The sequence below is a fragment of the Solanum dulcamara genome, chromosome 6, assembly GCF_947179165.1.
Source record: "Solanum dulcamara chromosome 6, daSolDulc1.2, whole genome shotgun sequence".
Taxonomy (NCBI): domain Eukaryota; kingdom Viridiplantae; phylum Streptophyta; class Magnoliopsida; order Solanales; family Solanaceae; genus Solanum; species Solanum dulcamara.
Window position 1 is genome coordinate 9,439,037 of NC_077242.1, and position 144,179 is coordinate 9,583,215.

The following is a 144,179-nucleotide window of genomic DNA, read 5'->3' on the forward strand; positions in this document are numbered from 1 at the left end:
TAGAAAGTGGACAAGTATTGTTAGACATTCCAAAATAGTGTAGGGGCCAAGTAAAAATGGACAGAGGGAGTATTTATACATTCTATAAAAAAAAAAAATTACAAGTGTATTTTATTAATGTTATTTTGAAAATCTAAATTTGTCTATCACTATATAATCAAACTCGAACAAATAAAATATTAAATTAAGATAATAATTATTAATTGAATAACAGGATAAAAAATCAAAGTTATAATGGGACATATATATATATATATATATATATATAGTTTAGTGGAAAGTACTTCTAGACTCTAGTTTGGTATGAGCATACACGTGGCCACTTGGTTGATTAGATTAACCTGAAAATTGTAATTACTTTTTTACTTTGATGATTAAATTTGGACTTAATTAGCTTGTTTTGGGGGATTGAGTAGGTTGCTTCTTTTTTCCTTTTGCTTATTAATTAGGTATAGAGGACTCTTTAAGTTTTGTTAGCGTTTGAATATTTATTCACTTTCTGTTTCTCACATGTAAAATATTTTTCCAAGAAAAGCAAGATCGATCTTAATTAATTATATATTTATATTGTTAAACTGTCATTTAGAGAAAAGAGTTTATGGTTTTGGAAACAATCATTTGAAAATATCTGATGATAGTTTTGACATTATTTGCTTATCCTTTTGTTCCATTAGTCACGTTTGCAGAAGGTCGTGGAGCTACTTTTTTTTCCATGTTAAAAGATAAATTTTTCACATTTCGTGAAATAAGATTTTCTTTTTCAACTGTGAACAAATAAATCAATAATATATCTAATGCAATCCGGACAAATAAAATACGGAGAAAATTATGTATATCCAGTCTTACTTTTACCTAGCTAGAGAAGGTATAGCAAATAAATCAATAGAGAATAATTAGAAGTAAAAAATAAATAAACGCTAGTCGTGCAACACATGTTCTAGCCAGCAATCATCATTGTATTTCATTATATAAAGTGCTTATTAATATGGAAAAAATAATTAAAATAATAATGGTCCTGAAAGACAAACAAATAGAGTTGGTTTGAAGAAGAAGATAATGCCTTTCCAACGAAAAGTGAAAGAAGTTGCAACTAATTTCACCAAAACTGTGATTTTCACTCTACAAAAAAATAATATAATCAACTTATTTAATTTAGTTGTAAAGTGCAAGCTAACCAACTTCTGTTTCTATTTAACTATCACTGATTACTAATATTTTAATTTTTTAACTGTTTAGATTAATTACTTGATTTGATCGATATAAACATCAAATACAAATAATTTTTTACGGTGGATTCTTCGGAATTTTTCTTGCCGAGTCATGTAATGAAATTTAGATATTTATATTATTTCCATCCTACAGCATGCAAAAAGAAAAGAAGTAAAATAAAAAGGGGAAAGTAACATATGATTCACTGTCTTTCTGCAAATAAATAAATAAAACAAATAAAAAGAAATATGATTGGTCCCCTTTCTCCTTGAAAAATTTGTTTTTCATTGCGTACGTGAAGAAATGATGCGTGACTTGCAAGGTTTGTGATCTTTGAGAAACTTTTGTCATATTCGTGAAAGCAGTATGGTGAATTAAATTTTCGATATGTATGAGGTCAGGCAAAAGATAAATCATAGATTTATTTTATGCATTTTTACTCTGTGTTTCTGTAAAAAAATAAAAATAAAAATCATAGCTTGAATATGTAACCGTCGATGACAATCGTTGTACCAATTCTCTTCTATCACACTCATGAAAGCACAGGCAACATTTTCATCATAGCCAAGGTTATATTAGTTCTTTTTTTTCACTTTGTTAAAAATTTGCTTATGTTAATATTGATTTACTAGAATAATAATAGGAAAAATTATTGGGAGAACACTTTTTAATAAATAATTACTGATTTTAGCGATACTTTTTATTTATTATCATCTATAGCAATATATAGCAATATTATGATATATATATGTCATGTATTAAAAGTGAATTATGCATGCAATATAAATGTATTATAAGTGTTTTAGAAAATATTATACTTGTTTGGTAAGAAATTAACACGATGTATTATAAGTGTATTAAAGTGTGATAAATATATTATACATGAATAAAACTTGTATTATATGAGTTTTATGAATTATTCTCGGTAATATGTATTAAAACTGTGTTATAAATGTATTGTAAGTGTCCAATGAAAAAAAATATTAGTACTATAAATGATAAATATTTTTTTAATATAGTATATTTATGTTAGTTTCCGATAATAATAAGTTGTTTAGTTGCAAAAACATCAAATTTGATTAGATAAGTTTAATTGAAATATTATAGGTTTTTAAAAAAAAATTCTGCAGATTTTCTGTTTTCAAGTTAGCTATTTAAAACTCTTTATAATTAATAAAATTAAAAAAGAAAGACAATTTCAATCATTTTAAAAAAAAATATTCACCCCACCCTAGAAGGATTGGGGAAAAAATTCATTCATAAATCATTTGATTTTCAACATAAAATTAGGAAATAAAGAACATGGAGATTCTGCCACAATTCAGTCTAATACTGTAGGTATTAACATCCAAAGAAACTTAGAAAACAACTTTGTTAATAAATGTTTCACAAAATTGTGGAATAATTAGGTATACTTTGGGCCAAGAGAAAAAGTGAAAATAAAATAAAATAAGGGAAATTTTCACAAACAACAAATATTAAGTCTTAAATAGTATCCCTTAGCTATATTTTTACTATTTATGCGAAATAACAATACTTTATTTCCTATTCATTAATTTTTTGTATTATTTCGTCAGCTGCATACAATAAAATATAAATACAAATAACTAAATTGAGTAAGTCACGAAATACAACTCATCCAATTTGAAAAAATTACTAAAATCACTCCCATATCATTATAGTTACACGCAGGACTCTAAAAGTTAGTTTATCATCACTCATCCTCCTTGAAATTGAAAAACCCTTCGAATCATCATTGTTTTTTATCGAAAAATCAAAATCACTAATGGATTTGGAGCAGTTCATCTTCGTCCTTTATGAATAATACAAAAATGGTGTTGGATCTGTGAAGAATATTGAAATATGTATTTTTTTGTATTTCCATATATTAATTTGTATTCCAAAAAATGAGTTGTATCTGAATTAGATTTTGTATCCCTCCCAGTTTGTATTCAAGCTTATAAAACATATACAATCTGTATCCATCACAATAATGATTACATTTTATTAATAACATATTTGTATTCTAATCCACAAAATTGTATTTATGAGAAAATTGTATTCTACTAATCAGATTTGTATTCATAAGAAAATTGTATTCCTCTCATCAGATTTGTATTCATAAAAAAATTGCATTCTACTCATCATATATACAAATTATCAAGTATGTATTTTCAAACAAATTGGTATTCTAAATGTTATACATACATACTACCAAATTATTTTTGTATTTCGTGAAAACAATTTGTATTCCAAAAATGTTTTGTATCTGAAGTAGAAATTGTATCCCTCAAAGTTTGTATTCACGTGACGACTCTTGAATCTGTTTTGTGCATACAACTAAGCAGCAATGCCTACTTTTTTGCAATACCCTTGAGTAATTCATAGATCAAATGATGGAAAAACACCTAAATTTTGAACATTGTGGGGGATACCTGTCACGACCCAAATTCGGGTGTGATGGCACTCATCTCAACCCACCGAGACAAGTCAGCCTAAAACTCAATGGAAAGTAAATGCGGAAGTAATTGAGATAAAACAAGGTTTAACTTAGTCAAAAACAAATAAATAATCTCCAAAATCCCCCAAGACTGGTTGTCACGTATACAAGCCACTAATATATTACCGAAGTACGAAAGAAAATACAGTCACAATGTCTTTGTCTCTAGAGTAGGACTAAAACATAATAAAAGAGTAAGAGGTGTCCGCTAGATGGATGTAACAGCTACCTCAACACTCGAAATTGATAACCTCAGTTGTAGTGGAAAATAGTATAAGATCAAGCAGGTCTGGGCTCACAACCTACACAAGTGTGGAAGCAAGGGGTGAGTACCAAACAACACGGTACTCAGTAAGTGGATAACTAAAACTAAGCAAAGCTTAATAGATACAAGTACTCCTGTCCTCCCAACCGAACCTCCTTAACTACAACCTGCATAAAATCAGCCCAACTCTACACTTGTACAATAACAACAACAATATAGTCCACGAATACTCATCAATAATCTCATCAATGAATCATATCAAGTCAAGTCAACATATACATCGCAATATAGGGGTAAACACAAATTCACAAATAATCAGAAAGGTGCAATGCAACGCAATGAAGTGATGCATGTCTGTCCTATTGGTACACATCCGCTGAATCACAGTCCGGAACCCATGGGGGACATTTCTGTCCATGTAACCTGCCACGGAGCGTGTGGCCCGTCCCCTCAATACAAATATCCTGCCACGGAGCGTGTGGCCCGACCCCTTTATTTCATAATACCTGCCACGGAGCGTGTGGCCCGACCCCTTTGTTTCATAATACCTGCCACGGAGCGTGTGGCCCGACCCCTTTTATTTCATATCATTTTCAATCTCAACACAATATGTCAGAACCAATGCAATCAATTCATGTTCATATAATTCACGATAATAACATGACAACAACAATAGTTTTTCCTATCTCACATCAACATATCAATTCCACATGTCCAAAATCACAACATATCAATTCCACCAATACATGTCATTAGATCACCATTTTATACCCCTCATCTTCATTTTTAAGGTCAATCATACAGTCAATAACCCAATCCAATTCTCATTACTCCCTAGTATATATGACACAGAAATACAAGCATCTATAAGCTTAAACTGAGGTTTAGAAATTCACTTGCCTCAAATAGTCAAGCAATTACTCCGAGACCTGAGCCTCCCCTTTTCGCTGGATTTCCAAATCAATGTAATCTAATCAAATGAATAATCATCATAAGATTTCGAAATTAACAACATTCATGTCACTATATGTCTAGCCTAGACCCAAAACTTACCCAAATCTATAATCAAATCCTAAACATCAAGTCTAGGGTTAGGTCTCAATTCCTCCAAACATCATACACCTAATAGTATTCAATTAATACAATACACTTAATATTTAATTTGATATACCAATATATCAAAACTTGAATAATAATATGATCGCTACAAGAAAAAGAATCCAAAATTAACCCAAATTGTATGAAACCAGTATGTCTTAATCTGCGTGACTAAGCAAAACCTTATCAAATTTTGTATACAACCAAATGATTATGACCAAATCTTTCTTATTAAGATAGCATGCCGTCTTAGTAATTAGGTTTTGCCTTAATGATTTGTACAATGGTTCTTTAATTAGTACTAATTGTTTTGGTGGTAAACAGTACCACTTAACTTAGTTAGAAAAAAGAAAGAAACAGCGCCAACGTTTTCAACTCAAACATACGTCTTTCACCTAACTACGTAAAGCCAAGAACATATATATACTAATTTGCAGAACATCAATTAACCATTACCTGAAGCAGTTTTTGGTTTCTCTTCGCGAGCGCCTAGATAAGTTTTTTCTCCTCTTCTCTTTTCTTTTATTTTCTAACCAATTGTGAATTAAAAGTAAAACCCTAATACTTATTTTAATAAATAAAGTGGTATAAGATATTAATTAAACTAATACTTTAGTCCATCAATTAAATTAGTTATCTAAAGTTACCCCTCAACTAAATAACCATAGTTATCGAATAGTCCAAATTTATAATTAAATTTTTTTTTTTCCGGAGAGAGTATTTTATGGAAGAGAGATGACTCATTCTCAAAATGACCTAACGGGTCATTACATTATCCACCACTAAAAATCATGTTCGACCTCGAACATAAAGTAAAGGAAAGTACCTGAAGTTTCGAAAAGCTGGGGATATCTAGCGCGCATATCAGCCTCTGTTTCCCAAGTCGCTTCTCTGACTGAACGGTGCTTCCATTGTACCTTCACTGAAGCTATCTCCTTGGTTCTAAGTTTACGAACCTGCCTATCTAGAATGGCTATAGGCTCCTCCTCAAATGTCAGGTCTGGACCTAACTCTACTGAATCGAGTGATAGCACGTGAGACTCATCTGGAACATACTTCCGAAGCATGGAAACATGAAACACATTATGCACAGCCGATAAGCTAGGTGGCAAGGCCAATCTATAAGCCACCTCTCCAACTCGTGCCAAAATCTCAAATGGGCCAATGAATCGAGGGCTGAGCTTGCCCTTCCTCCCGAACCGCATCACGCCCTTCATGGGAGATACTCGAAGCCAAACATGATCACCCACCATAAACTCCAATGGTCGAACTCTCCGATCTGCATAACTCTTCTGCCTACTCTGGGCTGTCAAGAGTCTACCCTGAATTCTACGAACTTGCTCCATTGCATCTCTAAGCAAGTCTGTGTCTAAGGAGTCCATCTCAGCTAAGTCAAACCAGCCAATAGGAGATCGACACCGCCTACCATACAAAGCCTCAAATGGAGCCATCTGGATACTAGAGTGATAACTATTATTATAGGCAAACTCCGCTAGGGGCAAGTGCTGATCCCATCTAGCACCAAAATCAATAACACAAGCTCGGAGCATATCCTCCAACACTTGGATCGTCCGCTCGGACTGACCATCAGTCTGTGGGTGAAAAGCAGTACTCATATCAAGTCTAGTGCCCAAACCATGCTGTAATGCCTGCCAAAAGTGCGAAGTAAATACTGAACCTCGATCCGAAATGATGGATACTGGGACACCATGAAGCCGAACGATCTGACTAATATACAATTGGGCTAGTTTATCCGCCGTGTACCTTACCTTGACTGGAATAAAATGGGCGGACTTGGTTAGTCTGTCAACCACCACCCATATAGAGTCGTAGCCACCCATGGTGGGAGGTAAACCCACAACGAAGTCCATGGTGATCATTTCCCACTTCCAGGTGGGAATAGGCATCCTCTGACTCACACCCCCAGGCCGTTGGTGCTCACACTTTACCTGCTGGCAAGTCAAACACTTGGATACGAACTCTGCGATGTCCTTCTTCATTCCACACCACCAATAGTGCTGGCACAGATCATGATACATCTTGGCCGCTCCTGGATGGATGGAATACCTTGAACAATGAGCCTCTTCCAAAATCAATCTAGTCAGGTCACCCACCTTAGGCACACAAATTCTGCCGCCAATCCTCAATACGCCTTCCGAATCAAGTACCGCCTCCTTAGCTTCACCTCTCAATACCTTATCTCGAATGATACATAGCTTCTTATCCTCAAACTGTCTTTCCCGAATCTGCTCAACCAAGGAAGAACGAGCCTCCACCAAGGCAAGGACACCACCATCCTCTGAAATCTGCAACCGGACAAGGTTATTAGCCAACCTCTGAACATCTCTAGCCAATGGTCGCTCCTCAACTCGGATCGCGGAAAGACTCCCCATACTAGAGGACTTCCTACTTAAGGCATCCGCCACTACATTGGCTCTTCCTGGGTGATACAAAATAGTCATGTCGTAGTCTTTCAGCAACTCGAGCCATCTACGTTGCCTCAAGTTCAGATCCCTCTGACTGAATATATACTGAAGACTCCTATGATCGGTGAAGACCTCGCAATGCACACCGTATAGGTAATAACGCCATAACTTAAGCACGAAAACCACAGCCGCTAACTCCAAATCATGAGTAGGATAGTTTTTCTCATGGGCCTTTAACTGTCTCGAGGCATAGGCAACCACTTTCCCCTTTTGCATTAACACTCCACCTAAACCAACACCGGAAGCATCACAATATACAGTAAATCCCACACCTTCCTCGGGTAGTGTCAAAATAGGAGCCGAAGTCAATAAAGTCTTGAGCTTTTGAAAGCTCGCTTCACACTCGTCGGACCAATGAAAATCCACAGCTTTTTGAGTCAATCTAGTCAATGGAGCTGCAATAGTGGAGAAGCCCTGCACGAACCGTCTATAATAACCGGCTAACCCCACAAAACTACGAATCTCAGTAGGAGAAGTAGGCCTTGTCCAACCTCTGACTGCCTCAATCTTAGCTGGATCCACTCTAATCCCCTCTTTGGACACCACGTGTCCTAAGAATGTAACAGAATCAAGCCAAAATTCACATTTGGAGAACTTTGCATACAACTTTTCTTCTCTCAACTTTTGAAGTACCAACCTCAAATGGCGGACATGATCTGCCTCGGTCTTGGAATATACCAAGATGTCATCAATGAATACTATCACAAAAGAATCTAAGTATGGGCGAAACACTCCATTCATCAACTCCATAAATGTTGCGGGGGCATTCGTCAACCCAAATGACATCACCAAAAACTCGTAGTGACCATAACGAGTCCGAAAAGCTGTCTTAGGGATATCTGATGCCCTAATCTTCAACTGATGATAACCGGACCTCAAGTCTATTTTGGAAAACAATGCCGCTCCTTGTAGCTGATCAAATAAATCATCAATACGGGGAAGAGGATATTTATTTTTAATAGTTACCTTGTTCAACTGCCTGTAATCGATACACATCCTCATAGTCCCATCCTTCTTCTTTACAAACAGAACCGGTGCACCCCAAGGAGACACACTAGGGCGAATAAACCCCTTACTCAACAAGTCTTGCAATTGATCCTTCAACTCCTTCAATTCAACTGGAGCCATGCGATATGGAGGAATAGAAATGGGTTTAGTGCCAGGCTCTAAGTCAATAGCAAAATCAATATCCCTATCCGGAGGAATACCAGGAAGATCAGTAGGAAATACATCAGAAAACTCCTTAACCACTGGAACAATATCTATAGGAGGTGACTCAATACTGGTATCCCGAATAAAGGCCAAATAAGACATACACCCTCTATCAATCAACCTCTGAGCACGAATATATGAGATAACCTTACCGGGATAGAAGCCACTAGTACCCTTCCACTCAATCCGCGGGGCACCAGGTATCGCTAAGGTAACAGTTTTTGCATAACAATCGAGAATAGCATGATGGGGAGAAAGCCAATCCATACCCAATATCACATCAAAATCTACCATCCCCAGAATAATCATATCTACCAAAGTATCATACCCGGCCAAGGAAACAAGACAGGATCGATATACTCGATCCACCACTAAGGGTTCACCCACAGGTGTAGAAACATGAATGGGCACGGTCATACGATCACATGTCAAATCAAAGTTAGATGCAAAATAGGCAGACACATAGGAAAATGTAGATCCTGGATCAAATAATACAGATGCAGGTCGATGACAGACTGGGACAATACCTGTGATAACGGCGTTGGAAGCCTCAGCCTCAGGTCTCCCTAGAAAAGCATAACACTGAGCTCCCCTACCATCTCCGACCTGCCCAACACCTCTACCTCCTCCCTAAGGGACTATAGCACCACTAGCACCCCTACCATGAGTGCGACCACCTCTACTAGTCTGGGCTCTACCTCGACCTCTGACCGGCGGTGCTGGTCCTCTAACTGAAACTGAAGAACTAGGCTGGGTTCCTCCTCGACCCTGAGATGAACACTGCCATGAAAGATGATCTGGATCACCACAAGTATAACATACTCTCCCGTGCGAAAACCTCTGCGATGAACCTGCAGAACTTTTATAACTACCCCGGCTCATCGGCCTATGTTGTGACCCCTGGTAACTCTGACCTGTACTGTAGGACCCACGAGGTGTCTGACCATCCTCAGAAGCTGGCATAGATGCATGAACTGGTCCTCTACGCTGAAAGGAACCACCTCCTCTATAGGACCCTCTACCTCCAGATGAGGTACCCGAAAACTGACCAGAAGCACGGACCCTCTTGGGGTCCCCGAACTCCTCTCTCTCCATCAACTCCGCCTCCCTGGCAGCACCCACAATGGACTGGAAAGAAGCGCCCTCCCGGGCCGGTCGAAAAACTGCTGTACGAATAGTATAGTTCAGTCCTCGCACAAATCTGCGAATCCGCTCTGTCTCATCAGGAAGGACAGCCATGGCATATCTGGACAACTGGTAGAAACGAGTCTCATATTCAGCAACTGTAAGTCCTTCCTGCCTCAAATTCTCAAACCGTAATCGGCTCTCTTCCTTCACACTCCAGGGGATGAAACGGTCATAAAAGGCACTAGCAAACTCATCCCAAGTCATCTGGAATGACCCAACTGGTCTGGAACTCGTATATACTCTCCACCACTCTCTGGCTGGTCCACGCAACTGTAGTGTAGTATAACGAACTCCATGAGTGTCAGCTAACCCTACTGTTTCCAACAACTCTCGACACATGGTCAAGAACTCGTGTGCATCCTCAGTCTTCCCACCCTGAAATTGTGGAGGGTCCATTTTTCGGAACCTCTCATATCGGCGTTGCTCGTCGTCAGTCAACATGAGCACAGGTGCAACCTGGGCTCCTCCTACCTGTACTCTATCCTCATCCGCTCTAGGGCCCGCAGGTGGCTGGTCCACCGGACCCTGAAAAATTGGAATCTGATGCTGCCGTGGGGTCTGAGCTCCTGCTCTAGTCTGAGAACCCTCAGGTGTACCATTCACCCTCACACTCTGATTAAATCCTTCGAGCGCATCCAATACTCGTATTAAAGTGGCCTGAAGCAATGGTGCAGTAGCAGACTCTTGAGGGACCTGTTCCTCTCTACCATCAATCTGTGGCTCAAGAGAAGCCTCTCTAGCACGACCTCTAGCTGGAGCCGCCCCTCGGGCACGACCTCTGCCTGCCTCCACACCTCGACCACGGCCTCTAGTTCGGCCTCTACCCCTACCCCTAGTTGGGGTCCCAACATCAACCTCGGGAAGTGCCTCCCTTCCTCTACTTCTAGCCGTAATTTTGGTCCTGGCCATCTGTCAGAAAGGACACGCAAAAATTCAGTACCAACACAACACGCACGATACAAAGTGAAAGAACAAAGGGAAAATTTCCTAAAAGTCCTCATAGCCTCTCGAAGATAAGTACAGACGTCTCCGTACCGATCCGCAAGACTCTACTTAAATTTGGCTTGTATACACGTGAGACCTATGAACCTGAGGCTCTGATACCATCTTTGTCACGACCCAAATTCGGGTGTGATGGCACTCATCTCAACCCACCGAGACAAGTCAGCCTAAAACTCATTGGAAAGTAAATGCGGAAGTAATTGAGATAAAACAAGGTTTAACTTAGTCAAAAACAAATAAATAATCTCCAAAATCCCCCAAGACTGGTTGTCACGTATACAAGCCACTAATATATTACCGAAGTACGAAAGAAAATACAGTCACAATGTCTTTGTCTCTAGAGTAAGACTAAAACATAATAAAAGAGTAAGAGGTGTCCGCTAGATGGATGTAACAGCTACCTCAACACTCGAAATTGATAACCTCAGTTGTAGTGGAAAATAGTATAAGATCAAGCAGGTCTGGGCTCACAACCTACACAAGTGTGGAAGCAAGGGGTGAGTACCAAACAACACGGTACTCAGTAAGTGGATAACTAAAACTAAGCAAAGCTTAATAGATACAAGTACTCCTGTCCTCCCAACCGAACCTCCTTAACTACAACCTACATAAAATCAGCCCAACTCTACACTTGTACAATAACAACAACAATATAGTCCACGAATACTCATCAATAATCTCATCAATGAATCATATCAAGTCAAGTCAACATATACATCGCAATATAGGGGTAAACACAAATTCACAAATAATCAGAAAGGTGCAATGCAACGCAATGAAGTGATGCATGTCTGTCCTATTGGTACACATCCGCTGAATCACAGTCCGGAACCCATGGGGGACATTTCTGTCCATGTAACCTGCCACGGAGCGTGTGGCCCGTCCCCTCAATACAAATATCCTGCCACGGAGCGTGTGGCCCGACCCCTTTATTTCATAATACCTGCCACGGAGCGTGTGGCTCGACCCCTTTGTTTCATAATACCTGCCACGGAGCGTGTGGCCCGACCCCTTTTGTTTCATATCATTTTCAATCTCAACACAATATGTCAGAACCAATGCAATCAATTCATGTTCATATAATTCACGATAATAACATGACAACAACAATAGTTTTTCCTATCTCACATCAACATAGCCATTCCACATGTCCAAAATCACAACATATCAATTCCACCAATACATGTCATTAGATCACCATTTTATACCCCTCATCTTCATTTTTAAGGTCAATCATACAGTCAATAACCCAATCCAATTCTCATTACTCCCTAGTATATATGACACAGAAATACAAGCATCTATAAGCTTAAACTGAGGTTTAGAAATTCACTTGCCTCAAATAGTCAAGCAATTACTCCGAGACCTGAGCCTCCCCTTTTCGCTGGATTTCCAAATCAATGTAATCTAATCAAATGAATAATCATCATAAGATTTCGAAATTAACAACATTCATGTCACTATATGTCTAGCCTAGACCCAAAACTTACCCAAATCTATAATCAAATCCTAAACATCAAGTCTAGGGTTAGGTCTCAATTCCTCCAAACATCATACACCTAATAGTATTCAATTAATACAATACACTTAATATTTAATTTGATATACCAATATATCAAAACTTGAATAATAATATGATCGCTACAAGAAAAAGAATCCAAAATTAACCCAAATTGTATGAAACCAGTATGTCTTAATCTGCGTGACTAAGCAAAACCTTATCAAATTTTGTATACAACCAAATGATTATGACCAAATCTTTCTTATTAAGATAGCATGCCGTCTTAGTAATTAGGTTTTGCCTTAATGATTTGTACAATGGTTCTTTAATTAGTACTAATTGTTTTGGTGGTAAACAGTACCACTTAACTTAGTTAGAAAAAAGAAAGAAACAGCGCCAACGTTTTCAACTCAAACATACGTCTTTCACCTAACTACGTAAAGCCAAGAACATATATATACTAATTTGCAGAACATCAATTAACCATTACCTGAAGCAGTTTTTGGTTTCTCTTCGCGAGCGCCTAGATAAGTTTTTTCTCCTCTTCTCTTTTCTTTTATTTTCTAACCAATTGTGAATTAAAAGTAAAACCCTAATACTTATTTTAATAAATAAAGTGGTATAAGATATTAATTAAACTAATACTTTAGTCCATCAATTAAATTAGTTATCTAAAGTTACCCCTCAACTAAATAACCATAGTTATCGAATAGTCCAAATTTATAATTAAATTATTTTTTTTTTCCGGAGAGAGTATTTTATGGAAGAGAGATGACTCATTCTCAAAATGACCTAACGGGTCATTACAATACCTCTTGTTATCCTCCTTTCACCGGTCATTTATAGTGTTTCACCGGTCATTGGAGGAGAATTTTGAGGGTTTCTTTTAGCTTAGCTCTAATTGAAATTTGAAACTTGTATAAAACACCAAAATCCAAAAAGTATATACAGATTAGATATGAAATACAAAACAAACACTAAACAATAGCGTAATTAACGTATATAGGATAAAATACCTAGATATTAAAATACTTAAGAGACCCCCAAAACATACAAATCAAATATAAACGATGCTGAAAAAATCTCAAAAAATACATACCCACAAATGAAGACGCCTGATATAGGGGGATTCTGAGAAATCCTTTATATGTTTTTTTTCCGTTTTGAGGGGGAAAAAATGAGAAAGAAGGTGATTGAGAGATATGCCGGAAAGGAAAAAGTGAAAAGAGAGAGAAACGGGATTGTTTAGAAAGAGAGATTGGAAATGAAGTGGAGTCAAAATAGAATTTATTTTAGGAGATAATTAAAAACATAAAATTTGCTATGCAAATCAAAATATAGTGGTTTTTAATAATTATTTTGAACTGTGGTTATTTTCTCTAAATAAATTGAAATTTTTGCCTAGTTGCATAATTTTCCCATAAAATAATGGGCAGGAGGATTTAATAAGCTCCAAATAAGAACGTTGAATATTAATGCCCGTACCTAATTCTCATGGAAACATATAATTATGATAGATAAATAATTATATGTTTACCTTATTTCATGATATAAATATTTAATTAGGTAGAAGAAATCATAGAGATGCTTCTTTAATTAGTAGGACCACTTGATCACTTGAATTTTTTTAATCTCTTTTTAGATATTTACTTGATTAACATTTTATTAATTTAAATTGAAAGATAGATTGGGCAAAAAAAAGTTATAAATATTTATTATTTTTTCAAAACGTTAAATATTCTGAAACAAATTTAATTATTAAGACCGGAGAGAATAACTCATAAAGCTAACAGAAATGAAACAATTTTGTTATTTTCTTATTTCACAGATCAGATTCAATTTTGATGATTTTAACATGATTAGTTTTTTCAGCTATAGTGGAAGAACAAATCTATTTACAGTATTTTGGTCATCAGCCTTCAGACACTCTCAACACACTAGTTCAATAACAAATCATAATTCAACACGTTAATCCCACATATATTTTCCTTCATTGTCCACATTACTAAAATTAGTTATCCCAAATTACTCGTCATTTTAAAGAAACCAAGATAGAATTATGATGTAATAATGTTTGGTTGAAACAAGATTCATGTAGCAAAATTTAAGATAACTGCAGCCTGTCCCCCATATGGTGTTGTCAAGACTATTTCACTCTAGGAAAACACTTGAAATCAATTTACAACGCCCATACACTGAAATAATTTCATCAAAATCTTAAAAAAGCACTCGAAATGATGTTGATGAGTAATTTTCCTCTGGCATAAACCAAACCGTTGCATAATTAGCACTACAAATTAACCAGAAATTACAAAAGACGAGCAATTAATCTGCCATTACACAACAGCTGTTAAAACACCGGCAAAAAGATTCAAGCATCAGTTATTTATTTACATGTGCAGACAATTTTCTCGTTTAAAAGACAACGTGAGCATAACACAAAGATAAACAGAGGCGTTTAAGCTGCTTCCGCAAAACCAACTCTCATTTTCTCATAGTCAAACACTGTGTGGTAGTGACCCATGAAAACATCTCCCAGGATCCTGAAACACATGAATAACATCATATAAATTATAGTCAAATTACATGTTTGAATATTATATAGATGCTCAACATTAACTAGTTTAGAAAGACACTTTGCAGAAAAGCACTTCGAAAGAAGAGTACTTAATGCATTTGCATTTTAGCCCTAGAGTAAGAAGTTTTGATAACAATAATGTAGTGTTTTGATAATGATTGGACATTGCGTCATGAATGCTAAGAATTGGGGGAATCAAAAAAATCATTGACAAAATGGATATTCAGTTCTCAGAATATGTCTAAACAAGTTAAGGTCAATTCACTTTCAGAATAGATAACGTTAAACGAAATTGGTATTTTTCTACATTTTTTAGTTTATGAAACCTATATATTAAAAAATACTTCTAATTTATGTGAATCTATTTGACTGGGCATTGTGTATAAGAAACAGAATTTTGAAACTTATGATCTAAATCATGTTATAACATTTGTGTGGCTAAACAACATTTGGAACTTGTGGTTAAATATTGCCATAACATTTGTGGTTAGAAAAGCGTGTAATCAAACGATAAGATGAGAAATTTAAATTAAATTGTTTCCAAAATTTGAAAGAGGTCATACTGAAAGCAAAATAAAGTCACATAATCTGGAATGGAGGGAGTACTCATAGAAGCTGGTTAATGTAGCATCAATTAACCATACTAATGAATAGTGAGTGCAGAACAAAAAGTAGAGAGGCATACCAAAGGGGTCCACGAGGAGGCGGCACATCTAATGCTGTGAATCCACTTATGCACTGTGCAACAGGAGCCTCACCAACTTTAAGGACATACTGTTCAGTAACAACCACAAAAAAGAATGTCAAAGTACAATAAATATCAGCATATTTGCATTTTGCCAATGTGATTGGTTCATGTATATGTTTTTCAAAGACTTCTATCTCAGGACCTATTTTGCAGAAAACAAAAACAGTAAAGAGCCTTCATCCTAGTGTTAACTCAATTTCCAAAAAAGCATCACTGGGTTCAAAGATAGGCAAAACAAGGAAGTCTAGGATACCCATTCTTCTTGAATGGGAATTGGCTGGATATGAATTGTGTCTATTCGACACGTGTTCTCTGAAGCAATATCTTAAATGAGACGAAACACACCAGTAGATCAGATAAAAATTACCTGCTGCGGCGTCAGCTCAAATGTTTTATCACCAACGGTAAAGGAAACATTAGGCATGGAAGCAAGGCTGTTGCAGTCAACTGCAGATTCTCCCATTGGACTGGGCAATCGGTCGCAAAGCTGCAGTTGGAATTTGAATAAAGCCTTGAGATCTCAATTAACCGACATTCACTTTGCACTATGTAAAAAATCTACCTCACCTTATTAATGTAGTCAAAGATTCTATCTGCAGTTTCATTTCGTCTTATTTGGTTTTGCATCCATACCACAGCCATCTCACAAACCTGGCACATCTCGTCATGCACGCCATTCGAAGCCTCATTGTGTTTGTCCACCACACTCTCAATAATCATGCTGCATATAGAATCAAACATCAATGATTGGTCCAGACATACAGCAATAAAATCGAGGATGAATGTGTTCAAATAAACAGCTAGTAGAACCTGCAGCAACTTCATGTGACAATAAATTGCTCATTTTTTCTCTAAATCACTAGAGAAAGATGGTTGATAACACGGATAAGATACCAGTCTTATGGCATGTGTATATTTAATCTTTTCTAATTATAATCATTTCAAATGCAAAAATGTTGAACATGAAGATATATTTAACCTCACCTAACATCTCGTCCACCATCTCTAGAGCATAAACCGATTTGAGAGCAGATCTGTTGAGGCGCTGCCTGTAAAGCATAGGCGGGAAAACCAGAACTCAGACTCTAATATCAAATGCAGGAAGCTGCTCAAAAAATTAGTAACTTCACACAGTTAGGTGTCAGTGAAGACACTCAGACGCAATGGAGGAGACACCTTGTAGTAACAGGTGTCATCCATAATTTTCAATATGCATGTGCACGGGCACACGCGGGGATATGCAATAAGTCAACAAAGCTTGATAATAATGCAAAGTAAAATAGCAGTTTGAGACAGGAAGTAGCGTTAGAACCCTCACATCCCCAGACCCAAACCCTTGCACAAGCCAAAACAGTTGCAATAGGCTGCCACTATATGTGCAAAATCCTGAGTATACCACTGCTTGGGTGCAAATACATTTCTCTAGAATAATTATGGAAAAGGTAATTAGCAGATTCATACCTTTGATTCTAGTAGATCCAGTATAGTTTTTCCATATTCACTGACTACTGACTTGCACTCCTGGCTGACAACTCCTGATGCTCCAATTGCATGATTAATTTGAGTAATAATGGTCTGAAAAAAAGAATATATGAATGAAGAAAATTTGTTTATTCTGATGCCATTGTTAGTGAGAATTTATTACCATAAGCAAGAAACAAACATGCATCAAGAACTCAATGATTTAAACTGAACATCATGGAGTAGCAGCTGAGTAAGAAGTCACATGGCCCCAAAACACCTATTCCATGGTTATGAATAACGAGTTCTACATAAATGCCCAAAAACTTTATGTACGTGAAGAAGAGCTTCCCTAGTGGTCCTTAGTGGATAGACAAAGCAAGTTAGAATTCATTCATCCTATTTTTTTATAAGTAGAATTCAATCATCTTATTGTTCTTTGCAAACAGGGAGTGAGGGAGAAAGGGAGGGAGGGAGGGGGGGGGGGGGGGGATGTCCTGAATGATGTGAGAATACAGCTCCTGAAACCTTTTAAACTCTTTAGAACACAACAGTCGATATCAATTGGACATACTAGGATTACATTAGATGTAAAAAAAACATTCCTTATTTGTAATGTTCAACTCTGCTACTGGTTGAGGAAATATTTTCTTTTGAGAATTTGAGGAAATATTACTAGTCATTGACAAACACAATAGAAGCAATCAGAAAAATGAAGAAACTATTGAGACATATTTATTATACACAACAAAATTTGCTAGTTCAGATTTTAAAAACAAAACAAGAAGAACTAAAAGTCCTGCGGTTCACTTATCGAACAAAATGCTGTAGTTTCTATTAAAGGTGCGTGTTATCTGCTCAATATTTGATGTGAAGACAAAATATATATAATAATGGTTCTGATTCTTATTGATTGTATTTTCATCATGCAAGATACATACGGTTGGTCCTGCCAACAAGGATGTTCCAGAGTCTGCAATTGCCGAACAACCACCAGAACAAAATCCTGGAAAACAGAAAATTAGCTTCACAGACTACATGAAGAAAATTAACTTGAAAATTCAGAATCATTCGTTTTCACAGGCAACATCACAAACGATATATCAAAAAAATACCAGTTGTTTCACCACCGACAAGCACGTCACCCATATCAAACTGAGAAAAGGACATACTTTAATCAGTCCAAACAAAAGTATACAGCATGGGTGCAGATTCATTTTTTTGAATTTGAATAGAAAATCCACCTGCCAGTAGCCTTTGTGAGTTACAGGAACATATGTATGTTTACCCTTGAAATGTTTGGGATCAACTCCACCGAAAACAAGTTCACCTCCTTCTTCCTCTTTAGCATTCCGATTGAACCAGAATGAGAAGACAGCTTGTTTAACAAGACCTTGATTTACCATATTGTACCTAAGAGAATTATAGATGTCTCAGGACTTGTTGATTCAAGCAACAAAAGGATTTAGAAGGACATAACAGATCAAAAGAAGTAAATTCCATGAAATCACACACATAAGTAAGAAAATCTAGCAAAATCGAAAATTTTAATCCAAGGAAATCACCTTGAAACTAAAACATTTTTTTATCATATAAATATAGATAGCATACCAGAAAGGGACAGCTTTTCCTACAGATATCTCTTGAAATCCAAGTCCAAGAATACCATCAAACTTGGCTGCCAAAAAGGTGATGCCTGGTTCTCGAGTTGCCTCGATAAAGTCCTATTCCAAAAAAGAAAAGGTTAAGAAAGAAACTCAGAGAGTTGGTCCAAAACACGTCAATTCAATAGTTACCTGATCTTTGATAATAAGATTGCCAACTTTGACATTGTCCGTGCTAAAATATCCGGAAATAGATCCAGTTCCATAGTGGATTGCAGCAGATGTCCCTGCATCAAGAATAAATTGATTGACATTTGGCAAACTACTTTCATGTGCAAGAAACTTTCACAAGAATAAATAGCGGACTAGGGAAGAGCTGCTTCTTCGGTGTCTACAGATCTCAACAATGACAGAGTTGAATCCTAATAGACTATCTTCCACCTATATAACATCAATATTCTATATTTAACCATATCAGGGCATGTCAAGACTTTTCCTCAACATTTAATGATTTTTCATCATTAGACACATATTCCCATGAATGAGGATATGTTCACCACTGAAGACATGGAAGGCACTTAATCATCAACTTTCATGGTACATTGCGACTAGGGGTGTGCAAAAATCAAACCGACCGACCGATAAACCGAACCACAAAAAAGTGTTATTGATTTATTGCTACTGCGTTATTGGGTTAACGGTTATTTAATGATTTTATAAAAAAAGTTATCGGATTATCAGTTTGGTATTGGTTTTTTAATATTAGGTTATTGAGTTAACCGATAACCCATTAAGACTAAATTTACTATTTTAATTTTTACTCATACATAAATATCAAAGTATCAAACAAAAGATAATAATATAATCTTTATATCAAATTATCAGTACCCTACACAATTCACAATTCACACTATATTTACCCTTTAGGCTTTAGTATTACTTTAGGTTCAAAATGTCAAAATCTAAAGAACTAAGAACGGCGGTGGCTACGATTTGCAACGACAACGACAAGAATTAGGCGACGGCTAGGGTTGTGAATTGTGAGTATTCACAACAAGAACGTCTGATTTGCTTATTTCGATGTATGTTTGTATCACGTCAAATTGGAGAAGTTTTATATTTATTTTGAAAACATTTTCTTATTGGTTAAACCGAAAACCAAACCGTTAAAGACCCAAAACCAATAAACCCAACACCGCTAACAAATATCTTATTGGTTTGGTTATCGATTTAGCGTATTTAAAAATCGAAAACAAATAAACCGAATCGATAATACTTAAAACCGAACCGAACCGAACAATACACACCCCTAATTGCGATTGTCAAGCTCCTCTCATTCTTTTCAAGATAGGGTGGAACAGACTAACTTAGTAGTGTCAGAGCAACGCTTAAAGAAAAGCATTTAAGATAAATAGTATCCTCCAAATAAATTTGGCATATGCTATATCATGCAGTCAGGGGCGGATCTAGGTATATCGAAGAGGGTGTCACCCCACCCCGTGGTCTTGGTTGAAAATCTATATTTACATGTATATTTGTATACATATTTGTAAGTATAAATTTTAAACGTGGCACCCTCCGAAATAACGAGACTTGTGGTGCCAGTGCTTAAAACTCTAGGTTACCATCTTAAGGATGTAAGTCCGAGCCCTACTATAGGGTGTATTTTCTTAAAACTTTTTTTATCATGCAAGACATCAGTAGCAAATTTATTGTAAAAAGAATTGTGAATAAGTAGATTAGAATCCTAAACCTTTTGTAAGTAAAATCTTGACTAAACCAACAAAATAAGTCTAAATCTTGTATGCCTATTTGCTAATTAATATTAAGTATTATCTTGCTCTACGCTGGAGTTTTTTTCATACTTTACTGTTCAAAGTAGCGTGGCACCAGAGATTCAAAATTCTGAATCTGCCACTACGTGCAATTAATTATAAATAAAATATATGCACTGAATTTTGTGAACATGCAATGAAGATGACCATCTAAATTAATCCATTTTGATCTTTATTTGGTCTTTGGTATTAAAGTTCCAAATATTTCCAAGAAAAATTATTTATTGCAACCTCAGCCTGACGGAGTTGTTGTTCATCAGGTCATTTAACAAAATAAAAGATGACTTGTTGCTTATCAGTCTGTCCTTCATTGAATGAAAAGAAATCACAGCACACACCTAATCAACGAAAAAGTACATATACTCCAACAAATAAACAAAAATCACAGGTTGGGCTCTAATTTAAGTAAAGAGAACGTGAAACAGACTAGAAACATGAGTAGCATCTATTACCGTTCCTTTTGTAGGTACTGGAATGACTTGACTTGTATTTCGGATGGATATAACAAGCAAGCTGCATCAGATTAAATTAACATAAGGCTTCGTCATTAAGACATGGCAACATGTATTTGCATCAGTAATAAAAAAACGGTGTATAGCTACTCACTGAAAAATAACATCTTGCAGAGGGCACCCAAAGATTAGAACTTCCAGTATCAAAGATCATAGTGAACTTTTGAGGTGGTGAACCAATGCCAATCTCACCAAAGTACTGAGCATCCAAGTAGTTCTTTAGTGCAACAATATCGGTGTCTGAATCTCCTACATTTCCACCAAGACGATAACTTCGTGCAGAATGCGCTCCATTAGAACCAATGCCCACAAAAACCTGGTTGGTCTGATCCAACTTCCTCTTCTTAATTTCAACTCTGACCAGTCCATCATTTGATACTGAAAACACCAAAGGGGATAAAAGAAGCAACAAGCACAGTGCAGCTAAACAGGCTCCATATCTAGTACCCATGCTAAGCACTGTACAACACATAACAACAGGTCAATTAATCTACCATTGGTGCACACTCTCCTTTGTCATTTACGAACCTAAGACGTAGTTAGTATAACAAGACATCAACTTAAAACAATGTCTCTCTTTACATCTTCAATTTTTCACAAGAAGCTCAGGTAAGAGCATTTTACACACAACAAACTTATAGGGACCCATGACACAAATTCCACAAAAACTGGTACACTGCAAAACAAAAAACAAAGAAATAGACAGTTCCACTTCCCAAACCAACCACGTCTAGATAGCTGAAGAAATCCAAAGCAGTAGATAATGCACATATATGCTACCGCCCACCCACAGAGCCCTACCAAGGAGGGGGCATATGGGAAAGAGATATCAAAACTTTATTAGACAAAATTGAAGCTCTCAGTAGGCATAATTGACATAAACTTAGAGGATTAAAGAAGCAAAGAACGAGATAAAGATAATCTGCAATACCACAACACAACAACAGCATACCCCGTGTTATTCCACAAGTTGGATATGATGGTGGTGTATGCACAAACCTTACCCCCACCTTGTGCAGGTAGAGAGGTTGTTTCTGATAAACCCTCTGTATTTACCAAAACAATTTCCCAAGTATTCAAAAAAAAAAGTAACAGAAATATAAGTGTCTCATTTCAATCAACAAGCATTGTCCTTAGAGACAAAGTCCAAGGAAGGCAATATAACCTTCATCTCAAAATCATCCTACCCACATCAATAAATTATACACAAGGCAGAAGTACAAGGCCTTACAAGAATCAAAATTTCATATTACCCCTAAAAACTGAATCTTTTTCCCATCAACCAACCTGGGTCAACAAAAAAATGATATTTTTTATCCTTTCTACCTCAAATGGATCAAAAAGGGAAGGTCAACCCAGTATCAACATTCCTCTGGTCATACAATTTTTCCCAAAACTATGCAAAGAAAAGTAAAAATACCCAATAAATAGAAAAGTACAAAACACAACAATAGTATCAATAAAGTGATCAAAGCTCAAATCTTGTACAATAAAACTTGATATCACAAAAAGGGAAAATGGATCATGTTCATAAGAGATGATTAATGAAGCTTACCAGAGAATCGACACCGGAGAAATCGGAGAGTTTAGGTTTTTAGGAGAAACCTAGAATGAGCAAAGCAAGAATGGTAAGTCAACTTATAGGAGCTTTAACTTAGCCACTTGGGTTACTCACTTTACCCAAGGTCACATTTATTAAATTAAATGAATATAAATAGCTACACGTCGTGTTAATATATTAATGGGATCTTATCTTCCCTATCCTTCGAATAAAAATCAAGATAGTAGTACGATTTTGTCAAAATTGTTTTATTTCTTTTTGAAAAAAGAGAAGAAAAACACAGGAGGAAAGTGAGAAGGAACCTTCCACCAGACTTTCATTGGCCTCACTAATAATAATTGTATTAATTCAGTATGAAAAATATTGCTACTTATTTGCCTTATTCCTACATTATAATATTCTTTTAGAAATATAACTTAGTAAGTTATCATACTTAGAAATTTGGCCTTCAAGTATGTATTATTGTGCAATATATTCCCTTTCTCACCTTATTCCACAATTATAGGGTTAGTGGTTGTTTAATAATGCTTGTTAGACCCTCATCTTGATGGTTCGAGTGATTCGGACTTAGCTAGAAATTTACATGACGAATCTAATCAAGGCCCAATAAAATCAATCAAGATAAAGTTCAGTTGACGAAGACATTGACATTGTCGTGGCTAAGACATGCAAGGAAATGTGTGGCTAAGACATAACAAGGGTTGGGTAAAGTTAAGGCAAGGCTAGGCTGTGATCGTGGCAAGGTCATGGCTAAACAAGTCAAGGGCTAAGTGTTAGGCAACGGAAAATGGCTCAGGAGATTGGACCACAATGGCTAGTTGTGCGGGGCAGGACCTAGACACAACACAATCATGTGGGCACGCGCGAGACTGGGTGACCAGGAGCGAATTTGGGTGCTAGATGAAAAGGTTGCCCGCGTATGCCTCGCATATGTGTAGGCAATTGGGCGGTTGGGCAGTTTCTAGCCGTTAGTGGCTTGTCAGCATTTTGGATAAGGCTTGTAATTTCGAATTTAAATTTGGCCTATCAGTTGGAGATGTCAACTGACTTAGTAGGCATGTGTCTAGCATATGACTGGTGTTGTGGCCTATTTATTGGCACATGCAGACCAATCTCAAGCAAGTTGGCTTAGGGTCGAATTTTGTAAAACGTTTGTATGCTTCTTTGTGGCACGAGTTTAATACAAAGTTAGGACTTGCTTTTCTACGTGTTTGTGTTGTTCTGATTTTATAGGCATTGGCTAGGTGTTGAACTAGATCGGAGAGAAAAAAAGAAAGGGTTAAGTCTAAGATGCTAGACAGTATAAGTGGGTTAAATTATCATGGGTTGACCCCCTTACAATGTTCATGACTTAGTTTTATCTACACATGTATTTAAGAGTCTATTTAGACATTTGATATGAAATTATGATATACATTAGATTGATATTAAATATGCGTTAGGACATGCAATTTTAACGTTTGGACAAGTGATTTGAAATCATTATTTCACATTGATTTCATATCTTAAATTTTCCTAAAAAGTATTATTTAAAAAGATTGAAATCATGTTTTTAATCCTTTTTTTAAAAGTAAAAAATTAATCCATAAATTTAAATTTTGTAAAAATAGAATCCAACATTTTATATTTTGTTAAAAGAGACTCATGCTCGGAGTGAAAAGATTATATATTAACTCATGAATCTTTATAAAATTATATGTATTTAATATAAATATTCACAGCGAATAAATATTCTGCCCTGCTAATACAATATTTTATTCTACATCTCAAACTTTTTTGAATAGAATCTTCAACATACTCCTGTGGCGTATATTAGGGTGATCAAGGACATGTATGAGGGTACCAAAACCAGGGTAAGGACAGTAGGATGGGACTCAGAGCACTTTTCAGTTGTGACGGGGTTGCATCAAGGATCAGCCCTTAGTCCGTTTTTATTTGCCTTGGTAATGGATGGATTGACGCGATAAATTCAAGGTGAGGTGCCATGGTGTATGCTTTTTGCGGACGACATAGTCCTGATCGATGAGACTTGTAGCGGAGTTAACGCTAAGCTGGAGGATCTGAGACATACCTTGGAGTCTAAAGGGTTTAAGCTGAGTAGGACCAAGATAGAGTACTTAGAGTGCAAGTTCAGTGAGACCCCTCAGGAGGTTGACGCAGAAGTTAGGCTTAATGACCAGGTCATCCAAAAGAAAAGTAGTTTCAAGTACATTGGGTCTATCATGCAAAGCAGTGGAGAGATTGAAGATGATGTCACACATCGTATTGGGGCAGGGTGAATGAAATGGAGACCCGCTTTCGGTGTGCTATGTGATAAGAAGGTGTCACCACAATTTAACGGCAAGTTCTACAAAGTGGTGGTTAGAACGGTTATGTTATATGGGGCGGAGTATTGGCCAATTAAGGACTCTTACGTTCAAAAGATGAAAGTAGTCGAGATGAAAATATTGAGATGGATGTATGGGCATACCAGGAGAGAAAGGATTAGAAATGAGGCTATTCGGAATAAGGTAGGAGTGGCCTCGGTGGAAGACAAGATGCGGAAAATGTAACTGAGATGGTTTGTACATGTGAAGAGGAGAGACACAGATGCCCCAGTGCGGAGGTGTGAGAGGTTGGCCATAGATGGTTTCAAAAGAGGTAGGGGTAGGCCGAAGAAATATTGGGGAGAGGTGATTAGACAGGACATGGCGCAGTTACAACTTACCGAAGACATGACCTTAGATAAGAGGGTGTGGAGGACCCATATTAGGGTAAAAGGCTAGTAAATAGTCTCGTTATTCTTCCGTATTAGTAGGCGCATTAGCGCACTATAATTTCTTGTGCTCTGACTTCTGTTATTATCTTTCTATTACTTTCTGTACTTTGATTACTTTATTTTATCTGTATCGCTTTCGTTATTTGCGTTATTCGTTATTTGTTTTCCCATAATACTTTGAACTTTTTAGCCTTATTTGACCTCTTTTTATGCTTTTTTTGAGCCGAGGGTCTCTCGGAAATAGCCGTCCTACCTTGGTAAGAGTAAGGTCTGCGTACACTTTATCCTCTTTAGACCTCACGTTGTGAGATTTCATTGGGTTGTTGTTGTTGTTGTTGTTGTTGTAATCTTCAAAATATTAAATTTGTAAAAAAAAATTATTTTATTTATAGTTAACATCTATTTTATAAGAATTGGAATGTAATCAACATTTTAATATATCTTAATATTGCACATCAAAACACAAAGCATATGAAATTTTTTCAGAAATATACAATTAGCTAACATATACATTGCAAAAATATAATTCAAAGCTTACATTATAAATTTATAGTCCAAAACACAATTTGATATACTATATTATACATTCGCTATACAATAATATACAAAGTTTTCATATTTAACTTTTTGCAAAAATATATAAAAACCTGATATACAATATTATACAATGAGGAAATACATCAACCCCCCTTCCCCCCGGCTGAACTTGGCAGGATAATTTACTGTAGTACTTTAACTACACGATAGTTTAAATACCCCCCTTAACAACTTCAAGTGAATTAAATACCACCCTAAAGGGTGACGTGGTAGAGAGAGTGATTGCACTCTCCTTAAAGCGAGCGAAGACATTTTTTTTAATTAAAAAAATTATAAAATCATACACATGACATTTTTTATAGGTCACTATATAATTAATATTTTAAATATTATGTTTTTGATATATTAACTTTTATTAAAATATGTAAATTTTCCTATTGGCCATAATTTTTTAAAATCTTTTTCTTTCTTTATTCTTCCCCAATATAGCTTCTTCTCCATAAAAGTATCATTTTTTCCTTCATCTTCATCTTCAATTCTACCATACATATTCGACATACCCATCATCGAAATATCAATTACATATTTGCTTTGAAATTTCAATTTCTCAAATTCGTCATTGATGAACATCTTGGTGAGAAATTAAGATACATTAATGGTGATTTATTTTTAGAGGAAGAAAGCCTCCATTCTTATTTGTTTATCTCATTTTGAGGGAAAAGAAAGAGGAAAAGGACACGAAAAATGTAAGGGAGGGAGGGTGTGAAGAAAAGAGAAAGAAGAAAGAAGAAGAACAGTGCAGGACAAAAATGGTGAACAAGGAATAAGAAAGAAGTGTGAGGGGTGGGTGGGTGGGGGTGGGGTTTGGGGGGAAATAAAAGTGGACCATTTTTATATTTTGATTTTAAAAAATATATTTTTTTAATTAATTTAAGAAGTGTTAAAAAAGAAATAAATAAAATTAATGACGTGGTGCTTACATGGCGATGATTTGGCAAATGAGTATGGTTTTATGATATCAGAGTGATATTTAATTCATTTCAAAATTGTTACGGGGGTATTTAAACACCCGTATAGTTAAAGTACTAAAGTAAGTTATGCTGCCAAGTTTGGAGGGGTTTTGATGTATTATCCCTTATACAATCAACATACAATATTAAACAAAATTATAAGAGATATTTATGCGCCCATATACAATAGTATACAATCGTATACATTATTATACCAAAAATGAACTTCATGTTCTTTCTTGAATCGAAGTATCAGATTCATCCAAAACATATCAAAAACTATGCCAAATCACCCAAAAATCATATTTAGGCTCCTAAATATGTAATTGATCTTTTGAAACAATACCTACTTGAAATGGAGCTTATTTACGAAAATTCAATTTTCAAATTTTGAAGTTTTGAGCTTCAACAATGGCTACCTATGGCTTCAACAATGTTTGTCTATGACTTCACCTAAATATCAATATTATTTCATGGTAACTTCAATAACGAAGATAAATCAATTACTTATAATATAAATATCTCCAAAAGCAGGGACCAAGAGAGAGTGTTTTGAATGTATAGGGAAGAGAGAGAGAGAAAAAATATATCAATAAATTAATGGCTAAATTTCATAAAATAAAAACCTTGACCCATTTTGACAACATACTTAGATCAATTGTACTTCAAAAAAATTATCTCTAAAGCATTTGGTTGTAAAGTTTGTAAGTTGGAATTGAATATGATTTTAACATTTCGAAGAAAAATACATATATGTTATAAAATAAATTAATTTAGCAATTTATTTAGAAAAGAGATAATAAGAGAATGAGAAAATTGAGAGAATTTCTTGTGTGTTCTTGTTATACAATTGCAGTGGTTATTTATAGTCACTGCGAATGGAAAAATATTCAAGTGGGGGAGGGGACAAATTGAAATGGAGAGAAAAGTAAAAGAAGGAAAAAAATGAGGAAAAGGGGAAAGGGACGTCCATAGTGGACATCCACTTTCATAATACTCCCCTTTGGACGTCCACGTGTAGTGCGCCTCATTAAATTTTTTACAAGAAACAATATACATAGTAGTTATTTTGAACCCCCATAAATATTGTGCCTCGTTAAAACCTTATTAGGAAAAACCCAGTGGGAAAAAGTCTAATGAAGAAAAAAGAGTACACACATCTGATAATATGTCTTGAGTGCTGCCTCATTAAAAACCTTGCTAGAAAAACCCAGTGGGACAAAATCTAGATTAAGGAAAAAAGAGTGCAGCGCATATTATGCTCCCCCTGATGAAGACATCGTTTAATATCTCGAAGATGACACATTCCAATCTTGTATCTCAACTTCTTAAAGGTTGAAGTTGGCAATGCCTTGGTGAACATGTCTGCTAAATTATCACTTGAACGAACTTATTGAACATCTATGTCACCTTTCTTTTGAAGATCATGGGTAAAGAAGAATTTTGGTGAAATATGTTTTGTTCTATCTCCTTTGATGTATCCTTCCTTTAATTGAGCTATACATGCAGCATTGTCTTCATACAATATTGTTGGAGTGTCTCTTGTCAAAGAAATGCTTTCTTGAATGTGTTGAGTTATTGATCTTAACCAAACACATTCTCGACTTGCTTCATAAATGGCTATTATCTCTGCATGATTTGAAGAAGTGGCAACCATAGTTTGCTTTGTTGAACTCCATGATATAGCTGTACCACCACATATAAATAAATAGCCCATCTGCGATCGATATTTATGGGGATCAGAGAAATATCCTGCATTTGCATAACCAATCAATTTTAACGTGGATTTATTTGAGTGAAATAATCTCATATCTGTGGTCCCTCGGAGATATTTGAATATATGCTTAATTCCATTCCAGTGTCTTCGCGTTAGGAAAGAACTAAATCTTGCTAACAAGTTTACAGAGAAAACTATATCTGATCTAGAATTGTTGGTAAGATATATTAATGCACCAATTGCACTAAGGTATAGTATTTCAACACCAACAAGCTCTTCATCATTTTCATGAGGTCGAAATGGATCTTTATTAATATCAAGAGATCTCACAATCATTGGAGTACTCAGTGGGTGTGCTTTAGCCATGTAAAATCTCCTTAAAATATTTTTTGTATATTTGATGAACAAATATCTCATTTGCAAAATATTCAATTTGTAGACCAAGATAAAATTTTATCTTTTCGAGGTCTTTCATTTCAAATTCCCCTTTAAAAATTTTTACTGCCTTTGAAAGTTCTTCAAGAGTTCCGATAATATTCAAATCATCAACATATACTTCTATTATGACAAATTCAGATTCATACCTTTTCATAAAGGCACAAGGGCAAATTGGATCATTTTTATATTCTTTTTTAGTAAATATTCACTAAGAAGATTATACCGCATTCGCCCCAATTATTTCAGCCCATATAAAGATTTTTGAAATTTTATTGAACAAGTTTCCCGGAAATCTTTATATATTTTAAGCATTTTAATTTATTTAGGAATTTTCATAAAAATATCGTTATCAAGAGAATCATATAAATAGGTTGTAACAACATCCATCAGATGCATGCCAAGTTTTTGATGAACTCTCAGATTTATAAGATACCTGAAAGTGATTGCATCGACCATAAGAGAATATGTTTCCATATAATCAATACCGGGTATTTGCGAAAATTCTTGTGCCACAAGTCGTGTTTTATATTTTACGACTTTATTTTTCTCATTTTTTTCCGCACAAAGACCCATTTGTACCCTACTGATTTTATACCTTCAAGTGTTCGGACTATCGGTCCGAAAAGTTTGTATTTTTCAAGCGAAGCTAATTCAACTTGAATTGCATCTTTTCATTTCGGCCAATCATTCCTTTGTCTACATTCATCGGTAGATCTTGGTTCAAGATCTCCATTTTGTTGCATTATTTCAATAGCAACATTATAAGCAAAACTATTGTCGATAATTACATTATTTTGGTTCCATATTTTTTTTGGTGAGACATAATTTATTGAATTTTTTTTATCATTTTCAGACGCCTTAACCTCTTCCAAGGTTTTATCAATTGTTATGTCTCTCCGCTCTTTTTGAGCAAGTTCTTTCATATCATGACCATTTTGATTGTTTGCTCCTTTTCTTTTTCGAGGATTTTTATCTTTGGAACCGATCGGTCTATCACGTTTTAAATGTGATTTAGACTCATTTGCATTAATTAATTGTCTTACTAGGACATCAACTCGAATTTGAGTATTAGTAGTTGGAATATGAGATTTAGTAACTCTTGATAGGTCAGTGAATGTATCTGACAGTTGATTTGCAATATTTTACAAATGAATTATCTTTTGAACTTTCAGTTTACATTTATTTGTATGAGGATCTAAATGAGATAGTGATAATGCATTCCAATCTATTTCTCTTTTCAGCTGCTTATTTTCTCCCCCTAATGTTGGGTATACTGATTCATCAAAATGACAATCAACAAATCTTGCAGTAAATAAATCTCCAATCACAGGTTCCAAATATTTTATGATAGAAGGAGATTCATACCCAACATATATCCCCATTCTTCTTTGGGGTCCCATTTTTATGCGTTGTGGTGGAGCAATTGGAACATATACTGCACATCCAAATATTCTAAGATGGGAAATATTTGGCTCCTGACCAAAAGCCAATTGTAATGGGGAGACTTTATGATAACCTGCGGGTCTGATCCGCACAAGACTTGCTACATATAAAATAACATGACCCATAATGAAATAGAAAGTTTTGTTCTCATAAGCATTGGTCTAGCAATTAATTGGAGACGTTTAATTAATGATTTCGCTAGACCATTTTAAGTATGAACATGAGCAACCGGATGCTCAACTACTATCCCAATGGACAAACAATAATCATTAAATGTTTGAGATGTGAACTCGTCAGCATTATCAAGATGAATTGTCTTTATTGTATAATCTGAAAATTATGCTCTTAACTTAATCATTTGAGCAAGTAATCTCGCAAATGCCATATTACGAGGTGATAATAAGTACACATGTGATCATCTTGTACATGCATCTATTAAAACCATATAATATTTAAATGGTCCACATGATGGGTGAATGGACCCATATATATCAACCTGTATACGTTCCAAAAATGCTGGGGATTCATTTCCACTTTGATTACTGATAGTCTAGTAATCAATTTGCCTTGAGAACATGCATCATAAGAGAATTCTTTAAATTGAAGAATCTTTTGGTTCTTCAAAGTGTGTCCATGTGAACTCTCAATTATTTTGCGCATCATATTAGAATTGGGATAGCCCAACCAGTCATGCCAATTAATAAAATAATTTGAGTTAGTAAACCTTTGGCTTACTATAGTATGCGTTTCAACCATGCTAATACTTGTGAAGTATAAGCCGGATGAAAAAATGGGTAACTTTTCAAGTATAAACTTTTTTGTTTAATAGTATCACCAAGACCTTTAGCGTCAAGGTGAATTTCAGCATCAAGAATCCATGATAAATAATTTTTTCCGAAAATGTCAAGTGCCACAAACTCGAGTTTTGATAAATTTGACACGATGACAACTGATATAGAAATTAATTTAGAAATAACAAAGACAACTAAAATGAAATTTTTTCAGTAGATATACATGATATAGAAGTTAATATGTCTGAAGAAAATTAGAGTTTCGTGCTGATAACGTGTTATAAAATAAATTAACTTAGCAATTTATTTAGAAAAGAGATAGTAAGAGAATGAGAGAATTTCTTGTGTGTTCTTGTTGCGAATGAAAAAATATACAAGTGGGGGAGGAGACAAATTGAAGTAGAGAGAAAGTAAAAGAAGGAAGAAAAATGAGGAAAAAGGGAAAGGAACGTCCATAGTAGACATCCACTTTCATAATAATAGTGACAATTAATTTAATAATTATTTTTGTATCAACTTATAGACTAAACTTTAATTATTCAAAAGAAAAATTATTATAGATATAAATTTGATCATTTTTTCAGATTAGGATGTATAATCAATTAAAATTGGGGGGGGGGGGCGATATTTTAAAAATCAAAAAAAGAAAATATATATAACACTTCTATATTTACATTAGTTTGTTTATTAAATAAATATACAAAGTTAGTTTATTTGCTTCAATAAAAAAATAACTCAAATAGGATCATGATCACTCTATGAACAAAGCATACATAATAATAATGTGTTTGGCAACAAAAGTCCAAAAAAATGAATAAAAAAGGAAGAATGATCATTGGTCATTGACGGACATGTTATGATATAAACATTGTGGATGTCCATTTACCCTTTTTTCCTAATTCCATTAATTTTTTCTTTTCCCTAACTCAATTAATCACCTTTTACTCAACCCAATTATTCATTCTTTAGCTTTGTAAATTTGGCTATAAATAGTCATGCCAAAAAATGAAAAATATATAAATATTGATATCTTCTCAACTATTTCTTTCTCTTTTATTGTCTCATTTTCTTATGTTACTAAATTAGTTTATTTTACAACAGGACATTCATTCTTTAATGAATATTTGATTTTCAGCATAGTATTTGATGTATTGATACCTGATTGATTGTTAATTTCATTAATAAAATTAGAAAAATCATAATATGTTGACCATGCACCGTTCGCACTGAATTTCTATTAATGGTATTACAATTTTATGTCTACTTTTATAGATTCTTATGTGATCTTACTTACTGAAGATACTTATTAATATGATTATATTATTTTAATATTATTTTACAGAAATTATATTGTAGAGCTAAGTTACCATTATAAATAATAATAGATCGGGTACTTACGTTTTTTTTTTTTTTGGATATCAATACCTATATAAATCTTCAATCATATTGATAAGATTTTAATCAAAAATTTATGAACTTGATAATTTAATATGTATATTCCAATAAATATGTTTATACTATGTATATTATTACACATTTATAAAGGACAACATCAACGAAATAGTATATCACATATATCAATGTTTATAACATAGATTTTCATTAATATGCAGAAGATATGCATCATAATCATGTGATATATGGATATATAATGATATATATATATAATATACACATATATACATAAATATGAATCACCTTAACTATTAAAATGCAACCCAAAGCACACCAAATTTTATTCAAATGAGCTTAAATTTAACTTTCACAAAAGCTTAGAAATTATTGCGGCAACGCTTATTTCGTTTAACAACACCTTTTTAATTTTAATTTGTGAGATCTTAACCTTCACATAAGAATATTGAACTTCATTGCTATAAACTTGAAATCTTGTAACTCTTTGTGGTACATATGTTAAATCTTTTTATGATCTAAATGAGTTTGTCGTCATTCAGTACAAGACGGGAGAATTTTCAAAAAAGATATATTTAAAATTAGGTGGATGCGGGGCAAAGGTTGGTCTGGAAGTTGGTAAGAAATTCATCCTTTTTAGTTTTCTTGTTGATCTAATTTTTTTCTTTGGAATTGTATTTATTATGAATGAAATAATTCGCACATGGAATGATTTCTGCATATCAAATATTACACATTGAGTTTAAGAATAATCATATTTCAATTCTCAATGAGGATATGGAACATCGTGTGAAAAATAAAAAAATAAAGTAAACTTTACCTAAATCTCATAATGGAAAAGTTTAATTACTATACATCCCACATTGTATCAAAATTACCCGATATCCCCTTTTTTTCAACTTTTCTGATACATTAGATTTGTATCTGATACATCAATTATCCAATCAGTAATTAATGAAGATCATCTATTTATGGATATTATCTTAATATAAGGGATGATTGGTATCAAATCAATTAGTGATCTAATTAATGGGATTAATTTGGCCCAAAAAAGAACGGTTGTGCAGTTGAAGATTTAAGCCAAAAAAAAAAGAGCATAAAAACAAACCAATTTCGTTTCCATTTTTTTTCCAGTTTGGGTTATGTATCTGATAGATCAGTTATGTATATGATACATCAATTGTTAAAAAAAACAATTGTTATGTCCATGAAGATTCAAGCCAAAAAACACAGCGTCGTCTCGAATGGAAAAAACAGAGCATCAATTCATACCGAAGTTGATTTCATTTATTTTTCAACTTTTGCTGATACATAGGTTATGTATCTGATACATAACTTTAGCTATATAATAGTTAATGCACATCAGCTATTTATGGATAAAAGATTGGCTCTTTATATCAATTACTGATCTATTAAAGAAGGCGACAGTTATGTAGATGAATTTTGAAGTCAAAAGTCAGAGCATCGAGTACAAGAAAAACAACAGAGCATCAATTCAAAGCAAACTTCGCGTTTCATCAATTAATCGATATGAATATCCCGATACTACTGAGACATTCTGGAGTTTGGCAATCCGATATTACTTATGAAAAATACAAAAGTGATGGAATCGTTGTCGGTGACAATGTATCTTACTCAAATTTAAAAGCAGCAATCGCTGCTGAATTGAGTGTGGATGAATCAGAGAAAGAAATTGAAATCCGATACATAGTTGAAGGTAACTCGTCGCCAATATATATTCGTAATGATATGGGTGTTAATCTTTACGTAGAGTTGAAGAAGAAAGAGCCTGGTTTCGTGAATTATCCCCTTTGCATATCAAGCTTTGATATAAAAAGATGTGAGATAAAATCATTCGACAGTACATCTGGAGCAATCGTTTGTGCCGAATCAAATGCGAATGAGTTCCATAATTTTGGTTTAGAAGAATCTGGTAAAGTTGCAAGTTGTTATATAGCAGAATCGGAGTTGACGAACTACATAGATGATACAAATGGTGCGGAAGTGAAGGAGAATCAATTCTATAAGGATAAAGCAACTCTAGTTGATGTAATGGCCAAATACAAAATCAATAATGAATTTAATTTCAAGGTTAAAAGATCCGACAGTAAAAGGTATGCGCATATTCTGCATTTGAAAATTTTGATGTTGTTTAGTATCCAACATTATGTATCAGATACATATTACTGTGTGTATCTGATACATTCTTAAAGTAAAATGATTTTTCATGTCATGATACATCAAAACTACATTTCTGCATCTGGAAATTTTGATGTTGGATAGTATCCAACAGTATGTATCAGATACATATTACTGTGTGTATCTGATACATTCTTAAAGTAAAATGATTTTTCATGTCATGATACATCAAAACTACATTTCTGCATCTGGAAATTTTGATATTGGATAGTATCCAACAGTATGTATCAGATACATATTACTGTGTGTATCTGATACATTCTTAAAGTAAAATGATTTTTCATGTCATGATACATCAAAACTACATTTCTGCATCTGGAAATTTTGATGTTGGATAGTATCCAACAGTATGTATCAGATACATATTACTGTGTGTATCTGATACATTCTTAAAGTAAAATAATTTTTCATGTCATGATACATCAAAACTCCATTTCTGCATCTGGAAATTTTGATGTTGGATAGTATCCAACAGTATGTATCAGATACATATTACTGTGTGTATCTGATACATTCTTAAAGTAAAATAATTTTTCATGTCATGATACATCAAAACTCCATTTCTGCATTTGGAAATTTTGATGTTGGATAGTATCCAACAGTATGTATCAGATACATATTACTGTATGTATCTGATACATTCTTAAAATAAAATAATTTTTCATGTCATGATACATCAAAACTACATTCCTGTAACTCAGTTAAAAAATGATAATAATGCTGTCAGTATGTATCAGGTTCATAATACTCTATGTATCAGATGTTTTTTTAACAATACATACAAAGAAGCATGTATCAAGTACATGGGTTGACACACTTCCTATCAGTATGTCACTGTATTTGTTCATATTATAAATGAAAAAATATTGATATGATACATGTTATTTTTTTAATACAAATGCAGTTATGTGATAGTATGCCTTTCAGAAGGATGTTGTTGGAGAATGAAAGCTTCATGTTGGAAAAAAACGGATATATTCAAAGTTAGATATTTCAATAGTGAACATTCATGTGCACTGAGAGATAGGATTTTCAACAAAGTTCATGCTACAAAGGCTTTTGTTAGTGCATTCACAGCCCCTAAATTGGTTAATCATAAGAGAATTGTCACCCCTAATGATATACGAGAGGATATTAAATCAGCGTATGGAATTGATATTACCTATCAACAGGCATGGCGTTCAAAAGAGCATGCTTTGCAGATGTTAAGGGGAAAACCTGCTGATGGATATAGACAGCTGCCTGTATATATACATATTCTAAAAACCGTATATCCAAATTCGTACATAAGTATGCACAAGTCATCAACTGATGAATTCATGTATTTGTTCATAGCGTTAAGGCCCTTGATGAGGGGGTTTCAGTTTTGTCGACCAGTAGTTGTTGTTGACGGTGCACATCTTGATGGACCTTATAAAGGGACGTTTGTATCAGCTAGCACACTTGATGGGGCAGGTATTACTTTCTTATACTGTGTCTTATTGAATAATAGTGTGTCATCTCATTTTTCACGTTTGTTGTGATTCTGATGAATTCTAATAACTATTGTATCGCTATTATTGATTTATTAGGTTGCATATTGCCGTTGGCGTATGGTATTGTTGATACGGAAAATGATTCATCATGGACGTGGTTTTTTCAGAATTTCAAGAATGCATTTGGAGAGAGGGACAATATGTGTGTTGTATCAGATAGGAACGAAAGCATAATCAAGAGTGTAAGCATGGTATTTCCCAATGTTCCTCATTTTGCATGCATATGGCATATATGGAAAAATGTGTGTACTAAATACAGAAGGAGCAAAGCTGTACTAAGTGACATCTTCTATTCAATGGCCAAGGCATACCGAAAAGATGAAGTCGATAAATTAATGGCCAAAGTTGAAAGAATCGATCAACGGGTGGCACAATATTTAAAAAATGCAGGATACGAAAAGTGGTCAAGGGTTCATGCCACTGTCAACAGGGGTAGAATGATGACTTCTAACATCGCAGAATGTATCAATGGATGTCTTGTTGAAGCACGAGAGCTGCCTATAATTGACTTTTTGGAGCAAACGAGAATGTTATTTGGTTCTTGGAACTGCAAAAATAGAGAAATAGCATCTTATACAAAACATACTTTGGGTAGAAAATTCGAAGATATCCTAGTTTCAAACACGATCAAGTGTTCGAGAATGAAGGTACACGATACATACTTTCTGACGCATATATACTGATACATCAGTGTAGATACATGATAGATACTTTCTGATACATACTTTCTGATACATATATATTGATACATCCGTTCTAATACATCATTTCTGTAATTGAATCATACTTTATGATACATATATGTGTTATTTATTTCTTGGTGGCTGATGATTCATCAGTTATGTATAACATGTGCTAATTAAATAATGAAACTTCAATTATGATACATAAGTTCTATATTTGATACATAAGTTCTGATACATATATGTAAAGATTATTTTCCTTCAGGCTGATGATTAATCAGTTATGCATAAATTGTTCTAAATATATACTGATACATCAGTGTAGATACATTATTAGTGTAGATGATACATAAGTACTATTAGATATATGTGAAGTTTATTTATATCAGTTTGTTGCTTCGTCATTCAAGTAAAGCCTGTGTTCATTATACACTGATATATCAATTCAGATACATCAAAATGTGTAGTTGATACATAAGTACTGACACATATAAACATAACATGTTTAAAATACATACTGATACATCAGTTCTGATACATCATTTCTGTAATTGATACGTACTTTCTGATACATATATGTGAAATTTATTTCTTGCTGATTGTTGATTCACCTGATATGTATATCCTGTGATAATTATTACCCTTTAACATCAGTTCTGATACATAGTTGTGTATGTGAGGAAGCAATACTGATACATAAATTTGAAATATAATTCCTGCAGGTTGTTGCTTCATCAGAGTATCTTTATTCTGTTTACGAATTAGGTATAAGATACATTGTGTGTCTAGAGAGAAAAACATGCACTTGTGGTAGATTTCAACTAGACGAGATACCATGTCCACATGCAATTGCAGTGTTGAAGAGCAAGAACATTACTGACCTGCACCCATATTGTTCTGATTACTACAAACCAGAGGCGTTGGCAAATACTTATGAATTACCAATGGTTCCAATGCCAGATAAGAAAGACTGGACTGCTCCGAAGGAAATTTTGGAAGAAATTGTCTTGCCGCCAATATACAAAAGGATGCCAGGAAGACCAAAGAAAGGGAGAAAAAAGTTTGTTAATGAGAAAATAACAAGTAGCACAAATTCTTGTGGACGTTGTGGCCACGAAGGCCACAACAGAAAGACTTGTAATTTCATTCCTAAATAGATATGATGTTTGTGGTATCTCGGTGTACATTCTAATTGAATCATAAAATAACATCTATTATTATATTTTATATTTGAATTTGACACGTGACATAAATATAAAAATCTTTTAGTGACAATTTATTTATGTATCAAGATTATAACATTTTATTGCTACAATTTTTTTAAAATAAAATACAGGACTTCCATCGGTTCGCCATGACTTGGATTAATGACAAATCTCACATGGTTTATTTTTTGGATCGTTATTTTCCCAAACATAAACATTCTTGTCTTTTCGACAACCATAATTACACAAAAGTTGTTGGTGATACATAAGATCCTATTTGATATAGGTTGTAGATTATCATATGCAGTAAATCTTGATAAATGCAAATCTGATACATAAGCAAGATGTATCATATACTTTAAATCTTGAGACAGAATTCTTATGCAAAAAAATTAATGTATCAGAATCATTAAATATTGAGAAATGAGAATCTGATACATGTGCATGATGTATCATAATAAAAAAAACTTGATTCATGTATCAGAATTCACAAAATGTGACACTTATGAATATTATACTCGATACAAGTTTGATACAGTAGAGTATAAAACATAAACTTTGAATTTATATTCCATTTTGATACCAGAGAAAAACATAGTAAATCTGAGGTATGGAAATATTAAAATATACTAAATCTGATACATTACAGTTTATGTATCAGATACATTGGAAGAATCAGAATCACCTAAAATGTGTACTATCAAAAAAAATTTATTGAACATCAATCAGTTCTCCTTGGTTTGGAGATATGTCTCTCCTTGGTTTTTTTGGATCGTCGTTATCGCTAACATAACCATCCATGGCCTTCTGACAACCATATCTCCATAAGAGTGCGGCATATCTTGAACGGAAGAATTCAGCGTTTAGTCCGGTACTTGGAATAGAAATTCCATCACTAAGATATTCAGCAAACATGGCCAGGAAAACTCCACAATCCCTGCAAATAAAGGAATACAGGAATTTAAAAAAAGTAAAATTGACATATGAATGATTTAGGTATACATAGCCGATGTTAAAACTCACAAGCTGCCACTTCCCTGTTGCGCAATTCCTTCAACATACTCAACTGCTAATGGGTGATGTGGTTCAAGCATATTACCGGTTGATTTGTCCTTGTATGAATCAAGAGACGACCAATCAGTACGTTCGTTGTTGTCAAAGAAACCACTGTCTTGCAGGTATGTTGGTAGCATTGCTGCTATCTTTTGGATCTCTTGGAAAGGGTTGCTACTTCTTCGTCTAGGCGATGAATCATACACACGTATCAACCTCTCTTTCAACACAACTACCGCAAGAACCCAATGAAAATCCATGTCGCAGTTTACTGGAATGTATACCTCATCTACCAAATGCCAGGGCAAACCGGCTGGTATTGAGAAACCTCTTATTATGTTCTTCACGGATCTCTCTTGATGAGCTGTAACAGTGGACCTTGCCATATCTTCTTGTGTAGAAATGTTAGGTGGAAGGTGATAGTAGCGTGTGTGTGCATATTCGATGTAATTTTTGAAAATGCAATTTGTCGTTGTGTATCGATAATGATTGCTCAACTGCATCTTCGATTTCTTCCGAAGGTAGTAAAATATTACATCGATGTGCTGCACATTTTAAGAAAGTATTAGTTATATAACAACTAGCATCACATATCAGATTATGTATGTATCAGATACATTTATCTATCTATGTATCAGATACATTAATATGTATGTATCAGGTAGTTAGTATGAGTTGTATCATATTATTTATGATGAAATTTTTACCTCATCGTTCCAGCATCTGTCCGGCTGTGACATTAGGTAGAACCAGTTCTTATCTTTAGGAAATGCCACAACAAAGTCCATTCTTTCAAAGCCGAATGAAGAGCACTTAGATCTGTAATGATCCTCCTTCGAATTCCTGAATGGAAACTTGTAGTTTAATAACATAACAAATATAATACACGACTTGTATGGGTATAAGTTGAATATGTCATACTTACTTGTTGCCATGTGATTTTAGAAGTCCTTTATCTATCCATTCAGAGTATTCTGTGACAAGCTCGGAAGGGGGTTGATAGCATATACCAAAACCTTCAAAAGGGTGTGTCTGATGCGTAACATCTGACAAATTTTCCTTTCCCTTTTCACTCGACCCAAAGTTTGAAAGATACGGCGACTGTAAGATCTTCGAAGGAATCCTGCTTCTTCGAGATGGTGTCTTCGCATCGTCAGACAATACATTAGCTTTTGATGGAAGAGTGGTTGGTAGCTGGCTATCGCGTAATAGACATTCATCCTGAACTTGCTCATGACTAACAGCTGTCAATGGCATGGCTGGTAATGGAAGTCCGTATATTAGAGCATCTATCACATCCAGAGTTTCTGACGAAAATGGTGCTGAAGTATTGGATTCTGATGTGCTTGGTTTGATTTTTTCTTTTTCAATCTCCTCGACTTGCTCTTCTACTTTGGCAGATTTATCATCAGCTACTCTTCCATCTTTCTTTACAGTGTTCTACACGTAATGTATAACGTCATTAAAAAAATTAATAATGTTGATTTTATCTCAATAAAGAATCTGATACATTACCTGTAATGTATCAGAATCAGCAATAAGCTGATCAGTATCTGCTCTTTGTGGTTCCATTTGGTGTGCTGATACATCCTTGACGGATGGTTCATCTTCCTGGAAACATAATAACATTTACTTATGATATATATGTACTAAATGTCTAGATATATATATATTTAAAGAGGTAGAGCTTATACAAAATATATATACAGAATCAAATTATTCATCAATTTGTTTCTGATACATTACCTTTAATGTATCAGAATAAACTTGCTGATCAAATAATTCAGGAACATCTGCTAAAATGCTTTGTTCCGATATGTTGTCCACCTGATTTATCATGGTGGATGGTTCAGGTCCCTGAAAACATAATAACATTTACAATTGATACATGACAATGAAAATTATTCAGAAGTTTAAAAGCATAAATATCAAATATTACATGATGTATGTACCTTAATATCTTCCTGGACATTAGATTTGTCATTTTTTTGGGGTGGGTCAGATTTATTTGCAAAATTGTGCACCTCCAATCCAGTAGGTGCTTCTTGTTGTTCAACCACATGGAATGATTGATCAAAATCATCTTTTTTAACTTGAGATGATGTGCCAGTCATTCGGTTCGCCATACTGTCGATGGCTTTCAAAAGATCAATGTGATTTGAATCCATTTTGTTCTCCAAACGCTTGAACTTCCGGTCAACCTTGATACATGTATATGAAAAATCAGAATGTATCACCTAATTAAAAGTATATTGTACGTGATACATCTTAAAGTAATAACTTACGTATCTCTTTAGAGACTTCTTTATGGACTTCTTCAATGCTTTGAATTGCATATGAATAATTCGATCCGAATGACCGGAAGATTCACCTCCTAAAGCTGACTTCGCCCCTGGTACATTGTCAGGAGAAACAGGCTTTTCTGATTCCTTTGGTGACTTTGCCCCCGGTTCATTGTCAGGAGAAACAAGATTTTCTGATTCATTTGGTGGTATGAAATCCTTGTGCATGTTGGCTGTTTCTACTTGAATTGGCTTTTTAGCAGGGGAAGTCTTCATTCTCTTGGAAGGAGGTGGAGAAGATGTCTCAGCGACATCCCTGGATCTCTTTAAAAATTCAGTGGGTGGTGTTGTTGAGAAGTCCTCAAATCCAGTGACTTCATGAGGTTTTCTGAAATTGACCTTGGCAGCCGATGTTGAATCTTCAGGTTTCTGTTGGCTGTCATGAACGACAATAGATTCCATTTCATGTTGAGGTTGGACAATGTTGGAGCATGGATACTGCAAAAAAATTGAATAATTGATACATGTTAATTCTGATACATAGACATGATGTATCAGAAATATTACTCCTTCATACATGCTAAATTGATAGAAAAACAACATTATCTGATACATACATGCAGATGTATCATGAGATGTAATTCTAGATACATTATAATTTGATACATAAGATAGAGTTTTCATGAGTTGTAAATACTGATAAATGAGTTTTCATGAGCTGTAAATACCTTTATGATACATACCATTATATGTATCAGAAAGGTTATATAAAGTATATGTATAAGATACATTATATCTTGATACATTTATATCCTGATACATAAATATATGAGCTGATACATCCACTTTATGAATCAAATTATACTGTATCAAGGTCATGGATATATAATGTATCTTAGATTTTATGTATAATGAATCAGTGCATAAACGAATAATATTCAAAGCATGTACCTCACTGAAGATGGTAGACATGAATGTCTCAAATTTTGGCTTCACGGCGACAACACGCCAGTTAAGAATTCTGGGAATTTTATTACCCACTCTTACAGCAATTTCAGAGGGAACTTGAGATGCACATTCATATATCCAAACATTCAGAGCGTATGGCATGCCGCCTAGACGATACATTTGTTTGGCATTTGAAAACTCCTGACGCATTCCTTTTATCAATTTTGAATATGCTAATTTCCCCCATGGATATTGCTCATAACTACCATCTTCTACCATCTTGAAATCATCAACTGATATAGGTGCATCACCTAGTTGAGAAAAAACAAAAGTATGGATGAAATAGAGAATGGCCATCTGAACGGCATCTTCGTTTGTTTTCCATCCTCCAACCAGAAAACGCTCAACGAAACGAGCTTTGTTGACCCCATTTTTGGCACCAGGAAAATATAAAGACAATAATCTACTTGCTTGATCATCAGAATACTTGAAGTCATTCATATTACCGGTGCATCGCAAACCAGTAATGATAGCAAAATCATTTATTGTAAATCGCAGTATATTACCCTGCACATGACGAATGTGCAGTTCTTCTTTGTTTTTTTGGTCTACCTCAAGAAGTAAGAGGCATTTGATGATTTGCCCTTGAAAGTTGCAGTTTGGCATATCTAAGTAGTGACCAAATATAGATTGCCTAAATAACTTTATACCTTCTTCACCTATTGATGATTCAAAATCATCAAGAAAATTAGCCCTATATGCCGTTCCGAATCTCAATGGGTGTGACGGGATCTTCTTGATGACGTATTTCATTCCCTGCATTGACATAAAAATAGTTAAATACAACTTGAACTCTATACATGGATACGATGTATCATATGCATTAAGATATCTGATGCATAAGATGAGATTCTGATACATACAGAAGATGTATCAGAAACAATTATATATTATATTCTGATACATACATGTATATGTATCAGAATCATTAAAATTTGAAACATCAAAAAATGACACTTACACATGGTATATCAGAAATAGTAAATCCCAAAAAAAATTGCATTTGAAAAATACATTATGTATCTGATACATAAATATATATGTATCAGAATCATTAAAACTTGAAATAACAAATACTGAGGCTTAAAGATGATGAATCAGAATTAGTAATTCTCAAAAAATTTCATATGAAACATACATTATGTATCTGATACATAAATGTAGATGTATCAGATTCATTAAACTTGAAATAACATAAACTGAGACTAAAACATGATGTATCAGAAATAGTAAATCTCAAATATTTACATTTGAAAAATACATTATGTATCTGATACATAAATATATATGTATCAGAGTCATTAAAAATTAAAACAACAGAAACTAAAAATTAATAATGATGTATCAGAAATATAAAATCTCCATAAAAAATACATTTGAAAAAGATAATATGTATCTGATACATAAATGTATATGTATCAGAATCATTAAAAATTAAAACAACAGACACCTAAACATGATGTATCGGAAATAAAAAACCTCCAAAAGATTTCCTTTTAAAAAGATATTATGTATCTGATACATAATGATATGTATCAGAAACATTAAAACCTTCACAAAAAATGCATTCTAAAACAAAAAAACTTAATTGAACACATACCTTTGGGAGATTAGGGCGTGTTGTAACCCCTTCAATTTTTTTGACTACTTCATTGGGTGCATGTTTAACTGTAGCTTTTGACTTCAAATTCTCTCGTAGCTTATTCATCACTGCCGGATCGTTACGATGTTTTGATCTAACTTCGTCGTAACCTTCCCAAGACGAATCAGACCCGGGAGAAACAAGAATTCGTTGATTTTTAGTGGACTGTTTGAGACCATGAACGGAATCCATATGTATAAGCTAAAGTATGAGAAACACAAATAGATAGATTTACAGAAGAAAGCAAATGATAAAAAATTAGAAGATTTATCAAAAGATTTTCAGAAGAAATCAAAATATACAAATTTTAGGAGAAATCATATTGAATGAGGATGAATTAAAGTTTCATATAAGGAAAGATTGATACATTACCTTATTTGGAACCTGATTAACACTTGAAGGAGCAAATTAGGGCAAGAAAAGAGGGATAGGGCGGATGTATCAGTGATTTTAGAGAGAGAAAGGAAAAGGAGGGAATTTGGAAATTTTTTGGTGTATATGGGAGTAAAAGTAAATATATTAGGGGAAGTTGTGTAAAAAGGTAATTTTCCCAAAAATAAAATAATAATTACTCATGAAAGGTTGGGCCTGGGATTATAGTGTTCTTATCGTTATGTGTTATTTTTCCTGTATTAAGGTTAGTAAATCAGAAATTATAAAAATGAAAATAAAAAAAATAGTATCCGAGTCTACAGAATTCACTGTGTATCCTCAAAGAATTTAATCTCTTCACTATACCCGAGGTTATTGATTATTTCCTCCCAAGATAAAATAGATAAATTATTAAAGAAGTTGTGGTACCTCAAATTTCAATAATTTCAGCGAATCAAAAGCCAGCAACAAAATTACACAAAGATTCAACTTTGTTTGTAAGAAAATATATGCAGAAGAGAAAGAAATTCAATGTTTAAAAATGAGAGAAAAATCCTCTATTTATAGACAACAAAGGGCAGTGTGAACACTGCTTATTGTGGTTTATTGGAAAAGTCACAACCCTTCACAAAAGTCACAATCTTTCAGAAAAGTCGCAACTCTTCAAAAAAGTTATAATTTTTTTTGGAAAGTCACAATCTTTCGAAAAGTCATAACCTTTCGAAACGGTCACAACCCTTTGGAAAAGTCATAACCTTTCGAAAATGTCACAACCTTTAATTTCTTATTCACACATTTAAAACCCTACAATCCCCCACATGAATGGAAAAATGGCTATTGTTAAAATATATGTATGAAAAACTGTGTGATTTGTAAGTAAAAATTAATTGTATTTGGATAAGTAGGTTTTTCTTTGAACTTTCTGTAGTGAACATATAGCGGATATACTCGGTCAATCGATAGATTTGATATCTTTGAACCATTGAGCTTTGGTGTATACCTAGACAACATAAGTCACACAATCAACCCTTTAACTGTTTTTGGTTCTCATGATTTTGTTCGTTTCAGCCATGAACACTTCTTGGTTCATAAGTGCGTAGAGAACTAACCTTACCGAATTCTCCTTGAAGCAGCTTATACTTCACACTTACATAGGTGATATCTAAATGTATTATGCCGTAGAAACACCATTTGATATACCCTTATCAAACTTAGATATCATTAAAAGGTCCTAATCCCTTATTTTTGTTATTGAACATTGTCGTATCATGAGAATGGATCATAAAAATTATTTTGACAATGTTGAACCATCATCAATAACTTTGTTTGATCTCCTTGAACCTAGATCTTGAGATCTCCAGTCTTCTAGGTAGAGTTACCGCCACGATGATTTGTCCTCAGCCATAGTCCCATTTCCTTTGATGATCTCTCAACTCCTTCTCTAGTTAGGCCTTTTGTAAGTGGATCTGACACATTATCCTTTGACTTTACATAGTCAATTGCGATAATTCCACTAGAGAGTAGTTGCCTAACGGTATTATGTTTTCTTCGTATATGATGATACTTACCGTTATACATAACACTCCAGCTCTTTCTATTGCAGCTTGCCTAACATAATGTATGCATATAAGAGCCATTGATTTGGACCAAAATAGAATATCTTCTAAGAAATTTCGGAGCCATTCTGCTTCTTCACCGGCCTTGTCTAAGGCTATAAACTTAGACTCAGTTATAGAGCGAACTATACATGTTTGTTTGGAAGATTTTCAAGCTTTCCTCCACCAATGGTGAAAACGTATCCACTTGTGGACTTAGTTTCAGTTGACCCAGTAATTCAATTTGCATCACTATATTCTTCAACAATTGTTGGATACTTATTGTAATGCAAAGTAAAATTTTGAATACAACAACAACAACCCAGTGAAATCCCACAACGTGGGGTCTGGGGAGGGTAGAGTGTACGCAGACCTTACTCCTACCAAGGTAGGACGGCTGTTTCCGAGAGACCCTCGGCTCAAAAAAGACATAAAAAGGGGGTCAGATAAGATTAAGAAATTCAAAGCGCTATAGAAAAATAAATAACGAAGGCATCACATATAAAATAGAGTAATCACAAGTACTGAAAGTAATAAATAGTAACAGAAATAGCAGAAATGAGAGCACAAGGAATTGTAATGCGCCTACGAATAGGGAAGAATAACGAGACTATGTACTAGCCTTCTACCCTAATGTGAGTCTTCCACACCCTCCTATCTAAGGTCATGTCCTCGGTAAGCTGTAACTTAGCCATGTCCTGTCTAATCACCTCTCCCCAATATTTATCTTACATTTGTCCAACAATACCTCTAGTCTTAGACTTGGCGGGGGCTAAGACATGTAGCTCACCCTCAAATAAGGTGACCATACAATACCACAGTAGATGTCTAAAGTTCTTCAACATAGCATAAACTAAAAGAAAATGAGTATTGTCCCCGAAACATGGGAACTCACCCAAAAGAAACCTTCAAGCAATCTCAACTAGCCACGTGGAGGAGGACGAGGAGGAACATCGATCCCTATATGGTGATATCATGTAGGCAAAGAGTATGCGTTAGTACTTTGAATGTACTAAGTATGTGAGCAATACAATGCATGTCATAATAATGTGCAATTGATCAAGTTAGAAAATATACTAAGTAAATCATTAAATCATGATAGTAATTCATGAACACCCTCAATACAATTTGGAAACCATAATGGAGTCACATGAAAATATAGACACTATAGTGATAATCATAAGTCAAAGTAAGAAGTCATTTTCCTTATAGAATGCCATGATACAATAAGGTGATATAATAGGCCATTTTAAAACTATGAAACCATTTGAAATACTATTTGAAACCATGAGACTTGTCCAATGCAATATAGGAACCACCATGAATCATAAAAGAACTTAACCACCATAATGGAAATCATGAGTTATTATAAGAAAACATATACTTTGAAAATACCATGAATCGTAACGAAGTGTACAATAAATCCTTTGGGAGAAACCTTTAACCTTGTGAGAGCACATACTTTACTTTGTGAGAGATATCGCTATAGTAAGAAAATACCTTAATCATTTTGGGAGAGACGTTTTACCTTTTTGTGAGATGAACCGTTATAGTAGACATCATAGTAAATATCTTAAACATGGGGAGAGGGACCTTGTACCTTTGTGAGAGCGATCGTTAACCGACATAAACCATGTGAGCTATAACATGGAGTCCATAGTGCACCAAATAGACTAATAATAATCGACCATCCCAGGTCATAGATTTATGAGTCTAGAACAGAGAGTACATAGTGCACCAAATAGACTAATAATAAGGAAATATGACCTTACTCGTTCCAATTAAACTCACATTAACCTTAAGAAACATTTAATCAAACACTTTATGAGCATGACTTCGTAAGGGAAGACCTTTAGTATGAACAAGTCTTAACTCACCTGAAAGCTTTAAATTCAATTCCCTTTCTTCAAGTTTCGAGAGTATTCAACGGCTCACAGGCTACGAATATAGAGCTAAGATCATCAAGACATACTCAACTAACAATAGCAAGTTCTGAAACTACTTCAAAGCTTAATTGAGAACTTCATTCACTTTTATGATTATGTTTCTAATCTAACTCTAGTTTCCATTCTCAAAAACTCAATAACGTTCTTAATACCAATGACTTATGGTTATTTTAATAATCTACATCCCAAAAGATATACTCGACTAATTAGAAATTCTATTAAGGTCTGAAATTCGCCAAAATAGTTGATGGCTTCGTCCAACACAGAAAAGAAGTATCTTCCCCCCATTTCTTTGGTATTTTTATTAACCTTGTAACATTCCTCAAAATGCTCACAAGTGTCTTAAAAATGCCTTGGGAATAGGCCGCTCACCTAATACATTATCCTTAATGTATTTTAAATATCCCAAAAATCATTTCATTGTCATCCAATGATTTTGGTTGGGATTACTTGTGTATCGACTCAATTTACTTATAGCACAAGCTATGTCTGGCCGTGTACAGTTCATGATGTACATCAAACTTCCCAACACTCTTGCATAATCCAATTGATCTTGACTTTCACCTTTATTCTTAGCAAGATCAAGGTTCACATCAATTGGTATTTTTGCACTTTTAAAGTTTAAGTACTTGTATTTTTCAAGTACCTTTTGGATATAATGAGTTTGAGACAATGCTAGATCTTGAGGAGTTTTGTGAATTTTAATTTCCAATATCAAATCGGCAACTCCTAGATCTTTCATATCAAATTTACTAGAAAGCATATGCTTAGTAGCATTTATGTTTGCAATGTCGTTACTCATTATTAGCATATCATCGACATATAAACAAACAATAACAACTTTATTTGGAGTGTCTTTAATGTAAACACATTTATCACACTCATTAATTTTAAATCCATTTATCAACATAGTCTGGTCAAACTTCGCGTGCCATTGTTTGGGTGCTTGTTTTAGTCCATAAAGTGACTTAACAAGTTTGCAAACATTATTTTCTTTACTAGGAACCACAAAGCCCTCGGTTTGTTCTATGTAAATTTCTTCCTCCAATTCTCCATTTAAAAAAGTTGTTTTTACATCCATTTGATGGATTTCAGGGCCATATACTGTAGGTAGTGCAGTTAACATCTGAATTGATGTAATCCTAGTTACAAGTGAGTATGTATCAAAATAATCAAGGCCTTTTTTTGTCTAAATCCTTTGGCGGCAAATCTTGCCTTATAGTTGTCAATAATTCCATCAGCTTTTATTTTTCTTTTGAAAATCCATTTTGAACCCAAAGGTTTGGTTCTGGAGAAAGATCAACCAATTCCCAAGTATGGTTGCTCAAGATTGAATCAATCTCACTATTGACAGCCTCTTTCCAAAAAAACGAGTCCGCAGTGGACATATCTTCTTTGAATGTTTGAGGCTCATGTTTAAGAAGAAATGTTACAAAATCAGATTCGAATGAAGTAGATGTCCTTTGACGTTTACTGCGCCTTGGATTCTCTTTATTAGGTACATTCTCATTTGGTTCTTCTCGAGGTCGTTTAGACCCTTCACTAGATACTTCAAATCTAGTTTTATACGGATATATATGTTCAAAAAATTTAGCATTATCTGATTCTATTACCGTATTGTCATGAATATCCGGATGTTCGGACTTATGAACCAAAAATTAACATGCTTTACTATTTATAACATATCCAATGAAAACACAGTCCACAATCTTAGGTTCTATTGTGACCTTCTTAGGTTTAGGAACTTGGACTTTGGCTAGACACCCCACACTTTGAAATATTTTCCATTTGGTTTTCTTCCTTTCCATTTCTCGGATGGAATAGACTATGTTTTGCTGCGGGGAACTCTATTGAGTATTCGATTTGCTGTAATAATGGCTTTCCCCTACAAGCTTTGTGGTAAACCTGAACTTATAAGTAAGGCATTCATCATTTCCTTTAAAGTTCGATTTTTCCTTTCTGCAATTCCATTTGATTGAGGTGAGTAAGGGGCAATAGTTTGGTAGATGATTCCAATTTCCAAATATATTTCTACAATAGGAGATTCATACTCTCCACCTCTATCACTTCTTATCATTTTTATTTTTTTATTCAACTAATTTTCAACTTCAGTTTTGTATTGTTTAAATGCTTCTATTGTTTCATCCTTACTATTCAACAAATAGACATAACAATATCTAGTGCAATCGTCAATAAAGTTATAAAATACTTTTTCCAACTACGAGTTGGTGTTGACTTCATATCACAAATGTCTGTTTAAATCAATTCTAAGGGACTGAAATTCCTTTCAACAGATTTATAAGGATGCTTAGCATACTTAGATTCAACACATACTTGACATTTTGATTTATTGCACTCAAAGTTAGGCAATACATTTAAGTTGATCAGTTTTCGCAAGGTTTTATAATTGACATATCCTAAACGTGAATGCCATAAATTATTTGACTTAAGTAAGTAAGAAGAAGCTTGAACTTTATTATTATCAACAACCATTACAGTCAGTTTGAAAACGCCCTCAGTGAGGTATCATTTTCCTAAATACATTTCATTCTTACTAACAACTACTTTGTTTGAAACTAGAACGCACTTGAATCCATTTTTTATAAGAAGACCGGTAGAAACTAAGTTCTTTCTCATTTATGAAACATGACAAACTTTGTTCAGCGTCACCATCTTATCGAATGTCATTTTCAGAAATACTCTACCATATCCTTCAACCTTAGCGATTGCAGAATTTCCCATATAAATAGTCTTATCAAGTGCGAGAGGGGAATAAGTAGCAAAAGCTTCTCGGATCGCACAAACATGTGACGTGGCTCCGGAATCAAGCCACCATTCTTTAGAATTTTCTACCAGGTTGCATTTGATCAACATTGCACACAAGTTTTCTACATTTGTATCAACCATGTTGGATTGATCTTTTTTCTTTTCCTTCTTGGGAGCACGACATTCCACAGCCTTATGTCCAGTTTTTTCACAGTTCTGGCAGTCTCTTGTGAACTTCTTTTTACTTGGATAGTTCTTCGGTCTTGATGGTTTCTTCCTCTTTTTTTGATTTAATTAGACCATCCTCAACAATATTTGCTCCATAAATATTGAGTTTCCTCTAGCCTTCTTTTCGGCAGCCTTATTGTCTTCCTCAATCCTAAGACGAACAATCAAGTCTTTAAGAGTCATCTCATTTTGCTTGTGCTTCAAATAATTTTTGAAGTCTTTCTATGAATGAGACAATTTCTCGATTAATGTTGCTACTTGAAATGTTCTGTTTTTATCATACCTTCAATGAATAATTTAAAATCAATAACACATTCAACAATATTAACAATAAAGCTATTGAATTTGATCATACCTTCTACCATGATGAATAATGACTTGTAGTTCTTGGACTTGAGACATCACAGTCTTGCTATCAACCATCTTATAGTCCAGAAATTTTAGAGCCACAAACTTCTTTAAGCCTGCATCTTCAGTTTTGTATTTCTTCTCAAGAGCATACCATAGTTCTTTTGAGGTTTTGCAAACACTGAAGACGTTATACAAGCCATCTTTCAATCCATTGAGTATGTAGTTGTTGCAAAGGAAATCAAAATGTATCCATGCCTCAGTAACAATAAACTTTTCGTTGTCAGGAATTCCTTCCTCTACCACAGAAACATCTTCATTTATAAACCGTTGTAGACTGAGTGTAGTCAGATAAAAGAAAATCTTTTGCTGCCAATGTTTGAAGTCAATACCAGTAAACTTTTCAGGCTTTTCTGCAGTAGCCATTGCTGTAGAAACTGGTGTTCTGGTTAAAGGCATTGTGTTTACTTCACTTGATACATTTGTATCTCCCATTCTATTTGACAAAACAAAAGTAGTGTTAAACAACAAAATAACCAATTAGAAATTTTTGTTCAACTCGATGAAGTTTTTATATTCTTCAAACCGAGAAAAATAAAAACTTAATTAACTTGATGAAGATTTTATTTCTTCAAACCAAGTTAATCACTGGAATAGAAAGTCTTTCGATTTTAGTCTCCAACTCCCCAAACAGAATATAAGATGAAGTTTTTAGGTTCTTCCAATTGTTAACCGAATGAATCTTGAATACTGATGAAGTTTTTATACTCTTCAAATTAGTATTAGATTCAGACAAAGTAGAAAATAATAAAAGGTTTTAATCTCCAGAACCGTAAGATACAAGAGAAAATAAATTAAATTCCTTAAGTTTGTTAATCCTCCTGTATTAAGGTTAGTAAACTAGAAACTATAAAGATGAAAATAAAAAAAATAGTATCCGAGTCCACATAATTCACTATGTGTCCTTAAGAAATTTAATCTCCTCACTGTACCCGAGGTTATTGATTATTTCCTCCCAAGATAAAATAAATAAACTATTAAAAAAGTAGCGGTACCTCAAACTTCAATAATTTCAGTGAACTCAAAAGCCAACAACAAAATCACACAAAGACTCAACTTTGTTTGTAAGAAAATATATGCAGAAGAGGAAGAAATTCAATATTTAAAAATGAGAGAAAAATCCTCTATTTATAGACAACAAAGGGTAGTGTGAACAAGTGCTTATTGTGGTTTATCGGAAAAGTCACAACCCTTCACGAAAGTCACAACCTTTCAGAAAAGTCGCAACTCTTCAAAAAAGTCACAATTTATTTTTATTTTTTTTTGAAAAGTTACAACCTTTCGGAACGGTCATAACCCTTTGGAAAAGTCACAACCTTTCAAAAAGGTCAAAACCTTTCATTTCCTATTCACACCTTTAAAACCCAATATTATGTAACGACAAAAATTCTCATTTTATGTTACAAGTGAATTAATGTAATCACGTCGTTATTGTTTTGTGACATTATGTCACGATGAAAAATTATACAATCTATCCAAATAATATTTATTAAAATAATTAAATACAAAATAATACAACACAATACAATATCATATGATACATTATGTAACAACCATCAAAGCAGAAGTGGTGAAACATTATTTTACCATCCTTTGCAATTAAATGGGATGCTTCTTGATTCTTTTTTCATTTTTAAAAGAAAATTTCATAAAAGGATATAGTATACATGTATATTATGTCGTTCAATAAGACTTTTATTATTTGCATAGTATCATCATTTTTTATTTTTCGTATCGAAGTTAGCGCAATTATACCATAGATACAATTCATATTGTTGTCATTAAATGCATTCTTAATTGACGCAAGTAATTAATGCAATAATGTGATAAATTACATTAATTTATGAAATTTATGTTATTGATTTGATGTAGAATTGTAAATGAGATACCAACAACAATTTATCTAAAAAAATTAAAATAAAATCTAACAATTTTTTTACCCCATTTACTCTTTTTTTTTCGTTTATTGAGAAGTATCAAAGTTAGCCTATGATGTGTCAACCATTCAACTTTTGATACAACATTTTTCGATCTGAACACAAAGTAAAATTACATAAATTATGTAATTGATGATATCGTGATATTTTTTCGGTATATGATGTATCATGATACATTTTTGATATATTACATCATGATACATTTTCGATAGATGATGTATCATGATAACTTTTCGATAGAGATTGTATCATGATACACTTTCAATACATTACATAATGATACCTTTTTAATACATAATGTATCGTGATACCTTTCTGATATATTACATAATGATATTTCTATATACATGATGTATCATGATAATACTCGGTGTATTATGATACAACAAAAACGTTAAAGAAATCAGACACATGTTTGATACTTTATGTTTGAACGATTTTCGATCAACAATAGTCTTTCCATTGGAAGAAGAAATATGTGGATACACTTATCGTTAATTATTTTTTTTCTGATATAGATAATCACAAAAATGTGAATTTAGAAAAAATTCTGATTTGAATTTGAAGAAATTAAAAGTAAATCATTCTAAATTGGTGGAGTCACAATATGAAAGAGAAATACGAATAGTATACGTGAGAGAAAGGTGAGAGAGAAAAAATAGGCAGATACAATTTTGAATTATCCGTGAAATAGAGGGGTTACAATCGTGTAAATATACTATCAAAATAATACTATAGCTTTGTTAGATAATTATTTAAAAGTAGATTTTAAAGAGTAAATATAAGGCTCATGTTTGCCTAGTGTATAGATTTCTTACACAAAAGCAGTCCATTTAAAAAAAAATAAGGCTTTTATTATAGAAAATGGTCATTGGGCTTCTTCTTTTTCCCAAAAAATGACGGACACCTACTCCTTTCTCAACCTCCCTTCTGCTTTTGCTTCGTCCTTTCTCCTCCTCCTCCTTCTTCTTCATCATCCTCTCTCCTTCTTTTTCGTCTTGTGATTTGCCAAGCCAAGATACGAGTCAGATAGTCTCCATGTCTGACCTGATTAGCTCAAAATTCGATGAAATCTATCATCATCGCTATTACAGCTGTTACATATTAATCAAAACTGAGAAAATTAACCAACATACATAGAGTAACAGATACGTAAAAAAAACAAAGACAAAAAGCCATAGATGTTGAAGTGGAAAGTTGAGGGAATATAGTAATACTAGTATGTATGTACGTTGTTCATTTCCAATGATACAATAATTTCTAGGAAATTAACATGAATTCAAGGATTGTTGCTTCTTTTGCGGAAAACTCATTGGCTAAACAAGAGAGGGGGTAACCAACTCTTGTAAAAAGAAAAGGGAAATTTTTGCATATTCTATTATTTGTCTCATTTTTTTACCTGGGCTAACCCTTTCTTTGATGGAAAAATAGTTTTCCATCTTTAACATTTTATCTTTTCTTGTTATATGTACACAAATTGTTGTATGAAACAATCTAGAGGGATTATATGACAGTTTTTGAGGAAAAATATCTCTGTGTATTTAAAATTTGGTATTGTTTAAGGTGATTTTAAGTTGATTGAGATTGAATAGTCAATGTATACTTCATGTATAGTTAAGATATATTCAGTTTTTTGAGTGTATCATAATGTATAGTCTATGTATAGCTCATGTATAGGTAAGCTATATTGTATAATTAGTATATACTTTCGATGACTTTTGACAAGCTATAATGTATAGTCGGTGTATACTTACTATGACTCTTGGCTATTTTTTAATGTAAATAAAATATGATTATATTTGTTGTAAACTAATTATTTTATTGTATAGATTTGAAACTAGCCCTTTTATGGGAAAATTGAGCATTAAGACAAACAAGTGATATACATCACAATAATTTGAAAGAATTACAATTCGCAGCTATAATTAGAATTTTATATCAATTTCTCTCTCCTCTCCTCCTCTCTCCCTCGCATCTTTCTTCTCCCTACACTTTCGCTCGCCTCTCTCTACCCCTTCTCACTAGCCTCTATCCTCTCTCGCCTCCTCCTTTCTCCCTCGATATAAATACAAACAATAACTATCAATGATACAAATACAAATGTTAACAATTAATATGCAAATACAAATATACTAATTAAAGTGGTATTCACTGATATAAATGTTAATAGTCAATATACAAATACAAATGGTAACTCTCCCTTTTCTCTGCCCCTCTCTCGGTTCCTTCCTTTCTCGTCTCCTCCTTTTTTCTCTTAATATAAATACAAATAATAACTGTCAATGATATAAATACAAATGTTAACACTCAATAAACAAATACAAATGATAGCTTTCTCACGGCAACAAATGGAAACAAATACAATTATACAAACCAAAGTGGTATTCACTGTCACAATTATATTCATTATATTGGTCGATACAAATCGTATTCAGTTACAAATTGTATTCATTGATACAATTGTATCCATTGTATTGATTGATACAAATCATATTCGGATACAAATTGTATTCAGTTATACAAAATATAAACACACAATGCAACAAATACAAAATGACAATAGATACATACAAATACACATGAATACAAATGCAATTTGTTAAGATATACAATATTTATACAATTATTCGTTTATACAAATCGTATTTCGTAAATACACTTGAACCTGTTACAATATTGATATAATTTTATTCGCCGGTACAATCGTATTCATTGATACAATTGTATTCGCTGATATAATCATATTCATTGATACAAATTGTGTTTGGATAAAAATTGTATTAATTGAAACATATACATACTAGTTACATATATACAAATATCCAACATATAGACAAATACAATTTACCTCTCTTCTCTCTCTGCCCTCTCTCTCACTCGCCTCTCTCTTCTTCTAACATGTAAATACAAATCGTAACTGAACAAACTATAGTTAGTTGGTCTGATTATATTTCTAGCCTTAGCTATTTACTTTTTTCTTCTTTATCAATTAGATCCAAATTAAAAATTCGGGCTCAGTCTCTTTATTATTTTGGGCCTTACAATCGACAAGCCTTACTCGCATTACTTTAGAAGTGCTTGAATGAATGAAATGAAAGTAGGAACATACATCATGCCAATTCTTTATGGAAGAGACACAACTGATTCAATTGATAACATCAAATTAGATGCATACACATCAGGGGAAGATTTTGCAAAGTTCTTACAATATTATTTAGTAAGTGTTTAAAGAAATTTTCGAAATGTTTTTTTGGTTTGTAAATACAATATTTCAGGATCTCTAACGTAATGAACAATTATAAAATTTACGAGAAATAAACTTAAAAATATTCAAATATATCACTGTTTTACATAATTTTTTATATCCTTATCTAAAAAAGACATCTAATTTTTTTATTTCGCTCAAATGACGTAATACTAAATTGGCAAAATTATCTTACAAGCCTCTTGAATTGATGAGATACTTATAACATACTCTTATGAGAAATCACTTTCTATGAGAGAAAGGAATTGCAACACAAACTATTTGTTAGCATGAATTTAGATTTCACAGTAAAGTAGGAACAGAGTCATTTTTGGTGGAGAGCGCTTTACTTTTCAAAATGAAAATTTCTAGCTTGATTCTCAATTAATTAGACCCAAAATAAGTAGCGGATATCAGAAGAAAAATCAAAAAGAAGAAGAGATATTTTCATAATTATCCGGAAGAATAAACTATTTACTGGCCTGCCCCTTAAACAAAATCTGCCCTTGAAAAATTACACCAGCGCAGTTATGAACCCTCGTGGTAGCACAATTCAAATATTGTATACCTTAACGGTACATCAATAGGAATAATTGAATCACAATATATACAACATGTGAATTGTATATCCAAAATATACAACATACATATCTATTGTATATTTTTTAAATATTTTTTCCTAAATAAATATATATAGAGTGTAATATTTTTTGTTTTTGAAGGACATTTTCTCCTCCTCTTTTTTTGGTTGTCTATACACTCCGTAAATGTTCAAAGAGAAAAGAATTTAGGCTTTTTATTAGAAAAATGTACTACTAATATTTAGTCAATGTCAAAATTGTTTTCTAAATAAAGGAATACCTCGTGAGTCTTTAGCCAAACTAGTGTTCTTGAAACAAGAAGATTCAATTAATAATATATATATATATATATATATATATATATATATATATATATATAGGCGATCTTCATTGGGATTGTACATAAGAAAATAAATGCTTCCCTTGCAAATTCTAAGTAGAATTTCCTAGCACAAACAAACATGACACTAAACTTAAATGCACCAAAGTTGACTCCATCTGAACATTAAATGACAAGTTGATGAGAACTTAGAGAGCCATAAGTGCTCATCTTATCCCAAAATTCAAAAATAACATAATCTCAAAATAAAATTACAATCAAATACTCTCTCCATCCCTCTGACGTTATCCATAATAATTTCTAAAAAGAGTTATCTCAACAGTCAAAATTATTTTCTCATTTTTTTTTAATTGTCATGGTTTCTTTTAGAGCTAAACGATATGAACTTTGACTAATATTTTAAGATGTTTTTTCATCATATAAAAAAATTGCAATTTATAGTACTTTTCGTATATTTTTTGAAAATCTAATTTTTATTTTAAAATATCAAATTAATATAATCTAATTTAGCTTTGAAAGTTAGTCAAATTAACTCTCGAAAAATAGAACTTGACAACTAAAAAGGAACGGAGCGAGTAATTATATTTTCTCATTTTACCCTCAAATAATTATTCTTGAAGACTATAAACACCTCAATTATGAGTGTCCAGTGATGTTGTGATTGTTCAAACCAATGAAAGGTAAAATAGTTACACTCCCCGTCCATTTTTACCTGTCTATGTTTCGCTTGACACATCCTTAAAAATGAGTAATTAATAAAATAATAAATTTAAATAAATTCAATGATTTGGAAAAAAAATGTTGGGAAATAAAGAAAAATAAGGAACTAAGTGATAAATTCTTTGTTGGTTTCTAAATTGTACAAGTAAAAATGACCATTTATTTTTAATATAGTCAATACGTAAAAGTGGACAAAAGAAGTAAATCCCATACTAATCAATGTTTTATATAAAGCGTGTAAAGAAAAATTATGATAAATAATTTGAGACGGCAACAATAAAATTGAACCAGATTGTATTACAAGTACATGTGATCGTAATTTATTTACGAGTAGCTGTTGGGTTGTCAACAAAAACATGGAGTATTTGCATCATATATTGGACCCACTCGAGTCACCAAAGTCTTCTTTTTTTTCAATATGATCACATTAATCCCATTAATTTCATAATTTAGCCAAAAACGTAATACGACGGGAAAAAGGAAAAAAAACAAACAAAAGATGGATGTAGTGCCATAGCACGTAGGCTAGGGTATACACCCAAATATTTTTGGCAATTAAGTTGAGAGGACTAGGTCAATAGAAATGTTCAAGAAGAAAAAGACATATATGTAGACTCCAACTTGACCTCAAAGTCTTGTTCATTGATCACAATTGGACAATGTCATAGCATTTATTGACTCCAAGGTTATAAGGAACAAGAAGTTAAGCTATCAGGCGTACACATTCTCTAGAGGTGATTTTTAAAATTCATTCTATTTGATTCGAACTCAATTAATCTAGTCATGAACATGTTGCATTCAGAGAGCTCTTCCATATCTTAGAAGACCATAAACCCATGTATTCGATAAAATATGAAAAATGACTTGTGGTTGGAAGTGAAAAACCAATCAAGATTGAATATATATAACAGATATTTCATAAAATTTATTTTAGCAGAATATATGATGACGATGGGTCGAGGCAGAGTATTTAAGAGGGCATGCTATTGTAGATGCTGTTTCCTTATTTTTCATATAGCTAGCAGGTCACAATTTCAAGGGCAATCATCTTCTCATACGTTTCTAATAGAAAAAAGTTCAGTACATATTGTTGTCACTTAGTCCACACAAGATTAGCTATCCTCCATAAAACTTTTAACGACAAATGCCAAATCCACAATATATAAATAAGGATAAATACACTTGATAAGGTAAAAACATATTGAATAATTTGAAGGATTAAAATTAAATAGTCGTTTAATCATTTGCTTAAATTTAAAATAATTGATGGATGTATGATATATGCCTAATATATATATAATCAGTGTATAATTTATAAATAATTACATAAATATATTCCCAGTCTTACGTGTGTAAGTATCAAACCTTGATTTTGTCATCTTTAGGTATAGACAAGGAAAAATGGAGAACAAACGTTAAAGAAACGGACAAATGAATTGAACATCAAAATGAAACTTGTCGTTTGGATATATATATATATATATATATATATACCTCATTTAGTGAAATTTGTCATTTGTAGGTCATAAGAAAGGCATCCAAATGAGACAAGTAACCAAATCTCTTTCTCACTAGTCTCTATTTTGTTTCTTCTTTCTCATCAAATCTCATACGTATTTCCATGCCAAACAAATTCCTGTATAATTTCTAACAATTTTCAGACGGTTTTATTGACTTCTTTCTTGACTCCCATATTAATAATCATGTGACTTGAAGACTCATCAACTCCTTGCAATTAATTCCAAGAGTTACAATAGTTTAGTATTTCTGTTACAATTTATATGATATAATTCTAATTGATATGGAGGTTTGTGAAAAAAATGAAAGATTTTTGAAATTTAATTTATAGTCCAAATCATATCATTATATTTATTGTAAAATTTTTTCATTAAGGATAAATAGATAAAATCCTAAAAATGTGAATGATAAAATAAAATAAAATAAAATGTGACACAAACTAGAAGGAGGGATCAGTAACTATTTTCTCAATTTCCTCCCCTTTATCACTTGCCTTGCAACTCTTCCTTTTTGTATTTTTTGCGTATACTTTATGTCGAAAAACAATGATAGTTAACCATCATCATCATCATACTCAATGTAATTTCACAAGTATAAGGTATGAGGAGGGTACGTAGTATCTTTGTGGAGTTTTTTCTGATAGACGCTCGACTCAAAAGTTCATGTTTCTAATGCTGGATCCTAAAAAAAGGTAGACGGAAAAATAGCAAGATACAAAACAAATAAATCTTAGTACACATTGAAGAATAATTAAGAAACTATGGGATAACTAAATAATACAATTGACACAGAGATAATTAACCAACGAAAAAAATAGAAGACAAGAAATGAATTTCAATCATTTCTGTTCTTTTCCTTGCCAACATTTAATCTTTGTATTGATAAGACATCTTGAATTACATTATTCAGCCACAAAAAGAATGGAAGATATATGTTTTAAGCCACCTATAAAACACAAAAAAATCTTATCAACTTGTATAGTAATCTAGTTTTCCTGATTACTAAATAAGCAAAAAATTAATTGAAGAAAGAAAAAATCTTTCTTGAAAGGAAACATGGGCGCAGCAGCTTAATTGACTAGCTATCAATCAATTTGCTGGAAAACTTGAATTCGCCACTTTATTGTTGCCATTGCTGCTGTTATTGCCATTGCTGGTGACACTACTATTATTGTTGTTGGCGGTCATTGTGGTGGTGGCAATAGTATTGTTGGTACCATTATTTGATTGCCCGGGATTGCCAATAAGGGAGGTGATGGCTGCTGCTAATGCTGCGGTGAAATTAGGATCATTGGTAAGGGCGTTCACCGTGTCAGCTAGAGGGTTGTGGTTGGATGGATGAATCGATGATGGCATCGTTGAAGGGTGCTGTTGTCCTTCCGAATCTTGAGACAATTGGAGGCCAGAGAATTTGGATTGGTTATACAAAGCCTGTCCAAATATCTGAGGTAAAAGTGCAGCTGGATTTGCTAGGATGTTATTGTGAGGTTGATTTGAGAATGGGACTTGGAATTGGTTAGGGGATCTTGGGAATTGCAACGGGTTCGGTGATTGAGTTAGGTCCAATGTAACAGTAGGGAATGGGGCCGAGGCTGAAATTGTGGCCATGCTGGAAGAGCAAGGGAGGAGAGTTCTCGCGAAGAAATTGGAATTCATTAGCCCATCTGCACTTGGCATAGAACCTGAGAGCAACATCCTCGCTGCTGAGGAAGTTGTTGAGGCCATCGCCATGGCTGCCGGAGGCAACAGATGGTTGTGAGTACCTTCATAGGTTGTGATCAAGATTGTTCTGTCCTCTGCACATCTTTGAACCTGTCAAAGCAGCAAAATTCACTTCAGTCAAAAGACTTTCTTAATTCCTTTCATTTCAGTATTCGTTGCCCAATAATCTGGACTCGATTTGAGTAGACCCACTAAGGGAGATAAAACACTCTCTAGTGTACAATTCTTTATTTGAATGTTCGAATCTAAGACTTCTGGTTGAAGGTATAGATTATAGAGATACCAACTATCCTACTACACTCCGAGGAGATGACTTTCTTTGCTTTATTTACTACTACTATAATATATAAATTCAGACGTGAATTCCTCAAGATATTTCCTACCAAGATTCTTTCTTGATTATTGTTGGAAAAAATATATTTTGTATTTGATCAAGAAAGAGCAATAGCAACGTAACACCAACTAGTATTGACAATCAATGTACAACTAACACATTATTGTTAATTAGAGTCTAAATTTACTAAGATTCTGACCTTCATGATTGACTAATATACTCTGGAAAAAAATCACCAGTACACAAATAAATTATTGGACAAACAGAAACATACTTGCTTCCGAACTGGACAACCAGCTGCCATGGTGCACCGGTAATAAGCCCGAGGGCACGGGTTTCCCTTCGCCATTTTCTGCCCATACTTTCGCCATTGGCAACCATCTGTGATCTGATTACACCATAATAAAAGAAGGTATCCATTAGTTACCATCAAATAATCTTTTAAAACCAAAATAAATATATAGACATTAAATCAAATGTTACATACCATGGGAGCCTCTGATCGAGCCCTGACCGAGACACGAGCCTTTCTCATGGTAGCCTCAGTAGCTTGATCAGCAGATTTATTAGCAGAGCCATTGCCAAGTCTTGGAATTTTATTAGGACCCCAACCAGGTGACCCTTTTTCAGGACTATCTTCTCTTCCAATCCCACATGTGGAACCTGATTCCATGTTATTCGCTGGTGATCGCGATTTTTCCCTGCCACTTCGTCCCTCTGATGAAGACAGGGAAGCCTCTTCAGCCTCCGAACCAGTACCAGTACCAGCAGCAGCAGCAGCAGCTAAGCCAAGATCCATAAATTGCCTAGGCACTATTCGCCCTCCTCCTCCTCCATGACCATTTTGGCTGTGGTGTGGCTGTTTCACTTCTTCACTTTTCCCATCACGTTGACCATTTTCTTGATTTTGTTGTTGGTGCATCATTGTCATCATATGCATCTGCAGGGTAGTGTAATTGCTTTTCACCTGATTTAACATATCTCTTAAACGTCGATTTTCACCGTTCATTCTTTCCAATTCAGCCTGAAGAACTACCAACTGAAATAGGGAGTGTCCAAAATTCATGTTAATAAAGCTAAATTACAGAATAGAGGGGTTTTAATTTCTCAGACAATAGTTTTTATCTCAAGAAGTCACCCTTTCTCAAATAATAGTCTTACCTCACTCTTGGTTCTTTTATCTTCAGAATTAGGGGATAAACCATCTTCCACTATGGACTGATCACTATAAGTGTTAGCTGTAAGAAGATGCAAAGCAGTCTGGACAAGGAGTATAATTGGGTCAAAATTCAGTACAGAGGTAGTTTTAAATTTAAAAGAGAAAGAAAGAAGCTTTTTGGTACAAATGGTACTACTAATTCTGTTAAGCTTACATTTATGTTAAAATCCAATTCAGGAGGAGGGGTGTTTGATTCTTTTTTATCAGTGTCATTGGCTGTTGTTGTCTCCTCAGAATTAGTACCATTTTTCTTATCAGCAAAGAAGTCCATTACATCAATGTGTGGTCTGTTTTGTTCTTCTTCTTGATCATGATGAGTAGTGGAGCAGTTAAGGTTCACTGGGAATTGAATAGTAGAAGGTGGCGGTGACCTGTTCTTGAATGGTGATTCCATTGATGAAAATAAAAATTTGTTATGGGGATAAAAGTGTTGTTGTTGTTGTTGGTTGTGGGGTTCAAGAAAAGAATTGAGGACAGTAGGAATAGGAAGGAAGTGTTTGATGGGATCTGGATCAAAGGAGAGTCCACTTCCTTTGGCCATATATGAAGAGAAACAGAAAGGGAGAGAGAAGAAGGGAACAGCAATGGACTCGGCTAATAAAAAGGGAAGTTGAGACTTGAGACTTGAGACTAGGGAAGTAACACCAAATACTAGGGGGAGGGAGTGGGGGGGGGGGGGGTTATTACTTTTTTGTTACTCTATTATTTTTCTTTTTTAATGAGAAATTGAAGGAGAGTTGAGTTTCTAGATTTGTTTGAACTTTGAAGAGAAATTGATGGGATTTGATTTTTCTAAAAATGAGATAATTGAGTAGTAAAGAAATTGGAAATAATGTTCAAGTGTTGTCCCCACTTGGAAATGAGCTGTCAAATATCGGACCCTTCTAGGGTTTTAGTGAGGTCCAATTGAAAGAAAAATTGGGTAAAATAGCTCATAGAAAAAAAAATTATGTAATCGAATTATTATGATATTTTTATATTATTATTCGTGATATAATAAATTGTAAATTAATAAATCAAAATCAAGATGAAAATATGTCGAATTGAATAAATATAAGTATACATAAATTTTCTTTGGTCAATTCAATCCAGTACTACTATTTCAAATGTATGGAAAGTAACATTTACTTTCTACTCAAACTTCATTCTAATTGAAAATATATTGAAGGGGGTGGGGGGGTTGTGAATATTTTTTAGAAAAAGAATGTCATTGATTGATTTTATTTTATTTTTGTCAAAATGAATAGTGAGAATATGACATTGACCCATTCAAAAAATTCACCGCCCGGATAGGCCCGACACTTGCTCGTGACGATGGAGTGTTGATTCTTTATCTTTGGGCTTTCTTTTGGATGCATTAGAGTCAACGGATTTCAGAGACCGGCCCACTTTATGACGACTTGTGGGCCTAATATTTGCCACGTATGATTTCTCCTCTTTGTCATTTGTCATTAGAAGAAAGTGATTTTTATATTTTATGTTTACTTGGTAAATGACTGTTAGTAATGTGTGGTAAATTTTGGTGGTCTCTCTCTATATTTATGGACAAGATCTAAATTTGTGGTTTTTATGCGAACAATACGTGAATTAAGGTAAATTCCATCTAAACATGATAAGAATGTAACGTGCTTTTAAATCACGTAATTTTATATTTGAAAAAAAAGGTATTTTGTTCATTTATACTTGGTTGTGTTTTTATACAAATAAATATGAAATATATACTAAAGATAAATAACATAATTAGTAAAGTAATTAAAGTAATAAAAGGAAGATCAAGGGTGGAATTATTTTTGAAAATGGGTGTGACACTATATCGAAAGAGACATTAGTGACAATAGATTTTTACTTATATTGCCGCAAAATATTTAGCAGTAATTGAGTTAATGTCGTTGTATTTAGAGTTGTTAAAGACTTTAGTGACATTTATAGAGTTTTGGTTATAAATACTCATATTATATTATTCTCGTTAAATATAATATAGCGTCATTTATATTATTACTGATAAATAATTATCGTAAAATTCTTTATTTGTTGTGGTGTGATATGTTACTATTTAATATTTCTTGTACTTCGATTATCATGTAATTTCGTTATACTTAGGATTTATTTTTTAATATGTTCTTTCATGCTTTTATTATTATTTTGTCTTGACTACTTTACCTTGTTATTTTCTCTTTTTTCGAACTGCTTTGAAGTTTATCGAAAAGAACCTCTGTACCTCCAAAATAAAAAATAAAATGCGTATACTTATTACATTTCGCATACACCACTTATGAAATTACATTAATTATATTATTATAATTGAACGAGTATAAATACATTCACTGTCTTCTAGCTCAAATTATTTTTATATCATTAAGATTTTTTTTTTTTAAAAAAAACATATGCAATATTTGTTCAATCCATTGTCATAGAAAAATTAATCGTGGCAGTGTATTATCACTAGATCTAATGTACATCCTCCCTAAAATTAAGGAGAAAGTGTCACCATTTAACTGATACTCCATTATGATATATGTAGACATATCATATAGTTGATATAAATGAAGCCACGAAAAAAGAGATGGAAGATTAGAGTTTGTTTCCATAATATATCCCTTTATTCCATTCAATTATCACTTTAGTTTTTTTAAGTACTAATTAAAATAAATAAATGAAAAATAAATATAAGATATAATTTATTAAATTATTTCTATTTAATAAAAATATAATAATTCAATTTATTTTTAATTTTTAAAGTAACAATTATTTTAAAATACTTTTTTAATTAAAGTAACTATTAATTTGGAACGGATAGAGTATTCTCAAATAAAAAAGAAATTAGGCCGCATGGTCCCAATTTAGTGTTGCCAGCCGTGTTGCAACAAAAACTTTTTGTAGTTGAATATTAATTCGGTTTAGCATTTGGTAATGTAATTTAGAGTTTAAATTTGAAGTTTAGACTTAAAATCAGTAATAGTTTATGATATTTGAATAAAACTGTAATTTTAATTTGAAATTTTTATTTCAACTCAAATCCTATTAAAAGGTACGATTTCAATTCAAAGTTTGTGATTTTTTTAAAACTTAATTTATAAATTTATATTTTTCTAAAAAGACTCCTAATTTTAAAATTTATAAATAAAGACTTATACATGACGTGAAGAGAACATTTGTACATGTGATGAGATTATATTAAATAATAATTTTGTTGATTTATTGGACCAATAAATCTTTATAAAATTACGTTTATTTGAAAGTTTGTAATAACATGTAATTGCAAGCATCTATTCATAAAAAGGAACTTGGAGATACGAAATTTGTTAATGTGGTGCCTTATGATATTCTGATATTTTATTATATGGATTATTTTTATATATTTCACAATTTTACTTGAGAATTAGAAAAGTTTTTATATTTTCAAAAGTTATGAAATTTTCATATTTTTGAGAAAAAGTGCAATTTTTGGAATTTAGTTTACAAGTCCAAACAAATTTCAACCTCATTTGAAATCAATAATTTGACATCATTTCCAAATGGGTCCTAAGAGTTTACTGATAAAACAGGGTTCACAGACTACTTCTCGGTCTTGTTATAAAGATTTTAAATTTTATAGGTAAACTTTAAAAGTGATCCAGAATTTTAAATTTATGCATTTTTATAATGACTTCAAATTGATACTTAATAATAATTGAACCAATAAGGGCGGCTCAACCCTAAAGCCACTAAAGCAGTGGCTTTAGGCCCGAAAATAAGGCCTCAAATTTATTCAATGTTATATATAAATAAAAATAATTATGTATTTATTGAATTTTTTTAATAGTTTGTTGTCAAAATTTTAACAATCATTATGCGTATATTTTCAAAATTTTACTATTTTGTAAAGATACAATTGATGTAATTATAATTAAAAGTTGTATGTAATTAAATTTGTAGTTATGTTCTACTTCTTAATTTGTCTAATTTTCATCTCAATTTGAAATCAACCATATTTTAACATTGTCTTTGTAAAACAATCTTTAATTCTTTGATGTGTCTTTTTAAACATTTCAAGCTCATACTAATTAAATTATCGAATTATTAAATTTAAAAAAATATTGTCTTAACTTTGAATGTCTTCTATATCATAACAATCACTACAATATTATTAGTTTAGACATGTCTTTGTAATTTAAAGTAATGAGAAATATTTTATAAATAAAATAATATTCTATTTGGCAATCTTAATTCTATTTTTAAATGCTTCTAGAATAATTTTGATAAGTTTGTGTAGCAATTAAACTCAATTGAAAAAGTTTTCAAAATTATAATCAAAAAAAATTTACCTAATTTCTAAACATGTGTAGTGTTATGTAACATACAATAATTTATATATGTTTAGCATGTCTTACAGAATATACAAAATATATTATACTGTCAATTAAAAATAATTATCAAATTATAATCAACTATCCTATATATAGATACACATACACTAAATAAACATATACGATCTCTTTTTTAAATTTTAGCTTTAAATCACTAATTTTATGAATCAGAAAATTATCGCTTTATATGATTCATTCTATTAAGCCACTCCTGAAATATATATATATATATATCCTAACCAGCCTTAACTTTTGGGTCATTTGACCAAAAATTTACCTTTTGTTTTCATGCATTAATGAAGAAAATATAGATCCCGTGAATAAACGGTTCCTAGCTTCTTTTTGAAGTTTGAATCATGTCAAAAAGTGCATGGTTATTCCCCCTCTCCTCTCATGCATGCACTTAATAAATTTTCTTATTTTATCTTCTGATTTCCTTTCCTTTTCCCCTTTTATATGACCAAGTTTCTACAATTCTCTAATTTTATCTAATGAGATGCGACATGTTATAAAATTTATGCACCGTAAAATTCTTTCAATTGATTGAAAATGCAAAGCTTTTTCACATTTTAGAATAAATTCTACAATTAAAAAGTAAAATTGAATTGAATTTCAGATTTTAATAAAAACTTACTTAAATCGTGTGTATACATTCAGCTTAGTTAAATAATCAAAGAAGAAGCAAAAATGACACAATTATTAAAAAAGTAATTCAATCATCATGTGCAAAATACTTGATTAACTATTAAGTATTAATACTTATAATTAAATTATGTGATAAATGTCATCTATTTATAATTAGTTGGGTATATATACTCGTTGCGAGTAACTTTTTTTCACTTTTTCCGTTTAACTTGATGTGACACATTTGTTATTTAAAGAGTTAGAAGATTTTGTTATTATTTTTTACAATATTTTCAAATATTTTAAAAATATTTTCAAATTTAATTATGTGATTTATAATAAGTACTATTTATACTCACTTCATGATATTTAGTTGAACTTATATTGTTAATGTTCAGGCATTTCCGGCAATTTGTTTTAAGTTATGCCTAACTTGTGACACTCAGGGAAAGCCTTGAAGACACATCCATATTATTATATTTTAAGCAAATTCTATATCGAATGGGATAAGAAAGTTATATATGAACTTTATAAGAATGAGTTTAGAATCAATCATTAAAATATTTTTGAATAAAAAATCAAGAGACAAATTCATGCAAGTCAAAATTCAAAGCGGACAAATATCTTAATGGTTAAATCAGGATCATTACTTGTTCGCATGTTCTGAAATTATTCTGACATGGGAACATAGTTTTTATAATTTTTAAAACTATAAAAACGTTGATTCTCATTGCTTCGTGAATCAACTTTTAGGAAGAATCATGATTACTTGAATGACTTCTTGTAGTTAACACTCTAGACACAATATAGAAACAGAAAAAAGGGCAAATCAAATCAAAAGTTCCAACAAGTAGGGCCTAAAAGTACAAACAAAAGGGAAATCTAAAGCCAAAGATATGGTACTGCTAAATTATATAGTTTATAAATTTACGTGGGTATGGAAATCAAAACGTGATTCTATTATATATTCCTTTTGTGTGGAACCAGTAGTACTCATCTTTCAATTTTCTTTTACAACTTTTGTAATACTCTCGTATGAGACATGAAGTTAATATCATGAAATATTACTCTATCATTATTGCAAATTTGCTGGCTATAAATTTAAGAAAGTATCTGGAGTTAAAAAGAGTCATTTTTTCTAGCAAAAATGTGTAAAGGAACAGTAGAGATAAGCAAAACGACAAATCACTTATAGTTCAGCGTGCAAAAAGAGTATCCTTTTGTGCATTTTGCTAGGGAAAATGGTTCTTTTGGCTCTGGATTTAATTCTAAAACCCCTTGTGTTAGTTAAGCCTAGTACTAATTTTGAGGTTTTACACATGTATGGTTCATGTTAGTTGGACGAATAAAGCGATTTGGCACATATTCTTCCTAGATTATGCCAATAGCTCTAAGTAAAGTTCATCTAAATCAACGTGAAAAACAAGATTCATTTGATTTGTTTCACTTTAGAGAAAGGAAAGTAGGTAAAATTGATAATCTATACGTTACAATATTCTAAAATAATTTGTGACATCACACTCCACATGAACAAAAATAAAAATTAAATAAATTATTATAATTAGTTAAAATTAAAGATTAAAGTATATATTTTTTTGGTAATTAAGTATGTTGTATTAATCACCAAAAGTATTGACTTACATAACAATAGCTTATTACAACTCATTAAGCTATATCTCAAAAAAAAAAAACAACAACTACAAGCTACCTAATACTGGTTTTGCTTTAAAAAATATAACTATGAACTACACATTTGGATTGGAGCTCTAACACATATTACATACACAATCTCCTTTGCTATTGTTTCTTTTGCGACTTTCTTCTTAAATATTCTGCTATTCCTTTCCTTCCACACAACATGTGTAACTTCAGGGTCCACCATTTTGAACAGTTGAGCTTGAATTGTCTTGCCCCTGGACAATTGAATAACCCATTGCAAGTGTCGGTCCCAACTGATCATATCATATTGTGGTCTTTGCATCCATTTCAGCACTTTATTCCACACAATTTTAGATAAAGAGCACTGAATAAATAGATGTTCTCTGGTCTCATTATGCATTTGACATAGGCTGCACTTCTCATCTATCACCATCCCCCATTTCAATAGCTTGCCAACAGTCAACAGCTTCCCTTGTAGTTGTAGCCATGTAGTTAATCTTGCCTGTGGTCTTGCTTGGAATACATTAATCCTTTCCATGCTACCTTCGGGTGATCTCTAAAGATTAAAGTATTACTATCCCCTATCTCCCCCCTCCCCCTGCAGAAAAAAATTATAAAATAAAATATAAAGTATTTTTTCTCACACTCCACCACTTTCTCTCATCATACCTCCCTCCAATTTTTTAAGTTTTATTTTTATTTTTTAAATTTCGTTTACAAAAGTTTTTTCTTTAAAAAAAATCTTACTTCATCTCCCCTCCCCCCTTCAAATAATAATTTAAATATTATTTTAATCTTTTTATCCTACCCCACCCCACCTAACCCTTCACATCCAAATTTTTTTCTTGTTTTATGTTAGATATATACATATGATTTTAGAAAAATATTTTTTACTTGCCGAAAAACTTTTATTGCTGTTATATTCAATACGCAAGTAGAAAGAAATATTTTTCTAAAAATATATGTACATATCTAACACAAAATGAGAAAAATATAAAATAAAAAAAAATTAAGAGTGGAAGGTTAAATAAGGTGGGTATAATTTATTTATTTAAAAAAATAAAAATAAAAACATTTTTAGGAAGGAGTGGGAAAGGAGGTGAACTATTAAATTTTTAAAAAATATTTTATAAAAGAAATATAAAAAAAATAAAAGGACGCGGGATTGCCGAGGGGGGGAGGTGGTGGAGCGGGTGAGAAAAATATTTTAAATTTTATTTTTTAAAATATAATTTCTTTTTTAAAAAATAATTTCTTTTTTTAAAAATAATTTCTTTTTTATTGGATAGAAATACTTTAATTTTTGACTTTCTAATATTAATAGTTTATTTAATTTTTGTCAAGGTAGAATATTTTATCTATGTGGAATGTCATGTGACAAGTTTTTTTCAAAAAATAGAGAGATAGTAGAGAGAGTGCATTACACACACCACTAAGGCGTGTTTCTCAAACTAATAAGTGATACACACACCACTAAGGTGTGTTTCTGAAACTAATAAGTGATAGTTTAAATATGAAAGTCACACTTTCAATAGTTGAAACTCAAAAAAGTTGAATAGTTTAAGTGTGTTTTTGACATTAGTTAATAACTTCATTTGTAATCATTAGCTAAGTTGCCCGTACCTAAAATAAATTTATGATAATGTATCGCTAGATATGATTACCGCTATAAATTTTGTTGTTTACTTATAAATTTATCCATCGCTCTAATTCCTATTTTTTAACAGTGCATAAATTTACTTATTCAATTCTCTTGATTATTCAAAAATTTAATATACCTTAATTTTGGATTGAATCTCAGTATAACTCAAGTGTAATTTAAAAAGATAATGTGTACGCAGATTTACTCCCATAAGTAGAGACTAGAATAATTAATTAGTTGCCCTCAATTAGGTCAATTAATGGATTCACATAAATGAGTTTTAATTTTCAACCTAGGCAATAAATGCTATTGATCATTTTTCAACTACAACACGTTTTATGTATACCATAGTCTATAGCAGCATTAAAATATATTAAAGCCATGATACCACCATTTGATTTCTTATCATCGTTTTTTCCGGCATAATCACATTTCACTACTCTTTTTTACATTATTCTTGGATTTCCATTGATGTTTTTTCCCTTTTGGATTTGCCTTTTTGTCTCACTTTATTAAAAACCTTTAATACAACTTTAATTTTGGGCGAATTTTAATTTGTGTGGTGTCTCGTTGGGTCAACAAGAGAAAACAATTTGTAGTCTATGCATAAATTTGAAAAAATTAATAATTTGACCAGTTCTAAAAGCTAGAATTACGATTTGTTTTTTTTTAAAAAAATAAAATAAAAAAATCAAAATTAGACTACATTTTATTACAGGTACAATTTGATCTTGTTTGATTCTCTTCTTGACAGCTCTAGGTCTTTGTTAAAGGGTTTGGCTTTGGCATGCATATAACATATTAGTGATCAATAAACACATCATCAAGGTTGTGATGAAAAAAGGGCAAGTGTTGGGAATAAAAATTGATTTTAGTAGAGGATGTTTTATTTTATTTTCAGGTATGAATCTAAATTAGTCGAGCGGTATCGAAATCGAAAAATAATAGAAAAAGGACTCCAATATTCCTCTAAAAAGAAGTTGGTTTTGTTAATTAGATGTGGAAATGTGTTTAACTACGTTGACCCTCATGTTTTCTCTTTCTCAAGATAGATCTGTACTCCTCGAATGAGTTTTATTGTAGACACAATTATATTTAATTCTATGGTTTTCTTTATTTTCACCTTTCTATATTTCCTCCAAATACATGTACATATATCAAAATTATGGCAGCAAGATTTTGTCAATTTAAGTATTGAAACAATAGGCTTAATACATAGTCATTCCTTTAGACTTGTCAAGATATTCCATTTATATGCTCGAACTAAGCTATGTCCTAATTGAATATTTCAACTCCTAATAAAGTTAAGTGTTTCAATTAGACACCTTCAGATCAATTTTTTTTTTTAAAATTGCACGTATTTTTATTCATCTATTAGGTAGTTAAGTTAACCACATAAAATAGTCTGTCTTTTTTAATAATATATTCATTAACCTCAAGTGAAAAATACTTGGGGAATTACTACTTATTGAGGTGAATTTGTATAATTAAAAGAGATTACGTATTTTATGTGGTTAACTTAACTAACTAATTGATAAATGAAAATACATACAATTTTTTTTCTTAAAATTTAAACTGAAAATGTCTAAGTGGAACACATTATTAGAAGTTGAGGTGTTCAATTGTAATAAAACTTAGTTCGATATAAATTGTAGTCCGAAAATTCTTGTGTTATCACTATCAGTTGGCTTTAAATTAAGGGTTGTTAAATATGAAATAATATGAGTTTGCATTCAATCCATAATCTTAAATAGTGAATGAAGTAATCTCAAGATTACTTTTACAATTTTAAATCATCATTTATTAATCTTTAGCTATTTCAATGATTTATTACATTAAATCATTATTCCACATTATCTGAATATTACATCCCCCCCCCCCCCATATTTTTGTAAACCTCAAACGTGATTCACTTGACTTTCCTGCACTTAGGACACATTTTCTACATTGGTTGGCAAATGCCAATATTATATATAGGGAAAATAGTGAAATGCCCCTTTAATCTATTATTAAATTTTTAATTACACATTTATTCTTCACGGAAATTCTATAATATTCCTAAACTATTTTAAGGTAAAATAAATTACTCCTTAAATGCTGAGTTGGCACAAAGAGTGCATTTCACTCTCTTTGAGAAAGTGAGAAGCAAAAAGCCATGTAAAAAATAATTTTATTAGATTTTTGTTATAGTTAAATAATTTATATTTTATTTTTCATTTAATTATTTTTTAAAAATAAAATGACCTCCACTTTAATGAAGGTAAATGATAATTACTTTCCCTCACCCACTTCCATGATAAAGAAGAAACATCACCAAAATACTTCTATCTTTGATGGATTGACTATGCCAGTGATGACGAGGAAATAATCGACGCAGAAGAGGAAGCCAAAAAACTAAGAAGATAAATTTGTCGTCATATTTTTTCGGCAATTTTTTCATATTAGTTTATCTTACTTTTCATCTTTTTTATATATACAAATCAATATTTCAAATTGCCCCAAAACTAACATCAGATCTGTAACTTTATTTACACTCAATTTACTATCAAAAAAATAAATAAAAAAAACCCAATTTCTTGTTCATCCTTTGCAAAAAGGTTGATTTTTTTCTTCACCCCATTTGATGAATTTGTATTTTCAGCCATACTTTATGTTCGAATTCATCATTAGAAGAAGATTCTTGATAAGATTTTTTTAAAAATTGACCCTTCTTTTTGCATTTTAGCTATACAACAACAACAACCCAGTGAAATCCCACAACATGGGGTCTAGAGAGGGTAGAATGTACGCAAACCTTACTCCTATCAAGGTAGGACGGCTGTTTCTTGGAGACCCTCGTCTCAGTAAAAGCATAAACTCATAAAAAATGTTAGATAAAAATAGGAAATTAAAAGCTTTATGAGAAAAACAACAAACAAATAACGAATAGATAACAAATAAATATAAATAAATAAATACAAATAACAAATAACAAATAAATAAATAATGAAAGCGTCACAGATAAAATAGAGTAGTCAAAGCATAGAAAGTAATAAATAGTAACAGAAATCAGAAATCAAAGCGCAAGAGATCGTAATTCACTACTACGCCTATGAATAGAGAAGAATAATGAGACTATGAACTAGCCTTCTACCCTAATGTAGGTCCTCCACACCCTCCTATCTAAGGTCATGTCCTCCGTAAGCCGTAACTGCGCCATGTCCTGTCTAATCACCTCTCCCCAATACTTCTTCGGCCTACCCCTACCTCTTCTATAATCATCCATGGCTGTTTCTTGGAGACCCTCGTCTCAGTAAAAGCATAAACTCATAAAAAATGTTAGATAAAAATAGGAAATTAAAAGCTTTATGAGAAAAACAACAAACAAATAACGAATAGATAACAAATAAATATAAATAAATAAATACAAATAACAAATAACAAATAAATAAATAATGAAAGCGTCACAGATAAAATAGAGTAGTCAAAGCATAGAAAGTAATAAATAGTAACAGAAATCAGAAATCAAAGCGCAAGAGATCGTAATTCACTACTACGCCTATGAATAGAGAAGAATAATGAGACTATGAACTAGCCTTCTACCCTAATGTAGGTCCTCCACACCCTCCTATCTAAGGTCATGTCCTCCGTAAGCCGTAACTGCGCCATGTCCTGTCTAATCACCTCTCCCCAATACTTCTTCGGCCTACCCCTACCTCTTCTATAATCATCCATGGCCAGCCTCTCACACCTCCGCACTGGGGCATCTGTGTCTCTCCTCTTCACATGTCCAAACCATCTCAGTCGCATTTCTCGCATCTTGTCTTCCATCGAGGCCACTCCTATCTTGTCCCAAATAGCCTCATTTCTAATCCTGTCGCTCCTGGTGTGCCCACACATCCATCTCAGAATTCTCATCTAGGCAATTTTCATCTTTTGAATGTGAGAAATCTTAACTGGCCAACACTCCGCTCCATACAACATAGCCGGTCTAACCACCACTTTGTAGAACTTGCCCTTAAGTTTTGGTGGCACATTCTTGTCATATAGCACTCCGGAAGTGAGCCTCCATTTCATCCACCCTACCCCAATACGATGTGTGACATCATCATCAATCTCTCCGCTGCCTTGCATGATAGACCCAAGATACTTGCAACTACTTCTCTTTTGGATGGCCTGAGCACCAAGCCTAACTTCTACGCCAACCTCCTGTGGTGTCTCACTGAACTTTCACTCTAAGTACTCTGTCTTGGTCCTACTCAACATAAACCCTTTAGACTCCAATGTATGTCTCCAATCCTCCAGCTTAGCGTTAACTCCGCTGCGAGTCTCATCAATCAGGACTATGTTATCAGCGAAAAGCATACACCATGGCACCTCACCTTGAATTTGTCGCGTCAATCCATCTATCACCAAGGCAAATAAAAAAGAACTAAGAGCTGATCCTTGATGCAACCCCATCACCACTGGGAAGTAATTTGAGTCCCCTCCTACTGTCCTTACCCTGGTTTTGGCTCCCTCATACATGTCCTTGATCACCCTAATGTATGCCACAGGTACACCTTTAGCCTCTAAACATGTCCATAGTATTTCTCTTGAGACTTTATCATAAGCCTTTTCTAGGTCGATGAATACCATATGCAAGTCCCTCTTTCTCTCCCTATGTTGCTCCACCAATCTCCTCATAAGATGGATGGCTTCTATAGTTGAGCGTCCCGACATAAATCCAAACTGGTTCTCTGGAATAGACACGTCTCTCCTCACCCTCATCTCCACCACTCTTTCCCACAGTTTCATAGTATGGCTTAGTAGCTTGATACCTCTATAGTTGTCGCAACTCTGGATATCCCCTTTGTTTTTGTATAGAGGGATCAATACGCTCGACCTTCATTCTTCGGGCATCGTTGCTATTTTAAAGATGACATTAAATAACCTAGTCAACCACTCTAAACCTATCGAGCTCGTGCTCTTCCAAAAATCCCCAAGAATCTCGTCAGGTCCGGTTGCTCTTCCCCAGCGCATTCTACGAACAACACTCTTAAACTCCTCGACCTTAATACTCCTGCAATACCCAAAATCGTGATGCCTCCCTGTAAGTTCTGAATCTCCCAACACAAAGTCTCTGTCCCCTTCCTCATTCAAGAGTTTATGGAAGTAGGACTGCCATCTCTGTTTAATGAGGGTCTCGTCTATCAATACTTTTCCATGCTCGTCCTTAATGCACTTCACTTGGTCCACATCGCGTACCCTTCTCTCCCGCGCCCTGGCTAGCCTGAATAATTTTCTATCCCCACCTTTCTCTTCTAGTTCAGCATAAATGCGTTCAAAAGCTGTTATTTTTGCCGTCGAAACCGCCAACTTCGTCTTCTTCCTTGCTATCTTATAAAGTTCCCTATTCGTCCACTTCTCCACCTCATCTGTGCTTTCTATCAACTTCGCGTACGCCATCTTCTTTGCTTCCACCTTTTCTTGCACTTCTCTATTCCACCACCAGTCCCCTCGATGCCGACTACGACTACCAGTCGAGACTCCCAAAACTTCCCTTGCCACAGTCCTAATACAACTAGCTGTCCTATCCCACATACTAGTCGCATCCCCATTACTATCCCAGGCCCCCATGACCTTCAACTTCTCTCCCATCTTCAGGGCATTAGCCGTGGTCAAACTCCTCCATCTGATCCTAGATAGATCATCCCCGACCCTCTTCTTCCTCATCATCTTTATCCCTAAATCCATCACCAAAAGCTTATGTCGGGTTGTAAGGTTGTCTATCGGAATGACCTTACAGTCTTTGCATAGACCTCTATCAACCTTCCTAAGGAGTAAAAAGTCTATATGAGTCTTAGCCACCAAACTACGGAAGGTTACCAAGTGGTCTTCTTTCTTTGGAAAACTCAAATTGGCTATGACCAACCCAAAAGCTCTTACGAATTCCAAAAGTGAAAGGCCTCCTCCATTTCTGACCCCGTAGCCAAAGCCTCCATGCACATCATCATACCCTCCTGAAATAGACCCGATGTGCCCATTGAAATCCCCTCCCATGAAAAGCTTCTCAATAGGTGGTATACCTCCCACTAACTCGTCCAAATCCTCCTAAAAGCGCCTCTTATCCTCCTCTCTTAAGCCCACTTGTGGCGCATAAACGCTAATAATGTTGATTGCGCTCCCTTCAATGACAACCTTAATCGACAACATCCTATCATTGACTCTCCTAACCTCCACCACCTGATTCCTTAGATCACTGTCTACTAAAATGCCTACCCCATTCCTATATTTCGATCTACCTGAGAACCAAAGATAGTGAAATGTGATTAAAAGAAGGAGAAAGAGGAAGAAAGTAAATAAAAAACAAAAATAAACAGAAAATACACATGCTAAATATGGGTTGGTGCGTGTATTTCACCGTACACAATAAATTTGGGTATTGCATTATAGGGTGAAGTTAATTCCATTTTGAAATAGTTTAGGGGGGTAATAGAACTCCCGTGAAGTATAGATGTGTAGTTGAAAATTTGATAATAGATTAGGGGGCATTTGACTATTTTTTTTCTCTCTCTCTCTCTATATATATGGTCTATTTTCAAAATGGAACCCACTTAAAGGGGACAAATTGCTTACTCTCCCTTATCTTCTTAGTTGTTCTTCAGCTATAAATAGCTTTTTTTTTGCAGTGTGTAATGAACACATAGATTACAACTCTCTTTCTTTTTTTCTTCCTTTTTGCTTTGCTAATTTAATTATTTTATAACACGTTATTAGCACGAGACTCCATCACTTTGAGCTATTTTAAACAGGTAACAAAAGGGTAAGAATTTTATTTTTCTTAAAATTTCTAATATCTCTAAACTTAATTTTTTTACTCCTGATATATCTAAAAAATGCTACTCATCATGGGCACTAGATATCGAAATACACCTAAAATCGATGGGTCTGGTAGACACCATCAAAGATGACAATAAGACATCTAGTCAAGACCGTTCCAAAGCCATGATATTTCTCCGTCATCATCTTGATGAGGGGTTAAAATTACAGTACCTCACATTAAAAGACCCCCTTAAACTGTGGAAGAATCTAAAAGAAAGATATGATCACCTAAAGTTGGTCATCCTTCCACAAACACATTATGATTGGCTCAATTTGAGATTAATGGATTTTAAAAAATATAACTGAATAAATTCTGTCTTGTTTAGAATTATAACACAGTTAAATTTATGCGGAGAAGAAATCAGTGAGCAAGACAAACTTGAAAAAACATACTCCACATTTTCACCCGTGTATATGCTCCTACAGCAGCAATATCGCAAAAATGATTTTAAAAAATATTCTGAATTACTTTCTCACCTTTTTATTATTGAACAACATAACGAACTATTAATGAAAAATCATGATAGTCGGTCCGTTGGTTCTTTGCCACTTTCTGAAATGAATCAGACAAACTATAACCAACGAAAAAGAGGTCATGGCCCCAATTGTAGTCGTGATTGTGGTCGAAGAAGAAATTATAATCATGATGCTCGTCTGACACCGAGAAATGATCAGCAATACAAAAGAGAAGAGTGAAAAGCAAGAAGCTATACCAAAAAAAAGTTCAGAAAGTATATGTCATAGATGTGAAAATATGGGGCACTGGTCACGGACTGCCGGTCATCAAAACGTCTGGTTCAGCTATATTCGACATCCTTGAAAAGAGAAAAAAATAATCCAAAATAAACTTTATCTCTAAAGACAATATTGAATCTATGCATCTGGATGTAGCTGATTTCTTCAATTTTCCATAAGAAAATATGAATATTGATAAGCTTGATAATATTTAAATAATTTTTTTTTCATTTGTCTGTACTAAATAATATGTTTATATTTTTTTAATTCATGTAAATAAATAAAATTTGTATAATAAGCCATGTTTTAACTATAATGTTTACTTTATTTCTTTTTGAAGAAAATTATGAATATGTCTCAAATATTGTTTGGATCAATAATCAATCACGATGATATTTGTGTAATTGATAGTGGAATGACTCATGCCATTTTTAAAAACGAGAAATATTTTTCCTACTTGCTTAGAAGAAAAGCAAATGTTACTACAATTTTTGGTAATTCAAAAATGATTTAAAACTCCGAAAGAGCTACTATATTTCTGCCTAAGAGGACAAAGATTGTTTTAGAAGATGACTATTCTCTTTTAAATCTTCAAGAAACTTGTTAAGTTTTAAAGATATTCGTAGAAATTGATATCATGTTGAGACACTGAATGAAATGAATAATGAATATATTGGTATAACCAAAAGTATCTCAGACCAGAAATATATTTTGAAAAAATTACTAACTTTGTCGTCTGGCCTATATTATGCAGAAATTAGTGCAATTGAAGTACATTTGATCGTAAACAAAAATTTACTGATAAAAAATATATTTGTGCTATGAAACGATTGAATAGGTCATCCTGAATCAATAATGATGAGACGAATTCTTGAAAATTCAATTGAACATCCATTAAAGAACCTGAAGATTTTTACAAATGATGCATTTTCATGTGCTTTTTGTTATCTAGATAAATTAATTGCCAGACCATCAACCCCGAAGGTTGGCATCGAATCTCCTGACTTTTTAGAGCGTATACATGGGGATATATGCGGACCTATTTATCCACATAGTGGATGGTTTAGATATTTTATGGTCTTAATAAATGCATCATCAAGATGATCTCATGTATGTCTCTTGTCATCTCGCAACATGACGTTTGCGAAGTTATTAGCACAAATAATAAGATTAAGGGCGCAATTCCCAGATTATCCAATTAAAGCTATTCGCCTTATAATATTGGAGAATTTACATCCAACCTTTTGATGATTATTACTTATCAATTGGAATAAAAATTGAGCATTATGTTGCTCATGTTCATACTCAAAATAGCCTTGCAGAGTCATTTATTAAGCGCTTACAATTGATAGCAAGACCTCTACTTATGAAAATAAAATTATCAATTATTGTTTGGGGTCATGCTATTGTACGTCTCAAATTGACAAATTATAATAAATACTCTTTGTCACAATTAGTATTTGGTCATGAGCCAAATATAATTCATCTGTGAATTTTTTATTGTGCGGTATACGTGCCTGTAGCACCACCATAACATACAAATATGGACCCTCAATGAAGGTTGGACAAATATGTTAGATTTGACTCACCCTCCATAATTCGTTATCTTGAACCGTAGACAAGAGACTTATTTACTACTCGATTTGCAGATTGTCGGTTTGATGAAACAACTTTCTCAAAATTAGGGAGAGAGAAAAAAGAACCCAAAAGAGAAAAAAAATTGCGTAAAATGTTTAATAACTATCTCATTTTGATCCACGTAGCCGCACATGTGAGCAGGGGGTCCAGAAGATCACCCCCTTACAGAAAATAGCAAATCAAATACCAAATGGATTTACTAATTTGAAATGGATAACTAAGTTACATATCCTTGCAGTAAATTTGCTTATTCGGATTGACGTTTCAAAAGCATCATCTACTAGTATCATAGCTTTTGAATCCCAAACACGCTTGAAACGTGGTATACCATTGGGTTCAAAGAATAAAAATCCTAGAAAGAGAAGCGTAAGAAATAATAAAGATGATACTATAAATGAACTTCCTGAAGAAGGTTAAGATTTGAATAATCTTGATATTGCTGAAGAAATCAGTGAACCCGAGACTCAAGTGAACGAAAAACTTTCAATAAGTTCTACCGGTGATGAGATAAATTTAGATTGATCGAAAATTATGATGGATAATGTTTTTACATATAATGTTGCACTTAACCTCATGCAAGATAGTGAAAGTCTTGAGCCTAAATCCATCGAAAAATATCGATGTAGATATGATTGGCCAGAATGGCTAAAGGAAATTCAATCAAAATTAGACTCACTTGCTAAATGTGAGGTTTATGGACTTGTAGTCCAAACCTCTAAAGGTGTAAAACCAGTTGGCTATAAATGAGTTTTTGTGCGAAAATAAAATGAGAGAAATGAAATTGTAAAATACAAGGCACGCCTTGTTATACAAGGATTCTCTCAAAATCCCGGGGTCAACTATGAAGAAACATATTCACATGTTATGGATGAAATAACTTTTCGATATCTCATTAGTTTAGCTATACATAAAAATCTTGAAATATATCTAATGGATGTAGTTAAAGCTTACCTTTATGGTTCACTAGATAATGAAATTTACATAAAATCCCAGAATGATTAAAATTGCCTGAAGCATCTAGTAAGTCTCGGGAGATGTACTCAATCAAATTACAAAGATCATTATATGGTCTGAAATAATCAGGGCGTATATGGTATAATCGCCTTAGTGAGTACTTGATAAATGAAGGTTATATAAATGATGTCATTTTTCCATGTGTTTTTATTAAGAAAACAGAATTAGAGTTTGTTATACTCGTCGTTTATGTTGATGACATAAATCTCATTGGAACCCCTGAAGTGGTGCAAAAGGCGATTGAATATCTTAAAAAAGAATTTGAGATGAAAGATCTTGAAAAGACAAAACTTTATCTGAGTCTACAAATTGAACATTTAGCAGACGGGGTCTTTGTCCACCAATCTGCCTATACTGAGAAAATCTTAAAATGATTTTACATGGACAAAGCACATCCATTAAGTACTCCAATGATTGATCGATCACTTGAAGTGGATAAAGATCCATTTCGATCTCTAGAAGAAAATGAAGAACTTCTTGGTCCTGAAGTAGCATATCTTAGTGTTATTGGTGCACTTATGTATCTTGCTAACGCAATCAGGCCTGATATAACATTTTATGTTAATTTTCTAGCAAGGTATAGTTCATCCCCTACGCGAAAATATTGGAACGATATCAAACATATTTTACGATACCTAAAGGGTACCATTGATATGAGTTTGTTTCATATTAACAAAGATTGTGCAAACCTTATTGGTTATGCAGATGCAGGTTATTTATCATAACCACATAAAACTTGATTTCAAACAGGCTATTTATTTATATATGGAGGAACTGCTATATTATGGCGATCTACAAAACAGTCTATTATTGTTACTTCTTCAAATCATGCTGAAATAATAGCAATTAATGAAGCAAGTAGAGAATGTGTGTGGTTGAGATAAATGATATAGTTCATCAAAGAAAGATGTGGCTTGGAAAATGATATCAAAGTACCCACGACCATGTTCGAAGACAATGCTGCGTGCATAGCTCAATTAAAAGGAGGCTTCATAAAAGGAGATAAACAGAAATACATTTCACCAAAATTATTCTTCGCACATGATATCTAGAAGAATGGTGATATTGATGTACAACAAATCTGTTCAAGTGATAATCCAACAGATTTATTTATCAAATCCTTACCAACCTCAACTTTTGAATAGATGGTACACAAGATTGGAATGCGAAAACTTAACAATCTGAATCGCGGTCTTCATCAGGGGGAGTAAATTCGTGCTGCAGTCTTATTTCCTTAGACTGAGTTTTGTTCCACTAGATTTTCCTAGCAAGATTTTTAATGAGGCAGCAATCAATGTGTATTGAGAATAACTATATATATTTGTTCTTTCACTAGAATTTTTATTTTTTCCATGGACATCCAAGAAGGAGTTTTATAAAAGAAATGAAAGTGGATGCCCCATTTTCAAAATGAGACCCTCTTAAAGAGAACAAGTTGCTTACTCTCCCTTATCTTCTTAGCTGCTCTTCAGCTATAAATAGCCTTTTTTGCCGTGTGTAATGAACACACATATTACAACTCTCTCTTACTCTTTGTCTTCTTTCTTGCTTTGCTAATTTAATTGATTTTATAACAATATATATATATATATATATATATATATATATATATATAGCACACTATCACAATCCTCCTCTATAAAAGTACAATAATAGTTGATGAGCACAAGTAGTTGCAAATAGACAAATTAATGTGAAGCCAAATTAGTCACACTTCAAAGAGAAAAAAGAAACAAAAAGAAAGAGTGATCTATAAACTATATACAATTGAAACTATTAGTAATTCAGTTAGTTGATTGTCTCAATTTTCGTAAAGGTTTCATTCTCATCTTTTAATCCCCTCGATCATTTTTTCTTGCACTACCTCTATTTATTATAATTTTTTTGAAAAAAATCTATGTATAATTAAATTACTCAAGAAACTACGCGAAGCCCACAATGTAATAAAATATTAATTACGTTGAAGAAGACTGAGATTTTGATGACGGCAACGACGCATACGCGTATCTCTTCCGCTAATAATTAATACCAAAAAGTTGAAATTTTGATACTAAGTGGACCTCAAGCAAACTTTAAAAAATAATATTACAAAATAAATAAAATAGGAGAAAAAGACCACCAAAGGGATCTTGTAGAATGAGGGAAGGAGCTACAATTCTGCATACAGATTTGACAAAATTAATTAATTTTGATTCACAATCTGTATTTCTAAGTTGATATTCATTTAATATAGATCTGATAAAATTGATTTTTCAAAATTAAAAATTCATAAACTTAAAATTTTGATTTTGCTACTGTTAATAGAAAAGACTAGAGGGATAAATATTCAAGCAGTGCCTAGAGTTATTGCTGAAATTTTATTAAATCTATATAAAAAGATGACAAATAAAATGAAGATATATGAAATTATTTATTATTATAGTGATATATTCATTTATTTGCCTCTTCAAATATTGATATCACTTATAAATAATGGAAACTTACCGAAATCACACAAGTTTAGGAGCTAATTACTTAGATACACTCTAATTTGGAATATTACGAATCTTACTAGATTTTGATGCGTTCAGATACGTCAAGATAAATGTATCTTGGGATACATGAAGTCAAAATTAGGTGTAAGTTGTTCAAGATACATTGTATCCAGGAGGATTTGCTTATTTTCGAGATACGTAGACAAATCTCCCTCGGCTTCCTAGCCACTCTCCTATGTATCAGGTATCTCAGATACATGCGAATCACACTAGATACATATATACATGATTATCTCGCTCGCCTCCCTCTCCATCTCGCTTGTCTCTATCCCTATTTTAGTGTATTTGATAGCAAAAATACATGTATTTAGGTTTATCTTCTTTAATATATGATAGAAAACTCTTATTTAATTATAAAATATATAATTATTTAAATGTATAAATAGAATTAATATATATAATAGGGGTGTACATGGACCGGGTTGGTTCGGATTTTTTACAAACCAAACCAAACCATTTGTGTCGGGTTATTAAATCTATAAACCAAACCAAACCAATAAAAGTCGGGTTTTTCGATATCAATTTTTCTCGGGTTTTTCGGGTTTTTCGGGTTTCTCGGGTTTTTTCGGATTTTTTCGGGTTTCTCATAGTATCTAATAAAAAGCACAGAGCAGTGCTTCTTAAAAAGAGTTCTAGTACAAAATATCAACATATAAGATGGAGGCACAACACTGTTTGAAGTTTTAACTTTATAATATAACTTTATAAGATAAGTTTTTTTTGTATATTATTTATGGGCTACTCAAGTCCAAATCTAAATGTAAGAAAGAAAAAAAAATTATGAAAAAATTTTAAAAAATATTTATAAATTACATTTTAATAAATATTTTTATGTATAACATAATTTAAAAGTAGTATATCTATAATCGGGTCGGTTTGGGTTCGGTTTGACTTTTTTTAGTTAAAACCAAATCAACCCTATAATGGTCGGGTTTTTTTTTCAAACACCAAACCAAGTCAAACCAAACCACTAGTCGGGTTTTTTTTCCGATTTGGTTCAGTTTATCGGTTTTGTTGCGGTTTATCGATTTGTCCTGTACAGCCCTAATATATAATATAGATGTATGTCTGATAGCTTCTCCTATAAATAATCATATGCAAATCACAACATCCGAAGATGAAGAAGCCCATAGTAAGAAGAGCTTCTCCTTTCATAAAGTGATGGGCCTTGGGCGTCTGAATAATTTGAATTAAGCCTGTTTGTCTAAATTCTTAAAAATAACTTATCTTTTAAAAATATTTTTTGATGAGAAATAATTTATGTTTAATAAAGAAAGTTTAAAAATATTTTTGAGCAACAATTAATGTTTGACCAAACTTTTACAAAATGCATTATTCTCAAAAGTAAATTTCAAAAAATTGCTTTTGGGGAACCTTTTTTTCTTTCTTTCTTTTTTGCTTCTATAAACAATTTTTGTTGCTCTCAGACCCACTTATAATTTTCTAACGTAATCATTTATTCAAAAAAACATACCCTTTTAACCTCCTCAAAGCTTGGCCAAACATGCTATTAGTCAAAGTTAATTAATAAATTTTGATGATTATAATACTAAAAAACTGAGGTGAAAAAAGAAAAGAAAAAAAAAACAGAAGCACAATGAATTCATATCCAGAAAGAGAAGAAAAAGTAAGGACCCTTGAACTAAGGATCAGTTATTTATTGATCCAGTTAGGGGACAACAACAAAGAAAAAGAGGGTAGAATAAAAATAAGGTATACCTAAAGATAACTTTCATATACTCTATTTGTCTCCAAATAAGTATTAACTTAAAAATTTAAGATAAAGTTTAGTTGTTTTTCTAAATTCTAGTTGTACGCTAATACTCCATCTTCATAATAATATTTAATTTTCAAGAAATATTTATTAAATAGAAATAGTTTTATAAATTATACATTAATTTTTTAATCGACATAATTTTTATTAGGGTTACATTTATTTTGAGATGGAAGAAGTAACGGCCAAACAAGGCCTCAACGTGATATACTTACTCTAACAATTCAAGTTGATGCATCGTTTTCAACAATTTCCTACTCTCTTTTTTTATAACCCTTCAATTATTTCAATCATTCAACTTTTTTTTTTAAATATGTGAATTAACTTGAGTACTGAGTTGGAGAGGGATTTCTTTAAAGATTCAAAGTTGGTTAGGAGACCAGTTTGAACAAATCACAACTTGGAGATTAAAAGTTGCATATTCCAAGTCATGAAGTCAACCATCTCCATCATTTATTGTCAACCTAACTGCAAACTTGTCCCTCGTTTTTTTTTTCTTAACTAGTTTCTAAGATTTTTTAATTTATGTCCATATTGCCAAGATATATAGTATATACATTATATATAATTCTTAGTGATCATAAAAGAAGAAGAAGAAACGTTGAAGAATCAAAAAGTTCTATATCGGTGATTAATAAGATGAATTGTATATTTATAAGGCTCGGACAATTCTTCTTTTGAGCTAGCTTTTAATTTGGAGTTTGAGTTAAGTTCAAAACCTAAGTTCACATAGTATCAGAATATGACTTATCTCATCCAATTTTAGGCCCCCTAAAATTAAATTGGGCCCACTCACCAGATTTCCAATCCTGCCTGTGAAGTGGGATATTGAAGAATAAAAAAGTCCACATCGATTGGGACAATACTCCTCCTTTTGAACTAGCTTTTGGAGGTGTGAATTAAGTTCAAAATCTAATTTCACAAGAAAGAACTAGAAAAATATTGTAATAATAGCAGTGATTTGACTATGTCATGTTCTGAAATTCAAAAGAAAACTGAAGAATTATTCTTGCTTTGGGTCTGGATCTAAGGATCTCATCATAAGAGAAACTGATAATCTCAGCATTGATACTACAATTTTTCCAATGTTTTTATCTTTTTATTTTATTTTAAAATAAGTGGTGTCTTACATAATAAAGAAATTAACAATGTTCTTCCAATTTTACGTTATTTAAATAAAGAGATCAGAGTGGTACATAACCAAGAAAGTACTAAAGAGCTACATCTTTTTAAAGATATTTATTAACGGTAAGTTAGTAAAAATACAATTTACTTTCTAAGAATGAGAAATTTCTTAAAGAGTGTGCCTAAATTAAAAAAAAACAATACTTGTTTTGAAACGAAGGGAGTAAGTGCTCTGAATAACTTACAAACTCATGAGAAGTGGTGTCACTAAAACACAAAAAAATCCCGCTGAAGTTTTCTAGTGAAAAATATTTAGTGACTATCGTCAGATATATTTTAATTGAATAAGTAAGAAAAGAGAAAAAAAAATTCATATAGAAAAATTTGAATATTTCAATGAAAATATGTTTCACACCATTTATTTTTTTAGTGAGCTAGTTCGATGGGCAATGAGTAGGAAAATCATGTAATATAGTACAATTTTTCACAGATTTGCGGTGGGAAAAACTTTTGTTTCTAGTAATGTGTTAAATGTACATGTTGAACTAAATTTAGATGGGTCAAAATAGATTGAATTAATAAATAGGTGGGTCATAATTCAACCCGTTCAATTCTTACTAAGCTTTTAATTATTATATTTGTTTTTTAATAATTTTTTATTACTTAATAAATTTTTATTCTTTATTATAACTATATATAGAACATATCAAATAAAAAAATTATTTTAAAAATATTTAAATAAAATTTCTCATATGTCAATTTAAGCTATAGATCAACCTAATTTTTGATAGACTTGGATAGTCTTGAAGTGATACCCTTACCTAAGGCCAAGAATACCTCTAACCTATTGGGAATGACTCAAAAATACCCTCCTTCCACCTTTAGGTCTAAAAATACCTTCATCTTTGTTTTTGGCTCTAAAAGGTTCTTCCTTCCATCTTTTGATTTAAAGATACTCACAAATCAAATTTAATTAAATTGAATTCTTTTATTAATTAGTTAATTTTTTAATTTGTTCTAAGAGAATTTTTTTTATTTATTCAAATTTTTAATATTAGCTCTCCTCAAAATATTTAAGTCTAAAAAATAAAATAAAAAATTTCTTGCGTAAATATGAAGAATAAAATTCTTATTCTTATTATTAAAATAACGCAATAAAATTCTTAAAATTTAACTTTTAAAATTGAAAGTTTTCTTCAATATTGATTTTCATTCAACTTTTCCACATCTTTCATCACTTATTACCTGTTGGAAATTTATTTTTCTCCTGCAATTTGATTTCTCCCTCTCCAAACCCAATTTGGCAAACTGAGTTGTTTTTGAAATCGCTTTGAATTTAATATTTGAATTGATTTGAGAGAGGGAAAGAGATGTAAATATTTAATTTTGGATTTTTAGGACAAAGGATGTTTACATTCAAAGTTGGTTAAACAAAAAAAATAAGATCTCGGCTCCAAAGGTTTAGCTTTTAGGGTTAGTTAGGACTTTTTTCTACGATGTTCGAGATCTTTGTCATGTACAACCCATTTTTCATGAAATTTTGTTTTTTAAAGATGAGAAAATAGTGAATAAATGAGACTGAATAATTGAACTTGGTTTTAATTTTGGGGCGCTTGGATTAATTATGGGAAAAATTACATCATGTGACAATATATAACATTTATTTACCTCTTTTTTAGCCAACTTTATAAAATTATCCAAAATGGCCCAACTCAGATAAAATGGACATATTTGACATAATTAATACATATTTTTATAGGACCCATTTCTGATTAAAGGGACCATTTGAACTTCTCTTTTTGTGTTATCAACCAAATTAATGGCTGTCCACTTTGAATTAGTGGATAGTTCTTTATCTTTTTTCAGTGGGCAACTTACCTATTAATATTTTTCTCCACTTACTTGTATGGCTATAAATATAGTCTTCTTCTTCAATGTAAAGGAGACATAGATACATACATACACTGCTTTGTCTCTTTTGTTCTCCTGTTGTTTTTACTTCCTCCTTCTTATTTTGTCATGTTAATTTATTTTATAACACGTTATCAACACGAATCTCTAATTTTTCTAAAAAATTAACTTCTCTATCAGGTATACCTACTGAAGAAATTTATTTTTTAGTTGTTTTTGTTATTTTTAAAATTAATTTTCATCATGCCAAACTTGGAATTTGTAGCACTTGATATTTCTGACAAAAATTATTTGTCATGGGTACTTGATGCTGAAATCCACCTTACCTGTTACATTCCGTATTTTTGCATCTTGGATTATTCGTAAGCTAACGGTTATAAATTCAAGGACTTTTAATTTTGAATTTTAAAAGGACATGATTTGTTGTAGATGCCAAGTTATATGAATAATTTATGTGTAGTAAAATACATCTCAAGAAGGACCCTTAAGCCAAATCAAAATAGAAGCCATCAAATATGTTTTTCTTAAAGTCACGTTTCGGGTAAGCTGACTTCGGGAGGCCATAACCTCTTTATAATTTGAGAATTTGGGAAAACTCTCAACATGAAAGTTGTAGATAATTGAAATATCTTTCCAACCATAGGTCGTGGGACGAAATATGATATCGGAGTAATAAGATATAGACGTTTTAAGTCTGACAGGCCAAACTAAATAGTGAATTCGGCCCAACCCAATTCTAATTCGGGTCAGGCCCAATACCCACGAAATTAATCCAATTTCTATGTCTTCCTTCATAGTTTAGACTAAGAAAATATCCAGAAAATTTCTAGAGAGAGAGAGAGGAGAAGTTCTTGAGAGAAAAACCAAATCCGACCAAAATTCGAGTCCCAAAATCCGAAGCTCATGAAGAGAAAATTGTTGTACGTCGCGTTGGCTTCAATTTGAGCTAGAAATCAGCCAATAAGGAGAAGATTTTATGTGGTGCTGCAAATTTAAGGTAATATTAAAGTCTCCTTTTCATTGTTAACAAGTTTAGTTAGAGTTTTAACGGATTAGAACGGAGAAAATAGTGTTATAAACTAGTTTGGTGAATTGTTGAGATTTATGGGTTAAAGGGTTGTTTTAGGTAGATTAAATAGATGGAATTATCTTAGTGATGATGTATAATAATGGTTGATATTGTTTTGATGTTGTTGATGAGTTGTTGTTCTTGAATTTGGAGGAAAAAGGTGTATGAAGATTGTGAATGTTCAAACCCGTTTTTGGAATTGAGTAGCTGGTAGTAATTCTGGAATATCTCATTGTGTAGACCTTCGATTTTAGATATTAAACATGTTTTGGAAAGCTAATACACGTACCTACAACTCTTATGTTTATGTCTTAGTCTATATCTGCTGTTATGATGTTGAAAACTGAGGATGAATCATAAGACAAATTCTGTCCAGATTCTGGAATGAAAAATCCTTCATGTATAGCTGTTCGTATTTTGATGATATCTCTTTGTAGAAAATGATTTTTGAGTTGATTTCTTTTGCATTGGAAACTTAAGACAGAGATCTAAATATTTCATGAAGGTAATAAATTCCAATTTTGCCGTTTTCATTTTCAAATTTAGATACAACGTGAGGTACCTGACTTTCTGAATTTACTGCTTTGGTAACATGAGTCGGGTGGAAATATTCTAGGCTTATTGTCAATAATAAATCTTATTTTGTGTCAATATTTTGGATTGTTGATGTTGATTGATGATTATATGGCTGGTTTGAAAGTGGGAAAAGTGAGCGGTGTAGGGGAGGTGCTGTCCGATTTTTTTAGAAATAACCTACTAACGATAGACTACGTTTTATTCTTGTCCATGGCTTAACCATAGTGCTTAACGTTTTAATATAGGTTGAGACAATATTGGACAACATATACGTATAAACGCTAAAGGTATGTAAAGTTAACATTTTCTTCTTTTGGCATGATCCATATGAAACGAACGAATGACGTATGCTTAAATTCCAAAGAAACTCTTATTCGTAGATATACTCGGATGGCTACCGTTCTTGATTTTCAAAATTTATATTGTTATATCTTGACTCATGTGTATGATTCCAGCCATCCTAGTTGGTATAACTCATATTGTGGTATAATTCATATTTTAGTATAATCCATAATTGGTGTGATTCATAATGACTATTGTCTTGGTTTTCAAATGATGGACTATTTTGCTTATTCTATTAAATCTCCGATAATGATCAAATTTCACAAGGTTGCTAATGATACCTTATTCGTGCATATTGTTATGGTATTATTCACCGAGTCCTACGATAGGCCGGGTATGTTATCATGTATGGATTCCACTACATTATTCACCGAGTCCCTTACTAGAGGGCCGGGTACGTGATATGATAATATGATATTATGATGATATGACGATATGATTATGGCACCGAGTCCCTTAATGGGCCGGGTACGGTATCAGTGTACACTACTCTATTCACCGAGTCCCTTGCTAGAGGGCCGGGTATGGTATATATATACATATGACGATATATTGATATAGTTGTGACACCGAGTTCCATAACGGGCCAGGTACGATATATGATGATGATATGCATGTCTTCATTTTATAAGACACAGGTACAGTGATTTATTGATTATGATACTTGACTCCTGAATCTTTATTTCAGATGTGATCTCATTTACGGTATTTTATGCTTTATATACTCAGTACATAGTTCGTACTGACCCCCTTTTGTTCGGGGGGCTGCATTTCATGCCTGCAGGTACAAATACTCATTTTGGAGAGCCGCCAACTTAGGATTCTACTCAACGGGTTTGAAGTGCTCCATTGTCTCGGAGCCCGAACTTTGGGTACTAATCCTTATAATGTATATATTTGTGTATTTAGGGGTACGACGGGGCCCTGTCCCGTCATATGCTATTGTTAATCCTCTTAGAGGTCTGTAGACACATGAGTGGGTTGTATGTAGATGTTGTCTGGTGTACTAGTATGGCTTATGTTTTTGGACATTTACATTCGGAGTGAAAGCCTTGTCGGCTTACGTATTATGTTATCTTATTTTTGACAATTAAGACTCCTCAAGAAATAGCTGATTTTGGTATATATATAAGTGACCGTTTGAGATAACGTGCTACCCATATAAATTCTATATCGTGTTTAATTGTCGATTGATAATAGATAATATGTGTGTATACGAGTGTCCAATTCGGACACTAGTCACGGCCTACGGGGCTAGGTCGTGACAAAAGTGGTATCATAGCAGTTCATCCTCGGAGTGTCTACAGATCGTGTCTAGTAGAGTCTTGTTTATCGGTGTGTTGTGCACCACATCTATAAACAGGAGGCTACAGGACATTTAGGACGTTGCCTTTCTTTCATATCTAAGATCGTGCGATAGAGCCCAGCCATAGGACATGAAATTCTTTTTTTCTATCTTTTGATTTCAGCTGAAGAACGACATCGATAGAAGAAAACGATTGATGTTATTGGAAGCTACACAATATACGGGTAAGTAATGATGCGAAAGAGGTATGGTGGATAAGGTAAGCATATTGAAGTATGATTGAAATGTAAAGTTGAAAATTGAAAGAAAAAGTAGACATAAAAGTGTAACAGGTGCAGTTCGAGTCGGACATAAGAGGTAAGTCCATCATTTTCATACTGTTATTGATATTGGGTGCCCTGTGTGGCTGCGATATGATATGAATATATATATGTTGAACCTGTGAGGCATTGTTGGTATTTTCTACGTGCAGATTTTGGGATAGTAAGAAATACAGAGGAAACTCTACCCAATTTTTTATTTTTTTTCAGAAAAAAAAATAGAAAAAAGAGAAAGTGGGACATAAGTTCATAATATATTTTGAAGGTTGATACCCATGAGGTAAATTTATTGTGTTGTAGTAAAGAGTTAAGAAATACCCCCATGTCATCATTAAGGGACACCATTCTTATTTGGGGAAATTGTATTTCGGAAAAAGCCTATTTAGAATTGATTTGAATGAACCAATATAACTTCCAATCGCATGTTTGCCTTAAAAGAAGCTTATGTTGAAGGAAAAAAAAACATCTCATAATTAAGTTTTACTTCCATTGAGAAGTACAAGGCACTCAACAATTAGTTTGTGAATTAAATAATTCATTCAAAATTTAAGAATAAGTCTAGAGGTAAACCAGGTGCATCAAGCACTAAGAGGTCCGGTGGTGCTCGTTGGATTCTAGCTTCCTTTTGGTGGTGGTTGAAGAATGCCTTATGATAACATTTTATTAGTCCTTAACCAATTAATTGGAGATGGAACTGGTGAATGAAAAACATAAACTTATGGAATATTCAGGATCATGTATTTCATGTGTTGTTCATGAAATGCTAGGATGATTCGAAAGGGGTTGTGATACTAAGGGATAATTTACAAAAAGGTTAAGTACGCTTACTCCACCGAGTATAATTGACCCTTAGTAAGAATCGTGAATAAGGTTAAAAAGTGTTACACTATGGGATTGAGTAAGAACAGAATATAATGTGAGTATAATGAGAATCGTTATTAAAAAAAGTAAAGTCTAGCGGAAAAGTGACTAAAGGATATGATTTTGAGTAAGATTAAAAGTTAGTAATGGGTACACGATAATGGTGAAAGCGTATAAGGCATAAAGGAGTATTGTGTATATGTGACTTCACCTCGAAAAATAATGAGATCCTTAGATGATAGGAAATATAGATTTGCAAAAATAACGAATGTATTGTGAGATTACTAGAGGAACATGTGATATCTATTGAGATAAAGATAGCGTTATAAGAAAGCTTGGAACACTGATCACTAGAATATAAGTGCTACCGAATAGAGAATTTGAAACGATTATAAACACTAGCTAATTACTGATTAGAATGAATGGAATATGGCTTTGAATGAATGGCTACATTAATTATATCATTTGAGTACCATTTATCAGACGAGATTTTGTACTATATATCGGGAATTCTCATCACCTTCTGATTGTGTTGAGGTTTCGTACATGGGTAATCTAAGTTATTGATGATATAAAGAAAGACAGAGATAATGTATTGGAAAAGAATCGCATGAATTTGAAAATTTGAAATGGGGACATAGAGTAGAATATAAATAGATAATGATATGGGTACACCCTAAAGGGGGGAAGTGGATGAGAAAAATATAACTGTAAGATGAAATTAACTGACACTGCAACACGTTAAGGTGAACACCTAAACTTCATATGAGATCCCATGCTGGAACAAGTTAGAAAAATTTGAAAGTCAGCAATAAATGGAAAAATAAAACCAAGATGATATTTGAGATGGTGCTCAGAATTATTGGTAAAGATCTTGGATAGTGTGACATCAAAAGATGGATGCTTATAAAAAGGACGAATACAACATGAGAATAGTAACAAGTAGCTCGAAGATATTATAAATGATAGCAAGGTTATACTGGATTAGAGGTTGAGATGTTGGCAACGTAATTATCGGCTAATAAGATTGGGATATACAAGTAGCAAAGGAGAGAAATCTCTCATATGGTAGAATATGAGAAAACTTAATAGTAAGTAAAGGAAGGGATGCAAGTATGACAAAATAGACACCAAGTGAGTGTTAGTACAATAAGAAATTTATAGCAGAATAAGCCAAGAGAAGGAAAGACTATGATTAGAATTGAATACACGTTGTACAAATTCTACAAGATTGGTTATGCAGCCTATGAATATTGGTATGCTAAGGGTGATATCAAGTGATTACTTGATAAGCAGAATAAGAATTTAGTAACCACAATGCGATTGCAATATTCCGGATACATCAAAGAAAAGTATAAGATGGTTTGAGGAAAAACTATAAAAACTGTCATCGTTGTGGCATGAAAGGCCACTGAAAAAATGAATGTCGGACACCTGAGTATTTTATAAGACTTTATAAAAATTTCTTTAAAAAAAAGGTAAATAGAGGTGGTGCCTCTTCTTTTAATGCTTGGATAGAGTCACACTTGGCGTTTGAAAATAATATTGAGGCAAAACATTTGCATAATAATAATATTGAAGCAAATCTAGCTTTAAAGAATGACGATTTTAATGACCTCAATGATATTACTCATTTAGAGGTTGAAGACTTATTTAAGGATTATAATTGATGTTAAATTTTATTATATGATTTATAATATATTGTCGTTTTTATGTACTGTTGATTGTCATGTTTGTACGTTTATCTATTTAAAAGAAAAAAAAGAACTTATGTTTATCTAGAAATATTGTTATTTATTTTATCTCTTATAATATATTTTTATTTTATGAAGATAAATAAATTGCTCAGTCTTCAATTGAATCCAAGATGAGTAATGGAGATATGTGGCTTTTGGATAGTGCCACAACTCATACGATATTAAAAGAAAAAAAATATTTCTGTCATTTGATTATAAAAAAGGCCTATGTCAATACAATATCTAGTAGTACAAAATTGATTGAAGGCTCTGAAAAAGTGGCCTTATTACTACCTGGAGGAACTATATTGGTAATTGATTATGCATTGTTTTGTAGTAAGTTTCAAGGTTAATCGCCAAAATTGCTATCATATTGAGACTGCGAATAAAGAAAAGGTTGAATACCTTTATATTACTAGAATAAATATGGAGAAGAAAATTGTGCACGAAAAATTACCTGCACTTTCTTCTGGATTGTACCATATAAATATTGGTACTGTTGAATCACATGCCATAGTAAACAAAAGATTTATTGATGCACAAAATTATTGAGAATTCACATGGACACACTTTGAAGAATTAGAAAATTCTTCAATCTAAGGAATTGTCTTGTGTTGCTTGTTCCGAAGGAAAATGGATTATTAAATCATCAGTAACTAAGGTTGGGATTGAATCCCCTGCGTTTCTGAAACGTATACAAGGTGATATATGTGGCCAATTCACCCTTCATGTGGACTATTTAAATATTATATAGTCTTGATAGATGCATCTACAAGATGGTCACATCTGTGCTTGTTATTAACTCGCAATATGGCTTTTGCGAGATTATTAGTTCAAATTAAAAGGTTAAGAGCACAATTTTCAGATTATGCAATAAAGCTAATTCGTCTTGATAATGTTGGTGAATTTATATCTCAATCCTTTAATGAATATTGTATGTCAGTTGGAATAAAAGTTGAGCATCCGATCACTCATGTTCATACTTAAAATGGTCTAGCAGAATCATTGATTAAACGCCTCCAATTGATAGCTAGACCATTACTAATGAGGACAAAACTTTCTCTTTCGGTATGGGGGCATGCTATTTTGCATGCTGCAGCACTTGTGCGCATAAGGCCAACAAATTTTCATGAATTTTCCCCATTATAGTTGGCATTTGGAAGGGAGCCAAATATATCCCATCTTAGAATATTTGGGTGTGTGGTATATGTTCCAATTGCTCCACCGCACCGCACAAAGATTGGTTCCCATAGAAGGTTGGAAATATATGTTGGGTATGAATCTCCTTCTATTATAAAATATTTGGAATCTATGACTAGAGATTTATTTACGGCAAGATTCGCTGATTGTTATTTTGATGAATCAGTATATCCAATATTAGGGGGAGCACATAAGCAATTGAAAAATGAGATAGATTGGAATTCATTATTACTATCTCATTTAGATCCTCGAACAAATCAATATGAGCACGAAGTTCAAAAGATGATTTATTTGCAGAATATTGCAAATCAACTATCGGATGCATTTACTAACCTTCCACGGGTTACTAAATCGCATATCCCAGCTGCTAATGCTTAAGTTCGAGTTGATATCCCGGTAGGACAACATGTTCAGGAAAATGAGTCTAGGCCACACTTAAAACGTGGAAGACCAATTAATTTCAAAGATAAAAATCCTCGGAAAAGGAAAGGAATAAATGATCAAGATGATCATAATTTGGAGGCAAGTGCTCAAGAAGAGCCCAGAGACACAACAAATGGTGATACCACCTAGGAGGTCCAAGTACCTAAAAATAATGAGAATGAAGAAATCTCAATAAGTTATGTCTCGACAGAAAAATGGTGGAACTGAAATGATATTGTGGTCGATAATATTTTTGCTTATAATGTTGTTATTGAAATAATGCAACAAGATAAAGATCTTGAACTAAAATCTGTCGATGAATGTAGAAAGAGAAATGATTGGCCAAAATGGAATGATGCAATTCAAGTAGAGTTAACTTCACTTAAAAAACGTGAAGTTTTTGGATCAATAATTTGAATATCTGAAGGTGTCAAGCTAGTAGGGCACAAATGGGTTTTTATGCGTAAACAAAATGAAAAGGGTAAAGTCGTAAGATATAAAGCATGATTTGTAGCCAAGGTTTTACCAAAGACCTGACATTGACTATATGAAAACATATTCCCCTGTGGTGGATGCAATTACCTTCAGGTATCTAATGAATTTGACAGTTCATGAAAAGCTTAAAATGCACCTAATGGAAGTGGTCACTGCCTATTTATATGGCTCATTGGACCACGACATTTTTATGAAAATTCCTGAAGGGTTCAAAGTGCCTGAAGCATACAAGGATTCTCGAAAAACTTGCTCAATAAAGTTTCAAAAATCCATATACGGGTTGAAACAATCAGGACACATGTGGTATAATCGTCTTAGCGAATATTTGCTAAAAGAAGGATATAAAAATGATTCAATTTGCCCTTGTGTCTTTATGAGAAGACCTGGATCTGAATTTGTCATAATAGCAGTATATGTTGATGATTTGAATATTATTGGAACTCCGGAAGAACTTTCAAAGGCAGTAAAATGTGTGAAAAATGAGTTTGAATGAAAGACCTCGAAAAGAATTTTTTTTGTCTTGGTCTACAAATTAAACATTTTACAAATGGGATATTTGTCAATCAATCAACATATACTGAAAATATTTTTAAAAGGTTTTCTATGGATAAAGCACATTCATTGAGTACCCCAATGCTTGTGATATCTTTTGATATTAATACAGATCCATTTTGACCTCATGAAAATGATGAACATCTTGTTGGTGCTGAAATACCATACCTTAGTGCAATTGGTGCATTAATGTATCTTGCCAACAATTCTAGACCAGATATATCTTTCTCAGTAAACTTATTAGCAAGATTTAGTTCTTTCCCAACGCGCAGACACTGAAATGGAATTAAGCATATATTCAGATACCTCCGAGGACCATTGATATGTGATTGTTTTATTCTAATGAATCCACATCACAATTGATTGGTTATGCAGATACGAATATTTGTCTGATCTCCATAAAGGTCGGTCGCAGACAAGCTATTTATTTAATGTGGTGGTACAACTATATCATGGCGTTCAACAAAACAAACTATGGTTGCCACTTCTTCAAATCATGCAGAGATAATAACCATTCATGAAGCAAGTCAAGAATGTGTTTGGTTAATATCTATAATTCAACACATTTAAGAAACATGTGGTCTTTCTTTGAAAAGAGACGTTCCAACAATATTGTATGAAGACAATGATACATGTATAGCTCAACTGAAGGGAGGATACATCAAATGAGACAGAACAAAACATATTTCACCAAAATTCTTTTTCACTCATGATCTTCAAAAGAAGGGTGACAATTTGGCAGATATGTTCACCAAAGCATTGCCGACTTCAACTTTTGAGAAAATGAGATACAAAATTGGAATGTGTTGTCCTCATGATGTTAAGTGATGTTTTCATCAGGGGGTAAAATACGCGTTGTACTCTTTTTCCCTTAGCCAAGATTTTGTCCCACTGGGTTTTCCTGATAAGGTTTTTAATGAGGCAGCACTCAAGACGTATTACCAGATGTGTGTACTCCTTTTCCTTCAATAGGCTTTTTTCTACTGAATTTTTCCTAGTGAGGTTTTAACGAGGTACAACATCTATGGATGTTCAGAATAACTATGTATATTATTTTTTGTAAAGTTTTTAATGAGACACATTTTATGTCGACATCCAAGTGGGAGTGTTATCAACCAAATTAATGGTTGTCCACTTTGCATTAGTGGATAATCCTTTATTTTTTTCCAGTGGGCAATTTATCCATTTATATTTTCCCCACTTACTTGTATGGCTATAAATATAACATTCTTCTTCAATGTAAAGGAGACATAGATACATACATACACTCCTTTCTATCTTTTGTTCTCCTATTGTGTTTACTTCCTCCTTATTTTGTCAAGTTAATTTATTTTATAACATTTTGATTCTTTTTTGCTGTGCTATTAATAACTTTTTCTTTTTTTAAAAAAAAATTCTCCTTTTCTAATTATTTCACTTCTTTGGTCGAAAAAATAAATATTTATGTTGTTTTATAATTTTTTATTTTTTTAAATTTATTAAGGTGGAAATGCATGATAGTCAAATTAAATAGCGTTTTTAATTATTTCACATCTTTTGTGGAAAAAATGAATATTTATGTAGTTTTATTATTTTTTTCTTTATTTTTTATATTAAGGTGAAAATGCATGATAATCAAATAAATATTAATATATTTCATAAATTGATTGTATAATATTAATACACGATTATTCACCATTTATATAATGTTGATACATTACATACCTATTTGTATAATATTGATATATGTTATTACACTATTTATATAATATTGATTCACGTTTATACACTATGTATACAATGTCGATACATTACATAATTATCTATCAGATATCGATACACATTTATATACTATTTATATAATATTGGTTCACGTTTATACACCATCTATACAATGTCGATACATTACATAATAATCTATACAATATCGATACATGTTTATATACTATTTATATAATGTTGATTCACGTTTATAAACCATTTTTACAATATCGATACATTACATAATTATCTATATAATATCGATACATATTTATACACAATTTATACAATGTCAATACATTACATAATGATCTGTACAATATCGATACACGTTTATACAATATTGATACATGAAAAAAGTTGGATGAATTTTTTTAACGGAAAAGTTATATTATTTTTTTAAATAAAAAAACAACAAAAAAAGTTTTGTTAAAAAGAATAACTAACGCTGAAAAAAGGGATTTTTTTAAATAAAAAACACTCAGCAAAAAAATAATTGAATAAGTTTTTTTTTCAAAAAATATAAAAACATTGCAAATGAAAAAAAGAAAAGCAAAAATGGCATGCTTTGGGCCGATTTAGGCTTAGTAGTCTTGAGTCCATGAACTGCCTTGAGCCGATTTAAGCTTGGAAAAATTATGGACTTAGGGAAAAATTTCTACTTAATTATGGAAAACAACTATAGTTTGAAAATATTACAAAAAAACCACTATATATTGGTTTTATAGCAAATTATATGTTTATAATTATCCTCCTAAAATACATCCTATTATCACTATCCCTCAACCCATTCTCTCTCTCTCTCTTCCATTCTATTCTCTTATTTCTCGCTTCTCTCTCTCCTTTTCTTCTAATTTGTTTAACTTTCTCTCTCTTCTTCATTGATTTTCTCTTATTTCTCACTTCTTTTTCTCCTTTCATTTTAATTTCTTTTCAATATTCCAATTAGATTTTGAAGTCTCATTAAATTAGGTAGCTTTCTTTCGTATATGTATTCATCGAGGTAATCTTCGCATTATTTTATTTTGTTTTATATTTTCATATTTATCCATATCGTACTCTCAATCCTTGGTGTTTTATTTTTGCATTATATATTTTTTGCGTTTAATCTCGCTATTCATTTTTATTTTCAAAAATCTTGATGCAATGTTCATTTTCAATTCATGCATGTTAATTATACTTTTGTAATTGCAATTCATTTACATACGCGTACCTAACTAATATGTATTCATACTTATTGTCCCCATTTAATTTGTATTTTCATAAACAAATAACATTTGTATTCATTTAAGCATTACTTATTCATGTTTTTTTGTGTGTTATATTGAAATTCATTAAGGAGAAATTTTCAGAACCAATTGTATGTATATTGAATTAAAGTTGTTTTTTGTAGGTTGTATTTCAGTTAAGCATAAATATATTTATTTGTCTTCAAATTCAATCAATAATTGTATTCTATTCGTTGTATTTTGTCTTCAGCTTCATATAGTTGAATCTCAAATCTATATCAATTTGTTTAGCAACTTCTTTGATTAAATCTTTATATGTTGCATACTCATTCAACATAATCAACTCTATCGTGTAATCAACATAACAATTATTCTGGTTCCATCTTCTATAGTGCATGATCAGAAAACTAATGCTTCCTATTCTGCATCAAATTAAATGTATCATTTTCCCAAGTTATACTAATATATTTTATATTCTAAACTTAATTGCAAATAGATATTCTGTATCACAAACCAATATGTATGCTAATTCTTTTCTTCTATTACCACCTTACATCACACATAAAACCTTTTTGTATTCCGGCCTTACACTTTATATTCCACAACAACTTGTATAAAAAAATTATTTGAATTAAAAAATAATATGTATCTTCAACTTACTTGTATTATAAGTTTATTTGTATCATAATACCTTTTTTTGTATCTCAAATTTACTTGTATTCTAAAATTATTTCTACCCCTAATTTATTTGTAGTATAAATACATTTTTAGTTCAGTTTTAAATTTGTATTCTATTCTTATTTTATATTACATTCTTAGTTAAACTACATAAGTGTATGCACCACCACCACCAACAAAGTTATATTTAAATTCATCTACATAAAAATATGTTTATTTTTGTATTCTGAACTTACTCACCACCAAAGGATCTAAATTGTATCCAAATTCAAATTTATATAATGTACACATTTGTATCCAAATGTGATGAACCCCTCTCCGAGCCCACATATTCAGGTATTATTTATGCTAGGGTCGGCCAGTTCATCCCTTCCTTCACCCTGCAGGGCTTTGTGGGAATCGAACCCGGAACCTCAGGCTCCTTTACATCCATTCTAGGGGACAATCTTTCACCAATCTGCAGGGTGAAGGAAGGGATGAACTGGCTGACTCTAGCATTGACAATACCTGAATATGTAGGCCCAGAGAGGGGGTCGTCACACCAAATCTTTCAACATTATTTATACAATTCGAATGATATATCAAAATTATATTCGTAACTTATTCGACAGATAAATTTCACAATTATGTAATTCAAATTATTACAAATAGGTAAAATAAATAATGTACAAAAACAAATTCAACCACGATTTGGAATTTAAATTATAATATATTTGGATCAAAATAGGGAGTCATTTAACTAAACAATTTTGGTGTATATAACAACTGCGATGTCTCCAAAATGAGCCTTGTTTTGTAAGAGTATGATGGAAGAACGATTACGAATTGCTCCAAATTTCCTTGCAAAATGTATCAATGTTTTGAAATTTTTTAGAAAAAAAAAATAAGGAAATTGATGAGTTTTTGAATTGGGCTTCATGAAGATAAGAGACAATAAGGAATAAAGAGTCCTGTAAGTAACAGAAATAATGAGGGAGTAAATTATGGGAAGTTACCAAATATAATCCAAAATTTAATACATTCAGTTATTTGGTATATTTTTTTGTATGCAACACGAAAAAAAATACACAATTTGAAGGCATAACAAATAAAAGTATAACTGTGTTTTGCAAATATTAAAAGAATAGCTATGCAGTCTTATTTAAGACTTTAAGTTTGCTCTTTATAAAAATTTCTCTTTAAGCTTTGTAGTCTTGAGCCCATGGCCTTTTTTGGGTTGATTTTGACTATTTTTTTGTAAATAAAACATGACTATATTTATTGTAAATTAATTATTTTATTGCATATATTTGAAATTGGCTCAAAAAGAAAATCAAAAAGGGCATGTGTTGGGCCGATTTGGGCTTAGTAGTCTTGAACTCATGGCCTGCCTTTGACAGATTTGAACTTTGTAGTCTTGAGCCCATGACCTTTTTGGGGCTGATTTTGGCTATTTCTTCTGTAAATAAAACATGACTATATTTATTATAAACTAATTATTTTATTTTTTATATATTTGAAATTGGCCCCAAAAGAAAAATAAATGACATGCCTTAAGCCAATTTGGGCTTAGTAGTATTGAACTCATGGCCTGCCTTGAGTTGATTTGAGCTTTGTAGTTTTGAGCTAATGGCCTTTTTTGGGCTGATTTTGCCTATTTCTTTTGTAAATAAAATATAACTATATTTATTGTAAACTAATTATTTTATTGTATATATTAGAATTTTGCCCTTAATTATTGCCTTTGAGCTAGGAAAAAGCATTTGGTTAAAGTGATCAATTTTTGATCCAGCAAAGAAACAAAAGCCTTGATCTAAAGAATTGTGAATTAACTCTACCCTAATACCCGATGAAGTGAACCTAATTAGTAATGATACTATGTGGGGTGTGTTTGGCACTAGGGCTGTTCAAAATTGATTACTACCGATAACCCAACCGCAAAATTGGCGTATTGTCTTATTGGTATTGGGTTATCGGATTAGGGGTGGGAAATTAATTTAAATTTTATAATTAACGACTTATCAGTGTGGGGGATGAATTACTCAATTTTCGTATTGGGTAAACCGTTAACCCGTTAAGAATTTATTATATTTTATTATATTTTTGTCCCTAAACATATAAAATATGTATGTTAATTATAATTTGTAAACCTAAAGATAAGCCTCAACAGGCCAAACCCATTTAGTTGATAAGATAGCCCATTTAGTAAATAAAACAAGCCCTCCCATTTAGTAAATAAGACAACATCTATACCCTAATTTTACCTAAAGGGTAGGAACTGTTGTCATTTTCCACTCAACTAATGGATTCCTAGGTTTTTTTTGCTTTTTCCATGACATCAAGAGAAGATTGCAATAGTGGGCTGCATTTGTTATTAAACCACAAGTCCACAAGACCACAACAACTCAGCAACTGCTAGTCTGCTACTACACGCAAGGTAAATTTCGAGTTTTTTTCCCGCTTATTATCGTAATGGGTTTTTCCCTTCTGATCCATGGGGTTTCTTCTATTTTGCACTACCATATTTGAAGTAGTAGTATACGTGAACAAGAATCTTCGATAATTGAACAATTTCTAGAATAAAGTAAAATTGAAGCTCAATAAAATCAAAAACTACAAATTGATTTATTTGGCTCAATACATGAACTACAAGGTCTTGTGTGGTCGATTTATTTTTGCAAGAGTTTCATTTGTCTTGACTATCTGTTCATCTATTTCTAGCCCTGTAATGTAAATGTGTTACATTTTTTGCTTTATTTCTATTTTTAATTTTGCTTCCACTACCATAATCTGTCTGTGTTGTATTTGGATTAACAAATTCTCTATTTTCTATGCTATATGTATTTTTCGTTACTATTTGTTGTGCCGATCATATTTTGCCTGTTCTAATTTTGTTGTTTATTGAATTGTTTTTTCTTATTACAGGGACTCAAAGTCTTATACTCGTAGCATGGATAAACAAAGTGATAAGGTGATAGGTGAAAGTGAGGCTTCAAATGAAGCTAGTCATGCTGAGATAACTCTGTCAGCTAGTGCTAAAAAAGGAGAAAAAAGTCTATTGCTTGAGATCATTTTACAGAAGTTGAAACTTCCGAAGGTACGAAAGCAAAATGTAGCCATGCTATAAGTTGTACTATTTTAAGTCAAGAGATGGTACGTCGACTCTTCTTGGTCATTTGTTGACATGTCCTAAACTTCCTACTCCTCTTGTTGATAAAAAACAATCAACCATAGGCTTTAAATCTATTTCGGGGGTAGTCAAGGTGATGTAGCTATTGTCTCTTGGAAATTTGACCAAGAAGAGTGTAGGGAGGCTTTATGTTGTATGGTAATAGTTGATGAGCTTTCCTTTAGCTTTGTCGAAAAAGAAGGTTTTAAAGAATTTATGAAAATGGCTTAACCTCATTTTTGGATCCCTTCCCGTAGTACTGTAACTAGGGACTGTCTTAATCTGTTTGATGAAGAAAAGCAAAAGTTGAGGAGGTGTTTTATAGAAACAAAACAGAGAATTTGTATTACCACTGACATGGACTTCTATACAAAGAATCAATTACATGTGTATCACTTCCTATTGGATCGATAGTGATTGAAGCATGCGCAAAAAAATACTTAATTTTTGTCCTATTATTATCCATAAAGGTGAAGATATGGCAAATGGTATTAGTAGGTGCTTACATGAGTGGGGGATAAATAAGATATTTACTGTCACAGTTAATAATGCAAGCTCAAATGATGTAACAGTAAAAGAATTGTCTAAGCAATTAACAAAAATGAGAACTAATTTGATAAACGGTAATCACCTTCACTGAGGTGTATGTCTCATATCATGAATCTTGTTGTTCAGGATGGTTTAAAAGAATTCTCTTTGTCTATTGAACATTTTAGACATGAAGTTAGATATGTTAGAAAGTCTCCTATGAGGTTGAAAAGATTTTAAGAAAGTTGTGGCGATGAACAACTTAGTTGCAAAAAAACTTTATGTTTAAATGTTCCAACTAGGTGGAATTCCACCTATCTGATGTTGAGTAGAGCTGTTAAATTTTAGAATGCATTTTCAAATTATGCTTCCCGTGAAATTGGCCTGAGAGATTATCTTGAAAATTCTTATGTTGAAATAGAAATCACTGCCGGTAAACTTTTGAGTAGTGATTAGGTCCATGTGAAAAGAATTACGAGATTTCTTGAGATATTTTATCTTCTTACTTTGAAAATATCTGGATCACGTTATGTTATGTCAAATATTCATTTTCTTAAAATTTGTGCGGTTGCTATTTATTTGAATCAATTAATGGAAAGCGAAGACACTGATTTAAGCGATATGGCAAAAAAAATGCAAGAACAATTTAATAAGTATTGGGAATATCCAGCAAAAATAAACAAGATAATTTTCATTTCATGTATTTTGGATCCTCGTTACAAGCTTGAATCAGTTAGCTATGAACTTGTAAAGATGTTTGGAGAAAATAGGCTATCTATATAAGTAGAAGTAAAGAAGTATATGACTTCATTATTTAGCGAGTATGTAAAATCCAACTCAAAATGCAGCGTGCTTGTTGAATCTTCACCTTGCTCTTCACTGGACACTTCTACTTCCAGGCTTTCTAGTAGTCAAGTAAGTACCCAAAGTACAGGACTTTTAGAATCACTCATGAAAGATCTAAAGAACTATAAAACAACGAATGGAGGTGTGGATGCTAGAACAGAGTTAGATAAATATTTTGGTGAAGAAATTGAGGATGATAGTAAAGAATTTAACATCCTAGACCGGTGGAAAATAAACTCAGCTAGATTTTCTATTCTTGCTGAGATGGCTCGTGATGTATTAACTGTACCAGTTTCAAGTGTGGCATCTAAAAACACATTTAGTACGGGAGGACGTCTTCTTGATTCATTTAAGAGTTCATTGACTCTTAAATTAGTGCAAGCTCTAGTGTTTCTTCAAGATTGGCTTCGAAGTGAAAAATTAAAACAACCTGTTAGCGTTGAGGAAGATCTTGATAATCTCGAACAGCTTGAACAAGGTAATAATACTTTTTATTATTTTTGTTGTATATTATTATTGTAAATGGTTTATACTTATTACGTGACTCATTATCATAATTTTCTCTTTAGATTTAGCTAGCGCTGGAAAAGACTCTATGACATATAGTACAAGGTGACTTTCATAATGTCCTGTTATCTTCTCGTTGTTTGTTTCTCGTTGTTTGTTTGAATGCACTTAAAATTTTACATATTAACAATTTTGTTTTTTATTGTAGGATACTTGCTAGTTGCTGCAATAGAAAAGCACCAGCAGTTGTGCGAAAGAAGTTGTGCAAGGAAAAGCTCTTATGTACTGAAAGAAGTTGTGCAATTCTGTTTTTGTTCTTGTTAGTTCTTCCAACAATGTGATGCTCTATTGAGTCTGGGGGGATCCTTTGCTTTTGTGATATTTTGTATTATGTACTATGTACTAAGAAATTGTGTTCTTAACTTCTTATGCATGGGAAAGGTCGAACAGATCCTTCTTGGAACAATTTGATTTGCTCTTTGTTTGTGGGAATCTAATGGTGTTGAAAACTCTATGTTGGGTTCAAACTTGGTCACCAATAACTAATTTTTGAAAGTGATGATTACTTTTGCCTTTTCATTAGTATTAGAACTGCAGATTGGACATATTTTTTGCCTGATGACTTGTTCTAGACTTACAAGAGCATTTTGGATGTTAATATTTGGTGTATGGTAAAAGGACAAGGAGAACTGCTTAGGTGAAGGAATTCACCTTGCTTGAAGTAATTCCTGGTGATCTAGCTGCTAGAAGATATTTGTTTTTCTCAAGCATTAATTGTGAACTCTTTTTGCCACCTTTAATTTATTCCAACTTAGTAAAAATAGTTGTCTGTTATATTAGAGCTCGATTGGAATCAAATCTTTTTGGTCTTTGGAACTCACTTAGTGAAAAAGGTTGTCTGTTAGCAGAGAAGCAATACCTGCAACTGTAAGGGACAAATTGATAACCTATACTTAATCGATACACCGCCCGATAACCGTCCGATAATTGCTAATTCGATATCGAACCAATCGATATCTTATAGGTTTGCTAGCGAATTAGTAGTTTTAAAAGCCGATAACCGTTAAGCCAAACCGTTAAGCATAATAATTCGTCTGATCCGCCCGATAAGCAGCCCTATTAATGGCACAACAAAAAATACTTTTCAGTATATATATATATTTTTTAAATAACAAGTTATTTTCTTATTTGTTTTGTCGTGTTTGATAAGTAAGCATAAATATTGCCTTTAAAATATTTATATATAATTTAGACAAAGATTATAAAGGTGGGGTGGAGGGTAAGGATGCGGAGTGGTGGATGCAGTGTCTGTTATGTCGAAAATAAACAGTTTAAAATTAATTTTAACTTTTTAGAGAAAAAAAGAATTTTAGAAAAGAGGAGTCGCCACTTAATTGTTTTTTAAAGAAATTAAGAAAATTTAATTTAAAAGACCCTAACAGATTTAAGTCTTAAAAATTCAGAGAAAAATGTACGAGGTTCTTATTTCCACTTTGAAAAGGTGTTAAGCATTCAAAGAGGCCGCTAACGCACGGTTATTCGACGATTTGAAAATTTATTTGACTAACTTTTAAAAATATTAATTTAAAAGAAAGCGAAGACTTTAAAATTATTATTATTTTTTTAAAGAAAAATGATTAAATTTAAACATTTGAAAATAATATACATGTGTATAAAAAGAAAACATAAAAAAATTATTAAATGACTAAGCAAAGATAGAAAATCAGTTAAAAAGTAAATTAACATGAATTGGTTTATCTTTAGGAGAATCTAATTAAGTTAAAACAAATTAAGATTAATAACTAAGCAATCATAAATAACATAAGTAAATAAATTATTACAATCCGAATCGATACAAATAAACAATAAATAACACATGAAAATATTGTCCGGCACTTAGTTTCTATAAGCCTGGACTAAGTTGTTGGGTCATCTGCATTTTGGGCCTTAAGCACAATTCCACAGTATATTCCAGTTGTATATACACTGTATATCAGACTGTATATATACTATATATAGTGTATACAATATTATTTATGTATATCAAACTATATACACACTGTATACCACCTGTTTGTTCCTTGTATCTACTGTATATCACTGTATATTAGACTGTTATACACTGTATACCATGTTTGTTCCCTATATCTATTGTATATCACTGTATATAACTGTATATCAGACTGTATATACACTGTATACAGTGTTTGTTCCCTGTATCTGATGTATATCACTGTATAAGACTGTATATATACTGTATATAGTGTATATAACATTATTTTTCGCATGTATTCCGTGTATACAGCCCAATATCAATATTAAAATTATGAATATTACCTTCCTTTCCATGTATCAACTTTCCAACAATTTGAGCAAGATGATGGGAGACTCAAAACTCAACAATATGCAAGGATGGAGTCCAAAAATGGACTCGAATTGATATCACATGCACCAAAATAAAATTACATAAGCATCTACTCATTTTAAACTAAACCAAGGAATATATCATGATATGTTAAATTATTAAATTGATGGTGAATCTATAAGTGACTAACAACATGCTAACTAGCTCAATTTTAAAGAAAGAAATAAATCAATTAAGCCATGAAAGTTCTAATTACATAACAACTTTAGGCATATTTTGTTATCTAAATCATGTTAAAATAAAAAATTGAAAACATGAAAGTCTATATTTTCAAAGAAAGCTACTTGAAAAAATAATGGACAAAACTAAGAGCTTTCATGAAATAATCCTAACACATGATAGCTATTTAATCCTAACACATGCTAACTATAAGAAATTTCTATCATTAATCTAATTATTCTTAATAAATGCTAACTAAAAAAAATGAGACTACGAATTAACTAAATATAAAACATGAAATAATTAAATAAAACAAAGCTGAGAAAAGATCTTACCTCTTTTCGGGCAGCAAGACTGAAGACGATGAGCGAAAGACAACTTCACCACCACCCAAGAGCTTGATGGAACTCCAATCTACAAAAAAAAAAGATTAAAAATTTAGACTCGAACCTTCATGGATTCGACGTTATAAGAACACTGTTCTTAGCCTAAATATCGACTTCAATATAGATTGAAAGCTAGAAATTTTCACAACTTTTAGGCTGGGGACAAGAGACCAAAATTCTAGCCAAGTTAAGAAAATTTCTAACTTGGGGTGGCTAAAAAACCTCTCACTTCTTTTTTTTTTCTTATCAAGAATATGAGCCTTTATATAGGCTTCAAAAATCCCAAATCCCTCAAGGATTTTTGATGTGGGAGATTAGGGATTTTTTTTTAATTTTTTTTTAGAAGAAACTAAAAATTTCAGAAATGCAAACTATAATTAAACTAACCTAACCAACATTGTATTTAGTAAAATATGAAATCTTTTGAGGTGATTTTCGAATAACCAAATAAATATTAATCAAAGATATAGTAATATAGAAATATGTATATTATACTAATTTTTTTTTAAAAAAGATAAAAATAGTTAAGAATAACATGAAAATATTTTTATTTTTTATAAAAGCTAATTATTTCAAAATGTTCGAATTCAAAGAAACTCGATAGCTAATTTGCATTGTGGATTGTCAAAATTGAGTGTCAACAGTGTCGTCTATGAGGAGTGGCGTACGATGGATATGTTGTTGTCTGCCTATCTCCTTTCTTTTTATTCTATCAAATTTTCGAGTTTGACCAAGTGAAAACGAGTCAATTTGCTTTCAAGCCCACTTTCTCCTCTCAGTATTCTCCAAAGCTATTCTTTTCTGTATATTTCTTCCATGCGTGTTAGGAAGTGTTGTAAAATTTTGGGAGCAATCGGCTGAAACGATTTGCATCATAACACATGAGGACAATACAATATAAGGAAAGAAAAAGAGTTCTTTCTAATCAATTAATGAAAAACTTTTATCTTTTATAATTGACAAAAAAGAATTATAACAAATTCAGTGTAATCTTATAAGTGGGTTCTGGTGAGAATAGTGTGTACGAAGATCTTATTTCTAATATTTTTTTCTCTTGGTATGCCTACACATTCATCCCAACTCTGCTACTTCATCTTCTGGATATGAAAATTCTTAACTAGCCAAAACTCTGTCCCATGTAATGGAGTTAGTTTGACCATCACTATCTGTCCCATGTAATGGAGTTAGTTTGACCATCACTATGTAGAACTTACCTTTAAGTCTTGGCAACGCATTTTTGTCACACAAAATATCAAAAATCAGCCTCTATTTCGTCCACCTTGCTACAAAATGATGTGTGAGAACCTCATCAATCTTCCCATTACCTCATATTATTGACCCAAGTACTTGAAACTTCATCTCTTATGGATGACCTGTGTGTCAAGCTTTACAACCACGTCCGCTTCATGAGTCACATCATTGAACCTACACTCCAAGTATTTAGTTTTGATCATACTCAACTTGAAATCCTTTAACTCCAATGTATATCTCTAAGCCTCTAGTATAATGTTAAATTCGTCTCATGTTTCATCAATCAGTATTATGTCATCTCCAAATAACATGTACCATGACATCTCTTCTTGAATGTGTCGTGTCGGTACATATCCAATGCTAATGCAAATAAAAATGAGCTAAGACCGAATCTCTGATACAACCTATCACGATAAAAAAGTGTTTTGAGCCTCTTCTCAACCCGAGTCTTAACACCACCATACACATATTTAATCACTCTAGTGTAAGCTACAGGAACACTTGTAGCCTCCAAATATCTCTATAAAATTTCCCTTGGGACTTTGTCGTATGCTTTTTATGGGTCTATGAACACTATATGTAAGTGCCACTTTCTTTCTCTATACTATTCCACCAACCTCCTTATAAGGTGAATGACAAATATAGTCGACCTCCTCAACAAGAATCCAAACTGGTTCTTGAAAATAGACACACTCAGCTTAACCCTAGCTTTTACCACTCTCTCCCAAATTTTCATAATATGGCTTAGTAATTTGATATTCCTCTAATTGGGTATAATTTTAGATATCAACCTTGTTCTTGTTTAACAGAATCATCGTACTCCACCACTATTCTTCAGTTATTTTCATCTTCCTAAAAATGACATTAAGAAACTCAGTAAGTTACCCCAATCCTACCTTGCTCGTGTTCTTCCAAAATTTCATCTAGCTGGATATCGCTCTTTTCATGTCATATCGCTCTTTTCATGTCCATCTTATGCATACCCCCCCTCTTTAATATTTACATGCCTATAATATTCAAAATCTTAACCACTCTCAGTCTGTTAGAGTGATTCAAAATCGACTAGCACAATATTATTTTGTCCCTTTTTTGTTTAAGAGTCTATGAAAGTATGTATGTCATCTTCATCTCATATTCGCATTTTTATTCAATACTATATATGCCTCCTCGTCTTTAATGGACTTCACTTGATCCAGGTCACACATATTCCTTTGGTTAGTCTGGACAACCTTTTGTTTCCGCTTTTGTCCCTAAGTTCATACAAACGTCGAAATGTCGCAGTCCTTAAAATTGTAATTGCTAACTTTGCCTTATGTTTTGCCTTTTTATACCACTCCCTATTTTTCCTCTTTTGCTTCTCTTCTTTTCTCTCCAATAACTTTGCATACACTGCTTTCTTGGCTTCCACTTTTCTTTGAACATCTTCTTTCCATCAACAATATTCTTTGAGTCTATTAGAGTAACCCTCCGATAACCTAACACTTCTCTAGTTGCTCTCTTAATGTAAATTGTTGTTGTGGGGATAACATACTACGTACTCACGTCGACACTAATCCTCCAGGCCCCATTGTCAGCAACTTCTCCCCCAACTCTTGGGCCTTGCCCTTAGTCATGGATCCCTACTTGATCTCAGGTTGACCATACACAATCCTCTTTCTCCTCTTTTTTCTTAATCTCTAATTTCATCACCAAAAATTTATGTCGAATCGTGAGATTTTCATTTGGAATAACTTTGCAATCTGTGTATAGACCTCAATCACACTTCTTTAAAAGCATAATCAATTTGGGTTATGGTCCCCCTATTCTAAAAAGTGACCAAGCGCTTTTCTTCTTTGAAAAATTTGAATTTAGCTATTACCAAGTCAAAAGTTTTAACAAGATTTAACAACAATAGATGTTTCTGGGAGCCCCGTTCGCCTTTGGTACTTTAGTAGATCTTCTAAAAGAAAAAGCGCTACTTCAGCCTTAACTACAACTATAACCTCCTTCATTTCTATCTCAAAGATAGAACCCTCTATGCATATCGTCATATTCCCTAGAATTCATCCCAATGTGGCCATTGAAACAATTAACACCGAAGCAAGGGGAAAAAATGATTTAATTAACAAAGAATCTTTGACTTTGTTTTATCAACCATAAAAATACCAACACCTTAAACACCGTCCAATATCTTTTCATTTCCCAAACAATTTCACAAATATGTCTCTGATGTGGAAGTGCATTTTTTGAAATGGTGATTTAAAAATTAAATCATTACTTATTAATTTAGCTGGATTTGAGAGGATTATATTGCAGGAATCATTCTTCCTACTATATTTTAATTTCCCTCTGACAGTTTCTTCTGAATAGTTTATTGGGTAAAATGAATAATAATAGATGCAATTTTTTTAGAACAAATTTTGACAAACGAAATGGTGACACATTGACAAATGACACGTGACAACATTTTTTCTTTTAAGATGAATGCAAACTGGATAGCACATAAATTGTACAGTTAAAATATTTGTTAATGAAAATTAGTCGTATTACAAACGACAAAGTTCACGTTTGTCCTACAGCTATCAATGGACAGTGTGCCATATGAAAAAAAATATATAATACAAGTCAACAAACATATGTCACAAATCACATTTGAACTAGACAAATGTATGATATTGAAGTCTAGAAGGGTCGGGTTTTAAACTGTGGGCCTCATGTATTTACTCTAAGCTTCCATAAAGATGTTCTATGAACTGGATTAAAATCTCATCATAAATATTTACTTCTAGCATATTATATTTTAATTGACTAACTTAATTTTTCGATCTTGTCTACTTTTCCATAATGGTATGGTGTTATTTCGAAATCAAATTTTGTTGGTCAACATCTTGAACTAGCTATCCATCAGAAAGTATTATTAAAGATCATAAATTTCTAATGATGATGTATTTTGAATATGAATTTCAGACATTGTTCTAAATTTGTTACAACAAAAGTAGTTACTGAAATATTATGTTACGTTCCAACCCATCGGATCGTGCGTGCACCCACTCTATGACTTAAGTAGGAGAATCTTTAACCCCTTATATAAAAAGCATTGTGGAATTTATATCAAAATTTGAAAAATTAAATCAGATATTTATAAAAATCTGCAATAACACACTTGTACAAAAATAACACATAACACCCCCATGGAGGCTAATCTAAAACAAGTATAAGAGCTCTACAGAAACAATATATAACACAAAATGAAAGACAACTCCAACTACAGGAAATGAAAAGTAGGAACTGTCGGAAGATCATCTTCGCCTTCACCTAGGAAACTCCACTGACCTTGCAATCACATTATGCCAAGTGGCATAGAAAGAGTAGTACTATCAGTACAAATAACACGAACTGATAGACATCATCGTTCAATTTAATACCTACCACATAGTATATGAACAGAAAAAATAAGAGAGACCATCATAATTAAACTTTATTAACTTGTACCCCAACCAATAGGTACATTCCTTACTCTCAACCTTAAGTATTTACCACTCTACGCTCCAGAGATTCACTATCCACCTGTAACACCCCCTAAAATATTATTGATTCATGGATCCTTTCATTCATGAAGTCCAAATGAATTATCAAAGTTTTCTATTTAATTCAAGCATGAAACTTTATGGGTTTTCATATCATGATTCCAATTGCATAGATTATTAAATATTTGAAGTTTAATCACCTATCTTATGTTAGTTTATGTTGGCTCTTAAATGCATTGAATTGTTGATTTATTAAAGTCCTTATATGAAGACATACAAAGGTTTTAAAGTATTTTGACCATAATTATGTTCTCTAATGACTAAAGTATTTTGATTATATTATGTTCTCTCATGCCTAAAGTATTTTGATCATATTATGATCTCTCATGCCTAAAGTATTTTGATCATAATTATTTCTCTCATGACTAAAGTATTTTGATTATATTATGATCTCTCATGCATAAAGTATTTTTATCATATTATGATCTCTCATACCTAAAGTATTTTGATCATAATTATTTCTCTCATGACTAAAGTATTTTGATTATATTATGATCTCTCAGTCATAAAGTATTCTTATCATATTATGATCTCTCATGCCTAAAGTATTTTAATCATAATTATTTCTCTCATGACTAAAGTATTTTGATTCTTATACTTTGGGTAGTACACAAAACGCTCCGGCGAGAAGAAAAAGCTGGGGTCCAAGAGTGTTCCAACTCGGAGTAAAGCTTCGGATTTAAGGTATGTAAGGCTTTCATAGCATCGGATTGAGTTCGTCCATGCGCCCAGTATTTAAATTCATTATAATTGAGTTATAGTTGAATTTTATCCAAATCTTGAATTCTAAATGAATTAATTCTTCTTCTATTGAGTTAGATATATTTATACATTAATATTATTATTATTGTTATCTCTCATATTATTGAAATTATTGTTCATGACTACTTTCCTATGAATCCTATTTGATTTAATGTTTATGAATATTTTTACACATGTTTTGAGTAAAGATGTTGGCTTTTTAATATTTTTATTGATAAAAAGAGTGATATGAATTAATACTATATATGTATTTTATTGAGTTTGGAAAGAGCAAAATAGTTGAGTTTAAATGCATTTGAGTAAATGATGTTTTGAGAAAGATGTTTTGATGAGATGTAAATGATATATTTTTTAAAGTATAATGATTGATGAAGAGGTAATGAGATGAGTTTGATGATTTAAATTAAAGTTCAATGAGACTAGATGATGAGATTAATATGAGCACATATTTTGGGAGTAGTATTGAGCACCGAGTTGGGTAAGAGTTTAATTGACTCAAATCCCAGAACTATGTAGCCAGCGTAGGATGGAGGCTATGCCTCTAAAGTCCCAAAAAGAGGACATTGATGAGTAGATCCAAGATGGTGGTGTCCTTTACCCTAGCAAGGTATTGGATGGATATGACAACAACATCGCTTCGTTGTATCATCGCTAGCTCATAAGTGATGGTTGTCGGTTAGAGAAACTCCCAACTGAGTAAGCAATTCTTATTATTATTTTGAAATTTGCATTACATATTAATGTTGAGATGATGTTGAGTTCTGAACTGAGTTTTCTTGAGAGGAGTTACTTGATATCTGTCCTTATCTTCCTGCCATTTTACATACTCGTACATTCCACTTACTGATGTCATTCGACCTGCATCATTTTATGATGTAGATACAGGTGTTATAGATCCTCAACAGGTGCATCATTGAAGATCATTATTTTTTAGCTATTTGGTGAGTCCTTCTTGTATTCGGAGGAACTCTTTATCCTTTTATTATTGTTGAGTATTATATTTCTTTTAAGGTAGCCATGGACATGTCATTGGCACCATCTAAGAGTATTATAGGCTTCATAGACATAGTTTGATGATGTAATTAGAGTAGTTCTCCTTTAAAACTACTTTTTATAAGGATTATTTCTTTTCTTGATGTTGATGGTGAGCCCACATAAGTATTCTTATTTTCACTGAGTCTTCTGCTAATGAACAAATGAGTGATGAGATCAAGTGATTCTCTCGGAGGCTAGAGATGGTTTCTGAGTGCCGGTCACGCCTAAGATACCCTCTCGGAGCATGACACCCTAGTTACAATTTAAGATCTGGGGGTTATGGACCACCATACTACTGCTTATTCACTCTAACAGTCTCCTCCTAACAACCTTCACCGTTCAATAATCTTAGCCAGCCACCACTAGTCTTGAATCAATTGACTCACAACATAAGGACCTAGCCATTTCATAACCACACTCCTAACTAAACCCGGTCCTAGGTAACCACTATCACTACCACAGTTACTTGTGAAAACTTCAATATGAACACTCATTATCAATAAGCAACCTCCACCTCTAAGCTTATGAACATAGAACAGTTCACATAACACATATGTCACATCAAGGCCTAATACGGCCCATCCTCTTACCCACAAATAAGTTTATACATACTCGTAGTTCCTTGCAACTAACACACCTCAACTTAGGGTTTCCTTTATAGATCCTTAATCTATGGTTCATTTACCACTAACCTTATCGCTAAATGGAAAATATAGATATCATCAGGTCCTGTCATGGGACCATCTAGGCACACATAATTGGCCCTCATAGGGTACCCAATCCAATCATATATGTGTCAGAATGTGACACCTATCCAATTATGCAACCCAACCATAAACTATCAACAGAACAAGTTTATCACAAAACAAGCCATCAAGTGATCATTTGTATAAAGACTAACATATTTTCCCTATCCATACACATATATGCATATCATAATAACTCAATATATACATAAGACATTCCCGAAAAATAAACCATTATCTACACTATCAAACCCTTAAGGTTTATATTCAATACCTACTTGCTACCCTAACCTTCTCCTAAATCATTTATTCAAAAACAACAATATCTTTCTCTCTACTAAGGGCACTATTGTCATTAAGATGAATATGGGGTGGGACCCACCTCTGGATCTCGAAAAATTTCGTTCAAAGTTGTAGCACCAGAAAATTCCACACGAACACAACCCAAGTTGTAGCACCGGAAAATTCCACCCGTAGCTCCCCCAAAGTGCAAAATCAGTCGGCAATCACTGTAGCACTGTAAGAGGAGAAAATCGCCTGGATTCATCACATAAACGATTTGGAGAAAACTGGATTGATTCGAATCGAACAAAAAATTGGGAATGTTTCTACACTACAAGGGCTACATGATATCCAAAAATCAACTGTTTTGAATCAGCCAATTGTGAAAAATCAAAGGGCGAATGTTGGAGGAGATGCGACTGAGTCGCCTGAAGCTCGATCGCCGATTCAAAGCTCCTCCGGCGACTGTAGAGTGGCACTCATCTCAGGGGTTTACTCCCCACATCAAAGCGTCCCTCTCCTCCAAATTTCAGATCAAATGGCCGCCGGAATAGTCAGAGACTAACTCGTCGGAGCTCTGGCAATAATTTCAGGTCAAAAACAATGCCATCCTGGGTGCTTCAATGTCACAAATGAACTCCACTAGGTGAGAGGCTTCGAATCTTCCTCCAACAATTCGAATGTGGAAAAACATGCCACTGGTTCGAAATCTGATGAATATCAGAATGAACAAATCCAAGCTTCAAATTGTGATAATTCAATAAGCTTTGGACTATTTCATATCGAAAATGTGATTCCTAATCCCCCAAACACTAGAGAAGCAATTCAATCTTCTCCAAATAGCACAAATATGCATAGGCAGCAGAGTTACTGTTCAAGTGAACTCGCCGGAGCTCCGGCAACCCAATCAATGCAAAACCAACGCCAAAATCTTCCCAAGAGTGTTGTGGAGACATCCAGTAAAGGCACATACTTCGAATCATCACCTACAAGTCTAAATTCAAAAAGTCGTCAAGACGCTCCTCAAGGTGTTGTGCCCAGTTCTGCTGATCTTCAAGCTGAAAAAAACACCTTGGCTCCTAATCAATGTATGCAACCTGAAGATGATATGTACATAATTGATAATGCAAATTTGATGAACCAATGGTCCAAAAATGATAGAGCTCCTTCAGGAACTCCAAACCAATGTAACATGATGGACCCTGCAGCACTACAAGGTAAGTTCTCTGAAACTTTCAACCAATCTTCATTACCTCACACTAATTATACTAACCTTAATGAACAAATACATACTAAGCCCACTAAATCACCTCTTGTTAATCCCACTGGCAAAAATGTTCAATCTGGTAATGTCCATGTTATATTGAAATCCACTGAAACTCATTTGCAACCCAATGCAAATGAGAACCATGGTGCTGTGATCAAATCTTCTATGCAGGGTACTGATACTATGGCTAAAAACAATCCTGAAAAAACTACCAAGGTTCATATCAATAATAATCCTCAGCAAAACAGTCTCCCATAAGTTAACAGACCTACCACCTATCAAAATAACTTCCCTAAGATTTCTAATAATTTTGATAGGCATACTCCTAACAATCAAGGTTCCAAAATTCTCAATAATCAAACTCATCATAATGACAATACCAACCAAAATGCTCAGAAGACTCAGTTCCCTAGCAGAAAAGAACAGGTCCCTCAGCCAGCCCCTTATACTATAACTCAAACCTTTGCTGCTAAATTGAGAATCAATCAAGCAAGAACTGAGACCCCTGTAGAATTATCTACACCTATATACACCACTAGACAAGGTCTTTCTGCAGTCCTATATGACAATAATGATTTCATGGTCAAATTAGCTGAAAAATGTAAATTTACTCTAGTGGGTAAATTCACCAATACCATGCCCAAAATAGAGCTTATCAGGAGAAGCTTCATCCTCCAAACTCAACTTGTAGGAGGAGTTAAGATTGCTCATTTTAATGCAAGGCATGTGTACATTGACCTGGATAATGAAATGGACTACACCACAGTGTGGACCAAACAGAGAATGATAATTGAGGGACAAAGTATGAGAATACAGACCTGGACACCAACATTCAGGCTTGAGGAAGAGACTCCTATTGTGCCAATTTGGGTGGCCCTTCCTGAGCTCCCCTGGCATTGTTACAATAAGGAGTTTGTGACTACTTTGCTTGCTCATATTGGCAAAGTATTATTCATGGATGCAGCATCCATTCAGAAGACTAGAGGGAGCACTGCCAAGGTGAGAGTTTAGGTTGATCTCACTAAGGAGAGACATCCTCATGTGTGGCTTGGCCATGATAAAAAGGATCCCAACATAGGAAGATGGCAAACTCTCCAATATGAGAATGTCCCAGAATACTGTATGTACTATAAACACCAGGGACATATACAACATGCTTGTAATATTAAGAAGAGGGATGATGAACAAAAGAGAAGAAAGGATGAAGAAGCTGCTAAAAAGAGCAAGACCAGGGAGAACAGAAATGGAAATGACCAAAAGGACCCTCAAACTTCTGTTGTACAGAAAAGGAACCACACCTTACCAACTGAAGTTCCAAACCAAACACAGACCATGAATGATAATACAAATGAGAATGTGTGGCAAATTCAGAAGAAGAAACAACACAAGGGACAAAACCATCCTCAACAAGACAATGTGAATAGGCCTACTCCACTACAGAACTACAGCAACAATGATCAATTACAGCAGAAAAATACAAGTGCAGGTAAGTCTTCTAATCCTATTTCCAGTTCCAATTTTTATGTTGATCTTGTTACATAAGATCATACCACTAACCAAGATGAAGGGGAACCAATAAACACAAGGAACTCTAAGAAAAGGAGTTCATCAACATGGCAAGAAAAAACCAAAGAACAAAGACATGAGATTATCTCAGTGCCCCCACAGACCCCAATTCCTAATGTAGACTGCACAGGTAATGCCTCACCAGGTGATAATTATGTGAACACACAAGTAAGGAGTTCATGTATTGACTTAATACTCCCAATACCCCAGAATCCCCCATAATATAATACTAGTACTGCTGACTCAGTAGTTGCTGGAGGAATGGCTGGAGGAGTACAGGAGAACCTCACTAACTTGCAGGAAGGGGCAACCAAAGGGGGTGGGAGATTGTCTCATATTTTGCATGAGAACCCAAGCACTGACCCTAGGTGTGACTATAGAGCTCCTGCTACCCCAGTACAACAATCTCAGCACAGTAGCCCTACTCTTACAAATACACAAACATATGATCAGAATGCTAAAAAGGACCACATTGGTACTGATGCAATCCAACTGCCAACAATCAAAGGCTCTATGGCCAAAGATATGGGGGCAATAGCAAGTACAAGTATCACAGGTTCTGATGGAAAAAAGAATAACATGAGCAAGAAGAGAAGGGATGCAATTAAAAAAAGAATTGTTGAAAAAGACTCTTCTGTCAATGAACACACATGTCAGCAATTTGTCTTGGATGATGATCAAGTGGGCATGGATACTCCCCTCCAGGCCTATTGTATTCTCACCACTCCCCCCATTCAGTAAGTCTTATTCCTGAGACAACTACTGGACATCTTCAGCCCAACTGTACTCTCAACACTGAGGTTGATTAATATGCAGTATGTGTATCTGAGAATGAAGAGGATAATGATTATCAACCAATGACTGACCATGAGGATGAGGATGCTGTGAGTGAACAATTGATTAAGGCTTTCAGCCCATCCAGGGACAAGGTGTATGAGGATGAGGTCCAACTGGTTGCTAAGTCCCAGGGAGTCTTTGATGAATATAGGGTCACTCATTCTGAAGATGAGGAAGACCATGACCAGTGGGAAGAGGCAAAACAAGAAGATCAACTGGAGACATTCAGATCCACAATGATAGCTATATTGCAGGAGAAAACTCAGCAAGAAAAGGTAAAGAATGATCCACTCTCCAAAAGTAAGCAAGAAAGGAAGAGGAGTAAACAAAGCTTAATCAACAGCCCAGATAATGTTGCAGTCAAAAGCAATATCAATACAAAGTCTAAATCCCACAAGTTATTATGATCAGTACACTCTGTTGGAATGCAAGGAGTATTGATACTCAAGGAGCCTTAGACAGACTACAAAGGTTGAAAGACTACCACAAGCTCTCTATGATTGCAGTGCTGGAACCTTTCTCCAAAAAATCTCAACTCCACTTCTACAGAATTCAGTTAGGTATGGATAATGCGATGTCCAATCCCAATAACAAAATATGGCTATTTTGGAATAAAGACTGTGTGTGCAATCTTGTGGATCAGGATGAACAACAGCTTACCTGTAAGATCAGCCATGCAGCTTGGCCTAAACAATATATCATTACCTTTGTATATGCCAAATGCAAAGACTACATGAGAAGAGAACTATGGGACAAGATGCTTCAATTCTCTGATAAGGAAGAACCTTGGTGCACCATTGGAGACTTCAATGTAATTACTCATGTTGAAAAGAAGATGGGGGGTTAACCTTACAACATGAACAAGAGTTTTGAGTTCATTAGTGTCATAGAAGCTTGTGGACTCACTGATCTTGGTTTTCATGGACAACAATTCACATGGTGCAACAAGAGAGATGCAGATGCCAGAATATGGAAGAGACTTGACAGGGCCATAGTCAATGATGCTTAGTTGGAGGTCATGCCAGTGAGCACTCTTAATCACCTGGCCTCTACAGGTTCTGATCACTGTCCTCTTCTGCTGGAATGTACTAAAAGACAAAGTCATGCTATCAAATATTTCAAGTTCTTACACTGTTGGGTTGATAATGAAAACTTCCTTGATACTGTAAAATCTTACTGGGAAAGACCTGTGGATGGAAATCCAATGAGGATCTTCCATCAAAAACTGAAAAGAGTGTCTAATACCCTTAGCCACTGGTCTAGAAATCAATATGGAGATATATTTGGTTCAGTCAAACAGTTTGAGGAATAGGTGATACAAGCTGAAGAAAATATCATCAATGACAATTCTGAGGATAACAGAGCCAAGCTAAATCAGATAAATGCCAGTACATCAGGTATTTGAAGATAGAGCAGTCCATCTTGAAATAGAAAACTCAATTGCACTGGTTTAAAGATGGAGATGCCAATACCAATTACTTCCATGCCATCATCAGAGGGAGAAGAAAAAGGCTGTTCATCTATCAGATCAGTGATGAACAAGGAAACTCTATCCAGGGTGATGACAATATTGCAAGTGCAGCTTGTACACACTTTGAGAAACTCTTTACTGCTGAGGAGAAACATATCAATGAAGATGTGATTAAATACATCCCAAAGATAGTTACTGATCAGCAGAATGAATTACTACATTCCATACCTACAAAGGAAGAGTTAAAGGAGGTAGTATTCTCTATGAGTCCTACTTCAGCTGCAGGGCCAGATGGCATGAGTGGCAAGTTCTTTCACTCATGCTGGGATATCATTTGTGATGATTTGCTGAAGCTAGTGCAACACTTCTGCAATGGTCACTGTATTCCCAGATACATATCACATGCTTGTTTGGTTCTACTCCCTAAAACTAAACACCCAAACAAATTGTCAGAGTACAGTCCCATCTCCCTCAGCAATTTCACTAGCAAGATTATATCCAAACTACTTTGTCTCAGACTTGCTCCCATTCTACCTCAGCTCATTTCAGACAACCAGTCAGGATTTGTTAAAGGTAGGAGCATATCAGAGAATATAATGCTGGCTCAGGAAATTATTCACAACATTAAAAGGCCCAATGTAGGGGACAATGTAGTGATCAAGTTGGATATGGCTAAGGCATATAACAGGGTCTCTTGGTCCTTCACTTGTATGGTCATGAGAAGGATGGGATTTGGAGAAATCTTTATTGATATGGTGTGGAGGGTCATGTCCAACAACTGGTACTCAGTCATCATCAATGGGGTAAGGCATGGCTTTTTTCATTCCACAAGAGGTCTCAAGCAAGGAGACCCCTTGTCACCTGCATTATTCATTATAGGAGCTGAAATTTTATCTAGGATGCTGAATAATCTTCACCAACATTACCTATATACTGGATTCCATATGGAAGGAAAAAGCCCCCAAGTGAACCACTTGAGCTTTGCAGATGATGTGATCATCTTCACAGCTACCAACAACTTTTCCATGAATCTTATTTCCAAGACTTTGAAGGCTTATGAAACTACTTCAGGACAGCTAATCAACAAGGACAAGAGCTAGTTTATCCTTCCTCTTAATACCAATCCAGATGTTATTGAAAGGATAGGTAGTATCACAGGCTTTAAGTGTACACATGGTACCATTACTTACCTGAGTTGTCCACTCTACATTGGAAGGTAGAGAATCATTTACTATACAAGTATGGTGTCCAAAGTTCTAAGCAAAATCAGAGGATGGCAGACTAAAGTGTTGAGCTATGGAGGCAGAGCAACATTGGTGAAATCAGTGCTGCAATCACTACCAATCCACTTGTTGTCTGCAATCAGACCTACTGCTGCCACTATAAATCAGATCAGAGGCCTCATAGCTGACTTTTTCTGGGGGTGGGACAAGGAGAAAAAAAAATATCACTGGGCATCATAGGAGACCCTCAGCTATCCTGTGGAGGAAGGGGGTATTGGTAAGAAGAAAATACAAGATGTGTGCTTAGCTTTGCAATACAAACAATAGTGGACCTTCAGGTCTAAGAAGACTTTATGGGGAGAATTTCTGAAGGCTAAGTACTGCCAGAGGGCTTATCCTGTGATAAAAAAATGGGACACAGGTTAGTCTATTATGTGGAAGCACATGATGGCTAATAAAATTGATATTGAGCCACATATACACTGGCACATCAACTCAGGTACAAACAGCTTTTGGTGGGATGATTGGCTGGGTAGTGGCCCCCTAGCTTATCATAACAACCATCTACCTAGACTCAACAATACTAGAGTATCTAAATATATTGAGAATGGGGAGTGGAATGTGCAGAAAATCAGAAAATATGCCCCTCCTCAGCTGGTGCAGCAGATACTAGACACTGAGATACACTATGATCCTAACACAGCTGATCAAGCCTGCTGGAAGTTGACTTCACATGGCAACTTCACTTCTAAATTAGCCTGGGAACTAGTTAGGAAGAAAAGAGCCAAGACCCTGACTGATGGGTGCACTTGGCACACTAACATTCCCTTTAAAGTGTCTTTTCTACTATGGAGAGCTCTGAGACAGAAACTCCCTACTAATGATAAACTTGTCCAATTTGGAGTAGTACCAGCAGCATGTTCTTGTTGTTACAAACCAGGATTGGACAATGTAGATCACATATTTGCTTCAGGAAATTTTGCCAAGCATATTTGGCAACACTTCTCTAGCTCATGGGGGATAATGCAAGGGACCTGCCCCTTGAGAAACATCCTGATAAAGTGGTGGACTGCCAAGTCTAATAATGAGGTTCATAAGATCATGTTGCAGGCCATTCCTATCTTTATTTGTTGGCATATATGGAAGAATAGATGTGCAAGTAAATATGAAAGAAAGAAATCTCGTACTACTAGAGTTAAATTCTCCATAGTCAAGGACCTATACATGCTTATAAACACTGCTTACCCTTACATTAAGTGGCCTCAGAGCTGGAAGGAACTGGTTCCTATGATAGAACAGTGCCAACAAGACATGAGAGTGACCAAAGTTATGTGGATCAGACCTCCATCTTCCATTGTGAAACTGAATACTGATGGGAGTGCATTAGACAACCCTGGGAAAATTGGAGCAGGGGGAATATTAAGAGATCATAATGGTAACTTAATATATGTCTTTGCTACTCCATTGGGAATGGGTACTAATAACCAGGCAGAGGTGCAGGCAGTAACTATTGGCCTCAATTGGTGTCTCCAACATGGATATAATAGAGTGATATTGGAAGTTGACTCAGAAATATTGACTAAGTGGATGAAACAAGACCTCAAACCACCCTGGAGCATTCACATATATGTTACAAAGCTATAATCTTTGGTCCAACAATTGGAACTCTTTCAGTGCAAACATATCTTCAGAGAAGCAAACCATCCTGCATATACCTTATCAAAATGCAGCCACAGGTTCAATGATACACAACACTTCTATAACCTCCAGCAGCTGCCACAGGAAACAAAGGGCTACATCAGGATGGACAAGCTAGGAATGATAAGTTTCAGAAGGAAAACTCTAAAAAAGATCAAACTATCTTCTTGACTAAACTATTTCTCAAATGTGTAATAGACTATCTATTTGTAATTTGTTTTACTCTTTATTCCACCTAGTTATCACCTATTATAAGGGGAGAGTCTCCCTTGTTTACTGCTTCAGTAGCACTACTAATATACATTTAGAAGTAAGAGCTAGAGTAGTGGTGTCTTCTTGTTTGTTTACCTGGTGCAGGTACTTTACACAGCTGCACCCTCAAAGAACAAGAACTTCCAACTACCACAACACACAAGAGCATACAGCAACACCAATCCAGACCAGCAACCCAACATCCAACACATGGATCCACACTCAACAACCATAAAAAATGAAGCTTAAGTTCTAATTTTGTTTCCTGTTGGGTGCCTCTTTGTGCAGGTATCATAATACTTTGAGCCTTGGATTGGAGTTGCAGCAGCTAAGTTTGGAGTTCCTGCACCAGCATCTCAACAACATCACTTGAATATACCACAATACAGCAGCAACAGTGACTACAACTGATCAACAGCAGCAGCCAATCACCAACAACAACATAAACCAGAAGCAACCAGCAACCTTCAACAAATACACCATGCTACACCAAAATGACTCTAAATTGTGCAAGATTGCAGCAAATATAACTCCTGCAGAGCCCAAGAAGTTTCAGCTCAAAAGGATAATTGGAGACGTTAGTCGAGCGACCTTGAAAAAGTTAGCCGACTTAAGTCTCAAGATGGAGCATTTCACAAATTGGAGCTTCTAGATTGTGAAAAAGGCCTCCAAAAGTTGCAGGATTACAACAAATATTGTATTTGAAGAGTCCAATAAGTTTCAACTAAAACGGATAATTGGAGACGTTAGTCGAGCGACCTTAAAAAAGTTAGCCGACTTAAGCCTAATGAGGGAGCAATTTGCAATTTGGAGTTTCCAGGCCTCTAAATGTTGTAGGACTACAGAAAATATAGTAATTGCAAAGCCCAAGAAGTTTCAGCTCAAACAGATAATTGGAGACGTTAGTCGAGCGACCTTGAAAAAGTTAGCCGACTTAAGGTTTGTGTCTAGTTGTTTTTGGTCTTGTTGGCTTGTTTCTATGCATTTGCAGGTGGCTGGAGATACATTAAAGCACGTAAAAGTTGGGGACATTTTACAAGCCACAACACTCAACAACTCCAGTAACATGCAACACACAAGGAGAAACTACAAGTCCACAATGGACCTTCAGAACTACAGCACAGTTTCTGCTGTGTAGAAATCTTGGAGTTGATAGGAACTCCATTCAAAGAGGCACAACAATACAACTCTGGATTCAATAATGGGCTGCTTGGTTTGTTACCTTGTCAGCAGCAACTACAATACAAAGAGGCAACAGGCTGGATTCACTGCAAGTTACAGCACTATTGGAGGCCCTTGTTTATTTATTTGCTTGTGCAGGTACACTGAGGAGCTGCAACACTGAAGTTGAAGTTACTCTTGGACCTCGTGCACTACAAATACATAATCAAGAAACCAACAAAATAGCTGTGATGGATACAGAACCTCAGCAACAACATGGGATATCTGGGATGCTGGAGTACAATAACTTGGAGTCTTGGAGTGGAATTGCAGCATTAGACCTTGAAGTTCCTCTAATGTGGACCAACAACTACACCAACAACATCTGCAGCAAAGATTCTTTAGTACAACAGAAGCAGCAAACTCTACTACAGCAGCAGTTGTCAGAAGCAACACACAATCACAACAACAGTCAACAGTACTCATCAACAAGAAACTTACAACTCCAAAACACCTCAACATGTAGCACAACTTGCAACCTGGAAGGAAGAACATGCACACTGCAGCTGCTTTCACCTTCCATTGTTTCTGCTGTGCAGCACTTTTGCAGCAGCAAGTGGAGGCCTTTTTCATCCTTATAGCTACCCAAACCTCCCTTGTAAATGGAGTGGCAGCAGCAGCTCAACAGCAGCAGCAGCAGCAGATGCCAAAAACAGTCAGCAGCCCTCAAAAACATGCAGATTCAACATACAAATTCCATCACACAATAACAACAACAATTTCCAACACTCTACACAACAAACAACAATAATCTCTCAACATATATCAGATTTGGAAGCTCCTACAACATAGCATCCAACACCAGGAAATCCATCCAGCAGCCATCAAGAATTCTTAGGTTTCTGCTGTCTGTCTCTTTGTGCAGGTATCCTGCAAAATGGAACCTAGTGTTGGAGTTGAAACATCACTTCCATAGGATTCATTACAGCAGCAGTTTCACAGACCAACATACAGCTGTGGAGAAGATAGTCACAACAACTTGGAAGGAGATAAGCCTTTCCAACTGTGCAAACTCCAACATACCATATCCATCCACGGAGATGCAACAACCCTTCATACATATGCATGATACAATCAACAAAAATCCAGACCAGCAATACAACACCCAATGCTTAGAGCCGCACTCAATGGCTATCAAAAATGAAACTAGTTTTCAATTTTGGCCACCGTTGTGTGTCTCCTAGTTTAATTGTACTGACCTTGAGCCTTGTGTTGGAATTGTGAGGCTGATCTTGGATTTAGGGAAAATCGATCCTCCCTCAGTTATTCTTTCTCTTCTTAGTTGCATTGTACCGAGAGGAGTCCTCTCATAGATTTACCACTTTTCTAGTACATAGATAGCACCTTTGTATCACGGATAAGTATGCCGACCTTAAAGCCAGCTTCTCATCCATCTTATTTTTGGAGGTAAGGCTTTTCATATCCCCCTCCTTGTACTTGTTCTTTCTTTCTGCTTTATATAATGAGGAAAATTTCGACTAAAAAAATACCTATTTGCTTTATATCAGTACACATTACCATGCCTATTATAAATTAACCTTCTATATACAATAATATCACAAATTATAAACCTTTCCAATCATTACAACACCTTTTTACCTTTCCAATCATTACAACACCTTTTTACCCAGGTTACAATCAAATTAGACCCTAACACAACCACATTTCAGCCCGTGAACCATGACCCACATCTTAATTATGCGATTTCTTATTAAATTCTCTTTAATACTACACAATAGGTATAGATTTACTATTCAAAAAAGAGAAGTCTAGACTACCTGGGCGCCAAGTAACCGTGGAGAGATAATGCTACTGAATTATTGGTTCCAGATGTTCTATGGGAAAGACGGATTAAATTTCACCAGTTGAAAGCCTCCCTGTGCTGAGATTCCCCCCTCTCATTCTCAAGTCAAGAGCAGCCCTTTTGGAGAGTTTTTGCAGAAACCCTTGTCTCTAATTTACACTTAGGAGAGGTGAGGAAAATAAGAAATTTACAACTTAAGTTCTGACCTATGACCTCCCGCTCTAGCGGCCATATTTCTACTCTAGCGGCGGGATGGTGGGACCCAGCCGAGTAAAATTATTATGATTTCTTTTAATCTTAATTAACAATGAGTCAGGTCATTATAATAGATACTATTTTACCCCTCGTTCATCCCCAAACGACACATGAGGAAATACACGAGCCAATTTAGGGCTCACTTGAAGAAACAACCACTGTCCTAGGGCTCACTTGAAGAAATGACCACTTCCATAATCTAAGAAAATATTTGCGTACTTTGAATTACGGTGTGAATGTAAATACCATGAATGCATGCCCGAAATAGATTATTTAAAATAAGGTAACCCATATTTCAAATTACATTGCCTGTCTCATCCCACTCTAGCGGGTTTTTTCTCGTTGGAGTGGGGACCTGGCCGCTCTGGCAGGATGGTGCGATCAGTATAGAGTGGGGAGAAGAATGGTTTCTCCCCATTATTCACACTTCTCACACAAACTCTTCCAAAACTCTCTCAAACTCTCCACTCCGATCACCTACTCTACAGTAAGAATCTTGTCCTTAATTTTGGTTATTGCTACTTCTTACATACTAGTGATAACTTGTCAAGAATTGGTATAATCAAAGGTCTATAGGGTAGTTTTCAACCCTTTTAGAAATACATTGCTTCCATTGTTAAATTAAAATAGCATGGAACTTCCCCTTACGTCCATTATGTCTCTCTAACGTCTTAGGCGTACGGTTAGCAATAGATTTCACCCAAATCGGACTCGAATGTAGGGGTGGAAGTTGGAAGATTTTTCTTGGCCCAACCATTGATTATGTCAACTATTTAGTGTTTTTGAACCCATTTCTTTTGTAAATAAGGATATTAGGATACTTAGGAATGTTGATCTGTAAAAGAATTGAAGAAATAAGTGATTTGAGGGAGGGGAGGTCATGAATCGCAGCTGGTGTTCTTCCCAAATGAAGTCTGCTCTGGCAACCTTCATCCCGCTCGAGAAAGGCCATACTGGCGGGATCTTTCTGCTATGGCGGGATTTCACCAGGCAGTGGCCTCGCATCTGAGGCATTTCTTCCCCCCAAACCCTGGTTTTACACTTATACTTCTGATTTCTAACCAATTTTTTTTGAAACATGCAGGAACAATACTATGGCTCACAACGACGATGTCAACCTCCTTTTTGTCCAATTTTTCGATATCGCTACTCGAAAGAGGCACCACAAATTTAGAAATAATAAGTTCCTACCTGATAGGGGCTTTTATATGCTAGGGGTAGAGGACAAGCTGCCTACTTTCCATGCTAGGCTAGAGGAGTTCAGGTGGAGACCACCCTTGACTGAATTCCCTCCCTCCGAATGCACTAGTTGGGTCAAGAGAGTTCTATGTTGTTACACCCCACACTCTTAAGCTCAGAGTGTCTTTTAGGCTTCTTAAAAGTTAGCATGTGAGCCGAATAATCTACGATACTATCGAATATCTCTAAGGAAGGGAGAATGGGATACCCCGTAGTAGAGAAGGTTGGAAATAGAGTCACAAGAATCCGAAAGGAATTGGAGGCCGAGCAGTGAGTCGTAGGACTTGATTTATCTATATAAGCTACTAATTTAGAGGCCTTATATACGTAAGCTATTTGAGTATATACCAAGCTTGCATAGCATGGATTATATAAGCTCTTAAAATAGGACGAGATTATGAACCCATGAGGAAGGGGAAAAGATGACACATGGCATCCAATAAGGGGGTGACATGTGGCATCACCTCAAGAAAGCAAGTAACCCACCTACTTGGGGTCAAGTAGGTGACCCACCTGCTTGGGGGAGGTGGGCCCCACTGCCACATGGCATCCCCACCTTGCTTGCATGGATACGGTGGCCCAATAGGGGCTGGACACATGTCCCCCTTAGGGGATGACACATGTCACCCCTTGGGACCACATATATGTATGTATATTATGACTATACTTTAGTTTTGGGTCTTAAAACTGCAGCAAAAATCAGAAAACAAACCCTAGAACAAGAGAGAAAATCGCGATGGGTAGGAGTAAAAAAATAGGTACGTTCCGATTTCGCTCCATAAATTAATTATTTAAGATATCCTATGATGGTACAGAAGTGTTTAATAACATAAAAATCTATTTTGGATCTGCAAGAGCGAGCTGCAAATAGTCCGCAACTTTCAGCACGCTAAAGAGGTTTTCGAGGCGGAATTTTTGCTAGTTTTGGCCAATTTCGAGTAAGGTAAGGTTTTTTCTTTAAATTTGGACTTTATGGGGTTGTTTTGGAGTGTATTATGTAACTTTTATACTGCTGGAAGTGTAAAAAAATTGTGTATATGCTCAGCGAAAAAAGCAATCTAAATTAAAGTCGTCGTAGTTAAATTATAGTTGAAGTGAGGCGTTGTGTGTTTGGAGGCAGCTGCTGGTTATATGGTGTGTGTTGCAGAGCCTAAATGGGTTCTAAAAGAGGTGGTGGGGCTGCTGGTTGCATCCACACGACCCCCGCTTCATACGGTTAAAGGTTGTGCAAATTGCAAACTAGAAACCTTGTTTTGGCGTCGTAGTTTCGAGCGAGTCATTTGGAGTTTATATTGTGTACTGTTGCCATGAGCTGATGTTTATGTTGTTGGTTGGATGTAGGTATTAAGGACGTAATTGGGAATTCGGATAGGGCATATTATAAAGGATATGCTGCCCGATTTTCATTAATTCCTTAACTAATTAAGGAACTAGTTGAGAAGGCGAGCGAGGGGTTGAGTTCTATGAATACTCATATGTAACCTAAGATGCTGGAAAGACAAGGGTTATTAATAGTCGTGTTGCTTTTATATTACTTAGGTTCAGAGGACGATGAGATGAATGAAACAAAGAGTAACCCGTAAGAGGTATGTAAAGCTTTCTCTTGGCATGTTCTTGGCATAAGTATGTAAAGCCTATCTTTCCTTTCTTTTGGGCAGGTCTTAGATATAAGTTATGTATTGTTTGTATATGAAACTTGGGGATACTTCCATTCGTAAAGCTCCGAGTACAGCTCATAGTTGTTATCCACTTCGTAATGGTAGAACTCCTGTAATAGTTGAGCTATTGCCTTCTTAAGGCTTCTATAGGATAAAAGGTAAAATATGTAGAGCCTATTGACTCGTGCTCACTTCTAAATGCTAAGGCGCTTAAGGTAGCTAAGATATCACCCTCGAACCTTCTGTACATGAAATAGTAACTGGATGTATGGGAGGCTTGAACTATAACTCCTATCCATTTCGTAATATCAAAGTTCTTGAAGTAGTTGAATACTATCCTCCAGTTCTTATATGATGAATATTAATTGAATGTATGAGCTCCTGTGCCTAATAACTCTCTAATGACAAGTGTCTCTGATTTCACAAGCTATTTGGTATTACCTTAATAAAAGTCTAGGACTTCTGAGACTCCATCGATATGGCCCTAATGGCATTTAGAGGATATTTGAGGTGATGATCATTTTGATCCTCAAATGATAGTGCATGACGATTATTATACCAAGTCTCAGATGATGAGCTAATTACATATGGTTTCTCGCGACTCTACTCCTGCATGCTTTTAATACATTATTTACCGCGTCCTATGAAGGGACAAGCATGATATATGATGGACTGATTATTCACCGCGTTCCATGAAGGATTGGGCATGATAAATGATAAAATGCTTATTCACTGCATCCCATAAAGGGCCGGGCATGATATATAATGAACTGATTATTCATCGCATCCTATGAAGGGCCGGGCATGATAAATGATGAAATGCTTATTCACCGAGTCCCATGAAGGGCCGGGCATGATATATGATAAATTGATTATTCACTGCATCCCATGAAGGGCCGGGCATGATAAATGATGAAATGCTCATTTACTGTATCCCATGAAGGGCCAGGCATGATATATGATGAACTGATTATTCACCACGTCTCATGAAGGGCCGGGCATGATAAATGATAAAATGCTCATTTACCGTATCCCATGAAGGGCCAGGCATGATATATAATGAACTGATTATTCACCGCATCCCATGAAGGGCCGGGCATGATACACGATAAAATAACAACTTTACTAAGTCCCTCATCGAAGGGCCAAATATAGTATATAGGCATGCATATGAAAACAGAGTGATACATTTGTAACTCTGAGTCCTCCAGCGGTCTAGGTATGATATGTGAGGAACATATATATGCCCTCATTTCACACGGTGCAGGTATAGTGATTCGTTAACTGTTATATTTGTCTCCTGCATCCTATTACCATTGAAATCTCAGTTATGCTGTTTTATAGTTTATATACTCAGTACATGTATCATACTGACCCCTTTTTCCGAAGGGCTGTATTTCATGCCCACAGGTGCAGACGTTCATTTCGGAGATCCGCCAGCTTAGGATTTTCGCTCAGCCATGTTGGAAATGCTCCATTGTTCCGGAGCCTAACTTATGATACTGGTCATGTAATATATATACTTGTTTATTTAGGAGTACGGCGGGGCCCTTGTCCTACTATATAATATAGTTAATAGTAGTAGAGGTCTGTAGATATATGTATGTGGGTTGCTCGTGAGTTTATTTCAATTGCGCCTATACATCATGTTGTAAATATTTTTATGCTACCGCAGTCTTGTCAGCTTGCGTGCCCTTTCATGATATGGTACGAATGAAAAAAGCTATACATACATGAAAAAGTTTTAACCACTGGGTTTTTGTGAGCAATATCACCTTGTTCACAATTTGATTTGACTATAGGTGATAGATACGTATACGTGGTCCCAGTCGGACCCCAGTCACGGCCTACGGAGTTGGGTCATGACAGAAGTAGTATCAGAGCAGTTCGTCCTCAAAGTATCTACAGACTGCGTCTAGTAAAGTCTTGTTTATCGGTGTATTGTGCACCGCATCTATAAATATGAGACTATAGGACATTTAGGATGTTGTCGTTCTTCCGTATCTCATATCATGTGATAAAGCTATGTTATTAGGATGGTCTCTCACTAATATATCCTCATGGTTACAGTGATGCCTCCAACAAAAGCGACAACTGGCTAGAAGGGCAAGTCAGTAGCAAGGGAAACTAGACAGACCCCGAGAGTTACTAGGGCTCGTGTCCAGTCTATGTCAGGGATTGTGCGGCAATCGGCGAGTTCTCTTATGTCGTCACCTTCAGAGTAGCCTAGCTAAGAAGCAACTGCAGGTCTTGAAGCTCTAGTACCTGAGCCTCCAGCCCTATAGCCAGGTCTAGAAGATAGGGCTATGAGAGATGTCGTATAGTTGTTGACCAAAATAATAGTAGGGCAGGCTCGAAGGCATGGGTTAGGAGCGAATGATGTTGATAGACACACTAGTTTGAGGGTTCGTGATTTCTTAACTTGTAACCCTCTAGATATTTATGGATCGAGGCCTACAGATGACTCGTAAAAGTTTATTCGACAGATGCAACGCACATTGAGAGTACTTAAGGCTTCTGAGGCTGAATCTATTAAGTTGGGTTCATATCAGCTGCGTGACATAGCTGTTAACTGGTATGAGTCCTAGGAATTATCAAGGGGCGAGGGTGCTCCTCTAGAAGTCTGGGATGAGTTTGTGGAAGCCTTCCTTGGCCATTTTCTACCTCCAGAAATTAAACAAGCCAGAGTTGATAAATTCTTATAGCTGAGGCAGAATGGTAGTCGTGTAAAAGACTATAGCCTCGATTTTGACTCATTGGCATAAAAAAACCCACTATTGTGGCCGATATAGCTGATAGGGTGCATCAGTATATGATAGGGCTAGATCATCACTTGGTTGATAGCTGTATGGCCATGGCTTCTCAACCAAGCATGGATATTGCTCAAGTACAAGCATATGCACAAGGAGTGGAGGATCGACATAAGAGACATCAGCCCGAGAGAGATTTTGACAAAGGCCAACATAAGAGGACTAAATTAGCTGATTATTATGGTGACTTTTGAGGCGGGCAGCCTCGATAGTATGGTGGATACCCTTCCCAGCTAGCCTAGAGTAGACCCTCACATGTCATAAGTAGGAGGTTTTATAGTACACGGTATTCAGAAGCTGGTCAGAGCTCTAGGGCTTCAGACTCACAGCTAAACAAGGGCTCGCATCAGTCGAGGCCACCCTTGCCTCATTGTCCTCGTTGTGATAAGGCTCATTCTGGGAAATGTCATTTTGGGACAAATGCTTGTTTTACTTGTGGCCATCAGGGCCACATTATGAGGGATTGTCCATACGGGGGCAGCTTAGGAAGTGCAGTTTAGCCTACTAGGCCAGTTGCTGGTTTATCTTCGTCCATGGCTATGCGCCCTGTGGGATAGAGTATTCAGACGCCAGCAGGCCATGGTAGAACTTCTAGTTCCACCATCCTTCGAGTCGCATCTATGCCTTAACTAGCAGACGGGATCAGGAGGCGTCACCAAATGTGGTTACAGATATATTATCAATTTTCTTCTGGAATATATGTGCATTGATATTGAGAGCCATGTGTGACTGCGATATGATATGATATGAATGTATATGTTGGCCCTATGAGGAATTATTGGCATTTTCTGCATGCAGGTGTTGAGATAGTAAGAAATACAGGGGAAACTCTACCCAAATTTTACCAAAAATAAGAAGAGAATGAGATATAGGGCTATAGTATGTCTTGGAAGGTCATGCCCACAATAATGATGAGATTTGATTAAACTATGAGTATAACTGACCCTGAGAAATAAGTAAATTGCTGAATTAGTGGCAATAGACATTAGGAGGTCGATACTAGTATGGTAAAACGAAGTTGGAAAAGACTTATGATCCCAAGAAAATGATTTAAAGAAGACTGATAGATCTGGATAAGATGATATATTAAGGCACCGACTGAATTGATACACAGGGATAAACTATGACGAGTTATAGTTGAAAGAAGTAACAGTATGGTTAAGACAAGAGTATAAAGGAAAAAGAATTGTGACATATATGAAGTGCTAACAAGACAACTTATGAGATATTAAGGATAAAGACTAACTAATAAGGGTAAGTAACCCATAGTAAGAATCATGGAGAAGGTTAAGTAGTGTTATACAATGGGATTGAATGCACACAAGGTACCATGTGAACATAACGAAGATCGTTACGAGAATAAGAAAAGCTTAGTAAGAAAGTAACTAAAAGGTATACCGTGGTCCATGTGATTGGAATATAAAGATATAGTGTAGTATACCAAATGTGTTGAAAAAGAATCATACGCATTGAACATTTGAAATAAGGGCGTAAGGTGGAACACAAACAGATAGTGACATGGGTACACCCTAAAGGGGGAAAGTGGCTTTAAGTGAGATCCCATACTGGCACGAGTTAACAAGATCTAAAAGCTAGCAATGAACGGATAGAAGCCATGATACCTGAGACAGTGCGGAGAATTATTAGTAAGGACCTTGAATAGTATGATATCAAAGAATAGGTGCATACAAAGGGAATGAATACGACCAGAGAAGTACAATGAGAACTTAAAAATATTGTAAGGGATAGTCGGGCTACCCTTGACTAAAGGGTAAGATGTTGGTAACAGAGTTACTAGCTACTGAGATTGTGGTATACAAGTAGCAAAAGAGTAAGGATAAGAAATCTCTCCTATATTGGGAAATGGGAAAACTTAAGAGTAAGATCAAGTGATTACTCGATGAGAAGAAGTTGGTAATAACAATGTGATCACCGTATTTAAACTCTATTAAAGAAAAGTGTAAAATGATTCGAGGCAAAACCATTGAGATATGGTTAGTATTGAGGGCAAAAGCCATAGTGAGCCCTGATATCAATCGAAGGGGTAAGAGGCAATGCAGGGTCTGCATGAAGACTAGTATAGAGATGCTAAGACATCTTCAGAACTGACTAAGCACCTACACATGCTCGTATGAGGATTGCAATATGATGTGGGGTAAGAGAACTAAAAAAGAAAATTTGAGTAAAGGAACGATCCTACAAGGGGAAACCTATCGCCATCTTGGATCGACAGATTAAAAGGTTGTGAACTAAGGACGTGACTTCCATCAAAGTGTTATGGCAAAATAAGAACGGAAACGGGATGACTTAGGAAGCCAAAAAGGAGATAGAAAAGAGATATATGTACGTGTCCCCTATGTCTACAAGAAGTCCAAACTACTAGATTAGCTGAGTTGATAAATAAAAAGCCTGTGGATGACAACCATTACAAAGAATTCCTGAAGTCCTCGTAAGACCTTACGAGACTAATTAACATTCAAGGACGAATGTTCTAAAGGGGGAAGGATGTTACACCCCACACTCTTAAGCTCAGAGTGTCTTTTAGGCTTCTTAAAAGTTAGAATGTGAGCCAGATAATCTACAACACTATCGAACAACTCTAAGGAAGGGAGAATGGAATACCCCATAGTAGAGAAGGTTGGAAATAGAGTCACAAGAATTTGGAAAGAATTGGAGGCCGAGTAGTGAGTCGTAGGACTTGATTTACCTACATAAGCTACTAATTTAGAGGCCTTATATATGTAAGCTATTTGAGTACATACCAAGCTTGTGTAGCATGGATTACATAGGCTCTTAAAATAGGACAGGATTACAAACACACGAGGAAGGGGAAAAGATGACACATGGCAGCCAATAAGGGGGTGACACGTGGTAGCACCTCAAGCAATTAGGTGACCCACCTACTTGGGGTCAAGTAGGTGACCCACCTTCTTGGGGGAGGTGGGCCCCACTGCCACGTGGCAGCCCCACCTTGCTTGCATAGACACGGTGGCCCAATAGGGGCTGGACACATGTCCCCCTTAGGGGCTGACATGTGTCACCCCTTGGGACCAGATATATGTATGTATAGTATGACTATACTTCAGTTTTGGGTCTTAAAATTGCAACAAAAATCAGAAAACAAACCCTAGAACAAGAGAGAAAATTGCAATGGCTAGAAGGAAAAAAATAGGTACATTTTGATTTTGCTCCGTAAATTAATTATTTAAGGTATTCTACAATAGTATAGAGGTATTTAATAATATAAAAATCCATTTTGGAGCAGCAAGTACCAGCTGCAAACAGTCCGCAACTATCAGCATGCTAAAGAGGTTTTCGAGGCGCAATTTTGGCTAGTTTTGGCTAATTTCGAGTAAGGTAAGGTTTTTCCTTTAAATTTGGACTTTATGGGTTTGTTTTGGAGTGTATTATATACCTTTTATACTGTTTTAAGTGTAAAAAAATCGTGGATATGCTCAGCGAAAGAAATAATCTAAATTGAAGTCGTCGTAATTAAATTATAGTCGAAGTGAGGCGTTGTGTGTTTGGAGGAAGCTGCTGGTTATGTGGTGTGTATTTCAGGGCCTAAATGGGTTCTAAAAGAGGTGGGGGGCTTCTGGTTGCAGCCACACGACCCCCGCTTCATACGGTTAAAGGTTATGCAAATTGGAAACTAGAAACCTTGTTTTGGCATCGTAGTTTCGAGCGAGTCGTTTGGAGTTTATATTATGTAATATTGCCATATTATATATATATATATATATATATATATATGAGCTGATGTTTATGTAGTTGGTTGGATGTAGGTATTAAGGACGTAATTGGGAATTCGGATAGGGCACATTATAAAGGATATGCTGCCCGATTTTCGTTAATTCCTTAACTAATTAAGGAACTAGTTGAGAAGGCGAGCGAGGGGTTGAGTTCTATGAATACTCATATGTAACCTAAGATGCTGAAAAGACAAGGGTTATTAATAGTCGTGTTGCTTTTATATTACTTAGGTTCAGAGGACGATGAGATGAACGAGACAAAGAGTAACCCGTAAGAGGTATGTAAAGCTTTCTCTTGGCATGTTCTTGGCATAAGTATGTAAAGCCTATCTTTCCTTTCTTTTGGGAAGGTCTTAGATATAAGTTATGTATTGTTTGTATATGAAACTTGGGGATACTTCCATTCGTAAAGCTCCGAGTACAGCTCATAGTTGTTATCCACTTCGTAATGGTAGAACTCCTGTAACAGTTGAGCTATTGCCTTCTTAAGGCTTCTATAGGATAAAAGGTAAAATATGTAGAGCCTATTGACTCGTGCTCATTTCTAAATGCTAAGGCGCTTAAGGTAGCTAAGATATCACCCTCGAACCTTCTGTACATGAAATAGTAATCGGATGTATGGGAGGCTTGAACTATAACTCCTATCCATTTCGTAATATCAAAGTTCTTGAAGTAGTTGAATACTATCCTCCAGTTCTTATATGATGAATATTAATTGAATGTATGAGCTCCTGTGCCTAAGAACTCTCTAATGACAAGTGTCTCTAATTTCATAAGTCGTTTGGTCTTACCTTAATAAAAGTCTAGGACTCCTGAGACTCCGTCGATATGGACCTAATGGCATTTAGAGGATATTTAAGGTGATGATCACTTTGATCCTCAAATGATCGTGCATGACGATTGTTATACCAAGTCTCAGATGATGAGATAATTGCATATGGTTCCTTGCGACTCTACTTATGCATGCTGTTAATATATTATTTACTGCGTCCCATGAAAGGTCAGGCATGATATATGATGAACTGATTATTCACCGCGTCCCATGAAGGGCCGGGCATGATATATGATGAATTGATTATTCACCGCGTCCCATGAAGGTCCGAGCATAATAAATGATGAAATGCTTATTTACCACGTCCCATAAAGGGCCGGGCATAATATATGATGAACTGATTATTCACCGCGTCCCATGAAGGGTCAGGTATGATACATGATAAAATAACAACTTCACTGAGTCCCTTACCAAAGGGCTGGATACAGTATATAGGCATGCACATGAAAACAGAGTGATACGTTTGTAACCCCGAGTCCTCCAGCGGGCCGGGTATGGTATGTGAGGAATATATACATGCCCTCATTTCATACGGTGCAGGTATAGTGATTTATTAACTGTTATATTTGTCTCCTGCATCTCTATTACCACTAAAATCTCAGTTATGCTGTTTTATGCTTTGTATACTCAGTACATGTATCATACTGACCCCTTTTTCCGGGAGGGATGCGTTTCATGACCGCAGGTGCAAACGTTTATTTCGGAGATCCGCCAGCTTAGGATTTTCGCTCAGCCATATTGAAAATACTCTATTATTTCGGAGCCTAACTTTTGATACTGGTCATGTAATATATATACTTGTTTATTCAGGGGTACGACGGAGCCCTTGTCCCACCATATGATATAGTTAATAGTCGTAGAGGTCAGTAGACATATGTATGTGGGTTGCTCGTGAGTTTATTTCAGTTGCGCCTATGCAACATGTTGTAAATGTTTTTATGCTACCGCAGCCTTGTCAGCTTGTGTGCCCTTTCATGATATGGTACGAATGAAAAAGGCTACACGTACATGAAAAAGTTTTAACCACTGGGGTTTTGTGAGCAGTATCACCTTGTTCACAGTTCGATTCGACTACAAGTGATAGATACGTATACGGGGGTCCCAATCCCAGTCGTGGCCTACAGGGTTGGATCGTGACATATGTTATACTCCCCACGGTACGTTGGGACGACCCTAACCCTACCATTTACATCCGAGGGGTGTACATCCCACTGAGTCCCTCTTACATCAATGCCATACTAGAGGTACTCGAGGCCTCCAATGCTGGCTACGAGACCAAGCTGAGGGAGATGGACTTGGAGTGGCTGCAGAACATTCTGGTAGCCCTCGAGCGCCAGAACAGGGTTTATTGGCCTAGAACATAGGGTATCACTAGCAAGGATTGGTCAGACGAGGCCAAGAGGTGGCTACACTTGGTGTCTAGGAGGATCGACCCGTCAGGCAATCGCATCGACGTGACCTTTCCATGATCTCTTATGGTGGCTTGTTTTATTCAGGGGATAAGCTTGAATGTGGGGGCCTATATTGTGTCATAGTGGAAGATATTCTATCGTGGAAACAAAAAGGCATTCTTCATGCAAGGCCTGATCTCGGCTATGTGTAGGGTGGCCGGAGTGCCCCTCCTGGACTCTGATGAGGAACTCCCCATGAATCCCCCTTTTTATCCATTGCTTATCACGCAGACTCCTTTCGGGGGAAAAAGAAGCAAAAGACCGACGGGGCCAGGAGAAGCTAGGCAAAAACAATAGAGGGCGAGGACGAGGATGTTGCCCCTCCCACTCAGCCACAGACACCAGTCGACCTTCGCTTGGAGGAGGACTTAGCTGCGGTCTGGAGGCGACTAGGAGGCCATTTTGCCCACACCCCTGCCCCAGTGTCACCAGCTACAACTATGGAGATAGAGATGCTCTGCTGTCAACTGCGGTGGGAGAGGAGGAAGAGCATAGAGAGAGATCGCCTTATGATGAGGATGTGGAAGACTATTAAGGTCATCTTCTCTTGCGCCACTCCCTAGAGGGAGCTTCTCACCCAGGAGCCCAGGGACTTTAGCGAGTTCAATTTCCTGAACGAGGACTGGACAGGTAGAGAGGTTGGATTCAGATGAGGACACTCCCCGTCCTTCCCGTTAGACTTGGTTATTTGATTGGTTTACCTCATTTGGGCAAGAAACAAATAATTTGTTGCTTCTTTACTATTTTCCTCTATTTTTGTAAGCACATGATGCTTTTTAATTATCTCACATCACTGTACATATAAATTCCATCGTTTTTATGGTTATTTAGTCTTAGTTGAGCACTATATTAATCTTAGAGTTGGCTATTTGCGCTTAAAAAATCATTACAAAAGCAGGGGAAAAATAGGGGACTCCATCTAGAGTTTCTGTCCTGCGAAATCCCGTTATGGCGGGATAATTTCTATTTTAATAGTCCCGCTTTGGCGAGATATTTCCCGCTCTAGCGGGAATTGCCGAGACAGAATCCTCAGGAATTGTTCCCCTAGAGGAATTTCTTTTCCCATATCCCCCTTAGACTTTCCAAAGTTAATTTAACCCATTTGACTCCTTTTTCATGGGAAAATAACATGGACTATCCCAGAACCGAACTCAGCACTACACATAGGAGATTATCGCCCCCATTAGACCAAAGACATAAAAATAAATAAGGCATCATTTAAAACCACTTGTAACCCGATTCTAATTAACTCAAGCTAACAGTTCAACCCATTATAATAGATAGGCACAATATAGCAATACCTTGTTTTAGCTCAGTTATGAAATATGCTAAGGATCTTTCATAACCACCCTTAGGCTAATGTACAACACTATATCATTTTTGAACTTGGTTCCAAACCAAATTCCGACTATCCCGAAACTCGAGTTCTTCCACAGTCCCAATTTGTTCTTTCCCCTTACCAAATTTTTACCAATGGTAAGTCTGTGTACTATTTATAGGCTGCATTCCCTCACATGATTATTTTATTTAACACAAAAGAACCCATTCTATAATCACCTTGGGTCTTACCATAGACTAATGCATATAATCAGGTTATGGCTCCTTCCTGACATCTAGCTCACAAAATTACTAGCAAACATCTACCACATCATTTCAACACACAGGCAAATGTGTTTCACACATTAAATCAAAAGTTATTATGCCCATAATCAAATGTTCATCTACACGACTCAAGTAAGTTTAAAATCTATCAATTAAGTCCGCTTCATAGATGACCATTAGTTAATCATCTATGCATTATCACCGCCTCTAAGGCAAGATACCAATTAGAACTACCTTGGTTCCAATCTTCCTTACTTGTGTTCCTTCAACTGTGACAATCACATTCAGTTTACTTCGTTGAGATACCAATTGGAATCCAGAGATACCAATTAGACTTAACCCATACCATAAGCGACAAACTGCATGAATAAGAGAGAAGGAATGGAACCTTTTCCCAAAATGCTTTATAGCTTCCTGAAGATTAGATGTGGACGTCAACACACCGATCCACAGGAGTCTATCCGCACTTGCTCTTGTACTGGAGATAGGTAACCTGGGCTCTGATACAAATTGTCATGATCCAACACATTGGACCATGCGGGCACCCACTATATGAATTAAGTAGGAGAACCCTTAACCCCTTATATAAACAACATTGCGGATTTTAAATCAAAACATAAGAAATTCAACCAGATGTTTATAAAAATCTGTAATAACATATTTGTACAAATAACACGTACTGGTAGGCATCATCGTTCAATTTGATACCTACCACATAATATATGAACAGAAAAAATAAGAGAGACCATCATAATTAAACTTTATTAACTTGTCGACCCCAACTAATAGGTACACTCCTTACTCTCACCATTAAGGTATTTCTCTACGCTTCAAAGATTCACTATCCACCCTAGTTACAATTTAAAACCTGAGGGTTATGGACCACCATACTATTGTTTATTCACTCTAACAGTCTCCTCCTAACAACCTTCACCGTTCAATAATCTCAGCCAGCCACCAATAGTCTTGAATCAATTAACTCATAACATAAGGACCTAGCCATTCCATAACTACACTCCTAACTAAACCCGGTCATAGGTAACCACTACCACTACCATATTACTTTTGAAAACTTCAATGTGAACACTCCTTATCAATAAACAACCTCCACCTCTAAGACTATGAATAGGAGTGTTCATGGTTCAGTTTGGGTCAGTTATTGATTAAAACCATAACCAAATCAATTTAATCGGATTTTAAATATCTAAAACCATAACCAAATCAAGTAAAATAATAACCATCGATTTGGTTATTGTCAATTTGGTTCGGTTTGATTCGATTATTCCGTTTAAGACTAGCCGGGATAATTCAAATATTCTCTCTCTACATTCTTCAAATTTCTTATGAATCTCTTTTTTCCTCACGACCCACAAGGGCGAACGTTGCTGCATATTGAGCGAAAGACATGCTGATGGAAAATCAGGTAGACCAAACTTGCAATGCAGTTTAGATTTAAAAGAACAAGTCAAACAGAGGTTCCAATATACAAATAACTTTGCCAATTAAAATGAAAAAATTACATATTTAAACTAAACTAACTAGAGAATCCATAATATAATCAAAAGTTGGGCTTGGATTGTTGAAATTGGACATATGATGCTTAGTGCTTACGACTTATTAGAATTTAGAGTTGGGCTTGGATTGTTGGACTTGGACATATGTTTTTAAGACATGGGCCTTAAAATAAGTAGATCAAAATTAAATTAATAATTAAAAGGTATAAAATATCTTTAATTATTTATGAAAAGCTAATATTATACATATAAATAATTATAAATTTTATGTATATAATTATCGGTTTGGTTCGGTTATTTATTCGGTTATTTTT

General features: G+C 34.1%; 4 protein-coding genes and 1 long non-coding RNA gene across 5 annotated transcripts; 2 read left to right on the forward strand and 3 right to left on the reverse strand.

Moving 5' to 3' along the window:
* Positions 1–14,701: 14,701 nt before the first annotated feature.
* Positions 14,702–22,911, reverse strand: LOC129891805 (cyprosin-like). The gene is made up of 14 exons (XM_055967287.1): positions 22,755–22,911; positions 21,294–21,658; positions 21,140–21,200; positions 19,045–19,139; positions 18,860–18,972; positions 18,493–18,661; positions 18,364–18,403; positions 18,190–18,254; positions 17,249–17,362; positions 16,772–16,836; positions 16,355–16,508; positions 16,155–16,274; positions 15,725–15,813; positions 14,702–15,004 (listed from the first exon to the last, which is right to left on the reverse strand). The coding sequence occupies exons 2-14, from the start codon at positions 21,648–21,650 to the stop codon at positions 14,920–14,922; spliced, it is 1,527 nt and encodes a 508-aa protein (XP_055823262.1). The 5' UTR covers positions 21,651–21,658; positions 22,755–22,911; the 3' UTR covers positions 14,702–14,919.
* A 13,097-nt stretch (positions 22,912–36,008) lies between these two features.
* On the forward strand, positions 36,009–38,438 carry LOC129892613 (uncharacterized). The gene is made up of 3 exons (XM_055968197.1): positions 36,009–36,518; positions 36,635–37,245; positions 38,004–38,438. The coding sequence occupies exons 1-3, from the start codon at positions 36,266–36,268 to the stop codon at positions 38,436–38,438; spliced, it is 1,299 nt and encodes a 432-aa protein (XP_055824172.1). The 5' UTR covers positions 36,009–36,265.
* A 759-nt stretch (positions 38,439–39,197) lies between these two features.
* On the reverse strand, positions 39,198–43,570 carry LOC129892680 (uncharacterized; the record flags this gene model as incomplete). The annotated part of the gene is made up of 9 exons (XM_055968264.1): positions 39,198–39,423; positions 39,510–40,084; positions 40,247–40,382; positions 40,465–40,979; positions 41,055–41,150; positions 41,286–41,396; positions 41,564–41,740; positions 41,864–42,319; positions 42,773–43,570. Coding segments are annotated over 9 exons (3,090 nt in total), but the record flags the coding sequence as incomplete, so codon positions are not given.
* A 17,412-nt stretch (positions 43,571–60,982) lies between these two features.
* Positions 60,983–64,013, reverse strand: LOC129892331 (probable WRKY transcription factor 31). The gene is made up of 5 exons (XM_055967901.1): positions 63,555–64,013; positions 63,343–63,441; positions 62,669–63,220; positions 62,456–62,569; positions 60,983–61,937 (listed from the first exon to the last, which is right to left on the reverse strand). Exons 1-5 carry the CDS (start codon positions 63,939–63,941, stop codon positions 61,215–61,217), a joined length of 1,875 nt encoding a protein of 624 aa, XP_055823876.1. The 5' UTR covers positions 63,942–64,013; the 3' UTR covers positions 60,983–61,214.
* A 26,056-nt stretch (positions 64,014–90,069) lies between these two features.
* LOC129892572 (uncharacterized) lies at positions 90,070–92,403 on the forward strand. The gene is made up of 3 exons (XR_008767346.1): positions 90,070–90,242; positions 91,136–91,177; positions 92,017–92,403. It is a non-coding gene; the product is annotated as an uncharacterized LOC129892572 (long non-coding RNA).
* The last annotated feature ends 51,776 nt before the right edge of the window (positions 92,404–144,179 follow it).

What these genes read in the sequence shown, in the direction of transcription:
- LOC129891805 (XM_055967287.1), bottom strand. Translation starts at nt 21,650, where the DNA reads ATGGGTACTAGATATGGAGCCTGTTTAGCTGCACTGTGCTTGTTGCTT. An exon ending in GGAAAAGCTGTCCCTTTCTG is followed by an intron (nt 18,662 to 18,859) that starts GTATGCTATCTA and finishes TAATTCTCTTAG; the next exon opens with GTACAATATGGTAAATCAAG. An exon ending in TGTCGGTGGTGAAACAACTG is followed by an intron (nt 18,255 to 18,363) that starts GTATTTTTTTGA and finishes TCTGTTTTCCAG; the next exon opens with GATTTTGTTCTGGTGGTTGT.
- LOC129892613 (XM_055968197.1), top strand. Translation starts at nt 36,266, where the DNA reads ATGTTAAGGGGAAAACCTGCTGATGGATATAGACAGCTGCCTGTATAT. An exon ending in TAGCACACTTGATGGGGCAG is followed by an intron (nt 36,519 to 36,634) that starts GTATTACTTTCT and finishes TTGATTTATTAG; the next exon opens with GTTGCATATTGCCGTTGGCG. An exon ending in TCAAGTGTTCGAGAATGAAG is followed by an intron (nt 37,246 to 38,003) that starts GTACACGATACA and finishes TAATTCCTGCAG; the next exon opens with GTTGTTGCTTCATCAGAGTA.
- LOC129892331 (XM_055967901.1), bottom strand. Translation starts at nt 63,941, where the DNA reads ATGGCCAAAGGAAGTGGACTCTCCTTTGATCCAGATCCCATCAAACAC. An exon ending in AATTGGATTTTAACATAAAT is followed by an intron (nt 63,442 to 63,554) that starts GTAAGCTTAACA and finishes CTCCTTGTCCAG; the next exon opens with ACTGCTTTGCATCTTCTTAC. An exon ending in CTCGATCAGAGGCTCCCATG is followed by an intron (nt 62,570 to 62,668) that starts GTATGTAACATT and finishes TGGTGTAATCAG; the next exon opens with ATCACAGATGGTTGCCAATG.